Source organism: Cryptomeria japonica, chromosome 8 (assembly GCF_030272615.1).
Source record: "Cryptomeria japonica chromosome 8, Sugi_1.0, whole genome shotgun sequence".
Lineage (NCBI taxonomy): Eukaryota > Viridiplantae > Streptophyta > Pinopsida > Cupressales > Cupressaceae > Cryptomeria > Cryptomeria japonica.
The window spans coordinates 270,790,429-270,934,607 of NC_081412.1; the positions used below are offsets into that span (position 1 = coordinate 270,790,429).

The following is a 144,179-nucleotide window of genomic DNA, read 5'->3' on the forward strand; positions in this document are numbered from 1 at the left end:
TCACTTAAGAGCCTTGTAACTGGTGGTGGGGCCCATTTGTCCTTTCAGCCAGTTACACTATAGGAACAGCTATACCCAAGGCTACAGCTTTCGCTCTCACCTGATTTCTATAGCGACTCGAAGGATTTACCGCGCGAGGTTGTTCCCAAGAGTGATGTGTCTCTTAGCAGGCCTCTCTTAAAAAGATAAAATTTTGAGTGTTACTAACACTTTTCTCTTGCACCTAGGACCATGAAAGCCAAGGGAGAGGATAGTGTGTGTTAGAAGTGGGACCACTCGACCGACTTTTTGCACAAGTGTGCCAAACACAAAAAACACTTGTTCTTTTTAATCTGCCATTGCAATGTGATCTAACTATTTGGAGATGTTGCTCCAACAGTCATGGTGTTCTTTTTAACTTTAATGGCACAATGTGTTGTAATCTAGAAATTGGAAATCCTGGTCAACTAAATTTGAAGCACGTATAAAGAAAGATCACTTTGCCAAAAAAAAAAGTTTTTAAACAAGTTGATTGTGTATTTTATGTGCACCAAAAATAGAAGTGTGGATTGCAAATTCTTTTGATGCAAGAAAAATAGATTTGTTGATTTTAAGCCCCAAATGAAGTGTGTTTCCTAACTTGCAAGAAAACAAATGTTTGTCTTGTTCAATTTTAATGCACCAAAGACAAGTGACCCTAACTAGAAAGCAAGGAAATTTTATTTGTTCAAGTTTTAAAGCACCAAAAAGAAATTTTGTGATTTTTAATAGTGAGTTTTAAACCTGCACAAACAACAACTGGTTAGTAAAATCCTTTTTTTTTTGGGGGGGGGGGGGGCTTCCACAAGCCTAAAAACTTTCACTTTTTCGATTACAAGGTGCTTTTTACAATGTTCTGTTGCAATAGCGCTAGTCTGTGTTTGAACAGAGGCGCTATTTAACACAAACACGCTAAAAGAAAGGGAAAGACAGAGAAGGCAAAAGCGACGAAATAGGGTGAATAGCGCCAAAACAATGTCAAACGCGCCAAAACAGTGTCAAAAGCGCTGAAATTGATACAATAGCGCTATTGTAAGAACAATAGCGCTAAAACCATAAGTATCGATAGCGCTAGAACGAGTTCAATAGCGCCAAAGCGCAACCTGTGTGACATTTTCAACATTCAAACATGTTATTGGTTAAAAAAAATGATCTTTTTGGTGTTTGGATTCACGTCGGGTTCACCAAATGATGCTCTGCTAAATGGACAAGGTTAGCAAATGACAAACAACACAAGACACAAGAAAATCATTAGTGTTAGTCAATCAAAAACTAATCTAAACAGGCATATCAAAAGAGATACTAAAATCATGCTAATATATCTAACAAATGAAACAAAGATAATAAGGCATCTCCAAATGCCTCTTAGCATGCTCTTAGCTCCTTCTCCCTTGTTCCTCTCAAAATAGTGTAGCTCTCAGTAGCTTTTTGCACTATGGATGCTTATGGAGGATTGAAATTTTAGTATTGTGCTCCAAATGTAAAATGAAGAGCTAAAATACTAGATGCTATTGAAATGATTGATTTTAACCAAAATAACAAGATTTTAGTTTACTATGCTAAATGCTCTCTAAAATGCCTATAGGTTAAATGCATACAAGTTTTCAGGATCTGGATTATGAAGAAATGGGCTCTATTTATAGAGAAAATGGAGCAATGGATGGTTGAGATTGAGCAATCTCAACAAGGGTCAGGATTGAATGATTTCAAATCCATGTGAGGGCTTTCAACCCAATCTCAGGATGACAAGTGTCAATGTGAGATAGGTTGAGAGGAGAGGGAATAAGAATTAAATGCTTGACATGACTTTGAGAGTTAAAGTCAAGGTTAATTGAATAAATAAACTCTTTATTCAAAGAATAAAGCCTTTATCCAATGGATAAACTCTTGTGCAAAGACAAGAATGATAAATATGGTCAAAGCAATAAATGCTTGGGGGGACAAGTTTGAAATAACCATAAATGGTTATGTAAGAGCCATAAATGGTCATGTAAGAGCCATTAGTGGTTTTTTGAAGACTTTGGGGGTTAATTTGTTGAACACACAAAGCATTAAATGCTTTTCAAAGACTTTTAAAGTCTTTGAGAAGTGACTCCATTTTGCTTAGGAATGTGACAATAATTAGGGGATGGATTAGGCTAATTAGGAAGGGGTTTAGAAGAATCTAGAAGGGGATTAGATTTTGCAAGTGGATTTGGTGGGTGAGGGAAAATAGGATTTTTAAAATAAAAATTCATTTATTCCAATAAATATGTGCAAGTTGCATTTGTAGGAAAATGCAAGTGGGGGGGGATAATGATTTAAATAAATGTTTTTATTTAATTTATTTAAAAAAAGAATAGGGGGATTTAATTAAATAAATAGATTTTATTTATTTAATTGATTGAAATTTGGTTTAATGAATTAATTAAAATAAATTGAATAATTTATTTAATTAATAAGAGAATGTTTGGAGAATAAATTAATTAAATATTAATTTAATTAACTGATGGCTAATGGATTTTTAATCAAATAAATAGCAAATATTTATTTAATTAAGCCAGACAGATTTGTGTGACTACAGATTCATCTGGAAATTCTGAAGTTAGAGGAACATCATCTATCATGGGGGCATCTGCTAACTGATCTGTGATAGCTTGTCCTTTTATTGTTTTTCTATCCACATACTTGATGTCGAATTCACTCAGGATCATTACCCATTTGGCTAGTCGCTCAGTAAGCGTTGCTTTATTGAGAAGGTATTTCAATGGATCGATCCTTGCAACCAACTTAGTCTTATGAGTTAGCATGTAATGTCCTAATTTCTGCGAAGAAAAGACCACAGCGAGACATGCACGCTCAACTAGTATGTAGTTTAGCTCATATCCCACCAATGTGCGACTGATATAGTATACTACCTTTTTTTTGCCCTCAGCAACTTGTTGTGCCAAGAGTGCCCCCAGTGCTATTGGAGTAGTTGATATGTATAGTAATAAAGGCTGATCTGGAACTTGTGGCATCAGAACTGGCGGATTCAGAAGATAATCTTTGAGTATCTGGAAAGCCTGTTGACAGTTATCATCCCATTTGAATTGAATGTTTTTATGTAGCAAGTGCTGAAAGGGATTACATTTATCTGCAAGTTGTGCTATGAATCTTCGTATGGACTGGAATCTCCCTTGTAAAGATCAAAGCTGACTGATGTTTCGTGGTGGTTGCATCTCTAGGATGGCCTTGACTTTTGCTGGATCGGCTTCGATTCCTCTTTTTGATACAATGAATCCTAGGAGCTTCCCAGAGGTTACTCCAAAGACACATTTCTTGGAGTTTAATCTTACTTTGTATTTTTCCAACCGATCAAAGATGACTGAAAGTATGTCCAAATGTGTATCTCTATCTACTGATTTGCCCAAGAGGTCGTCAACATAATCTTCCATAGTAACGTGCATGAGATCATAAAAGATAGTAGTCATGGCTCTTTGGTATGTAGCGCTTGCATTTTTTAACCCGAAAGGCATGACATTCCAGCAGAAGGTTCCCCAAGGACAAGTGAATGTTGTTTTGTGTTGATCCTCGAATAGATCTTTATTTGATTATAACCAAAGAATCCATCCATCAACGATAACATTTCATGACCTACTGTGAGATCTACAATCAAATCCATGTTTGGTAATGGGAAGTCATCCTTAGGACAAGCTTTGTTGATGTCTCTGAAATCTGTACATATTCTGATACTACAATCTGGTTTACTGACAGGCACCAAGTTGGAAATCCATTTGGGATAATCAATTGGGCATATGAATCCGACATCCAATAATTTCTCAAGCTCTGCTTTGACTAATAATGTGACTTATGGATGCATCTTTCTTAATTTATGTTTCACTGGTTTTGCCCCCGGTTTAACTATCAAATGGTGCATTACCAAATCCGGATCCAATCCAGGAATATCAGCGTATGACCATGCAAAGTTGATTTGTCGTTCCGTGAAGAAACTTATGAATTTTGACCTTTCTGACTCTGTCAAAGATTGAGCCAGGAATATGTTGTGTGGAACTTCTTCTGTACCAATGTTTGTTTTGATAGTCTCCTCTACCAACATGGATGACTTTTCCTCATATGATGCTGGGAGAATGTCGAGCCTTCCATCTTCGAGTGCCTCAGAGAGGTTTTCGCCCTCAAATACGTCCTTTCTTTTTACTTTTTTGGGGTCAGATAGCGCCACAGTGTGGTTTTCGCCATAAGACCCTTGGTTTGTTTTTATTTTTATATTTTTGCGACTAGAAGGCCCGACACCCTCACCGAAATATGCCACGCTATTGAGTTCTATAGTGTATCCTGCTTTATGGTCCCCAGGGGGGAAGATCATCTCGTATGCCCAGATAGTCAATAAAAGCTTCATCATTCTGGAATGTGTCAAACTGTGCAGGTCCTTCATGATCCCAGTCAATAAGTTGGTGGTGGACAAGGGGAAGGCCTTTTATGTCTTTTAAGTTAGCGGGGCTAAGAGTGAAGATGCAGTTATTTTCAGGTATGTCGAGGTAGTTATCAAGGTCATCATTGGCACTCTCCTCATCAGTCTCGATCGTGAACGAATCCAAATTATCATCACTAGTAGCGCATTCTAGGACAGGTGTTCTCATTCTATGTGATTTCAACCTAGGACCTAGAGACAAGGACTATGTGGAATCCTCAGGGGTTGTTTCTTGACCAACTTTGAATTTTTCATAAAATTCCTCTTCTTCTGTGGGTTAGTCACTGAAGGATTTGTCTGAACCCCATTCCCATTCGTTGGATTCTGTGGAATACCGATTCTCTTGTTGAATTTTGGCAGCTTTGATTTGTAATGCTTCTTCTATCCTTTGAGTGTGGACCTTGGAAGTCATGAAGCCAAGTCCTTTCGAGCGTTCCTTTTTGAATGTTAATTCAGGTTGTAAAGGTTCAACGATGCCTTCCTTTCTTAACCCAAGAGGGCTTTTGCCATCATACCCAAATTTTTGTAGGATCTTGAAACCTTTGTCATATTTCTCACATGGTATACTGATGTGATCTTGTGTATCATTTTCAAGGTCTTTGTAAAGCATTTTGTATAAGTCTTCCTCTTCCAGTTCACCCCATCTTTGAAAGATAGTAGGGTCCCATTTGAGTACAATGATAGATACATGTTTATTAGGATGTGGTCTTCCATATTCTTTTGGTGAACTCATGACTTGTTGTAAGCACATGGTCTGATTTAAAGTGTATTCACCCATGCCCTTGTCCTAAAATTTGCCTTTAAGCTTGCCTTGTTTTGATGTCGAAGGTTTTAATGACTCAGGATCAATGTATGCCAAAGAAGGAACAGTTTCACGATTACTGGGAATGATGGTCTCAATTTTTGATCTCAAGTTATTATAGTATATGAACGGATTAGGATCACCATTAACTGTTATTTCAACTCCATTGTGAGGAAACTTGATGCATTAGTGATATGTAGATGGAACTGCCCTCATTTCATGAATCCAAGGACGTCCTAGCAATATGTTGTATGTGAGATCTAGGTCTAGGACTTGAAAAACCACATCCTTCGTAACTGGCCCAACTCTGAGAGGCAAGGTGACTATGCCTTTGGATGAATGCTCTTCATCATCATATGCCTTGATGGTAATTTTGTTTGTAGAATTCACAACTTTATCAGAATATCCCAATTGTTTAATAGTGCTCAACGTACAAATGTTTAGACCTGTTCCTCCATTTATCAGGACTCATTTAATTCTATGTTTGTGTATGAAGGTTTCAATGTGTAGTGGTGCATTATGTGGCTGACTTACGGAGGCGTCATCAGCTTCTGTGAATGTAAGAGAGTGTGGAATGGAAAGGTATCCCACCATGGCTTGAAACTGGTCCACGTTCAGATCAGTAGGAAAAGCAGTGTCTCTCAAAATTTTGTCAAGAATAGCTTTATGTGCAGGGGATATGCGTAAGAGCTCAAGGATGGAGATAAGCGCAGGTGTTTTCCCTAACTTCTCTGCAAGGTCGTATTCAGGATTGGTCGATGAGAAGGTGGTGTTTTTAGCTGGAGCACCTTGCAAAGTGAATTTACCTCGACAGGTTGTAACATGACATTTAGAGGTAGGTTCAGAAGAAGATTCAATTCCTTTTAGGACAATCTTGGGTCTCTGGGTAGAATTCTCAGGGTTTTTGTCCTTGATGATAATAGTAGAGACATAATTATTCATCGAAATGTGATTGATAGTTGAATCATAGTTATAGGATGCTCTGGTATAGTTGGTTTGGTCATCTATGGCTGCAGCTTTTCCCTTGTCATGCTTTGGGAATGGTTCCTTAAACATCTCATGTTCTTGATTGGATGAGTGTCCTTCAATCTCAATGTCACCTCTATCAATGAGATCTTGTATGATGTTCTTCAGTCGATGACAATTTCCTGTTTTATGACCCTTGCTCTTATGGAATTCGTAATACTCATCATCATTCCACCAATTTGGTTTGACCTTTGGCTCATATGGAGGAAAATTTGGAATTGTGATTACTTTGTTTTCCACTAGCTTCTTGAAGACTGACTCAAGTGGCTCTCCCAATGGGGTGTACTTCCTTCGTGACCTAAAAGGTGTTTGAGTATTCACTTGATTATGTGTAGAACTTAATCCCGAAAAAATGATTTTGGGTCGCACTGTATTGGCATCAACAACACCATCATTGACTATGTTCTTGTTTTTATTCCAAAATCTTGGCTTGTCTTTTCCTTTAAAGTCATCTTTGTTTTCCTTGAATATCTTAATGACTCCTTGTTCAATTAGGACCTTTTCTGTCGCTAAGCCTTTTTCAATGACGTCCTTGAAGGTGGACAAACAAGCTTTCCTTAGATCATAGCCAATGTCTTTGTTAACATTCTAGGTGAACATTTCTACCATTTGTTTTTGTGGAATTTCACAAGAGCATCTGCTAGCTAGATTTCTCCATCTTTGTAAAAATGATGAAAAAGATTCTCCATCCTTTTGCTTGGTGTTGCACAAAGTAGTGACTGATATGTCTGTCTCTATGTTGTGGGAGAAACGTTAAATAAATGTCTCTGCTAAGTCACCCCATGACTTAATACCAGGTGGAAGTTGGGAGAACCATTCCATAGCTTGATCACCTAGGCTTTGTGGGAATAATCTCATCAAATATGTCTCTTCTGAAGCTACCTCAATGCAAGCTATGAAAAACTGTCTTATGTGTGCCTTAGGATCCCCTTTTCCTCTATACTTATCAAACTTAGGTGTCACAAAGTGTGTAGGAAAAGGAGGCATTGGAATGCTCTTGCCAAATGGATAAGGACATATGTCTCTCATTGTGTATGTTGGCTTTGGTGTATTTATGTCCTCCATTTTCTTTTGTAAGTCCCTGATTTGTTGCTCCAAATTGTTCTTAGGTGGAGATCGACTTCTTGGACCATACCCCATGCTTGAGGCACCAATTGGAGGAGGAGCATGTTGCATATATGGATGATATTGATCATACACATGTTCATATGGAGGAGGTCTATAATGATGTTGCGTATATGGACCACTTGGCATAGATTCATGTTGAGGAACGAAATATCTGCTTTGTCCATGTATACCATACTCTACATGCATGTCATGTTCTAATGTGTTGCCCCCAAATTTGAGACGGGGTTTCCTTGTGTCCAAATTTTGAGCATGCCTTTGAATATCCAATTGCTTTGGTGGTTGATCCTTAGCATTGGTATGTGATTGAGCATATTTTTCTATATAAGACTTCCATAATGGTCTGCGAAGGTGAGTATCATATGCTTGACCATGTGTGTATGGGACCTCTGGTTTTTGAAACAAAGATGATAGTGATTTAGGCACCATATGTGGTCCTCTATTGCCTCCACTATTAGGCCTCCTTTGATCCATGTTGGAGTGAGATTGTTGCAAAGGTCTATGTTCCATTATTTGAGACATGTCAAAATCATGAGGGATCTTGGCTCCACTTTGTGCCATCACTTGTAAGAAGTATTGTCTATCTCTCCTTATTATTTCCTCAACCAATCGATTGAAATGGGGATTCATAATGGTGTCTTCCACTTCTGCTGAATGTACTGAAATGTTGTCCATATTGTCATTGTGTGTATCATTGTTGTTTGTAGTGTCCATGTGCTCAACATTTGGAATGTTTCTATAGGCATCCATGTCAGGTAATGTAGTATGATCAGAATTGAAAAAGATATCATTGTCATACTCATAGGAGCTCATGTTTGCGGACTCTTGAGCCTCTTTAGTTTCTCTCCTAGATTTTTGGGAACGGGTTTCAACCATGAACTAGGTCTTGACCAAGATGTGTGAGACTAGATGAAGATGGAAAAGAGTATGGAAGACCAAGAGTTGGATGGAATGTAAATGAATCTGAGGTTTACTTGCAATGTCTAAAGTGTAAGATCAAGTATGTATGTAGTAGAGTAGGTGTGGCTTCCAAAGAGATGATAGTTTCTCTTGATGAGGTAAGTTGACCTTGACTCTAAGTAAGACCAAATGGGACCCAAAGGTGATAGACCTTGATGAGGGACCACTTAGCAAAATGTTGTTGTATGTAGTGTGTTGACAAAGTATGATGAGGACAAGCAAGTGACCTTTTGACTCAAGTTTAGACAAATGTGAATGTAATGTAAGGTGTAAAGCAATGATGGACTTTGTGAGACCCAAAGACACATTGAATGCTAGAAAACCTGGAGAAATAACCTAGGAAGCTCAAGAATTCTGTAACTGACTGTGTTTGTTTGCTGGACTGTAAAAAAATTTCAATTCTGAACACAGACGCGCCTGTATACTGCATAGACGCGATTTTCGGACACAGACGTGGTTCTGTTTAACACAGACGCATTTCTGAGATTTTGTAAATGCAATGTTGATTCTGAGAACACGGACGCGTTTCTTCCCTTCACAGACGCGGTTATACGACACAGACGCTATTATGTCAGACACAGACGCATTTCTGCAAAATTTGTGCAATTTTTTCCAATCTGTGAAGTTGCTTTGTTGTGACCAAATCTAAATGTTTGACTGTTTTTCATGACAAGAGGACACAGTGTTGATGAGGACTCAATGTTTGCAAGTGTCTAGACTCAAAAATATGATTCAAAGAAAGTGTGTTGTTTGATGTAAAAATGTTTTGCATACACTTGAAGACACAAAAGACACAATGTTTTAATGTTTGGTCTTGAATGTTTGAATGTTCAAAATAAGTCAAGCACAATTCTTATGGCTGGCCAAGATAATAGTTGTTGATCCCACATGGGGTTTTACCCCCAAGGCTACGCTATTCAAAGCGGATACTTAGATGCTTGACCCCACTGGCTCCACCCTCGGCACTCACTTCTCAGGGCAGCCAAGCATCAGTCCCCACAAAAACTCCTTGTGGTGAACTTTGTATCTCTACTAAGAACCTTATGTGTGTGAGCCGCTACCAGAGGTCCGACCTCCTGCCCCAACAACTAGAAGGATTTGGGCTTCTAAAACAAAAAGGTGCTAGTAAGGGCATCCGCTCGTGTGGCCATACATGTGGCACTTTCAGCTCTATAAAAATAGAAGGCTCCCAACTGGTAGGGGTTACGCCCTACAAATGATCAAATAAATTTGATCAAACGAGTTTATGGGGAGACATAGTGTCGGTATGAACTAATCAACACACGTTATTCATAGTTTTCACCATGAATACAGTTATTTATAGTGGTTTGGAAGAAGATGGCTTTTCTTTTTCTACCACTTGGGTCGTTCTCTCCTCACTAGTAGTCCTAATGACCACACGGGGAGACAGGCCCTCTGAAGATTAAACAAAAAGAGCCTATTGCTCAAGACACAAAAGACAATGATTCAATTTTAAAGCACCAATTGAAGTGTTTGCTAGTCTATGAAAATAAGGCACACAATAAAAATCCAAAAACCCTTGCCAAGGTCCTGCAACAAAGATTTGTTAGTAGTTTGGATTGTTTGAAATAATCACCCCTTCCTGCAAGCACACAAGTTAGGTAAATTTTAGATCTAAAAGACTTTGTGAAAATAGGGGCCTTCAACAAAATGATTTTTCTCTCAAGACAAGTTGCACCAATTTCGTTAGCTAGATTTGAAGATGTTAGCTCAAAATAAACTAGATCTGAAAAACCGAATGATTAAAAACTAAATCAATAAAAAAAAAACCCCTAAAAATGAAATCAGTGCGTACAGACGCGGGTGCAATATGCAGATGCCACTTTGGGACACAGACGCGCTTCTGTGAGACACAGATGTGGCTCCATAACACAGACACAACTTCTGGACTCAGATGCACCTACAAACCCCACAGACGCGACTGGAGATCACAGATGTGATTTCCGGAATCTGCAAAAAAGAAGAAGATGAAACAGTATCGTCAACGCAGACGCGATTCCAGATGTCACAGATGCGACAGAAAATCACAAACGCGGTCCGGAAGTGCACAGACGCGAGACAAAACCAAAAACGCGATCCGAAAGTACGTAGACACGAAAATATCAAAATGTTGTCGAAAATGCCAGATCTGCAACTTCAAGACACAAAATCTGCAAACAAGGATGTTAAATGCAAAAGGGACAAGAGTCCTACCGGGCGTGCCAAAATGTATATGGTGAAAATGGATTCAATAATGATGAAAGACTAAATGAATTCAACCACAAAACCCTAGCCTAACAATAACAAAAATCCACCATAACATATGAAGATTACCTAAGACAATGCAAATCAAATGAAATCACAAATATTATACCATCACATGTCCAATAAGGTTTGGATCTCCATTCCTCCTATCTCCATTGATCTTGCTTGATATATTTGCTCTTAGATTTTATATGCACATGAGCTCAACAAAGAACGGAATATGGTTGTAAGTAGGATCGCATATGAAGGTGCAAAGCGTAGTGTAGTCAATTGATCAAGTAGTTGGTTAGGGTTTGATAATGAAGGAAGAGTCTCCTTATATAGAAGACTCTATATGAAATGGAGGGATAAGATTGAGAGGTGTAAAAGGAGGTCGGCTATGATTAGAGGGTAGGTAAAGAAAATAATAAAATAATGAAAGGGGAGGTAGAGTATGAATTAAGAGATGAATGACATGTGTCATAGGTAGAAAAGGCTAATGAATTAATTAATTAAATAAAGATTTATTTAATTAATAGAAGAAGTCGGATAATTAAATAAATAAAATATTTATTTAATTTAGGAAAAGGATAATTTAAAAAAATAAATATATTTATTTAAATGAGAAATAAGGCTAGAAGAGGATAAATGAATTAATTAAATAAATAAAGATTTATTTAATTAATAGAAGAATTAGGCTAAAATAATTAAATAAATAAAGATATTTATTTAATTAGACATGACAATTTTAGGTGTCTACAGGAAGCAATCCTTGAGAAGAAGCAAAGCGAGATTGTGCAGATGAAGAATCCATTGATAGGACGTGCATCATGTCAGTTAGATGATATGAAAGATTGCAGTTCAGATAAGTCAGAGGTAGATGACATAGATGTTGGTGATGGCAACAAGGGTTCAATTCTTGAAGGACTTGAGTATGAAAAAGTGATTTTGATTGGGACAATGGAATGTCCTTTGGATGGAGTAAAGGGTATAGTACAACAAAGTACCCCTATGATAGTGAATTGTGAGACTAATGATGTAGCCTTGAAGTTGGATGGAGAGTTGGTATGCCAAGAGAAATGGTATGAGATGAGGAATGAGTTGGTAAGGGAAGTTGAGTTAGTTGATAAGATGATGATGGGCTATGAGAAGGCTAGAGAAAGTGTGAGTTCTCCTAGCATGGAGATGAAATATGTTAATGATAAGACTATGAGTTGTCTTTGGGTGGTAAGTCTGATTGTTTTGCAGATGTATGCTATTGTGAAAGAGATTCAAAACATGGTGAAGATGATGGATGTTGGTAGAAGTCAGATGGTGGAAGGGGCATGCTATTGCTTCTTGATTTTGTTGATTTTGATAATGAATAAGAAACCAAGAGTGAAGATTAAGGTAAAGAGTCAGAGTATCAAATGTTTTGGCATATGTGAAGATGTAGGTCAGATAGAGAGCATATGGGAGCAACCTAATCAAAGCATGGAGGAGAAGATTCAAGAGGAAAAAGTAACAATGAGGGGTACAAGAGATAAAGCATGGATGGGAAGTCAAGAGAATGACAAATACAAACCCAAGGTGCAGATGAGAACACTAAAAGGGAAAGATGGTGCAGATTTTATGTTTGTTTGTTATTGCAGGTGCACCATTTCCAAGAGACTTGGAAATTTTTGAGGCGGGGAGTATGGTGCAAGAGCACCCAAGACAAGATTGGCCACCATGAGGCCATAATGAGGATTTATGTGATAATTAAGTCTATAAGGTTAAAATGACCATTTGATAATTTAAACATGGATAATAATGCCATTTGGAGTCATCAAACTCATGTAATGAGTCATTTTGTAATAAGTTGTCAAAATTGCCATGTTGGGCAAATAATGTCAAAATGAGTAATGTAATGGGGTTCAATGGGTAAAATAGGTTTTTAATGAGCATTTTAAGTTTCATAAGGTCTTGTGTGACCATATTAATGTAATAAAGTTGATTAGAAAGTGTCAAGATGCAAAAAGATTAAAAACTTGTCAATTGACAACTAAAAGTGTCAATTTGACAATAAATTAAAGTTGTAAACACCCAAAAGTGGTTGTATGGGTGGTTAAGAGTTGGTTTTCAGTTTCCATGAAGGGAATAGGTTTAAATATGTTTGTAATGATCCAAAATTAAGGGGTAGAGGCTCGGATTTGCTTGGCATTGTAAGAATTTGTGGTTTGGCAATAAAAATACAAGGTTTTCCTTGCAATTTTGGTCTAAAATCTACACTTTATTGGTCTGAAACTCTTCTTCTTTGCTTAATTTTTGATTGGAAATGGATTTGGAAATGTAGAGGGGTGTTTTTAATATCATTTGATACTATTATTGAATATTTTCATTCAAATCTGATACACTTCTATTTGTTGTCCTAAAATCTGTTGTAGGTGATTGTTTTTGGGAAGTTTTGAGAGTCACAATGCAAATGTGACCCGTTCCACTTTATGTGGTTGTTGTTTCTTGTGGAATGGTTCAAGAATATTTTATTCTATGTATCTATAACCTAACATGTGCGGGGAATAATGTGGAGATGAAGTGTTGATAGCCTAGGCTAAGAGATTGAGTGAGGAAAAACATGAAAATGGAGGCATGAGTATAGCAGAAAAAGATCTACCTTAAGGAGGTAGTGTTTTTATGTGAAAAAGTGTTAGGGGATGGTAAATTAATGGTGAATACCAAGTTGCAAGATCTGGAAGTGAGTTTTGGGGTTTGAACAAGGAGGCCCTAGTTTTTTAGGCCTAAAAAGGGGGGTTTAGTATCTAACCTATCAAATGATTGTGTATTGTCTTGAAACCTAGAAAATATATAGTTTTGGAACATTTTTCAAGACTTTTTTTTTGTTTTGTGTTGTTTTTGTACCGTTTGTTGGTACTTGTTTTGGAAAAGAGGGCTAATTGGGCCTAGTTGGTGTGTAGTAGGGTGCTGGTCTGAGTATTTCGTCCAAAAGAACTATAGTTTATTTTCATGTATGTAAGGTAACTTCCAAAAGGGTATCAAGATATGCAATTTATTTGTCAAGTGTTTTCAAATTATTTTGAGTAAATGTCAGAATACCCGCTGAACAGGGCTACTAGGGAAATGGCCTATTTAGGGACCCGGGTAAGGGTTTGAGAGAGAACCAGTTGATAGGGTGAGTGAATCCTATTTTTTTAAGTGGAATAGGGTATTTTGAGACCCTAGTAAGTGTTGGAACAAGCTGGTGAGGTTGAGAGTTGTATTTGGGCATCTTGGTGAAGCCTAGTGAAGGAAGGTGAAACAAGAAGAGTTGAGTTTTTGAAGAAGAAAGAATGATAAGTTGCAATGTAATTGTGGGAGGGTCCATGATTCTCTACATCACAAGCCCCTATACAACCCAACACCATTTTCTTCTTCTTTTGTGCATTTTTAGTCTGAGAAACAAGTTTTGGACATAGTTACAAGTACAATAATACAAAGGAGACTGAGATGGAGGCTACTAGACCAAATTCGATAGAAAGGGAATGCTCTAGGGAACCTAGCACCTTAGTCCACTTGGTTTAAGGCATCTAGTGCCATAGTCCAAATATTTTGACTTGAAATTTGACCAAAAAATAGTTTGGAGGCTCCTAAGACTAGTTTTTGTATACACACAAAAATGGCTATGAGAGATTAAATAAATATTTTATATTTATTTAATAATTATTCTTCTATTAAATAGTTAATTTGAAAAGATTAATTTATTTAATTCATTTCGTGTCTTTCTATTAATTAATTTAATTGAAATGTTTTATTAATTAATTCATCTATTCTATTCTTCTAATTAATTGAATATCTAATATTTAATTATCTCCTTCAATCAATTAAATATCTAATATTTAATGATTATTCTCCTATCATATAGTCTTGAATATTAAATGATTTCTTAAATTATTTAATCTCTTATCCAACTCACCTTCCATCTCCACTTCATCTTCCCTTTGCCAACTCATCCATCATGTGGCTAAAGATATTAATATTTCTTAAATATTAATTCATTTATCTCCAACCTCCAAATTTAATGAAATATTGTGTAGGTACACATTATTTCATAACCTTCTTCTATATTCCCTCTAACATCCCTACATCTTAGGAAGGACTTGAGTCCACTTGTCCTCCCATGCCTAAATTTTCTCCATCCCTAGATTCCATCAGTCGGCAACCCAGTCAAGGTGAGATGAGTGACACTTGTCTTCTCCTTCCCCCTTTCTCTCAACCTTCACCTTTGCTCACAACCATCCAAATCTGTAGATCCGATCATGACCGTTGATGTGGGTGACATCATCTTATCCTCTCAAAGTCTATAAAATTAGGAGTTTGAGTTGAGAAAGAGTTAGTCTTCAAAGCTAATCATTTGTGAAAACTTATGCATCCGTGAGTTTTAATCTTGAAGCAAGTAACATAATCATTTAGCATAGTCATTTAGCATTGCATATCATAGCATTAGTGAACTATCAATTATCATTCCATTCTTCATATGCCATCTTGGAGGCTATCAATGCTTATCTGAGAGCACACCATCTGCAACTAGGAACAATGGAGTTAGGACACAATGAGACATAAACCATGAAGGTAATAATAGTATTTTTATTTCATATGTATTTCATGTAGTTTCATTGGTTGAGTTTGGAATCCTCGTAGCATTTCCTTTGTATTTTGTGAAACTAACTTGTTGCGGGTAGCATTTTGATGATGAAATTCAAGTCGACACATTTTGGCGCCCACCGTGGGGCTTAGGCCTCGAACTTACCTTTTCTAATATCCTGTCTTATTCTTTTGAAATCAATTTAACGCTTTTGTAAGTCAGTTTCACGCATCTGTGAAATTTAATAGCTCGTATGTTGAGTAAGTTGGTGCTTTTGTTGCTTAGGTTAGCGTCTGTTTTCAATAGAATAGCACTTTTAATCATGAATTCACGTATTCAAATAGTAGGTTAGCGTCTTTGTAACATTGGTTAGCGCTTCTGTAACATTGTTTAGCACTTTTGTAACACAGGTTAGCGCTTTTGTGACACAGGTTAGCGCTTTTGTGACGCAGGTTAGCGCATTTGACCGATAGTTTAGCGCATTTGAAACAGAGTGCAAAATTTGTAATCAAATCTTGAAATTAGGCTTGTGGAAAGACAATATATATGGAATATAACATTTAAGTATAAGAAAGAGAATTCTTATACTTTAAGTTATATTCCATATATATATATATATATTTTTTTTTTTTTTTTTGGGATGTTTGATAGGGGTTTCAGACCTCTAGGAGTTATAATGCAAAATCTAGTTTTTGGAAGATCCTCCAAATTTCATACAGTCAAATTTCAGGGCATTTCAGGATCAGGAGTGAAAAATTTTGTAACCAAGATTTGATATTAGGCTTGTGGAAGCCCACCTAAGGTTTTGGATTTTCACTAACTTTTTTTTTTGCAGGTTTCTAATGGTTTCTTGCAGATTTGGAGGAGTTAAGTTAGGATTTAGTGATTTATTTTCTAGCTTTTTTCAAAGTTGGTTAAAAAGAACTCATATTTCCTTTTGGGTAAAAAGAAATTCATTTTTTCAATTTGGTGTTCTAAAAAGTACCTGACTTGTTTTTGGGCTCTAAAAATAATCATATTTGCAAGGTAAAAAGAACAACAAATCAAACATTTACTTTCTTGCAAGGTTGGGATTCACACCTCAAATTTTGGGCTCTAAAGAGAACAACAATCTTTCATTTTCTTGCAAAGGTAAAAAACATAATCAATCTTATTTTTTGCAAGTTAAAAAGAACAATCAACTTGTCCATTCTTACAAAACAAGCTATTTTTTTGCAACGATTTTCATTTTGTTGACCAGGATTTCCAATTCCTAGTTTAGAAAATCATTTGCTATGTGGGGCTAAAATAAACACCATGCTTGTTGGAGCAACATCTCCAAATAGAGGATAAATCACATTGCTATGGAAGGTTAAAAAGAACACTTATACTCCGTGTCTTGAAAGTGGTAGGCATATGCTCTCCCCTTAATTGGGTGACCAAAAATCCAAACCCACTCTTTTATGCTTTCTTTACTTTCAAGCAATTAAATCCTTTAGAGGGTCTGCCTTCTCGAAGCCTTGAGGGCGCTAGTGTGAAGGGTACGACCCAAGTGAGAAATGACTTTATCACCAAGTTTACCAACCCACTATAATTAAATGTGGAGGCTAATGAAAATCCCCTCCAATGTAAGTGTGTATTTGATAGCCTTCCCCTAGTATCCTTGTGATGTGAAAAGCCTTTGTTCTAAAGGTTGGGAAGCCTCTTAATTAAGTTTATCATTTGTCGCACCGAACATAATCCTTACTACGAACCAAAGAAGTAGAAGCTTTGAGCTGAGTCAGTTGCCATACATTGGCAATATCGTAGTGCAAGGGTGGGGAAGAATCCGCCCCCAAGATTATTCACCATATGTCTTCCAAGATAACTACTCAATTAAGGAGCGATTCTCTTTGGGTTAATTTCTGGAAAAAGGCAAAAAAACGGGCGCCCTCTAGGGGGTGACATGGTTGTTTGAGTTGACGAAGTATCGAGACTAGTGGGCTATGATATTGTTGATGACCTTTGAATAAAGTGTTTATCTGATGTGTCCTTTATTGTAAATCAAACCAGTGAAAATATTGGGGATTTGAAAATATCCTCACAAAAACATACAGTCAATGTTTAGCATAGGGATGATCATTGTTTTCATGTGTGCTATGTCTTCTTGTTATGAACATTGAAATATCTTGCAAATTGACCAATACAACAATAAATTCAAAACAAAGAGCAAAGAGAAACCTTAGAGAGAAAAGAATTTCCAAATCCAACAAAACACTTTTTTGATGTGGTTATCAATTTTTCAACTATCTTTAGGCAAGATTTTTATCCAACAAGATTAGGGGAGTATCAAACCAAGTGATCAAGAGTTTATCATCCAACTATCTCAACAACAACAAACCCAGCTAGGTATTCAAGTTAGTCAAGTCAAGTTTCCATATCGAGAGACTTTATCCATATCATTTGACGTGCTTTGTCATAGGGGTCTATCAAACAAACCCTCTATTCGACTTAGTGAGCTTGAGTATCCAAAATGAAGTATCCATCAAATCAACAACATCAACCTATCCAAACTGAAACTTTAATCACTCATGTGACCATCCCTTGGCTCTTGAAAAAGAAGAAGCTTATTCAAAGGAAATGAGTCCTAGCCTAAATCAAGACCAAGATATCATGGCTCTCCAATCTAATCCCATTTTTTATCAAGATCCTACCTATCAAGAATCTTATGATGATCCCCTAAGATTTCGGTATTCCATCCACGATGATCCCCTTTTATCTCAAGAGCAGAGCCGCATTCAACATCCACCTCCTAAGAAAGAGCATGATATCCCTTTCATCTCCTTCACTAATCTAATTCAAAATCAAGAGAAAAGCACAAACTCAAATGATTCTACTCCAAGTCAAGATCAAGATCAAGGAATCCTTTCATCCTCCAATCAAATGATTCTACTCCAAGTCAAGATCAAGATCAAGGAATCCTTTCATCCTCCAAATCCATTTTAGGTCCTTTTGTTCCAAAGTCAAACTCAATCTCTTCATCCTCCAAATCCATTTTAGGTCCTTTCATTCCAAAGTCAATCTCTTCATCCTCCAAATCCATTTTAGGTCCTTTTGTTCCAAAGTCAAACTCTTCATCCTCCAAATCCATTTTAGGTCCTTTCATTCCAAAGTCAAACTCTTCATCCCTTCCATCCATATTGGGTCCTTACTTCCCTCCATCCAGCATTCCATCACCTCAAATGATACATAAGAAAGATAAACAAAGGCACACATCTTTTTACTTCTTTCAAACATCTATCTAAACATCTTTTCAAAACTATTCTTCCATCATTTTCATTATCTATTTTGGGTTCTTATTTCCCAAAATTCAATTTTCCTCCATCTCTTCATCACTTCTCAAGTTGTGTACCAACACTCATCTTGAATACATTTCCATATATCCTCGTAGAAATCTACATTCTATCTATTAACCAACACCTCTTTTCTATCCTTCCATCCCTTTCATTCATTCCTTTGCATAAATTCATCATCTATGAAATAGGCATTTGTGTCATTTTGTCACATGCTTGCCCATGCTCGAATCTCATGTTCATTCCATTTCCTAGATACCCATTCATGATACACTTCAGAATCTGAGGTTGTTCCTCTTTAACATTATCTTTTGGTTGGGATACACACTCAATCCAGAAAAGAACCACTTATTGTATCTTGGTACTGACATCTTTTGATTACTATATCTCATACACTTAATCAATTGCTCTAAATCATTGTGATCTCTTAGTCGAAGACATGGCTAGTGAAAAATCTAAAATCTTGCTTCAGTGCCATTGTAATTATTAGACCCATGTAAGTTTCATTACTTACAAGCCAATGTAATCAGAATAAGAAAAGGAAAAGACAATATCAAAAGATCTAAAGCATGATCAGAAAAAGAAATATCCAGAAAAGAAAAGAAAGAAAAAGAGAGAGAAATATCAAAAGCTTGGCTATGGGAACATACAAATAACTCCATCAGGGCTATGGATTCCTGACTGGCAATGGAGCAATATTTGTGATATTACAACAATAACCTCGTTGGATCTATGGATTGTTTCTAGCAGTGAGGCTCTATCCAGGATGCTTTTGAAGTCAAGGTAACTCATGTAGCTAGCCACATTGGATTCTGAAGAATACAATGATCATATGAGCCAGAATGAACCCAATTGCACACACATGGGTAATCAAAGACTAAGTACCTTGATCCAGTTTGGGATTCTTCTTCCCTTTTGAGTCTACTTCCTAATTTCCAGATATGTTTGGTTGAATTTTTTTGGAGGTTCTAACTGTGGGTTAGGTCTCTATCTTTGAAAATTTCAGGAACAATTATTTAGGTGGTGCTAAATACTATGACAATCTTACATATCACCTCTTTACAAATGGAGACCTCTATACTTGGGGTCAAAGTTTCATCCACTCTATTCTTCATACTACATCTCCCATTATACTTCCTCCAGTATTAATTACCCTATATAAATTTATCCAGTGCTATCTACGATCTTGATTCATGCTAATCTATACCATCTATCCTAACTATTCATTTCTTTCATCATCTATCACAATCTATGATCTTGTTTCTCCTATCCATATCATATCTCCATCCATATCCCATTTTCCATCCTTGATCTTGATCAAAACTAAGGACAAAAACATGATTAAAAAAATCTCTTGACGTGTCTCCTCATAAGTTACCTCCATCTTTCACCCATTCATCTTCATATCAAAAATTCATCCATTCATTGTCTTGCTATACATTGGGGCAACCAAATACATCTTTCTTCTAATCCAAAAAGCTAAAAAAAAGAGAGTAAAAACAACTAAAAATCAAAAAAATCAAAAGAACAAAATTGAAAATCAAAGCACGAGCACATGGCCCATCCATCAAATCAACAAACAGGAAAACTCTCGAAGTCTTCTATCAAACTGATCACATGTCTTGTTAATCAATTCATCACTCAAAATCTATCAACACCAACATGTCTTATATAGGGATAGGTACACTCGAAACCAGGCAGATCTGTCTTATATGGGGTACTCACTCTTTGAAACCAGACATTCTTATCAATCATCGAATAAATCAAAATAATGGCATAGATCAGTATGACTACTGGATTTTGTTCTGGGTAGTCTTATCTTTATCAATTGATGGCATGACATGTTTCATCTTTCAAAAATCAGGAAAGACAAAAAAAATAAAAAATAAATCAAAAAATGCAATAAATTTAGATGGTGAAAACCTGGTAAACAGGCGCTCTCTAAAAAGTGAGTTCCTCCATCTATGAGATCGCTTTGTGCACCTATCCACTCCATCATATCCAATCTATCGCTTCCTATCTCATCCATTTCATCTTTTGCATCTATTGCTCTGAACCATTAGCAGGAAATATGTAGCTTACCAACAGTTATCAATCTTTGACATACTTATTGTAGTCACTGTCTTAGATTTTATCAGAATCAATCAATCTGCATTTTGTATCCCACCATGGTTTCGATCTTGATCAATTCATACATCCATAATAAAGTTTTGTTTATGTTGGGGGCAAAATCCTAATTCCTTTTGCTAAGGTGATCTTTTGAATCTTTGAAAATCCAAAACATTCGAAAAACTTAGAAAAACCAAAAACACCTAGGGTTTTGAAACAGATAACGAGAAACAAAGCAACGAAGATCAAGGCATTTTATAAATAAACTGAATCGTGAAACTCAAAAAATGAAGAATCAACCAGCAAGTAATAAAGGATTATCAAAGATCATTCATCAAGATGATTATATCAGTTAATGACCATGAGAACATGTGAATGACCTACAAGATTCAGTGTTTATATCTTGATTTTATTGCTAATCATGTACTCTATGTGACTCAAGGATTTCCATGACTAGAGAAGCTATGATGATGCATGATTATTTTCTTTGATTGTTGTTTGTGGTTTATCTCTTATTAGGGTATGTACTTGTTTAAGGATATGATCGGAAAAAGATCAAGGAGGACGTTCCAAGTCATGCATGAAAGGAGATAATCCTTATCTGTTCTGCAAGCAATACTCAGGTTACCTTGACTCATTATATCAAGTTACTTGTATTAACTTGCTATATCAAAATCCATGTAAGAAATACTCAGGTAATCTTGGATCATTATGTCAAGTTGCTTGTATTTTCTTACAACATTTTAAAGCTCAATGATGAAATCAAGCACTGTTACAAGATAACATATGAAGAATGGCAGTATCATTTTTAGTTAGATCATTTTAGATTAGCTCATTATTCATCTGCATTATAATCATTCATTGTTAGTTGCATTATAAGCATATCATTTCATTCAAAGATCAACGGTCAATGAATAAAGATTGAGTATACTTGGACAAACAAGAAATAATTTGCATTTGATCATTATAGGTTCATTCATTTTTAGAATCATTTTAATCATCATCCATTTCATTTAGTTGCATTTCAATCATTGCATTAGTTTGCATTCAATTAAGTACATTTCATTAATCATGTAGTGTACCATCATTATTATTTGCATTATCATTTCATTAAAGATCATTTAGTTGCATCTTTGCACTTAGATTCATAATCATTATAAGCATTACATATAAAAAATCAAAAACATTTGAATAACATATTGTATAACCATTCATTCCCATATAGATCATTGCATTTGCATCATTTAAGTTAGTAATCATTTTCAGTTGCATCCAAGGTCATAAAAAATCAAAAATCAAAAAATATTTATCATTGCATCATCATATAAAGCATCATCATAATGAAGGGAAAAGATCATAACATCATCCATATAATCAATGCATATAGATCATCATAAATAGAGTAACATGCATAATAAAGATCATCATCATATAGAGTCCATGTATGCATATAGATCATCGTAAAACAATAAAAGTCCAAGTATACAATGATATCACAAAAATAATCAATGATTTACAAAGTCCCATCAATACAAATCAAGTCAAGAATCATGACTGCCTCTCGAGCCTGTGGGTCTAACACCTGGATCACCTGCAGCACCTATACCAACATCATCATCTAATGGAATCATTCTTAACTTTAATATCTTCATCATTCATTCAACTATCATCTATCATGTCTTATACATGATGTATCTTTCCTGAAACCAGACATTTTGATCATCTATCATGTCTTATATACATGATGTATCTTTCCTAAAACCAGACGTTTTGATCCTTTTGTCTTATACGGGATGTGTCCTTCTTGAAACCAGACTTGATCTCAATCCAATTCATTTGATCAATATGCAATCTATTCACTCATCTATCTTTCATTTAACATTATTCTTCTATCGAGAGATCATCCATGCCTTTAATGCACAAACGATCTCTCGAGGGGGCATCATCATCAAATCAATATCCAAAAATTAGTATATGGGGCACACAATCAAGATTTTCAATCTTTGTCAGGCACACTATCAAGACTTGATTTAATCTTTGAAACAATGTTATCTTGACATCATTTCAAAGAGGGGCAAAATGTATACACATAAAATTGGCTATGAGCGATTAAATAAATATTTTATATTTATTTAATATTTATTCTTCTATTAAATAGTTAATTTGAAAAGACTAATTTATTTAATTCATTTTCATGTCTTTCTATTAATTAATTTAATTGAAATATTTTATTAATTAATTCATCTATCCTATTCCACTAATTAATTAAATATCTAATATTTAATTATTCTTCTGATCAATTAATTAAATATCTAATATTTAATTATCTCCTTCAATCAATTAAATATCTAATATTTAATGGTTATTCTCCTATCCTATAGTCTCAAATATTAAATGATTTCTTAAATTATTTAATCTCTTATCTAACTCACCTTCCATCTCCACTTCATCTTCCCTTTGCCAATTCATCCATCATGTGGCTAAGGAAATTAATATTTCTTAAATATTAATTCATCATTTATCTTCAACCTCCAAATTTAATAAAATATTGTGTACGTACACATATTTCATAATCTCCTTCTATATTCCCTCCAACATCCCTACATCTTAGGATGGACTTGAGTCTACTTGTCCTGTCATGCCTAAATTTTCTCCAACCATCCCTAGATTCCCTCAGTCAACAACCCAGTCAAGGTGAGATGAGTGACACTTGTCTTCTCCTTCCCCCCTTTTCTCAACCTTCACCTTTGCTCACAACCTTCTAAATCTGCAGATCTGATCATGACCATTGATCTGAGCCACATCATCTTATCCTCTCAAAGTCTATAAGATCAAGAGTTTGAGTTGAGAGAGAGTTAGTCTTCAAGTGAGTTTTCAAAGCTAATCATTTGTGAAAACTTATGCATCCCTGAGTTTTAATGTTGAAGCAAATAGCATAATCATTTAGCATAGTCATTTAACATTGCATATCATAGCATTAGTGAACTATCAGTTATCAGTCCATTCTTCATATGCCATCTTGGAGGCTATCAGTGCTTGTCTGAGAGCACACCATTTGCAACCAGGAACAGTGGAGTTAGGACACAATGAGACATAAACCATGAAGGTAATAATAGTATTTTTATTTCATATTTATTTCATGTAGTTTCATTGGTTGAGTTTGGATTTCCTGTAGCATTTCCTTTGTATTTTGTGAAACTAACTTGTTGCAGGTAGCATTTTGATGATGAAATTCAAGTCGACATAGTTTTCATCCTTGTTTGCACTTGGAAACTTGTCAGGACTGTATGCCGAACCATAGTGACCAACCCTTTTGAGCCCTCATTTCAGCCACAAGTTCCGTTGTGAAATCCATTTCTGGTTTTGTATATTTTAGTTGACTCTTTATTCACATTTGTCTATTTATGTTGATTACTACCAATTTTGCATCATTCAACCTAGTTCTTGCATTTTTTATCTCTAATCATATCCAATCAATCAAGTCAAAACATAACAATCAATCCAAATGTGCCTCTCTTCTAAAGGGTTAAAGTTGGGCCTAATTAGTTGTTCTCTAGTGAATGATGAGATTGGGAAATATTCTTAGTTTGCATGTTTAGCCTAGTGAACTCCATTTCCCTACAATACAATATGATTGCTATAAAAAAAGACCACAATAAGAGATCATTAAAAAGGACCTCATTCCCATATACACAAAGCTAAGAAAACGTCATCTTATGCAACCTGAAGAGGGGAAAAGGACAAAGAAGGAACAAAGGAGGTTAGAATGCAAAGAGATCAAACAAGACAAAACACAAATGCAAACAACCAAATTTATACCTTGTCTTTCACCTCTCCCTCAGATTGAGCTTGATGAAGTGAAGACGCCCCTTTTGATGCTCTACTTGATTTGCTCCTTGCTTGATGTGGATGTGGATTGCTCCCCTTTGCTCAACAAGATTTGGATCTGAGTTTGGGATTATGATGGATTTGGATAGATTTAGATTGAAAAATTGAAGGATTGTGAGGGCATTATGATGGTATGATAGGAAGAAGATAGAAGAGAAATGACATTATGATGGTATGATAGGAAGAAGATAGAAGAGAAATGGGTAGCATAAGGATAGAAGAATGGAAGCCCCCTTTGTGATAAAAAGAGGCTACAATTTATAGATTGGAGGAGGCCAATGGAGGGCCAAGATTGATTTGATCATGAAGGGCTAAGATTGATTCAAGATAGTGGACATGGATCAAGGATGCCTTGGGAAAATAAAAAGGAATATAAAATTCCTTAGGAAAAGGGGGGAAAGAGATTTGAATTTCAAAATGAGGATGCATAGGGGGATTCAAAGAAATTTGAATTTTTTTGAGAGGTTCAAGATTGATGTGACATGAGTGAGGGAATTTAAAATTGGAGAATAATGATAAGTGGGATTATGAGAGATTCTAGAAGAATTAATTAGGTTGAGTGGGGATTAGGAAAAGTGATTTGTAGAAATCACATGACTAGGTTAATTAATTAAAATTAATTAACTGAGTGGGTTTAGAGGAAATAATTATTGGAGGGACTTTAGAAGAATAGGGGAATAATTAATTTATTTGATAGATTAATTATTGGACAATAGTGACATGATTAATTAAATTAGATTTAATTAACACTAGGAGGAATAAGGATAACACAATTAAATTAATTAATTATGTTGACATGCTTAAATTGATTAAATATTAATTTTAGGTGTCTACACAACCAAACTACAATTACCATTACACCTATCAAGTTAGTATTTTTAAAGCTTTAAGACATTTCAAAAAGATAGAGTCCCATAATTTTGTACTAAAATTATAGATATATGACAAATAAATCTTTTAAAGTGTTGTAAATATTTATTTTTTATTTTTTTTGGCAAGGTGGCAATGCCACTTGATATATTTTATTAATAATATATAATTTTTACAATATATTTAAAAACCGGTTCAAACTGAGCTCCCAGAGAAAAGAAGCAGCAAGAAAAACTCTCGTCATTGCTCATCAACATGACTATAGAAGAGAAGTAGTGAACAATCCTCTAGCCGGAGCTAGTTACAAAATAGAGATCAGCAAAGGAGCATGCAGGCTCATTTACAAATAGGAGCATGCAAGCTCATTTTATAGAATAGGAGCATGCAAGCTTATTTACAAAATAAGGACATGAAAAAGAAATAACATAGGCTGCCCAATGAATAAAGAAGAGAGCTCCAAAAAGCAAGAGGACTAAACCAACATCGAAGGACAGATCCATCTTCATGGGATATCTTGAAGGCCCTGCAACAAAGAACTCCTGAAACCAAAACTGACATGCCCCTGCACCAAAAAACACCTGCAACCAAAATATATATATATACTACAGAACATAGGGAATTTACAAGAAACATAGGGGTCCAAAACATAACTAACACCAACAACATGAGATCTGCGGTCCGCCATTATAGAAAAATGCCAAAGGAGAAGAGGTGAATGTGGAAATTCTAGATAGAAATGAAGCCCAAAATTTTTATGCCGTAAATGAAAAGAAAGAGGAGATATATCATAAAAAATCTGACAAACCAAAAGAAGCGGTGTACAAAGATAATCATGAAAACAATGCCACACCAAACTTTAAATAGCATATGAAGGACGGATTCCCAATGTGAAAATAAATATCTCTAGATTTCGCACCAGGAGAGAGTACCAAACACACAAACAACATCAATAACAACCAACTCATCATTAATGAATGCCAAGTGATGATCAAGTAAAGCAAAGTACCTCAAATCAAAACCAAATGGAATCATGAAAAGGAATACCTTACCAAGAGGAGAGAATATCAACTCATATAAACAAGCAATCATATAATAAGAAAGATTAAATACTCAACTCTCTACAGGCTATACTTAATAGGTTTGGGAAGCTCATCAAATCACACCCCAATCGAGAGGAATCAATAACAATTTTGTCACAACCCATATTAGCGAGGCAATCAACCAATGCATTACCTTCACGATAAACATGTGAGATGATGAGGTGCTTAAACGTATCAAGAAGAGTCCATATTTGTTCAAGAATATACCGGAAATGCCAATTATCATCTTTTCTTGCCTTGCAAGCACTAATGACAATAGCCGAATCACCTTCAATATGAAGGTATTTGAAATTCAAATCCTTAGCCATAACAAGACCTTCTAAAAGAGAACAAGCCTCGGCCATATTATTTGTGCCAGAAGAAATTGGCATAGCTTTTAATGCTAATAAAGAAGCCAAATGATCACGAAAAACTATCCCTATTTTTGAATCACTAGGATTTCCATGGGAGGATCCATCAAAATTCAATTTACAAAAAGGGGCATTAGGAGGATGCCATTTTATAGAATTTCTGTCTACAGGTGTTTTCTGAATCCTTGGAAAGGCAGGTGATACATGAATAATGACACTCTTCCAAGAAGAAATCATAAAATTGTCCTAGGAAGAGAACTCTGAATTCATATTAAAATATTTATGAACATGAGCATTAACGTGCTCAATAATACTTCTTTCCAAAATCCCAAGAACAACCGATAAATCCGATGAGTCACATCTAAAAATGCACTTGTTCCTTTCCCACCAAATGACCCATATGACTAAAGAGGGAATTATAAACCACAAACAAGCAAATAGAGAAGATGAATACAAAATTGGCCAAGACTGAAACATGTCCCATAAAGATAAAGGCAAAGGGAATGAAAGATATAACTTTTGAAGGACAAAATTCCAACAACTACTTGCAAACTCACAATGAAGAAAAAGATGATTGACATCTTCAAGAGCTTTACCACATAAGACACAAGAAAAGGAGGCTGCAATATTAAACTTGACTAAACGATCACTAGTCAAAATTCTATTTTGCAGCGTGAGCCAGGAAAAAACACCAGCTTTAGGTAATACTGAATTATTCCAACAGAACAAAAAGGCACAATGAGGAGCATTTTGATTGGCCATTTGTTGAACAAAAAAATATCCTTCTTTAATAAAGTAGTTTCTCGATTTAGAAGGGCACCAAATAAGTTGAGTTTTGATGTTAGAAAGGAAAGCCACTCGGTCTTGCAAAACAGATTTAAAATTTTGAATTTCCTGCAAGGACAATGGAAGAGTAGAGGGATCCTTCCATTAGACCTTGTGAGAAAATAGATCAACACTATCTACATAATCAACCAATTTAACTCCCCATGATTGAGAAAGAACAACTGAAACAGAAGCAAGAGAATCATGTTGTGAAAGAGGGGGAAAACCATTCCAGGAGTCTTTCCAAAAAATAATATCCTCCCCCAAATGAACCTGCCAAGAGAGAAAATTAGAGACCACTTTCCTACATGAGATCATAAAGTTCCAAATAGCAGACCCCTGTGGAGGATAAGGAATTGTGAAGATCCTAGCAGGATTATGGGAATCCAAATACTTAGCGTGCATAATTTGGCACCACAAAGATTGAGGCTTAGTATACATAGACCAAACTAGTTTGCCCCTAAAAGCCCTATTTCTTTTAAATAAGTCCCGAATCCCAGCACCACCAACTTGCTTGGAAAGAGACATCTTGGTCAAAGAAATCAGTGGAATCTTTTTATCTTCTGTCATGTTATTTTTCCAAAGAAAAGATCAAATAATATTTTCAATTTGGGAGATGACTGATCTGGGAGCTTGAAAAACTGAGATATAGTAATTAGGAATGGCAGATAGGACCGTTTTAATGAGAAGTATCCTACCTGAAAGAGACAACCACCTAGCCTTCCAAGAAAAAATACGAGATTTAAGTCTCTCAATAACCAAATTCTAAAAAGAAGACTTAGCAGATCCCATAAAGACAAGAATCCCCAAATAGGTAGAATGAAGAGAGTCTACTGGGAAACCTAAGATATTCATAAGTCTATTAGCCACCAACTGAGGAGTATTAAAAATGAAGATCTTGGATTTATGGGGGCTAATCTGTTGGCCATATCCAATAGTATAAGTATCCAAAATAAATTCAATATGAGTAGCCTCTTGAATAGAAGAAGACCCAAATAAAAGTGTATCATCAGCAAAAAGTTTATGAGTGACTGAAATATCAGAATTAGGAATTAACACCCCTTACCAAAAGCCCATATCCCTTTGCTTAATAACCAATCGACTAAAAGCTTCTGCCATAATGATAAATAAGAAAGGAGATAAAGGATCTCCTTTTCTAACACCCTGGGTTAAAGAAAAGTATCCAGAGGGAGCTCCATTAATGATGACAGAAAATGAAGTAGTAGAAATACAACTCTTGATCCATTTACACCAGCTTTTAGAGAAACCAAATTTTCTCAAAACTTTGAGCAAAAAAGCCCAGCAAATTTTATCATAAGCCTTCATCATATCAAGTTTGACCACAAAAGCTAGAATATTGGACAAATTTATGGAATGTAAAGTTTCACGAGCAAAAGAAATGGGTCTAAATTCAACAAAAGTTTAGGGATTCTTAGATTCTGGGATAAGGGCAATATAAGTGATGTTAATTTTTTTAAGGATATACCCACCCCTCCTAGACTCTTCCAAAGCATTAATAAGTCAAAACCAATAAAATCCCAACATTTCTGAAAGAACAAGATAGTAAACCCATCAAGACTCGGAGCTTTGTCAGGGGCCATGGAAAAAATAACAGAATGAAGCTCATATAAAGAAAAAGGCTCATAGGAAAGTCATTATCCTCATGAGAAACAAGGGAGGGGATAGAATCTAAAAGAAAATCCACATGATGATCCATAGAGGAAGAAGAAAAAGAAGGAGATAACAATTCCTTAAAAAAAGACACCCCCTCCTCTCTAATCTGCTGATTTGAATTAAGGACAACCAAACTTAGAATCCATAATACTAAAAATTGTAGAAGCAACTTGTTTAAGCTTGGCTGCAGCTTGAAAGAAGGCAGTATTCCTGTCACCTTCTTTAAGCCAAACCTCACGAGACTTTTCTACCAATAGATTTCAACCCGAGAGCAAAGGATCTCCCAGTAAGCTTGCAATTTCTTTTGAGCATCATTAGTGGAGGAATTAGTGTCATGTCTAATAATCTCCTCATTAACAACCTCCAAATCATTGGCAACTACCTCTTTTTCATGAAAAATATTCTTAAAGACCAATTTATTCCAAGCCATAATTTGAGATTTCACAAATTTCAGTTTGGAATAAAAATTGAAACATCTTAGTACCTTTACAAAATGAAGCACTTATCCACCATTGCTTTAATAAAGAAAGAAAATGAGGATGAGTGAACCACATTTTCTCAAACTTAAAAGAAGGTCTAACAGAGGAAACATGATCCAATTTATCAAAATTGAGCAAAATTGAGCAAAATTGAGAAATGGCCAGAAACTGAGGAGGTAAGAATCTCAGAAGAAAAGGAAAAGTTGCTTAAACGTAGGTTTAGGGAAATAAGAAATCTATCAAGGTGAGAGGCAATTTGGCATTTAGATCTCCTATTAGTCTAAGTGAAAGAACCATTAGAAGGGAAAATATCGAATAACACACTGTCTTGTACAAAGGAAGAAAAGTCATCAATAACCTCCCGAGCTGTAGGATTACCCCCTCTTTTTTCATCCGGGGAAAGGAGAGCATTAAAATCACCCCCAAGCACAATAAAAAATTTATCATATTGTAAAAACGATTTAGATAAGGAATCCCATAAGTCGGTTTTATCTGAAGGAGAAGTCGGACCATAAATATTAAATAGAACAAAAGAGACTTCAAACCAACCAACCTTTAACAACTGCCAATAAGAAGCAAAAGATAACATCTCAACTTTGACTGATTTAGGATTCCATAAAGTTATAAGACCACCAAAAGCACCCAAAGAAGGAACATGAACAACTTTCCAAAGGGACCATTTGGAAATTATGTTATCAAAAGAATCTTGAGAAAGTTTAGACTCTTGCAATAAGATGATATCCACTTTTGAAGAATTGAGAAATTTCTTGATCCTTCCCCTTTTGTCAGGGGCATTTAAGCCCCTGACATTCCAAGATAAAATCCTCATTTATCACAAGGAGAGAAACATGCCCTCCTTGTTTTGACTTGGGAAGAAAATTTCTCTACAATAGTGGATTGAATACCAGCCGCAATCTCCTCCTTGATTTTAGCCAATTTTGGTTTTTGACCCCTCTTCTTAGGAGTTTTAACAATAGGAGGGAAACAAAAGAAGATTGCTCCAAGGCTAACTTCTGAGAGAAATCAAATCCATACAAACTAGAAACAGTTGAAAAAGGACTATCAATAAGATTCGCATCCACACCTTCAACTGAATTTGGCTGAGAAGAGGAAACATGACAACCATCATGGACAGGCCCCCAAGAGGCAGATGCAGAAGAAAAAGAAAATTCGGGAAATTCCTTTGCAACAATCTCATCAAATAGATCAGAAACTGAAAATAAAATATCTGAAGCAATATGCTGAATCTTCTCTTCAGAAACAGAAAGAGAAGAAGGAGACCTTGGAATGGGCAAAAAAGAATCACTATCAAAAATCAAACTATGAACAATTTTGGTATCATCTGCCAGACCCACAAAAGAAGAACAAGGAGAAGAATTAACAGAGCAATGATCTGTGCAACCATTAGAAGGTAACAACAATTTTGGAAATGGAACCGAAGGACAAGAAATTTGAAAAAAACTCGCAGAGGACAATAGAAAAGGTTCAAAACAAAATTTAGAAGACCAATAATCCTTGAAAGGACTAGGAAGAAACTTAACCGAGTTTGAAGAAATAGAACAAAACCGACGAATGACAGACAAAACAAAGAAGAACACGGCCAGAGAGCAGAGAAAAGTAAAATCCATCAGAGGCACATCACATATGATATATCTAGAAAAAGGAACGAGAGATGTAACAGAAAGAGGTAAAGGAGCAGAATCCTTAACATTATGATCCTTCAAAGACTGACGATCCTTACTTTTAAAAAAGGAACATTGACGAAAATCAGATGAAAAATCTGAACAAACTTGTAAAGGTGCATCAGAATCACCACAACATTGAGAGGTGAAATGGCCAAGTAACGAAGCACAAGAATGAATAGTGATCGAATCTTGAATTACCAAAGGTTGAATCCATGCACCATATTTGGAGCAAATGGTAATCTCAGAGGGAATGAGCTTAGATAGATTTAATAACAAACAAACCCTAATCAGAAGATGAGTCCATTCGAAAGGAACTAAATCATGCTTAATAAAGATGCCCAATTTGTTTGCCAGGATTTCAACCATATACACATCACGATACTCCAAAGGAAGACCCGGGAAAGTTATTCAGAAGGGCATAAACTATGGCTTTGTCGATTGAATATCAAAATAAGGAGACCAAGCATAGGTAAAAATTCCTATCCCAAAACAAAACCACCCTTTAAATCTATGCACACAATCCCTATATTTTTCGAAATCGAAAATCACAGTGAAATATAGAGAATCTTTATCAAACAGAAATAAATCCTTCATACCATCCCAATTAGATTTTGCCCATGTTAACAATTTACCAAAAGAAACCAGAGAAATAAGCTTACCAATGAGGGTAGTAGAACGCAATAACTTCACAGAGTCCTGAATCATGTAATCGGGGAATATAACCTTATACTACACAGAAGAATGCAGATTAACCCTTATTGAATTGGAAATTGCAGAGGGAGAGTTATGGGGAAGTGGATTTGGATGGACCCACCTTAAAATCACTTTTTCAAATAAAAGATTGTAAATTTTTTCATCCCTACCTTAAAATCAAATTTTCAAATAAAAGATTTAATATTCTAATTTATATATAAACAATTATTTTTCAATCTTATAAAACCTCCTTTCCATATTAAAAAAATCCAAACCTGGCATCCTAAAAGCATTTCCTCTACTTGATCTCCTAACAAGGCTTGGGAATGCTATTTTATTCCCAATTTCCACTAGTCTATTTTATGCTCAATGCAAATACATTGAGAGAATAATTGACATTTACTTAGAGGCAAGGCACAATTTAGAAGAGGGCACATATAATTTTATGATAGCAACTGCGAACGACATTCCACCAGTTTCCAATGGCCATTTGCATCCAAATAACCAAGATATTTCTCAACTCATTGAAGGTTTATTTGAGGCATGTTTTTTTGGTCTCTTCTTAAATATGTACTACTGTTTATTACATTTTCAGGGGCATTTGGGTACATTACAACATGAAACAAATTAAATGGAGGCTACATTACAACATGAAATAGATTGAATGGAGGTTATGAGAGCTTACAATGATAGAATAAAAGGGCTCTGTACATCGTTTCATGATATCTTATTCACTAGAAATCGTTCTTTTCTTTGTGCACGAATATGTTGTATTTGGATTTTTTTTGTTTGTTTTAGATTTTCTTGTGTTTGTATGTAAGTGGGGATTGTGTGAAAGAATCCTCTCTCCTTTGGAAGGTGTGTACCCTTGATCTCCTTCCCCTTTAGTTAAAGACATTATCTTTATTAAAATATCTCTCCTTTTTAGAGGTAGATATCTTTAGGCAAAGATATCATCCTCCCTTGTTGATAGTCATTCATCCTTCACAAGGATCCCTTTGCACATCTTTTAAGATATCTTTTTTATAACTATCTATTCCTTTCTTAAAGAGTCGTATCCTCTTCTTAGCTTGGAATACATGCATTTTTGTTAAGGATATCTCCCTGGTGTTGAAGGTGTTTATACTTGATGTGGATATCTATCTTCCTTGAGATATCAACATGGAAGTATGTTGACATCTTAATGTGGGGGCATATATAGCCTCCTTGTTGTTTGTGCTTAGTGTCATTGCAACACCCATCTTGCAGTCCCATATTAATTTTTTGCTTGGTGCACATTGCAACACCCATTTTGCAGTATCATATCTTGGTGTACATTGTAACACCCACTTTGTAGCTGTGTTTTTAGATTAATTTAGAAATAGAGGTTTTATTTTGTAATCTTTGTGCTTGGTGCATGTTGTAGCAACCATTTTATAGTTTTATTTTGAGATTATTTAGCAAATAGGAATTTTGCTTTATAATCTTCCTTAAGATGGATCACACAACATAACATACCTTGTTGTCTAGTAGAATCTACGCCTCCCTCCTTTCTCTAACACGAATCACCCAACATAACACACCTTGTTGGCCAATGAAATCAATACATTCTCCTCTCATTAATTGGTGTATATCCTTATTCTTTCTATAAGACCACTTGTGCTCTTGCAATAACATGCTGAGAAGGATATTAGCGGTTGAGACATTTTGACACTGAGGTCTCTTCAACTAGTTCACCTAGAACTTTTTATTTGCTTTAGTACTAACGTTGTTTGCTTTATATATATTTTAAGGTTTTTGCATGGATTGACAAGATACTATGCTTTGGGGCTTGCACATCCCTCAAACTTAGTGCCATCTTATCCCTAGCTTGTCTTGCTCTCAAATGCTTTATCTCTCCATTTTTAGTTTACTGTGAGTATGAGTGTAAGTTCACACTCTCGTTGAAGTAGGGGATAAATGTAGTGTCATAAATTTTAACCCCTTACAATTTCACACTCCTCTTTGGGCCCTTGCTTTAGTGTGCCCTCTCCTATGTCATTCCAAGCTTATTTTGGGTTCTATCCCATTTTAAATTTCAAGGCAGTTTATTCCACAATTAAATGTCATCAATCCCTAGATCCAATATTAGGGAACGAGTATCTCACTTCCCTAAAAATTGGGGCCTATTTTATTGGGTCACAAGCCACAATGATTAATGGTTTTTTGCCAAAATTTTGGGTGAGTAACGTGTTGGCCTTAACATTGTCTAATTTGGTCTCAAAATTTGGATATGACCATTGTAAGTCGGCCAAAATAAAAAAAATACCTTGAGAAATTTATATAATACATCGCCTTTGATTCATTCAGATCATCTTTCATACCTAGAAATTCTATCATTCCAATTCAAAAGCAAATATTCTGTTGGCAGTGGGCCAACGTCCCTCATGGGGATTCGCGACATGGTTTAACAACCTCCTGTGGATTCTATAAGTCTAGTGGTTGTATCGAGCATTGCCAAGTTGATCTTTTGGTGCAACGACAACCCTAGCTTGTAACAAGTGGTATCAAAGCTTGGTCACAGGTTCGAATTGCACAGGCCACGACAAGTGACATTGAGAGGGGGATTGTTGGTAGTGGGCCAGCGTCCCTCGCGGGGATTCCCAATATGGTTTAACAACCTCCTGTGGATTCTATAAGTCTAGTGGTTGTATTGGGCATTGACATGTCGATCTTTTGGTGCAACGACAACCCTAGCTTGTAACATATTCTTCATTCAAGAATAGATCTGAGTACAAGGAGCATCAAGCTACACCAAGTTGTCTTGAAGTATGTTGTATGATGATTTTGTTACGATTTATCAATTTATTGCATCAAAACTCAAAGGACTTATCTAAAGAACATTGCATCATCAATTAAAGGTATAATTGTCCCATTTTAGCACTTCATTTTAGCATTTCTTTCAACCATTTTTAGCCCTCATTTCAAACATGGGTTCCTTTCTAAAATCCATTTATGGTTTTGTATATTTTATTTTCAATTCCTTGTTTGCATTTGTCTATTTATGTTGATTATTACCAATTTTGCATCATTTAATCTAGTTCTTACATTTTCAATCTCTAATCAAATCCAATCAATCAAATCAAAAGAGAACAATCAATCCACATTTGTTCAGCTCTCCTAAAAGGCTAAAGTTGTGCCTAATTAGTTGTTTTCCAGTGAATAATGGGATTGGGAATGATTCCTAGTTTGCGTGTTTAGATTAGTGAACTCCATTTCCCTACATTACAATATGATTGCTATAAAGAAATACCACAAAAAAAGATCATAACAAAAGACCTCATTACCATATATAAATTTTCTAGAAAACATCATCTTATACAACCAAACTACAATAACTTGCTATTACACTGATCAAGTTAGTGCCTTTCAAAGACCTAAAATTTATTTAAAATTATGATCTTATAGAGAGAGCTTCCTAAAATACTTTAAAAATTATAGATATATGACAAATAAATCTTTTAAACTAGTGTAAAGTTTTCATCCCCACCTTGAAATCGCTTTTTCAAAGAAAAGATTCTAATTTATATTTTTTAATCTTATAAAACTTCCTTTCCATATTTAAAAAAGAAAAAAACCAAACCCGACATCCTAAAAGCATTTACTTCACCTGATCTCCCTACACGGCTTGAGAATTCTATTTTATTCTCAATTTCCACAAGTCTATTTTGTGCTGGATGCAAATACACCGAGAGAATAATTGACATTTACTTACAGGCAAGACACAATTTAGAAGAGGGCACAGAGTTTCATGATGGCAGCTGCGAACGGCATTCCACCAGTTTCCAATGACCATTTGCATGCAGATAACCAAGACAATTCTCAACTCATTGAAGGTTTACTTGAGGCATGTTTTTCGGTCTCTTCTTAAACATGTACTACTGTTTGTTACATTTTCAGGGGCACTTGGGTACATTACAACATGAAACAGATTGAATGGAGGTTACATTACAACATGAAACAGATTGAATGGAGCTTATGAGAGCTTACAAGGATAGACTAAAAGGGCTCTGCACATCGTTTCTTGATGTCTTATTCACTAAAATTTGTTCTTTTCTTTGTGCATGAATATGTTGTATTTGGACTTTATTTTTTCGTTTTGGATTGCCTTCTGTTTGTATGCAAGTGGGGATTGCGTGCAAGGTTCTCGCTTTTTTTCTTTTCCAAAGTAATAGCTCTCTTTTTTTCAATATAAGCGCATATAAACCTGGGTCTCTCATTGTTTTTCAATAGGTGGTGCTTTAGTAATTTTGCTCTCATTGGTGACGACATTCTTTCTGTCCTGCAAGCTGTTGCTTTGCCCTGTACATGGTTTAAGTGCCATTGATGGCCTGCCTTCATTGGCCATTATAGTTACCGTTATTATTTAGGTACTATTGACAATTGACAGCCTTCCTTCTCCATGGACGTGGATGCACCTATCGGCAAAAATGAGTAGCCTGTAAAGTTGAACAAATTCAAAGCTTTGAAATGGCGTTGTAGGAGAAAAGCAAAACGATCTTTTGCGTTTGGCAACATTCAATATGCCAAGGTTAAAGTGTTTGTGGCCAAACCCTAAGATAGATTTGTACTATCAAGCCCGTGTAAAGTTTCACTATAACTATTATTTGTGTTATCCATCCTTAGGTGGGAATTAAAGATTTAGTTTAGTTTTGGAATGTGTGCAAATTTGCATCATTTTAAAAATCCTCACATTGAACTCTGCCCTAATTTGTTTATAGAACTTTTTAAACTGCTTTCTCTTACATCATGAGGAGTAAGCAAAAGGAACATTGGAGGCCACCCTCTTTTTTCTTGAAGAGAAGCATACTCGCTTGAAAGCATGATATCATTCCTAGAAATTGTATGAACAAAAAGATTATAGAACTGTACTATCACATGTTAGACTGACGCACATGCATTTCCAACTATGTTTAGCAACTTGAGTCACCTAGCCACTTGTATCCTAGTGATTTGTAACATGGGGTCTAGGATGGTGGCATGGAGAACAATACAATATTCTAGCTAGCAAATAAATGTGTTAAAATGTATCATGGAATAAAACATAGTGTAAAAACCATTGGATATTTATGAAGACAACAATATAGCAGAATAATACTCATATGTTTGATATGAACATGGTTTGTACATATGCGTACAAAACTAGAAGACAAGGAATGTGGATTTCTATGATAGAAAACTAGGAGAAAATATGTCCTAGCTGATTTTCCTAATTAGAAAGATGTGAATGCATTATGGCATTATGCTATGGTGTAGGCCTTGATGATGCTTTTCAAAGAGCTGTTACAATTTACAAATACAGTGTAATGTCCCCTTCTCATTGATGCTCTTTCAGTGGTCCATTAGCCTATTCCTGAGACCCGTAGGCTAGGTGGAATGAAGAATGAGGGTCTAGCATTGATGAAACAAGGACTTACTATTTTTAGTAAGTCAGGGAATGACCATTCTGGTGTTACTGGATCATGCTTTTCTGAGCATTAGTTCTTGACTTACTATTTTTAGTAAGTGATTGTGTGGCACAATTCTATTTTTGGCAGTAGACAGGGTTCTGATTCTACAACAGTTCTATGGTCGTCCGGGCTCAGTTTCATCCTGGCTGTGATAATAATCAGTACGAGAGTCATTTGCGACATAATTAAATATTATTTCCTTATCCTAAGGTTAATATTTAATTAATCTGTTTATTGGCTACTGGTTTATTAAATTTGGGATTAATGCCTATTTTATCCTAAGTTTTGGCGAAATTCAGGTGTACTATGGGATGTAGAAATATTTTAGAAGATTATTATTTCACATTGCATCTCCATTATTTGCCTAAGTGTTTAAAGTGGGTCCTCCCCCTTTTTGGGCGTGAGTTTTGACTTAGGAGAAAGTGGCGCTACACTTGGGTCCACATTTAGTGGAATGAAATTCAAATGCAAGGCGTGGAATTTGGAGGAATGGCATTTGAATTTGAAGAGTGAAGTTATAAATATGAGGCTTGGGCTCCCATTTGCACCATCTTTGAAAATTGCATCGTTATGTTGCCGGTTTGGCTACTGAAAATCTGAGCTTCGAAGTTGGCTTCCTAGCTGAGTCTCAGTTTCGTACTTGCAATATAGTACCTAGCTGTGCCCTTGTGTTCCCATTGTAGATTGGTTAATGAGTTGCAGATTATGGAGTGATTGATGTTGGATTTGATTGTTTCTGGTTGCTGGTTGCGGGACTGCTGAAAGTGAAATTTGCTCATATCTCTTAACCAGGCGACTCCATCCATCTGGGTACCGGCTCATCCTTCCTTCCATGCCATGGCGATACAATGTGTGATTTTTGAGCATTTTAAACTAAGCAATGAATTTAATAGATAAAATCAAAATTCCTAGGCTAGGCGTGGGTTTTCTGTTTTGCATTGGGATGCGTGCAAAATAAAAATGGGTTTGTTTGGGATGTGGCTTTGATTGGTTGTCATTGCATTTGATGTATGGTGGGATTGGGATTGATTTGAATCAATTCGGGTAAAAATTGAGTGAGTTATGAGTATTTTGATGTTTCCATGGGCTGCTGAAATTGTTTTTTCGGCCTGCAGATCAGTGTAACAGAAAATTACAGTCTTGCTGTAGAAATCTGCCATTATTCTCCTCATCTCATCTCAATATTGTAAGGTTGTTTTAGTAGTACTGATCATCCCTTCTTTCTGTTTTCATCTGTAATTCCCACTGCATAAGTGGAAGAGGCTGGCTTGTCGCCTTCTAAGTTTTGTAATTCAGTTTTTGTATTCTGTCCTCCCGCCGAATAAGTGGTCGAGTGATAAGTTCAATACAATGGTCCTCCTGCTGAAATATGTGGTAGAGTGATAGTTTAATGTAATGTCCTCCCATTGAAATACGCGGTTGAGTGATTGAACTTCAGTTTATTGTTATTTTCCCTTGGTCGGTTTACCGCCAAGAGCTTTGGTTTCTATCCTGCTGGATAAGCAGAAGGGGCTGGCTCGCCACCCATGCATTGTAATTTTCATTTTGATTATTATTGCTAACAATCCCCGGAACACCGTATGCTCTCACCCTCCTAGTCTGGGCTCTCGGTGAACAAAAGGTGGAAGGGTTCCCTTTCAGTTGTTTGGTTTATTCCTCTAACCTTAACGGGTTATTTGTTGTGGATGAATTGTTATTGGTCTAAAAATTAAAAAAAATTAGTGGGATATTACATACAGTTATAAGAGACAGTTACAATTAGAAACAATTGGGTTTCAGTGGCTACTCATGGTTCACATAGATATGCTATTCATAAACAATTTTCAAATTTTCAAAGCAAAAATGCAATAAAAAAGAGGTGATCAAAGTTGTCAATCTCTTGGACCACTTTATTTACGTTTGTTTGTATTTTGTTGTTGAAGTCTCTAGAATGGTCAATGAAATTCAACGTTTCTTTTGGGAGGACACTAAATCTTGCCCAATATTCTTGAAGAATTATTGCAGTTATGTATATTCAGTCTGCTGTAGTAATTTGGACAGATTCAATTAGATGTTGTTTCGCTCATTAAATGCACAGGTCTTCTGTTTATATCAATCTGATCTGCTACCTATACTCAGATAAATATGTGTGTATGAGAATCCTTTCTATTCCATCAGGTCTGATTCTCTGGTTATTGATTTAATGTTTCCTCTTCTTTTCCTTCGATGCCTGCTTTATTATTGTTTGCAGATTTGTATTTGTGTTCTGATCTCTTTGATAAATGTTCATATCATTCTTCCAGATTTTCTTATAATTATGATTTAGGTCTGCTCCTAAATCTGCTTTTAACGCTTCAGATATTTTGTTCTATTCCATGGATCCTGCCTTCTCAAATGAAAACTTCTCCACTTTATATTCTCCAATGTGAGGGAGAGTCACACCTCTTCTTAATGGTCACAACCTTTCACAATTACCACCCTTCGAAAGGGTCACAACCTTTCATTATTGCTGCCCCTTTGAAAGAGTCACTTCCTTATCTTCTTCCCATTAATGCTTCCTTAATTCCTTTGCTCCCTTCTTTCTTCCTTTTTCCCCTTTTTTTTCAAATGAAGTTATCTTCTCTCCCTATTATATCTCATGTTTGAGGGAGTCACAACTTTTCATTTCATGCCTTTTGATCATTCATTAAACTTAACTAAATTTTAATTATATTAATTTTTTATATTTATTCTTTTATATTTTAATTTATTATTATTATTGATTAATAAATCCTATTTCAACAAGGGTAAAAAAGAGGTGAACAAAGTTGTCAATCTCTTGGACCACTTTATTTCCGTTTGTTTGTATTTTGTTGTCGAGGTCTCTAGAATGGTCAATGAAAATCAATGTTTCTTTTGGTCTGGATGTGGATTGTCTGATCTTGTGCTAGTAGGACTGGTGGACGTCTTTTATGAGGTTGTTGGAAACTACCTTATTTTTTGCGGCTTTCAATATATCTTTTTTTTCCTTCAATTTATCTTCCAAGCTGGAACCCATCTTTGTTGCTTTGCCAAGCTTGGAGCCCACTTATGTTATACAACTTGTATGGGTGCTAGCATCTTGATCCATTTTTGTCTTATGGTCTTCTTGGACCATTTTGATTTGTAGGTGTCAAACCTCTTTCCTCAAGTCGTTGACCTTTGTCCTTTTATCTTCTTTGCTCATCCTTTAAGGTCTATGTGGCTTCTCTAGTTTTTCTTTGCTCTCTTTTGGAGTTTTCTCTTAGTTTTGTTCAAGTTAGAGGATAGTAATTTGCTACTTTGTTTATGACGTTGGACTTTCATTCTTTTAGAGGTCCTCTTGAAATTCCTTGGAAGATGTGGAAGCATGATAGTTTGCTTGGGTCATTTGGTCTAGTGGCTCTTGAACTTTGGGGATCATAGTTATGTAGCACATAACTTATGGCATTAGGTTCAATTGTATCATTATTGGAGGCTCTACAACTTTAGTTGTGGTCTTGGCACTTTGAGTGGTGAGGTACCACTAAGACTCAACCACATTATGTTGAGAGGTTGATGATGTTGATTGGAAAAGGAGTAGAAATGAGGGAGGGATGGGAAGAAAGAGGAGGGGAAGGAGGTTTTATGTTAGAGAGGGAAGTGGTGTATTGCGGAGTGGAAAGGTATAGAGGGAAAACTTATTGTAGAGATATTGTTCAAGGGGTGGAGGGGAAATTGTGCTCCATAACATTAGTTCTTGAAATGGGAAGGGTAGGATATTGTACAAGGGCGGTCATTGTAGAAAAGGTGATAATGGTTGATTGATTTTATAGGAAAGGAAGATGAAATATCAACAATAATAGGGGAGGTTAGAATCAACAACAAAAGTAGTTTTGTGGTATCTATAATGGGAATGAACGAAGAAATAAGATTAAAAGAATTTTCTACAATGGAAATAAGAATATGTATAGTGTGAGGGGGACTATTTACCATGGAAGTGGGTGATGAAGGGGAACTTTTAGAAAAGGTGAAAATGGGTTGATTGATCTTGAAAGAAGAAATAAGATTAAAAGAATTTTCCACAATGGAAATAAGAATATGTATAGTGTGGGGGGGGGACTATTTACAATGGAAGTGGGTGATGTTAAGTTTGGAATCAGATTTATATGATTAGGTAATTTTAAAATTTTATTTGTACCTTGGTCACAATCTGATATCAATTAAATCCTTCGAATATGATTTGTATGTAAGTCACGGATCAGTTTGTAGTCACCAATCTGCTTCTTGTATATGTCACCAATCTGCTGTATGTATGTGCCACGATATGTAATATATTATCCAAATGCCTTTCAAGTTGTTTTGTATGAACTTCCTTATAATTCGATGATAATTACAGACTGCTTGTTTATATGGAACCACCTGTAGGTAAGTATCGATCTGCACTCCTATAGTTCCTTACCGTGCTAAGGAAATCATATTGTCCATAAATATGATTTCCATGGGCTTTCCTAAGGGCCATGTCCCTTAACATGAAATGGTGGCACTAAAACAATTTGTAACGATTCATTAGTGAATCGAAACGCTAACTAACAATGCAATTCACCTTAGTCATAACCATTACTAATAATCACCGAATAGAGGAAAACGATAAGTGATTAGATCGATAACAGATAGTAATAGATGATCATGACTAATTCGAAGATCAAAGCTATATGCATTCAACAGATATAACGATTAGTATATTCCGACCGAAGCTATATGCATTCTAACACTCCCTCTTAGCAAGGGAGGATATTCTTCTATCCTACAACACTTTATTGTGATCACAATAGATTCATCTATAAAAGAAAGATGTCACCTCACTGTGATATCAGAAGATATGGCATATCCACGGATATCATGTCTCATGATATCCACCATGATCTCGTAATGTAATACCCACCATTATGGCTTGTCCATGGATATCACGGCTCATGATATCCACCTTAATGGCAAATTTAAGGATATTGATTCATGGCATGTCCACGGATATTACGTCACATAATATCCACCATGAACATCTCTGTTAGTAACATCATCTAGCATGGCATATCCACGGATATCATTTCTCATGACATCCACCATGAACATATATTACTTAGAGATGACAACTATCATGACATGTCCATGGATATCACGTCTCATGATATCCATCATGATGGTAAGATCGATATTGTTAGATCGTCATCTTACTTTAAAGATCAGAAATACAAGTGTCCATTATTGAGAGATCGTCACCTCCAAATAATGTTCACAGGGGCTCAACAAGCATTGAACCAATGTAGTCACGGAGTCACACACGTGACACTTAATCATGAACCATATTAGATTAATAAAATTTTATTAATAAGAGTTTACACTTTAAACCAGAGTTCCCAAACTCGCCGCGAGTCAGGCGAGTTCGTCGAGTTGGCGAGTCGAGCCAAGCTCGGCGAGTTTTGACCATAACTCGCCTGACTCGCGAGTCAGGTGAGATATGGCAAAATTGGCCGAGTCCAAGCTCCAAGACTCGGCCACGACAGGTCAATGTTTTGACTTGTTTGACAAGTTAGTCTCTCCGTCAAGATTCATATATGGAATATAACATTTAAGTATAAGTGACATTTCCTTATGTCTTTTCTCTTTCTTATACTTTAAGTTATATTCCATATATATTGTCAAGATGTTTGAGAGTGGTTTCGGACCTCCATGAGTTATAATGCAAAATCTAGTTTTTGGAGGATCCTTCAAATTTCTAGACAGTCAAATTTCAGGCCATTTCAAGATCAGGATGACATTCCAGACTTTTAAGGCGAGTTCACTCTGACCTTGATGTAAGGGACGGGACCTAGGAGGACACTATGCATTCAACCAAGGTTTGATTTAGCAACTTGAAGTGTGACCATATAGTACACAAAAACCCTAGGAATGATCTAAATAACCCCTAATCACTCAACTGACCTAACCTCCTTCACTCCACCTTGAGGAGATCCACTTGATTTGATGACCTTTGAGAAACTCAATCCCTTCAATGCAAAGGCTAAGACACTAAAACGACCAACAACAAAACTAAAAGAGCTAACCCTAGAAAGCAAAAAGTGGGGGTCTTCATTTGCAATGGGGCAATGTGTGAGTACCTCACAACAGGGATGTTTCTTAAAATTTTGAAAAAAGGGGGTGAGTTGGGGACATTTCCTACCTGTCCCCACATCCCAAAAAATCCCCCCATGGGGCACAAGGTTATTTTTGGCAAGGGACATGTCTCTAAGGAGCATATTTTCAAACCCTTTTGGCCTCACAATTCCCCCTTCCATCCAACATATATATAGCCTAAAAACTAAGAGGTCCAAGAAAGACCAAGATCAACTATAGTCCCAAGGTAAAACCTAAGTTCAAAAAGCACACTATTTAATGCTACCATACACAAGCATTCCTTACAATTTCCAAGTGAAGATGTTCATGATGTCTCATGTTGGTGCTCCCAAAATTTCAATTTGGCCAAAGAAAATACTAAACAGAAGCCCCAAACAAGTAGATACTCTACCAGCATGCCTTTCATGGCATAACAAGCTAGCACACATTATAATTGGGCTTTATTCAATAATGGGTGCATGAAACAAGTTTTAAATTGTTAAAAATCTCTTAATTTCAAGGGTTTTTTAATTTTGCCGAGTCATTGCCGAGTCGTTGCCGAGTCATAGCCAAGTCACGAGTCGAGTCGGCCTTGCCGAGTCCGAGTCTGGGAACTTTGCTTTAAACATCTTAAAGGAATACATTAGTATTATGAAACCAAATCAATGTAGCTTAGACTCTGTTTCAGCTAAAGCTACATTTTCTACCATACCAACAAATATGTTCCTCAACATTTTACAATGGGGATAGCAGGGGCCAACCGGATACATTATAGAGATGATAGTGCAAGAGGTTTTTAGTGTGCGTTTGTGCATGTGCAAGAAGATTTTGGTGTGCATGCGTGTCTGTCATACAAATTGATTGTATTTATTGTGAGTTGCAAATAAAGGGGTGGAATAGATATAGGGAGGCTTAGGGTTTGATAAAGGGTGCGGTGGACCTTGTGAGTGCCCACCTATTTTTTTTCCTTTAAAACATTATGAAATCTGTTTCATTTTTTTAAATGCAGAAAAGGACAGTCAATGAATGCCATACATGTCGTTGACTGCCCTTGGGATGGCTAGACATCTGCATGATGTAGGGTCTGATTAGGAAGCGTTATAGAGATGCATCCCTGAAATCCATAGGGATAAGGGATGGCTAGGTAGTGTCCCTTGCCATCCCTGCATCTTAGGGATGCCATAGGGAATTGGAATGCGAGGTTTGGGGCAAGGGAGATATGTCCTTATGTAACACTGAAATATATTCGAGTCATAAATAGTATGTCACAATGTGTTCAAGTGTAAAGGTAAAATTGTACAACCCAGACTTAATAAAATTACATAATCCTAACAAGATAAGGGCCAAAATGATGATGGCATTATCTAGAGATGCTTGAGGTAGCTCTACAAAATGGGCGACACCTTGTGGGGCACTGTGTAAATGCTTAATGGTTTATGCTATGGTATAGTACACTGTGTAATAATTTTCTTCCTTAAATGAAAGATGCAGTTTTGTGTTTGATCTTCTGTGTATGTTTTTGTGTTTAGTGCACAATATTTAAAAGGATGTACCAAATTCATTTATTCTCTTTTCGAAATTGTATTGTTATTGGATATCAAATAATTTAATTTGACATGAAATTTTGATGGAACAACAAATATATGATGCTTAAAACTGTCTCTATCTGAAAAATGGGTGGGATTCTCTAAATCCATTTTCTAAAGTCTTCTCTCTTTCTTGACCACAACAACATGACTCTATTTCATCAGATATAAGAATTTCTAGCTCTAATTCCTTGATGCAGAGTAGGCTGCAAGGTATGGAGATCTTGATGATATAAAAGACCTGGCATCACAAGGAATTCTTCTTAACTCGCATGATTCTCAAGGTCGCACAGGTATTGTTTTTTCCTTTCATCTTTTGTCAAAATGGAGAATTCAAACATTCAGACAGGTTGTAATCCTTCTTTGCCGTGTAAAGTGACTGACAACAATCTTATTGTTTATACAATCCACAAAAACTTTGTAATATGTAGGTGTTTTGACACCATGCTAGAGTGAGATATACAACAGAAATGGAATCAGTTTGTCAGATGAAGCCAGATAATTTTGCATACTTATGATGAACATGCAAGTATTAAGTCTAACTTTAGTATATCCTACGGCCACCTTATAATTGTCAAAAAAGCCCCATATGACAAAGGTGTACATAACAACAAGTTATATGTGTGAATTGAACATATTTATTTAACAATCTTGAGAATTACTTGATGAATCTTTACAAAAGAGTTTCCATGCTATCTGGAACTATTAAAGACCCATGCTTGTAATTTGAGAGATTGCTTGGGGCATCTTTAATAATAAAACCACAACTAAATTTGTATAAATTTCATGGGAGGGAACCCATGCCTAGGCCATAAGATAAATGCATTTATTTTCTTGGTTGAAACTTCTTGAAAAACTGGTATTATATGCTGTTTTTCTCATTTCTTTTCTCGCTTGTGCCCAGTTGGTCATCTCAATTCTTATCATGTTCTTTTGGTTTTATACAAGAAAGTTCGTATTTTTCCATACCATAGAGAATTTAATTTTATCTCAACAGATTCTGGGTATGCATGTTTGCAGGATTTCTTCATAAAGGTTAATTAGTTCTTATAACTTATGTTACAAAAATATCTTAGAATTCTCCCCCAAATATCCTTTTGAGAAATAGAGCTTTATCTTATTGTTGGTCAGCATTGAAAATGGGGGAGTGCCTCATGTATTTATGTCTGCTATTGCAATTTATTTGCCTTTTCTTTTTTTTTTTTTTCGTATGGAGGAGAAGTTTTCATATCCTCAATGTTTAATGTTGCCTTGTCATGACGTTGCCACACTAGGCATAACAGCCTTAATAAAAACAAAGTTAACCTGGGCACATATATATATATTAGCAATTTAAGAGGGTCGACCTTGTAATTGAGCCTAGGAAAAATAAATAAATAATAATAACTGATCAAATGTTAGGGCCGACTAGATAATTGATTCTTAATTCATTTTTTATGGGTTGCAAAAGGAGGGACGACCCCCTTCAAGATAGGTGCCCACTTTGGAAGAGCAACATAAAAATAAATAAATAAAATATAAATAGAATGCTGACTGGGGCGACCAGCATAAGAGGGTTGTGTCTCTCGGTAAAGATGTGATTTTGGAGGAGGTATTTAAAGGAGTTGTTTGGCATTCTATTTAACAACCCTTCATTGCATATCTTTCCTATTTTAAAGAGCAGATATGGAGCAGAAAATGTAGCAGACTTATGAGTAAAAATTAGACATTTGGAAGAGCAAATCGACAGCAGAAAATAAGACATATCAGTCTGTCCTAAAAGGAGAAACAGCAGATTGAACCATCATCGAATGTGAAGACAATCAGTCTCAGACATCCACATCCCGATTCATAATGCATAATGTTTGTATATTGTGGATAAAGATAGTAATGCATAACCTTTATATGTTTGATTGATGCTTTCCAATCATGGTTGAGGGATAAGGGATACAGGGAAGGGGGAATGGCGATGAGGTCCTCTCCTAGGTACACCACCTCATGGTGGCGACCAAATTGTCCCATGGGGCCAAGGGGACATGGGGCTTAGGAGAGAGGTATCCTCGGGACACCCTATTGTAGCCACCCAAATTCCCCTATCATGATTGATCGTGGGATTAAGAACATTCAACTCATAGGGTGGAAGATAAAAGGGGGCTACGGGAATCTTCACTAGGTACGCCACCCCATGGTATGATCGAATGGTCCCACGAGGCCAAGGGGGAGTGAATATCCGCTCTTGCCTAGGGTAGATTCAGGCACCTTGACATACCTCTTTATTCCAGCCTCCCTATGGGTGGACTCCAATAGTGAGTTGTATCTATCTTATAATCAAAGTTAATGTTCCTAAACCCTAGTAATGAAATCTAAGTTTTGCTTACTATTTCTAACAAGATTTGTTTAAATTGTGTTTTTCAATGATTAACTAGCATGTTGCAGGACCTCAACCAGGGCAATCTAAGTTGGTACGTGCATAGATGAAAAACTTTGCGGGTTTTTCAAAAACTTGGGAGTACTCGTGGGTCAAAACCCTAGCCGAGTCACTCGCCATTAAACTCGGCTTTGAGTTTCTATAAAAACACACAGCGTTTTTTGAGGAAATACTCGCGAAATCTCGCGAGTTAAACCCTATTTCTTGAGAAAAACTCGTCAGGAATTACAAATTTGATTTGTAACTTCCATTTTTTGGCCATGAGACAGGATGCGCCAAGGTTTTCATTTGGTTTTTGAGTGCGAATAAAAATGTAATATGATTATATGAATGAATAACTAGTTAAAATGTAATATGATTATATGATTGTATTTTCAAATGTTCGATAAAGTTACCGAGTTATTGCCGAGTTTTTTCCCTAGTTTTTGCGAGTCCTGAGTTTTTTAAAATTTTTGGGCTTGCCGAGTCATTGCCGAGTCCAAGTTTTTCAACTATGGGTATGTGATATCACTAACCCTATTCCATTCCCTACTTCCTTGGAAATCTAATTTTAGGGTAAAACTAGGGCATTTAAGAAAAAGGGTCATTACAAGTGGCATCAGAGCATGATCCTGCCAGCCTATAGGGTAAGGATAAATCAATTATGCATTCTAATCAATGAGAAGGGAAATATTAACTCAGTTCTAAAATATGGCAACGACTAAATGACAATGGCAAGACAATATGAGAGATTGTTAAACATACGTGTATTTGCATGTATACTCCCTGTTTGCATATAATCATGTGTATGCTTCATGTTTTCATACTTCATGAGTTTTCAGTATATCTACTCCATGAGTATCTCTGATTACTATAAATATATTCCTATTTTCATGAGATTTCTAATTTTGATTAATCTAGAATATGAGAGCGAACCAAAGGGATATGAACTTGTTTAGAAGAGAAGATTGTATTTAAGGTCATAGGTATGTCATGCCTCTAATTCCCTTCTCAATGTATGGGGAGTTCGCTTTTGTTTGTCTCGAGGAAACAACCAAACACAGTTCTTTTGATTACAATTGATGAGAAAACTTGTCTTAAGATTACAAATCTTCACGGGTTAGTTAGGAATCCCCGCATTGAGAATAGTTAAAACGATCGTTGCTTGAGGACAAGCAATTTTGGGAAGGGCAGACTGTCATGCTCTTGCCACACTAGGCGTAACAGTCTTAATAAAAACAAAGTTATCCTGGGCAAATACATATATTAGCAACTTAAGAGGGCTGACCTTGTAATTGAGCCTAGGAAAAATAAATAAATAATAATAACTGATCAAATGTTAGGATCGACTAGATAATTGATTTTTAATTCATTTTTTATGGGTTGCAAAAGGAGGGATGACCCCCTTCAAGATAGGTGCCCACTTTGGAAGAGCAACATAAAATAAATAAATAAAATATAAATAGAATGCCGACCGGGCCAACCAGCATAAGAGGGCTGTGTCTCTTGGTAAAGATGTGATTGTGGAAGAGGTATTTAAAGGAGTTGTTTGGCATTCCATTTAACAACCATCCATTGTATTTCTTTCCTATTTTCAAGAGCAGATGTAGAGCAGAAAACGTAGCAGACTTATGAGTGAAAACCAGACATTTGGAGGAGCAAATCTACAGCAGAAAATAAGATATATCAGTCTGTCCTAAAAGGAGAAACAGCAGATCAAACCATCACCAAGTGTGAAGACAATCAGTCCCAGACATTCACAGCCCGATTCAGCATAGAAGGATATCAATACCTGCGATTTGATAAGGATAGTAATGCATAATGTTTGTATATTGCGGATAAGGATAGTAATGCATAATGTTTGTATATTGTGAATAAAGATAGTAATGCATAACCTTTATATCTTTGATCGATGCTTTCCAATCATGGTTGAGGGATAAGGGATACAAGGAGAGGGAACGACGATGAGGTCCTCTCCTAGGTACGCCTCTTGGAATGACCCTTATATTATGTTCATTTATATTATGGTAATCTCATTCGAATCACAGCATGCTAGTTTGCTCCACAAGTTTCTAAAACTTACAAGAACAGAGGCCTTGACCACAAAGATCCTTTTACAACTTTAAAAAAGGATCTTGCAGCGTTTTCTCAGCTTGGTGAAGTCCTTTTGGTGGGGGAATTTAATGCTAGGACAGCAAGTGATCAAGCCAACATTCTTTGTTGTAAGGAAGATTGCAATCCCATATGGTTTACAAAAAAAAGTATTCATTAGTGGGCAAGGGTCTCAGAAGACAACAAAGGTTGGAATGTTTTTGGGGAGCAACTGCTTGTGGGTCATTCAATTTAGTTATCTGCAATGGTTTGGTTAGATGGGTGAGGTCTGACAATTTTATTTGTAATATTTATAATGGTGCAAGTGTAGTGGATTATGCCATATGTTCACATAGCTTGTGTGTGAAAATGGAGGAAGTTTTAATTGGTGAACAACTCTGAGATTTAAAATTTGATCATAAACCGATTTATTTAAGCTTCTCTTGGACTGAAAAGGAACAGCTTGGGAGGAAATCTACTTGTATTCCACATTCTCCTTCAAAGGGCAGAATTTTGCTAGCCCAAAAAAATTGTAATACCTTCCAAATGGCACTTGAAAGGCTTTTTAAGAAGGAGAAAATTCCTATCCATGGGCTTCATAGTCTTGAGCTTATGAATATAATTCATAGGGCACTTGCTGAATGTAAAAGAGCTAAAAATAGAAAAGCTGAAACAAATTGCTTTCCGGTCAATGCTTGGTTTGATGAAGAATGGCAAGGAGAACTTTGAAAAACACAAATAATAAGCAAATTAATCTCAAAGTTTACAAGCAGATTTTAAGAAAGAAAAAAGCTGATTTCATGGTCATAAGGAGGGAAGAGTTAATCTTCCTTGGGAAAAAGAACCCCAAGTTATTTTGGAAGGAACTTTAGTTGAGCAAGAGGCAAATTGAAAACACTATTACAGCATCTCAATGGTTGGATTATGCAAAGCAGATTTATGACTAGGATTCTCAGGTTGCCTCCCCCCCTTTGGTCAACACCACCACTAATCTTTTCACTGTACAAGAGATCAAGATGGGTATTGAGAAGTTGGGTACTGGTAAAGCAAAAGACTTAGTTGAACTTCAAGTAGAGTATCTAAAGCGGGGTACGAAAATTCTTGAACCTCATATCACAAAATTTTTCAATAACATCATTCAACAAGGGTTCCCTACTGATTGGACAACTAGCTTAGCAATACCTCTTTTCAAGGGTGGTGATGTCAATAATCCTTCCAATTATAGAACCATTATGATAAATCCTTTGTTTGCAAAGTTATTTGGCAGTATGATAGAAAAAAAAATCAGCAAGTGGGCGAAAGAAAGTGATAAAACGTGCTAAAGGGTAGGCAGGTTTCAGACCTAAGCATTCCACGGTTGATCATGGTATTACTCTAAGGCACATCATTGAAAAAGTCTGGGAGCAAAAAGAGGAAGTTTTTTTGTTTCTTTGTGGATTTCAGAAAGGCTTTTGACAGGGTCCCTAGAGTTAAGCTTTTGCAAAGAATGGAGGAAATAGGGGTTCCTATACATCTTAGAGCAACTGTTCATAGGCTCTATGAGGAGGTTAAAGTCAAAATCCGAACTTTAGTTGGCATCTCCGAAAGTTTTAGGAGTGATATTGGGGTCAAGCAAGGGTGCCCTTTGTCCCCTACCCTCTTTGGTTTATACATTGACAAATTTGAAGAATGGTTAAACCTACAGGAAGGTGATGGTATTCATTTGGGTGAGTTTGTTATAAGGCTCCTTTTGTATGCGGATGACCTTATTTTGATTGCTAGGTTTGCGCTCTTGGCTTACAAGAACACTTACACTCTCTTGAGCAGTTTTGTAGAACTGTGGGGATGCAAGTCAACATTAGCAAGACAGAAATGATGGTTTTCTCTAGCAAAAGAAAGCATAACCAACATAAGTTCTTCGAAGGCAGTGTTTTTGAAGAAGTGGCAGATTACAAGTACCTGAGAATTGACTTCAACAAAAAATTAAGTTGGGAAGGTTGTAGAAAGAAGAGAATGTTGGGAGGTTGGAAAGCATTTTATGCTTTTCAAAGTAGATGCAGAGAGGCAGAGTTATGGGATTGAAAGACTACTCAAACTCCCTTTGGGCTTTTAGTGCTTCTGGTTGCACTTTATGGTTGCGAAGTGTGGGCCAGCAACACCTCTGTCTCACAGTGGAAATAAATTGAGCAAATTCAAAAACGCTTGATTACAAACAAGTTCAAACTCAAAAGTTCAGTCCCTTATGATATCATGCTGAGCGAAGTGGGGGCTACGCCTATGGAAGCAATTGCTTTGGCGAGACTCATAAGCTATTTGAAAAGAATTGAGCAAATGGAAGAGTGTTGATGACCTAAGATCGTCTTCAATGGCACATTATGCAAAAGAAAGAAGACTTGGATGCGACAAAATAGCAAATGGTTTAGAAAATGGGATATATGCTTGAACATGTGCCCCTCAAATAATAAGGAGATAAAGGCTTATGTTATAGATAAGTTCTACAAGAGTACTTAGGATAAAGAGTTAGGGAGAAAGAAAAAATACTATATTGAAGAGTTTAACCCTCTCGTAACCATCATCAAAAAGCATACATAGGGGCCAACATGCCGTGAAAAGCCAAAATCCTCATTGCTCAATTAAGAACTAATTCTCATCAACTCTGCTGCGAAACTAGGCGTTGGAAAAGACCAAAAGAAGCTTGGGAGGAAAGAGTGTGCATGTTTTGTACTTTAGGTAAAGTTGAAATAGAAAAACACTTCATTCTAGAATGTGACGCTTTCAAGGCCAACAAACACAATTATGAAAATACCCTGGCAGCTAGTTCTTGGGATAATTTATTTAGTGAGGGTTGTGAGGAGAAGTTAGGCCCTCTCATCATCATGCTGCACAAGAAAAGAGTTGAAATGCAGAAGTCGGTTTCTGAAGGGGTTTGTCCCATAGGCTATATGTAGTCTCGTGGATGTTAAAATAATCTCCCTCTCTCTCTTTCTCTCTCTCTCTCTCTATATATATATATATATTCATTACTTTAATTATTCCCATACACTATTATTGTTAAAGATTATTATATTACTTACAATAAAATTCTCCACAATTTATTATTAATATCCTTGTTTATTAATGTTTATTATTAATATCCTTGAATATCAATGTTTATTATTATTGAACTTGTTTATTAATATTTATATTTAATATTCTTGTTTAATATAAATATGCACAAGCACCGATTTATATTGAGGAGTAATACATTTGAAATGGGGGGGGGGGACATGACCCAAGGAACAACTGTCCAAGGGATCGTGTCCCTTTGGAGGAGTCACATCAATCGATGGTTTTAAATGCCATCCCTCCCCCTTCCTCTAGCATAATACACACACACGGATAGGAAGTAGTGAGGGAAACTAGGGGAAAAGGGAACATACAGATAAGAGAAAAGAGACGTCAGCATGCATGGTAATGGATGATAATATGGTTTGTTGCTAATACAATTTTAACATTGTTAATTCAATCAATATTTTGGATTTAACTTAATATCATTAATACATTTCAATGTAATTAATACTAATAATTTAAATTCATATGGTTATTACAATTAATACAACTAATACAAAGTATTCATGACAGTTTAATAAATTAATACAAAGCTTTCATACAAAGTTAATTCTATCAATAATATTAATGCTGGTAATAATAATACAATTGATACAACTTAAGAATGTAGAATAATATTAATACAATATTTAATAAGACATGTTTTAAATAAGCATAAGTGGTTAACATAATCTAATATAACATTGCTAAACAATACATTAGTATTATAGCATGAATGATAAAAAGGTTGGTATTAAATATGATTATAAGGAGGTTAATGGAATATATCATAGTGATATTAATAAATTTTTGTTTAAACTTCTAAGGGAGAAGTGGGAGAGTTGTAAGAGGGGAACGGTGTATGAGCATCTTCCTAGATATGCCACCTCGAAGTGGGACAAGATGAGCCCATAGAGGCCAAAGGAGTACAAAGGGTACGATCTTTAGGTCTAGGGGAGATGGTTTCTAGGACACCTTTGCAATCTCTTCCTCCTTCCCATCATGGCACATTAATATAAGAAGATCAATCATAAGAGGTGAGAGGTTGATATGATGGAGGGGAACGATGTGAAGCCCTAGGTATGCCACCTCATGATGATGGTTAAGGACCATCGGTTAAGGACCACATGAGGCCATAGAGGATAAGGTCTTGCTGTTGGACCTAGGGTAGAGGATACTTGGGGCACCTCATCACGTCTTCCAACTCAACCCTCGCTATGGTTGAGCTTCCATGTAATTATTGATATGGGTTTATACATATCCTAACCTTAGAATTGGATGTATTTCATGAGGTATATCTACATTGTTGTCTAATCTCATTGCGGGTTTGTAAAAAACAGGGTTATCTCACCTTATTCTTGAGTGAAGATTATATCTCTAGTTATGTTTTGCCCTTATTTCATTTTGGATATGTGAATATTGGGCAAAGTATAAGGTGATTCCAAAAAGGGACATTACACCACCTTATGGTAATGACCAAATGGTCCCATGGGGCCAAGGGGGGACACAAGGGGTGTTGCCCTTGGGCTTACGAGAGAGGTATCCTCGGGACACCCTATTGTAGCTATCCAAATTCCCCTATTACAACTGATTGTAGGATTAAGGAAATTCAACTCATAGGGTAGAAGATAAAAGTAGGTTAAGGGGAACAACTACGAGAATCTTCACTAGGTATGTGTTGTGACGTATTCGCACATCGCCCCATTGTAAATGGGGACCCCTACTTTTTGCTTTCTGGGGTTTGTTTTCTAGGTCTTTTAGGTTCTTGTCTATTAGCCTTTGCATTTTGAGTGTTGTCAGATGGATCATAGGCTTTGCTTGAGCTAGGATGAGTTAGTGGATCCTGCAGGTCAGGGTCTTTTTCAAAGCCGTCCCCAGGTCAGGTTTTACTCTTGTTGCTAGTTGTGTCTTGTTTGAGTTTGAGGTGGTCAGTGAAGTTTTGTGAGTGAGTATCATCTTTTGAGGGTTTGAGATTGGTCCAATAGGTGAAAGGTGAGGTCCTAGGCATGATTTTTACATGAAGATGACCTATTTATCCTCTGGGAATGCCTTGGACAAGGCCAGACTTGGTGAGATTGATGAAAAGGTAAGGAAGTTGAGCATAAATATAAATTTCGCTCGTGACCCTTCCAAAGGGTCCAGAGCGAAATTTCACAAAGGACCTAAGATTTCACCTAAGTTAAAGAGTGGTTGAGCAAATTTGCAAGATATGGAAGGAAATGCATCAAAGGTTAAGTCTAAGGTGAAGTCAAGTCAATTTCAAGAAGAATTAAGCCTAGAATAGGAATTTCGCTCCTGACCCTTCCAAAGGGTCCAGAGCGAATTCCTCCATAAGACATTTTACCTTGCCCCAAACTAAGAACTAACTCATTCCTAGGCATCATTGAAGGCAAAACACTTGTTTGGAAAAGGAAACATGTGAGATGAAGTCAAGATTCAACCCAAAATGTGAATTCGCTCCTGACCCTTCCAAAGGGTTCAGAGCGAAATTCTTGTAGGACCCTATTTCTTCACAAAATCTTGAACTAAATGCCAATTTGAGGAGCAAATTCACTTGATGATGATTGAAGGAGGCTTGAGAAGTTATGTCCAAAGCATGGAAGGGAGAAAGGAAGTGAGAAATGAGCTCAAGGATGAATTTCGCTCCTAACCCTTCCAAAGGGTCCAAAGCGAAATTCCCATAACCTCTATGTTGCTACTTGTTATGGCCAAGTTTTTGACTTCTAAGGCATGGTTGGAAAGACTTTGATGTGTTCTTGCCTTTGAAAAAGTGGATTGAGGCGATGGAATAGTGAAAATCAACCCAAAATAGGAATTTCGCTCCTGACCCTTCCAAAGGGTCCAGAGTGAAATCCTCAATTTGACCCTCTATTTTGCCTAAGACATTGAAAAGTGAGGATTTTGAGCTAAGTGGATGGCAAATAGACTTGATTGTGGTGAGGAGAGGTGAGTTTGATTAAGTTTGAAGGTGGATTGAATGGAAGAAGTGTGAAATCAACCTAGAACAAGAATTTCGCCCGTGACCCTTCCAAAGGGTCCAGAGCGAAATTCTCCATAAATGCTATTTTCTTCCTTGTTTAGGCCAACATCCTTGTTCCTTGGACATAGTGGGGGTAGATTGATATGTTCTTGCCTTAAGAAGTGATTAAAAGTGAAGGAGATGAAGGATTTTGTCCAAAACATGAATTTCGCTCTTGACCCTTCCAAAGGGTCCAGAGCGAAATTCCTCAAAAGGCACCTTTTTCCTTTGTGTGAGGTCAAAACTTTGGCTCTTATGGCGTGGTTGAGGGTGGAATGATATATTCTTGCCTTTTGAGGTAGATTGGAGTTGAAGAAATGAAGAACCAAGCCTAAATCTTGAATTTCGCTCCCAACCCTTCCAAAGGGTCCAGAGCGAAATTCTCAAAATCTCCCTTTTCTTCCAATTTTGTGTTAAGACAAACGTTGACCAAGATGAACTGGGCTTGAAGATGTCCCTAAGCAGGCATTTGAATAACTTTTGACCACCAAAAGTGAAGATTTTGAGCTAGAGTATGAATTTCGCTCCTGACCCTTCCAAAGGGTCCAGAGCGAAATTCTAAATAGGTCCTGTTCTTGGCCATGGTCTAGAGCGAATTTCTCCTTTCAGGCCTTCCTGAGAATCAAGCGAGTGTTGTCTTCATGAGAGAAGAATCCAAAGGTGAGAATCATGGCAAAGCAAGGTAAGAAGAAGGTGGATTCAACCTAAAGGAAGAAAATCGCTCCTGACCCTTCCAAAGGGTCCAGAGCGAATTTCTTCACTAGACACTATTCCTTGCTCCAATCTATAAGCTAGTGCATTCCCAATCAATTTTGAAGCCCAAAGACTTGTTCTTAATGACTTAAGGGATGAAGAATGAAGCTAAGTGAGGGAAAACAAGCAAATCATGAATTGAGTACGATGACCATTAGGGAGGGTATTAAAATAATATTACATCTATTTTATAATGGTCATCTTAGTTGTTGACTTAGTTGGCTTTTTTAGTTCGTTTAGTGTAACTACTGTTTCTTTTATTAAGAAGGCGTAGTTAGCTTTTTAGCTTTTTAGCTTCGTGTTAAAGCTTTAGTTGATGGTTTGTTCTTTTTAGAACACCGTCTTGTAATTCTTGTTATCACAAAAGCTTGCACCCTTGCTGAGCTATCAACTCAACAACCTTGTGAAACATTGAAACAACGCCGAAATGTGGGACCTTGCTCAAGGGGGTTGAATCTCCGGAGAAGGCCGGCTTCCTTCTCAATCCAGGTGCAGGTGTTGAACCAACTCAACACTTCAAAACTAACTACTAAGCCTATCCTAACAACTTGCAGAGGTAAAGGGAAGAGAGAAATGCTTAAAATAAAGGGAGGTGATGCACCAAGAAGAGACTATTCCTCTCCCTACCGAAATGACACAAAGAATTAACTGAAACACCCAGGTAATGCACAAACTTCAGTTGTATGAATGATCCCAATACATTTGTGGAGGTTAGAATTTGCCAAGTGTCAAGAGGGGAGAAGGATTCCCACAAGTCACACTCAGAAAACAAGCTAACACAGCATATATGTGAAAGAAAATCACAAACATACACTTATAATGGAGGTAAGAACACATACACAACATGCATAAGTTGAAGGTAGGCAAGAATGGTGATTTCAATTAATTATAAGGCCAATGGCCAAACTTACAGTTGCAGAAATGCAAAAAATAATTACAAGTCTTCAAGAGAAGAGAAAAGGCATAAGAAAGCTAAAGGCAACAGGGGGAGAACCCTTTAAAATGAGGCTTAACATCCTTTATATAGAAAAAATGGTTACAAGGGTGATCATGACCCCTATATGTCAGTTTGGAAGTGCAGGGAAGTGCATGCACTTGACTTGTACATGCAAGCAACCTAGACATACCTCCAAAGGCAATTCTGAGAAGGTGGATTGACTAACCTTCCAAAGTCAGACATGATATAAGTCACCAAGCATGACCCCGTACGTCCCTTGATGGAAATCCTGCCAAAAACACTTAATGCACCCTTGTGGCTCCACAAGTCACCAAAACTGTCGGAGCATTTAAAGCCTTGAGTGTTGATCACGCCATCCGGAAGTGTCACCAGTTGGAAGGAAGCCCAGAGACTTCGGAAGCTCGGACTCCCGGAGTGAGGAAGACAGGGGAAGGAGCAAGGAACTTTGGAATTCCGGGATAGAGAGAGGAAGAGAAGGAAAGGAACTAGGGAGAGAAGGCAAAAGGGGAAGGAACTTCGGAACCTCGGGGTTCCGGAGTTCCGAGATAGAGAGGGAAAGGGCTAAAGAGAGAAGGGGAACTTCAGAACCTTGAGGTTCCGGAGTTCCGGGCAAGGATAGAAGAAAGGCTACGAAGAGGAAAGGAACTTCGGAACCTCGGGGTTCCGGAGTTTCGGAGAAAGGAAGGAAAACAAGGGAAAGAACTTCAGAACCTTGGGGTTTTGGAGAGAAGGAAAGGAAGGCAAGGTTCCGGAGAAAGGAAGGAAAACAAGGGAAAGAACTTCGGAACCTCGGGGTTCCGGAGAGAAGGAAAGGAAGGCAAGGAACTTCGGAACCTTGGGGTTCCGGAGTTCAGAAGAGGGAAGGAGAAAAAGGACGAGGAACCTCGGAACCTCGGGGTTCCGGAGTTCTGGGGAAAGAGGGAGAAAGGCTAAGGAGAGGAGGGCTAAGCTAGGGAAGGAAGGGAACCTTGGAACCTCAGGGGTTCTGGAGTTCCAGAGCAGGAAAGAAAACAGCTAAGGCAAAGAACTTCGGAACCTCGGGGTTCCAGAGTTCCGGGGAAAGAGAAAGAGAGGGCCTAGGAACTTCCGACAAGGCAACACTCCAAACCTCATGATTCCATCGTCCTCTCTTGATCAATCTTGAAGCAACACTGGTCCATACAATGTATCTCTGATCGGTTCTTGCCGATGGACCAAGGTGTCATAAAATGACAACAATTCTCTTTATATACATTGTATATTTGTAAATATATTCTTTCAATTATTTTTCATCAACCAGGGCAATCTAAGTTGGTACGTGATATCACTAACCCTATTCCATTCCCTATTTGGAAATCTAATTTTAGGGAAAAACTAGGGCATTTAATAAAAAGGGACATTACATGTCTCCAAGTAGAGAATTAGACATTGATTCATTGATATGAACATTGTAAATAACTACAAAGACCATTTTACTTGGGAAGCGGATTTCATTGGTATAGTGATGGAGCTTCAAGCTAGAATGCAAACCATGCCACATCATCTGCCACAGGTGAAGCAAACAGAAAGTAGAGTGTGCACTCACAATAACAAGCACAATCGAGAAAATATAAATAATAATGGAAGTTGACACCTATTTTCTTACAAGAATATGCCTGATTTTTGGGATAGCCAAAACACTGCTCATCATAGAGAAGAAAAGCAGATTCTCATTAGTCATTACTACATGGAGCAACATGGTTACTTCCCATTTCCTCCACATGTGAACCTAATCTTCACTTCAAATAACCCCAACTTTGACATTATTCTAAGAGATACAAAACATATTCAAGAATTACATTAACGTTTTATCAAGCTACAAACCAGAAATGTATCTTGAAGTTATCAAGTTAATCCTCAAGTTTTCAAGTGCACTTTTGCAATGTTTTGGACAGAGAGCTAAAATACCACCACTGATGGTGCATTTTGTTTGGCATATTTTACAAGAGAAGCAGCATGCCACAGATTGCAGAGGAACATGTTCATCAGATATCTAGTCTTCACCTAATATAATCCAAAGCAAAATGATAGTGTCTTTAGTAACAAGGGAGGCAATGCCATCTATTCTCTCTTTTGATTCTACTTATATAAGTTTTTTTTTCTCCATAAAGTAATCAAAATGTTGCTCATATTGCATCTACTTTCTAAGTGCCACTATATTAAACCCTAGCAAAAACAAGCACTTTGATTACAGGAGGAGGAGATCATGCATCTCAAGAACACCATGAACCACACAATCGCTTAGAGGTGAATTTAAAAAAAATCACCATATAACACCCATACTAAGAGGTATCTAGAGGTGCTTGTATGCTTTGCAGATCCCTTTTTCTTAAGATAATTATCAATCTACATGAGTCAAAGAAATCATTTAAGTGATAACTACTCATGCAATATAGTCAACATGGTGATGATGCATATGAAAATACTTTCTGTAGTGAAAAATCTTGCAAAAATAAATTATGCTACACCATGGAAGTTTAATTACTTACTATTAACAAAATATTGGGTTGTGATAATCCCATATTATTTCTAATTGTGAGATAAGGAAGGCATATAAGGCATACACTCGCCAAAAGCTTTGGCAATCAGGAAAGATGATAGAAGATGAAAAGGTCAAAGCAATGAATTTTCAAAAAATCATCCCTATACTATCAAATGCTAAGAGGTGCTTGTATTATTAGTGGGGCTCCTTATGTTTATTCATCAATGCAAATAAATGAAAAGGTCCTTTAAGTAATGACAACCAAGGGATGATAATCATCATGGTTATATAGCTTGAGTATGAAAATATTACATTTAGTGGAAAATACCACGAAAAAAATAGTTCTACATGATAGAAGTCTCATTACAATAAAAAATTCCATAAAATAAATAATACTACACTATAGAAGCCCCAATTACTTTCAACCAACAAAATGTTCAACTGGGATGATTCCATACAAATAATAATTTTGAGACAATTGAGGCTCATAAGATATGCGTTTCCTAAAAGTTTTTTTAGTTGAGAGAAAGGCTAGAAGGTAAAAAATTCAAAGTGGCTTCTTCAAAAATATTCATTCATGCTCCATACTAACAAAATCTTAGAGGTTCTTGTATGCTTTGTGGGTCCCCTCGTGTGATTTTTTATTAATGTAGATGAGTTAGGAGGTCACTTAAGTAATGCCCATAGTTTTCATACTTGGACTTGGTAGACCAAAAATTTCAGACTTGGTAAAACTTTTTTTTTTTTGATCAGTTAGAGATAGTTTTATATTAATAATATAATCAGAATATACAGTAATATCCATTTCTGAGTTAAAATGCCAGATAAACCAGTACATTGAGCCTACCTAACCAAAATTACATCCTATTATCTCTTTCTCATAGCCTACCCACTACTACAACCATTACTATCTATAAACTTGTACAAAAACTATTCTGAACCTTTAGCCACTGCTGGAAATTTCTAAGACTTACAAAAAACACAAAAACCTACATTATGAAATCATTTCTTCTTCTTCCGAGCCTGCTCGTCCCTACGATCTTCAACGATAAACTTTATGCGCTTCCTAATTGGTGCTCGACCCGTGCCAACTAGCTTGACCCATGCCAACTAGCTCCACACGCTCCCTCTCCCAATCTTCAACATATTGTTTCACAAACTACCACCCTATTTTTGCTTTGGCTCGCTTGTCATCACTTGCACTCCTTGCCTTCCGCAGAATGAAAGGCCGAAGAGGAGGATTGAAATCCACGACATGCACCCACTCTTCTTTTGGTGCCACAAAACCTTTACCTGGAACTGCAAGCCCTAAATGTTCTTCCTTGCCCAGACACCATTTGCACTGCACCGTCACCATCATTAACCATTTGGTTTCCTCAATACTGCCAAACTCCAAACACCAAGCCATGTACATTGAAACAACATCCATGTTTATCCTATTATCTCTTACTCATAGCCTACCCACTACTACAACCATTACTATCTATAAACTTGTACAAAAACTATTCTGAACCTTTAGCCACTGCTGGAAATTTCTAAGACTTACAAAAAACACAAAAACCTACATTATGAAATCATTTCTTCTTCTTCCGAGCCTGCTCGTCCCTACGATCTTCAATGATAAACTTTATGCGCTTCCTAATTGGTGCTCGACCCGTGCCAACTAGCTTGACCCATGCCAACTAGCTCCACACGCTCCCTCTCCCAATATTCAACATATTGTTTCACAAACTACCAACCTATTTTTGCTTTGGCTCGCTTGTCATCACTTGCACTCCTTTCCTTCCACAGAATGAAAGGCCGAAGAGGAGGATTGAAATCCATGACATGCACCCACTCTTCTTTTGGTGCCACAAAACCTTTACTTGGAACCACAAGCCCTAAATATTCTTCCTTGCCCAGACACCATTTGCACTGCACCGTCACCATCATTAACCATTTGGTTTCCTCAATACTGCCGAACTCCAAACACCAAGCCATGTACATTGAAACAACATCCATGTTTATCCTATTATCTCTTACTCATAGCCTACCCACTACTACAACCATTACTATCTATAAACTTGTACAAAAACTATTCTGAACCTTTAGCCACTACTGGAAATTTCTAAGACTTACAAAAAACACAAAAACCTACATTATGAAATCATTTCTTCTTCTTCCGAGCCTGTTCGTCCCTACGATCTTCAATGATAAACTTTATGCGCTTCCTAATTGGTGCTTGACCCGTGCCAACTAGCTTGACCCATGCCAACTAGCTCCACACGCTCCCTCTCCCAATCTTCAACATATTGTTTCACAAACTACCACCTTATTTTTGCTTCGGCTCGCTTGTCATCACTTGCACTCCTTGCCTTCCACATAATGAAAGGCCGAAGAGGAGGATTGAAATCCACGACATGCACCCACTCTTCTTTTGGTGCCACAAAACCTTTACCTGGAACCGCAAGCCCTAAATGTTCTTCCTTGCCCAGACACCATTTGCATTGCACCGCCACCATCATTAACCATTTGGTTTCCTCAATACTGCCAAACTCCAAACACCAAGCCATTTACATTGAAACAACATCCATGTTTGTGCGATAACAAAAACCATATGCCACATAATACTCACCCAACATCATCCCTACAATTTGAAAAAACATTGGATCATCAAACCTAAAAATATTCCTCATACACATCATATTTTTTACCTATAAAGGCCAGCTGTTGTGCAAGGAAAAGTTCGCCTCCATCCTCGGCACCTTCCACCACACTCCCACCAATTTCAGTAGATGTTATGCCATTCATGAAACTCTACTGTTTAAACCCTTTCTCACATGTTGTAGATGCCTCTAGATGCAAGATGTAATCAATGCCCAATAATCTGCATTGCTTCTAGCTTGCACTCCATCCTTTTCCACTTCAAACCACATACCTCGAAAATCATACCACCACAATCCATCATTACCATTGATAAATGCATCCCCCCAATTAGATAAGGTGTCTGCAATCCTTTTACCATCACTCCTTATACGAGAGATTTTAAAGTCTTCAAAATAATTTAACTTACTCTTGATTAATTTAATAAATTTATTGATCTTCTAATTTTGAGCTTCCCCTTTTGTGATGGCTTCAACAATCATTTGCGAATCTCCTTCTAGATGTAGTTTGGAAATTGAGAGTTTGGAGGCCAGTATGATTGGGAGAAGCACTGCCTTAACTTTAGCTTCATTATTTGTTCCCTTTGCCAATTTTTGAGCTCCAATCACCCACCCAAGATTTGGCTTTGTACACTCCACACTTTCTTTTGTCACTGGGGATGGATTAGCCCATGAAGGCACATTTAGACTTGGGAAAACTTATTAACTTAAAAAACACTTGAATCTTTTAAAATGTAATGTTCCCAATTTTTAAGGTGACAATTAATTAAATTGATTTTTATTAAGTTGTCAAAAAAATTAAAAATATTCAAATGGTTACTTAATATTAATTAATTTAATTAAATAATAAAATAAGTCACTTATTAAATAAAGTTTTCAATTGGCCTAATCTTCTAGATGTTTCCTAGAGGTCTTTATAAGGAGGTTCCTGTTGTCACAAAAGTTTGCACCCTTATTGAGCTATCAACATAGCAACCTTGTGAAACATGGAAACAACCCTAAACTGTGGGACCTTGCGCAAAGGGGTTGAATCTTCGGAGAAGGCTGACTTCCTTCTTGATCTAGGTGCAAGTGTTGAACCAACCCAACACTTTGAATTCTACTTCTAGACCTATTCTACCAGCTTGCGGAGGAAAATGAAAGAAGAAAATGCTAAAAAGAAAAGAGGTGATGCACCAAGATAAGAGATGTTCCTCTCCCCACTCGAAATGACACAAAGAATCAATCGAAATACCTTGGGGATGCACAAACTTCAGTTGCATGAATGACCCCAAACACACGTTTGGAGGTTAGGATTTGGTGAATGTCAAAAGGGGAGAAAGATTTCCCTTAAGTCACACTTAGAAACAAGTTAACACACATATACATGAGAAAAAGCCACTAAACATACACTCATAATGAAGGTAAGAAAACATACACGACATGCATAAGTTGAAGAGAGGCAAGAATGATGATTTCAATTCATTCTCAGGCCAATGGCCAAACTTACAGTTGTATAAATGCAAGAAAACATTCAAATCTTCAAGAGAAGTGAAAGAGCAAACAATAACTCAAGCTAGTAGAGAGAGAACCCTTTACAATGAGGCTTTATAGCCTATTAATAGCAAACTGGTCACAACGAAGAGATTAATGGTCAAAGAGGGGAAACCTTTACCCTGGTTTGCATAGGAGAATGTTAATCCGGGAAGGTAGCGAAGTGCATGGATCTGACATGGCTGTCTATGCAAGACACCCATCCATACCCTGACAAGGCAATCCCAAGAAGGAAAGTACTTCTAAAAGGTAGATTGACTAACATTCCAAAGTCAAAGTGTACAAACCTGACATGAAGGCCATCAAGTAAACCATAAATAAGCATGGCTTTGGACTCCACTTAATGGCAATCCTGCAAAAATCATTAAATGCACCCCTGTAGCTCCATAAGTGAAAGTAGACAAGTCACAAGAGTTGGTGGAGCATTAAGAGCCTTGAGTGTTGATCACATTTAGAAGTGTTGATGTCATCAGAGGTCGGACGTCAAGCCTTCAGGAAAATGCTGCAAGGGAAAAGGAGGCAGGAATCCTGGAGTCCGGAGGAATGAGAGGGAGGAGGAGGACTCAAGGTTTCAGGGTCCGCGGAAGACGAGATACCTCTCCCCAAAAGGGAAGGGGTAGATTGTTTCCCCAAACTCCAAAATATGGAAGGAAGGAAAGTCTGGGATTTCGGGGTACGGGTAGACGGTATACCTCTCCCCAAAAGGTAAGGGGTAGATTGGTTCCCTAGACTCCGAATGGAAGGGAAGTTTGGGATTTCGGGGTTTGAGAAGATGAGATACCTCTTCCCATAAGGGAAGGGGTAGATCGGTTCCCCGGACTTCGAAATCCAAAAGGAAAGGAAGTCCGGGATTTCGAGGTCCAAGGATATACCTCTCCCCAAAAGGGAAGGGGTAGACCGGTTCCTCGGAATCCAAAATGAAGGGAAGTCCGGGATTCCGGGGTCCGAGGAGACGGGATACCTTTCCCAAAAGTGAAGGTGTAGACCGGTTCGCTAGACTCCGGAATCCGAAAGGAAGGGAAGCTTGGGATTTGGGGTCCAAGGAGACGGGATACCTCTCCCTAAAAGGGAAGGGGTAGACCGATTCTTTGGACTCCGGAACCCGAGCGGAAGGGAAGTCTAGGATTCCAGGGTCTAGGGAGACGAGATATCTCTCCCCGAAAGGGAAGGGGTAGACCGGTTCCCTGAACTCTAGAATCCGGAAGGAAGGGAAGTCCGAAATTTCAGGGTCCAGGGAGATGAGATACCTCTCCCCCAAAGGGAAGGTATAGACCGGTTCCCCAAACTTCGGAATTCGGAATTCGGAATTCCTAAGGAAAAAAAGGGAAGGAGAAGGGACCAACAGACTCCAAGGCACGAAGGCAAGAGGCAAGGGGAAAGGGGAAGGCCCGAAGCGCGCCTCATAATGAAAGAACGCTTGAGCATTTTCATGATCCCCTGTCTTGGCGCTTGAGCAATTGAGGCAGTATTGGTCCATGGAACGTATATCTGATCAGTTCTCATTGATGGACCAAGGGTGTCATAAAATGACAACAATTCCTAGGGTTGTAGGAGGTTGGATCTGATAAACGTATATGATTTCTTAAGACAAAAACCTTTAGGAGTTGATAGAAGGGTTGGATGAAAGCTTGGCTCTTCCAAAGGGGTGGATTCGTGACAGAGTCTACTTCTGTGCAAATTTGTAAATTTTCCTTTGGAGACAAATTTGGTGATTGTTTCAAAGTAAATATAGAAGTTTTGTGAGAGATATTATGGGAGTCAGACGGTTTAATTTCTGATAATAACGGTGAGTTATAATACCTGCAACTCTTTCAATATTTGAGATTTATTTAATAAAGTCGTGGTGATTAGTATTTTTGTATAGAGAGCTGATTAAGATAAAGATTATCTTATCTGTGTTATATCGGCGTAATACTCTTTGGTATTTGGCGTGAGCAATATATTATTTTAAAGGTAATCTTATTGAAGGAAATTTATCTATGATCTTTAATGTGCCAGAGGCTTGATTATTTTATGGGAGCATATTAAAGTGTGCGAATTTAATTATATGGTGCATCTCCTATCACACTGAATAGTCGATACCAATAAGGGATTTGAGGTATAATATTATTGAGGCCCGAGAACATTATTTGAGTCGATTTAATAAAGTTGCTGTTTAATATTTGGGGAGAAATAGATTGTGCCATGAGAATTATTCCATCATGGATAAGGGAAGTCAACACATCATTCTCAAGAAGATAGAAGAGTTTGTAGAAGTTGTATTGATTGGGTGCCACATTAAGGCACCACAATCACATTACTATTAGACTGGACTACAGACTGGAGGAGGATCACTAAGGAATGAGAGTTATTTCGATGCAGACAGAGGTGGACTGATCAGAATGGAGGCATATGCTAACCTAATATGCAGTGACTCACATTTATATCCCTTTGTGTGACTGCGAGCCAGTATAGGACCTCTGGCCGAATCTTTAATGGTGCAATTTGGAGGCTAATTCAGATGTTGCCGGCAGAAGGATTATAAAAAATGAAGATCGCTAGAGATGTAGTAAGTCTGTTCCGAGTCTGATAAATTGTATTTCTGAACCATTTGATATTAGGTTCGGGAACATTGATATATTATACTTTGTTTCTATAAATCTTCCAATATATAGATGTTGTGTGTAAAACTTTGACTGGTCGATGTGATATATCAATTATTTTAAGTTCAGTTTTTTGATTTGAGAAATTGTTCAAATTTGAGTGCATGATTAGTAAAGTTTTACAAACAAAATTCTATTACGAATTGGCTAGGGATATTTCAGTGGTATTAGAGCCAGATTTCTGCAAACTGGTGGGGTGCTTAGGTTTGTTAATGTATGATAGCTTCGGTAAGATAAATGATTGAATGAAAGATAAATGAAGTCTCTCATTCAATCATTTATCATATCGATAACTATGATAAAACCTTCAAGCAATTAATTCCTCTTTGATAGCCATTCTACATTTGCATATAAATAACCTATTCATTGATAATCATACTATATATTTTGTTTATGTTCATCGATTACTAAATCTTGTATTTCAATTTATATCGTTTAACATGATTAATGATAAATAAATGATTAATCAAAACACCGATTAATATTGGGTTGCATATGATATATCGGGTGGCATAATAATAAAGGTTACCGATAGTTATCAGGTGTTAAGCCTACACCGATAGGTATCGGTTGTTAAGGCTAACATGCTGATAACTATCGGCTGTTAGCATTGTGCGAACACCGATGGACATCGGTTGTTATAATACTTCCACACCGATTGGTATTAACGATGAACATGCATTTGTTTAGTATAAACAAAGAGGCACGATCAAGTAATGTCTTGATCGGTCATGGCCGATCAAGGCATTGCTTGATCGTACCCCATTTGTTATATATATTGAGTGGCATTCGTGAGATAGGACATAGAAAATATTAAATGCTCCTCTCACCTGCCACAAACAAGAAGATAGTCAGATTCATACATTAAGGCAATAATATATACAACAAGATTATTTTAATAGAATATAACTTGCATATTGAATGTAAATTGAACATCATTTACAAGGTTGATCATGGAAATGGAAGAAAAGGACAATGAAATTGCGGCCTCTAAAATTTCTAGATGGTATTAAAAATATCAAAAGTATAAGAATCTACTAACATTGCAAGAATATCTAAGTCTGACAGGAAATATTATACCCTTGAATGAGGAGATTATCAGAGTTTTTGATGAATACTCGTGAATCTAAGGATGTCAAACCCATTGAATCTTTTGACAAGTACTGCATAAGAAAAAGGGAAGGAGAAATGAAGTCTGAATCAGAATCTCAATCAGAATCAAAAGAAGGTTAAATTGTGTCTAGTCAAGAGGGGGTTGATGCTTGTGGAGATGGAAAAGTTAAAAGGTTTGAGGATTTTGCTAAAGACATAGGTTCTAAATATGATGAATCAGAAGACAAGTTACATGTAGAAACTGAAATGAATGAGAAGAGTAGAGAGTTGAAGCCAAAAGGAACATTCTTGACAGAAGAAAACTCAGAAGTTACCATTGAAGAAAGGATAGAAAAGAAAGAGGAATCTTGCTTTTGACTTGTGTTGACGTGTATTTTGTACACTATCAAACACAGAATAAAATACCCAAGGGTACCTTATCCTCTCTTGAATATAGCCTCTGATTGCTGAAGATATCGCGAAAAAGGATCAATCAGGATGACTCCAAGGTTCTTCGTTGTAGGATCTCTACGTGTGGATAAGCTCTTTGTGGTATGATGTGATTTGCTGGAATCACAAGGGGACTTACACTTGATGATTGAACTTTTGATCTGCTTTGAATATTGCTGGAATACAGGCTCTTACTAGCTTTGATTTGAAAAAAGGAAAAAAGATGAGGGCGAGGAAAGGATCTAATCCTAATACTAAGAATGTAGGAGCAATGAATGATCTTTGATGAAATTCTAACTAAGTCTTGTTTTGACATCACAGGAACATCTCCACAAGGTTAGTGCGATCTTCGAAGGAAAGCTTTATGATGTTCAAATCATCACTGCAGGCATAGACACCATCAGGTTGATGCATATCAATGAAGAAGCGACAATTGAAGTTAAGCTTAGGCTGAATGATTCCAGTTGACTACGCAAGGCAAGTCTGCAATCAACAAACTGCTAGTAGTTTGGATATACGAATTTCACCATCAATCAAGCACATTTCTTCCACTCATCTAATAACATGAAATCAAATATGAGAAGTATAAAGACCATGCAAATTGTCGAATCGACCTATAAATTTCACCATTTCTTCAATGAAGTTACAAGTCTTTTACAACAACATCTTGGCAACAATCTTTGCCTTCTCTCTCTACTCTACTCTAATTGCTATTCTAATCACCTTCTAACTACTCTCTATTCACTAACTCTATTCTATTACTTCCAACTGCTTACTGCCTTTACAAAATGAAATGCCAGGGCTTATATAGTGCCCTCAATACAATTCGATGGCTTAGATCAATTCGAGATCAATGGCCAAGATTCAACAATGAAAACCCTAATTAGGGTTTGTTACAACCATTACATAGCATTTAATGCTTGACCAATGATAAAATTGTATTGCTTGGACACATGTCCTCTCTAGAAAATTCCACCAATGGATAGCTGGGGTAGGTACATCGGAGTTTGTGCCACCTTCCATGAGTTAGGTACATTGAATCTGGAAATGCTGAGGTGGACCACACTGACTGGAGAAGTGATGACTAGGATGCCACCTCGTCTGACACTTGTAACTTGGTAAATATTCAACTTGATGTTGTTGAGAAGCTAGCTTTAATTAATTCATCTGGAACTATCTGCTTCTTCAACGAACCCTTGTTCTAACTTCTTGTGTCCTTGATGTGCAGGATGATTGATGTACCTCGCCTTGGAATACAAGATTGGAGAAGTCGCCCTTGATGACGTTAGTCCAAAGAAGGCCGTCCTTGTCGATGCTAGGCTGGATCGAAGAAGGTCGTCCTTGTCCTTGCTTGATCGTCCTTGATCTGGCTTGATTTTCCTTGAGGAGAGTCTTCCGACTTGTAGATCCTTCGAGCTTGGGAGTCGCCATCTTGATACCTACACAACATTTCACAATTAATAATATATCTTGATGTGTAGAAAGGAAAATTCAAGATTTTAATTAGGAAACTTCATGATGAATCTTGAGTTATCATTTCCTAATTAACCATGTAATACTTAGATTTTTCCAAAAAATGTCTAAAAAATCAAACCTTGAATAAGGGTGTCAAGATGATTTTGCCATACCTCCTCTTGAGAATTAACTCTAAGAAATGATGTAAAAATAGATGAATTTTGCTAGGCAAAGTGTAGATCAAGCTCTCCCTTGGATAAAATGCACCTCCTTTAGCTTGGAAAAGAACTCTACCTTCCTCTTCAAAAATCTGGAAATTCGCCTTCAAATGTCTTCAAAAAATCTGGAAATTATCCTCCAAACTAGCAAGAAATACGCCTCTCCAATAGCCTTCAAGATGAATTTCGCCCTCCACTAGCTTCTCCACACTTAGTAGAAATTCGCTCCACTCCTCTGGATTTTGCTCCTCAAATTGCTCTCCAATTTCGCACTTGAAAGGATGATTGAATGATTTGAATTGTGAAACAACACCTCCAATATATAGAGCGCTCACCTTCTACATCTCTCCATAGGCCGACTTGGTGGAAAAAATAAACAAAGATTAATAAAAGGAGAAGGCCGACTTAATTAAGCAATAAAAAATGATACCTCAAGCGCTCTTCTTTTTAAATTTTAATTTAATAATAATTAATTTCGAAATGCCTCAATTAATAAAAAAAACGATTTTCCAAGGCTCAAAATTAATTATTAAATGCTATGCGCTTTTCATTAAATGCCAATTTAAATTTTTTTTTTTTTAAATATTTCAAAGTTTTGGGCGAACTTGGCATCTAGTGCGATTTGCTAAAATAAGGCAAAAAAAAATAATGAATTTTGATAACTTCGCTTTGGTCCCTTGGAGAGGGACAGGAGCGTTTTGCCTTGGTCCCTTGGAGAGGGACAGGAGCGATTTTGCAAATCCAAGCTTATCTGTCCTTTGTTAGCCTTCCAAATTATATTCAATGGATAAATCATGTTTTCCTTGGTCTCTTCAAATCATAAAATTGTCTTGATCCTGCAAGAACAGTGCAAATTTGAAATTCAAGCTCCGGTCCTTCAGTGAGGGACAGGAGCGAATTTTGTCCTCTAGGCCAAATCTTTTCACTTTTTATCTCGAAATTCCTTTGCTAGGGAAGATTTCACCTTACTTCATGCTATGAATAAAAGTTAATGTCCGAGAAAGGTCTTAAAAGGTGTGTATAAAGAAAATCGCTCTGGTCCTTCAGGGAGGGACAAGGGCGAATTTATCAAAAGCTTCATCATTTCATTGTCTTTGATCAAGTTTGGATGCTCTATAATGTTCATTTCGTCCTTCACCATGCCTTTGATGTTTCAATCTGACCAAACAAGGCCAGGAATGACTCAAACAAGCCTTTTCGCCCTGGACCCTTGGTGAGGGACAGGAGCGCTTTGCCTTGGTCCCTTGGAGAGGGACAGGAGCGAAATTCGCTCTGGATCCTCATTGAAGGACAGGAGCGAAAATTGACTTTTTGAACTCTCTATCAGGATAATTTTTATGGAATATATCATTTAAGTATAAGAAACTTTAAGTTATATTCCATATATACTTTCAGGATGTTTGAGAGTGGTTTCAGACCTCCAGGAGTTATATTGCAAAATCTAGTTTTTTGAGGTTTTTCAGTTTCTAGACTTAGCCAAATTTCAGGATCAGGACTTTCAGACTTAGCCAAATTTCAGGATCAGGACTTTCAGACTTAGCCAAATTTCAGGATTAGGACTTTCAGACTTAGCCAAATTTTCAGGATCAGGACTTCACTCCAGCAGGACCTGCTATCCTATTGATCTCCCTGACAGCACTCAAAAATGCAAAAGCCAACTAACAAAACCCTAAAAGACCCAAAAACAAACCCTAAAAAGCAAAAAAAGCAAGGGTCCCCATTTGCAATGGGGTGATGTGTGAAAACGTCACAACAACTTGTAGTCTACAAATGATCATGGGATGATAGAGGAATTAGAATTTCAAGATGTTAAAAAAGAAGACTCTTCAATAATAGAAGATGGCGATGTCCAAGACACATCAACCCAATTTTCAGATTCCAGCTACAAGCAAGGTATGCCAGTCCATAGTGAGATTGATTTCTCTTGTTTCATACACACGATTACATTGGAGGAATACTTGTTAAGATCATATGAGGCATATTGTCTTAGAGAGCTGATTGTAGAGACTAAGAGATTGCCTAACAAGAAGATCCTACAATTTGATAATGTTTGGTTTGGCATGGATACTTCACCATGGAGTTGGTTGGAGGCAAAAAACATAACAGCTAAGGAGGTGTAGGTATGGACTAGTTATATGATTGCTTAGGTAGCTAGGAGAATATGTGACTTTCAGCTGGACACACTTCATAGACCAGCACTTATGAAAAGCAACCTACCTTGGAAGCAGATGCAATAGAGGACAACAAAGACACTTTGAAGAGGCATGAATGCGATTTTGAAATAGTTGGCACCAAATACTTCTCCAAAGCAATGTGGAAGGGAAATGAGATGTGTGAAGCATCACACCATGTCAACAACCTTCCTGTTACTCCCAAATCATCACCTTCAACTCTGCATGCTACCACACGGACCAAAAACACTCAAGTTAGCTCCAAAGGATGGAACCGATAATGCAACCCAGTCAAACATACTCAAAATACCGTGTGGACTTGCGGATGCACAACATAGCATCACTTGACAATAACAATACTATATCAGAGAACCGCAACACCAGAAACATTAGAAGGCGAAGAAATGCAAAGCTTTCCTGCAAACAGGTACATTGTCATTGTATAAGAAACATTTAGATCGACACCAGATCAGTTGTGGATCAAATGAGAACTTGAAACCTTGGATATAACATTCTTTTGCATCCACCAACATCATACTACAACCACAAACAAAGATGAATCAGTGCGGCAGAATGTGGACCAAAATACTAAACCCTATTTGACAGATTGTTCACTGGAACAATCACACTTAGTCAAAATCTGCTGCGAACATTTTAATACATATTTAATGCTCCAGAATAGCCATGAGTTGATCGGATATATCATCTATAGTCATCACCATCAATCTCCATACATCAATGTGAACTCATGAGCAAACTCTTGATACAACACCACTAATCACATACTTCTGGATCTTGGTTGACATCAATAACGACACAAAATAATATTTGCAACAACTTACCTATGAGCTTTGTTTGGAGTTGAGCTTGACACATTCTTCATCATCCGAATCAGAATTTCAGTCATTTACAATAGCCACATCCAAAGAGCAACAACTCAATATGAAGATTGTGAAGAGTAGACACATGGATGAAGAATTTGTGGGACCCCAATTTGAAGGTTTAGAAGAGAAGATGGAGATATAACTTGCAACCATGGGACGGCTCAACATAGTAAAAATCCCATGAGTAGCTAAATTATGGGAATGCTTGCTCATTACCTGTGGAAAATAGTCATTGTAAAGATGGTTGGAATATGAAAATACCCCTAGTGGAAAATCCTACAAAAGATATACAAAAGCCCTAGTTACTAGCAATAACAAAATTGTGGGTTAGATACTTACAATTAACATAATTTCTGGGTTGTGGTAATTTGATATTTACAATAATTTTGAGACAAGGTGGGTGCATAATCCATAAACTAACCATAAGATTTGCCAAATGTGAAAGAGTCTAGAGGGTAAGAAGCTCATAGTGGTGGATTTTCTAAAAATTGCGATTCCTACCTACTCTAAGAATTGCTTAGAGGTGTTTGTTTTCTAGTTCCCCTTGCCATTTGATAAGGCACCGAGTAAAAAGGTCACTAAAGTAAAGACTATTCATGGAACATTTTAAATACTCCATGTAGTGTAATTCCAACTAAAATAGAGAATATCATAGCTTAAAAATTGGGCAAGTACTCACCAAAAATTACCATCGACAAGTAATCACAAGAAGTTAAAATCGTGTGATTCACACACAAAAACTCATCTAGCTTTTGGTATAAAAGGTTTAAGGAGGCAAACATTTTGCAGCTGCTACAAACAGATTTAGGGGAAAATTCAAATATTTTTCAGTTGTTGGAAATGGATTTAGGGCATGATTTAAGAATTTTTCTATTTTTCGAATTTTCCAGCTGCACAAACTTTGCCTCCTGCTTAGAGCTTCAAAGTTTCTACACTTACTTTTACTTGTAATTTCTCGTGGACTGCTATTGCTAGTTAGCTTATATAGATCGATGCATGTTCAAAATAAGAATACATACATAAACAAAAAAAAGATTAATTAAAGAAATAAATACACATTAATATGTACATTCTTAGCTAGTTTCAACTTTCTTTTATTCTCACCTTAATATTGTAGATCATAGATTCATATTCACAATTAGAAGAAAATAGGTGATTTTCATTTATTTTTCCTATTATTTGTCATTTGCTCTGCTTTATTTCTAGTTTCCAATTTTCAAAAAAGAAAAAATGACATCTACAAGTAGGAGACCTAGCAAATCTGAAGACTCATTTTTTGCTCACCAATATATATTGAATTCTAATTTTGACTTATACATGAAGGAAATCTATACTATGTTCTACAAATTTACTTCTAGTAATATTATGTACTTTTAAATGTTAGATAAATTTCTTGAGTTATTGCTGAGATTTTGTTAAGTTTTGAATTTTAATTTTTTTGGCTCAGCTGAGTTATTGCCCAACTGAAATAGAGAATACCATAGCTTAAAAATTGGGCAAATACTCACCAAAAACTACCATTGACAAGTAATCACAAGGAAAAGTCATTGATGAGTTTTAGGTTAAAATCGTTTGACTTGCACACAAAAACTCATCTAGCTTTTGTTATAAAAGGAGACAAACATTTTGCAGCTGCTACAAACAGATTTAGGGCACAATTCAAATATTTTTTCAGTTTTGGAAAAGGATTGAGGGCATGATTTGAATTCTAGTTGCTTCCAACGGATCTAGGGCATGATTTGAATTCTAGTTGCTTCCAATGGATTTAATCATGATTTTAAGAATTGTTCTATTTTCAAATTTTCCAACTGTACAGACTTTGCCTCTTGCTTCGAGCTTCAAAGTTCTCACTTTCACCGTTACGTGTAATTTTTCATGGAGTGCTTATTGCTAGTTAGGTTCACCAAATTTTGCCTTAATATAGATTGATGCATGTTCACAATAAGAATACATACATAAAAAGAACAAAGATGTATTAAAGAAATAAATAGTAAATACACATTCAATATGTACATTCTTAGCTAGTTTCAACTTTCACTATTTCTCACCTTAATATAGATAGATCATAGATTCATTCACAATTAGAAGAAAATAGGTGACTTTTTCTTCCTATTATTTGTCATTTGCTAGGCTTTATTTCCATTTTCCAATTTACGGAAAAAAATATGGCATCTACAAGTAGGAGACCTAGCAAATCTAAAGACTCATTTTTTGGTCACCGATATATATTGGATTCTCATTTCAATTTATATACGAAAGAAATCTATACTATGTTCTACAAATGTACTTTTAGTAACATTATGTATTTTTAAATGTTCGATAAATTTCTCGAGTTATTGCTGAGTTTTTTGTCAAGATTTGAGTTTTTAAATTTTTTGGGTCAGCTGAGTTATTACCAAGTCTTAGTTCTTAAACTATGGATAATACTACTGTGGGAGCCCCAATCACTTAAGAGTTAACAAAATGTTGGGATGTGATAACCCAACATCTATAATATTTGTGGGACATGGATTGTAAGCCATATGCTCATCAAATGCATTGCCATTTGGGTAATAGGCTATAGAGTGAAAAGCTGAAAGTGGTGGTTTTTCTATTAGTCACCGTTTCTCCTCCATACTAACAAATTCTTAGAGGTGTTTGTATGTTTTATGGGTACCCTTGCCTTCTGATTATTCACTAGTCTACATGAGTAGAAAAGTCAAAGTAAAGAAACGGGACTCGGACTCGGCAAGGCCGACTCGGACTTGGACTCGGGACTCGGAGTTAGACTCGGCTGGACTCGAGAAAGTGAAAAACTCAAGAAATTTAGAGATTTTTAAAGATTTTGGACCCCAGTCTATGTTTGGCCGAGTCTGGCCAAGTCTAGCGGAGTCTGCCGAGTTTGGCTGAGTCCAGGCGAGTTTGGACCCCAGACTCGATCGAGTCCGAGTCCAAGTTTGCTGGACTCGTGGGGGGTGACTTGGACTCGGACTCGTCGAGTTTGGGTGATTTCAGGCGATTTTCATTTCTGTGGGTCAAAGTATTGACTACTCATGGAAAATGGTCATTATGGTGACGACTTGATTGTGAAAATACCCCACATGTCTAAAAGTCCCACAAAAATAAATCAATACTACATTGTAGTCATAGAATCCCCATTTACTTCAATTAACACGAATCTTCACAAATTATATTTACTCATATGGAAAAGCTCATCCTTGGGATGATTTCAAATACATTTTAATTGTTTTGTATTAATAAACATTGACTGCTATGAAATGGGGAGATAATCTTTTACTCAATAAATCCCCACCTAACCCCTAGATTATGGATCAACTACTCTTTGGTAATGGGTTGAAGAAATTATTGATTTCTAGTAGGGTGATTGATCAATTTTACTTGTCTGCTGCAGGATACTTCCACTTTTATTCTCTTGTATATATTATTGTGATACCCTTAATGATCTTTTCTTTTGCTAGAGTCCAAATTTTATTGACTGAGCCACTTGTGAAGTCATTATAATGGATTGCATTTGTATAATTTTGGGATAGCTATAAGCCAATAACAATAGGATAAAAAATCTTTCGTGAGTCATACCAAGACATTTATACATTGCATGAAGATGAGAAATAATACGTTATTTACACTATTTGCAGCTTGCTTTGCAAACAGGAACACCAAATTGACAGCATGGGATTGTTTTTATTGCAACACAAATATTTGCCATTTTCCCCCACTATTGTTTTGGTTTTGCAATCCTATCATTTTACACCCAGATGCCTCTTTATCACATGCAACCACCTATCATACATTCATAGCTACTAAAAATACCCATTTGTTAACTTAGTCCCCAAATCGATTCATCTCAAGCCTTATACCATTTAAGAGTCACACAACAGATTCAAGCAGCTAGGATCACCTACAAAACTAAAAATGGCTATCCACAAGAGAGTAGGAAGGAATGTGTTTTTGATTATTGATTATAGGATGCAGTAATGATACAATGATACATAATGCACACGAGAGGCGTGAAGAGATAGGACAACATAGGTTTATGACGTGTAATAATCATATGATAGGAGACAATAATAAATAACCTAAAAGTGCCCAAGTAAATTTATCAAGTGTGAATAGAACCTAGATGGGAATTGTTGTGACCTAATCACACATCACCCCATTCCAAATGGGGACCCCCTACTTTTTAGGTCCTCTTGGTCTTTTGGTTTTGGTTCTTTGGGTCTTTTTGCAGCAGTTCCCTTTTAGTCTCCCCAGTTTGCAAGTGTTTCTGATGAATTTTGATCAAATTTGGCTAAGTTTGGAACTTGTTTTGCCTATTTTAGGGTTTTGCCCTTTGAACTTAGGTTTGAGGTCTTTTCCTTAGGGTTTTGGAAAATTTGAATGTTGCAATGAAATAAGAGCGCTTCAATGAAGCTACCAGTGAAATTTGAGAGAATTTTGAGCACTTACTATTTTTAGTAAGTTTGACTACTTCTCAAATTGTCTTTATTTGGCCAAAAATCAAACTTACTATTTTTAACAGTTCCCATTTTTAGTAAGTTTCTATTTTTAGTAAGTGTCATCCTGTCCTGGTTTGCCCTAATTTTGATGTTATGAAGTACTTACTATATTTATTAAGTCTATTTTTGGTAGGTTCACCTCAGGCAATGGTCACGACACTGAAGGCAAAACATTCCTAAAAATCTGTCTAAATCCAGAAAGTTGAAAAAGCAGACAAGCGGTCAGAAAAACGTCAAGTATGAAATTCCTTTCTGAAGTGGAAAAAGCATGAAAAATCTTCAAAGGCACGAAATCCACTTCATCTTCAAATGGCAACCAAATCTTGAAATTTTAAGAAATGGACAAGTTAGGAAAGATTTCTAAGTCCCAAGCAAAAATACTTCACTTCCTAGAAATGGCGCCCAAATCAGTGCAAGGGTGCCAAACCCAAGGCATGGAGGAAAGTTCAAGAATTGTTAAAATTCCTCCACAAGGTGAGAAATGCGCTCATGGAGGAGATTGGGTGCCAAACAAGGGGTGTGGAGGAATTTTTCCCAACTACAAAATTCCTTCACTTAGTGAAAAATCCGCTTAGGTAGAGGTAGAGGGTGCCAAACAAGGGTAGTGGAGGAAAAGCGAAGCAAGTATTAAATTCCTCCACAAGGTCCAATTAACACCCAAGGTTGGTAAGGAGCGTTGGAAATGGGTCAAGGATGAATCTTCCTCCAAGACATAAATTCCTTCATCAGCAAGAAATTCAGCTCAAATTGAAGGTTGAGTGTCAAAATGGCATGGTTTAAGAAAAGATTGAAAGGTTCAAAATCCTCCACATGGTCCAAATAGCTCTCCAACTAGGAGGAGAGCGCCAAAATGAAGGGAAGGAGGAATTTTTCCTCCAAGGTGAAAATCCTTCACAAGGTCAAAACAACACCCACGGTTGAAGCATAGTGCCAAAATGGAGGTAGGGCGGAATTTTCTTCCGAAGGAAGAATTCTTGCATGAGGTGAAATTGGCGCCAAAACTGGAAAAGGAGCACTAGAGAGAGGTAATGCAGGAATCCTCAAAGATTTTCAAAACATTCCTCCACAAGGACGAAATTTCTTCCAAGGATAAAATTGAACGGAATTCAAAGCAAGGGGAAATAATTCAAGAAATTCAAGATTCAAAAAATTCCCTTCTCAGAAAGAAAATTCACCAAAGATGAAGAAATTCCAAGGCACAGGAAAAATTGGCCAAGAGGGATTTTCTCTCCTGAATTTCAAGGCTCAAAAATGAAAAAAAATTCCTAAAAAATAGGAAAGGTGATGTATTGATCAGAAATCTCCTTCAGGACAAGATGAACATAAAAACATGAAAAAATTCTTCCCGGATAAAAATTCTCTCCACAAGAATTTTCTCTCTCCAAAAATCCAAACGAACGGGATTCCTGTTGAAGTGGATAAATTTGTCAAAATTCTTTCAAGGAAGAAAAATCTTTCAAAATATCCTTTTGAATCCAAAATGGAAAGATTTTCACAATCATTGAGTTGGCGACATGCAAAGGGAATATTCCACATTTTTGGCACATAATTTAAGAATTTAGGGAAATTTCAATTTTTGAACTCAACGTTGATGATGGGGCTTGTTTGCATGGTGAGTTGTCAAGGGAAACATGACACATTTTAATGCAACTGCCAATTTTAAACTTTCACCAACTTAGCAACTTGGTAAGGAAATTCTATTTAAAATGATAGATTGGAATTCATTTCCCACACAGGTTATTGGAGAAATTCAAAGTTAGAGAGAGGTGGAGAAAAGTCAGAAGCGAAGAATTTATTATTTTTTAGAAGTTCTTGTTTGTGGAGGTTCTATTTTATTCCAAATTGGGAATTTCCATGCTAAAATTCCTACTTAATCAATTTATTAAATTCCTTATGATGATTTTAATGTTAATTTATTTTGTTTTGTAGGAATGGCAGAATTCAACAAGGCTACAAGCACTTCCCGATAGGCGCAAATCAAGAATGAGATGAAAGGATTCCTCCCAGAGTCCAAGATTATTTCAAAGTGGAAGGAAATCAACGACTCCAACTTAGGAACTTTTCAGTTGGGAGCGTTCTGGAAATTTTTTTTTGGAACAGGTGGATGTGCTTCGTTAGCCACTGCCATCAAGTTTGTCAAGAGCAGAATTGTCTCAGTTGACGACTTCCCTCTAGCCATTCAATGCCTAGAGCTGATTTTGGAGTGCGCAAAGCATTATAATCCTAAAAGAAGAGTAGTTTTGGCATCAAACGACAAGCTTTTGGCTGACCTGACAGTTGAAGCAATTGGAGAGACATTCGGGATTCCAGCATTCCAATCCATGACTTCTAGAACCAAGGATAGCGCTGTGATGATATATGATGCCGACGTGGAAAGATGTCCTGAAATAATCAACAAAGTTTGGATGCAGAAGTCAAGGCCACATATTTCAAAGATGCCCAAACAAATCAACAATTTTGACTTCAAGTGGGAGTATGCTGACCTCATCATGATGTTAAGTAGGATTATGGGATGTCCACATGCCTTTATGTTCGAAACATGGATGTTTTTCTTCATCAGTGAAGTAATGGAAGTCAATGGGATAGTGGATTGGGCAAGATTGATCAACCACTACTTGTATGAGCAGCTTAAGAATTTAAAGCAGAAGCATAGCCAATCTTTTTACATGAGTTCATACGTCATCTATTCACTGGCAAGAATGGGCAAATTCAATTGCTTTCCAGGAAAGGGACCCATGGGATGTGGACCGGGTCAATTGAAGGTTCACAAATGCTATCCACAGTTACATCTGTATAGCACTACATTTTTCAAGTTAGTCAACGACACCTTCACCATGCATTTAACTAGATTATTACAAGATGAACCTCATACAAGGTTGTCGCAGGCAGCGATAACACTGCTACAGGAGTACGGAGCCAGGTATATTCAATTTCCAAAGTTTACCTATATCCAGGTCCAAGGATTCTCTTTTCAGCCTCATAAGCTATTGAGGTATCCGATAGACAAAATGGTGCTGCTGAAGCTCACCAGATAGTTGACCGCCTACGACAAAATTCAAAAGAAGAAGCTGTCAATTGAATTTCCTATCCACAACAGAAAAGACGGAGGATGGAGGAAGCACAGTCGTCGGATAGTTCTTCCAATGTACGAGAAGTTGAAATGTTCACATAGGAAGTCCCAAGGAATCAGCCACAAGACAATGTTCTTGATAATGTGCAAGCACAAGATTATGCTCAGCGTTAGTGCTTCTCACAGACCTGTTCAACTGGAAATTCAAAGGCAGGAACCTCCTCCCAACCCAGAACAGCCGGGTTAGGATGGTTTCATAGAGACAATTCTGGGTGATAGGCTCTTTTGAGGAAGTGTCGCAGGAACAGGTACACATGGAAGTTCAGGATCAGCCAACAACCGCTCCAGATTGGTTGACGGAAAGGATGAGATGAGAACGGGAAGAAGAATTGGATCTTGCATAGGAATTGGAAAAACTTTTGAGCAGAATTGACAAACCAACAAAGAAGAAGATAGCTAGGAAGTTTTCAAAGATTACAAGGGACGAGTTAGGATCCAAAACATTGCATTTGGCCGAGCCTAGAGTAGATAAAGATAGAAGTGAAATCACGCCCGATGAGTATGTAATCAGACAAGTCAATTTAGGGCGTGCTTCCACGACATAGGTGGTGGAAGATTTTGATGAATCTTTCTTGGGAATGAAGGAACAAATGAAAAGGATGAAGGAAGAGATTAAGAGGTTGAAGGGTGAGAATAAGGCATTGTGTGAATATGTGAGGAACCTGAAGAATCCACTTCGAGAGGAAGATCCATCCTTTGTTCCTCCCTCTTCTCTTCCCAGGGAATCTGTTGATGGTATTGAAGAAATGAGGAGAAGAGCTCAATATGCCGTAGAGTGGGTGGAAAGTGGCTTCACCTCAGCTAGAAAATTCATTGAGGACTTGGCTCACTGTCACTAGAGGATTCTAGCTATCCTGAATAAGCTGGAAATGGAGGATAGTTCATGGGAAGATGTGCATATTTACCAAGACTTGACTATTCCGCTACTTAGAGCATCAATGAAAATTCCTAGACAATCGTTGATTGATGGAAAGGTTGTCTAGGAGAATGAAATTTATGACTTCCCGTAGTCGTTTTATGCCGTCTACACCAGAAAGGAATCTTTTGAAATATTCAGCAAGGAGTCTACATCTTTGAAGGACTTGGTCAGGAAGATATAAGGAGAAGTCCTCAATGAAATTGAGGCATTATTTGCCAGAAGGTTGACTGAGGATGAGTTGACAATTGACTTCTTAAAAGGCAAGTTACATGAATATTTCTTTGTGGAATCATTTTCCAAGGCACATCTAGAAAATGTTTCCTTGTTCTCCAGCACGATGCAAAAGACTTAGGTAGCAGTAGCAAGTTGAGAGAAAATTTTCTCCAAGTGCGAAGAGGATATTTCTCTGCTGGAATTCAAGATGGAGAATCTCTCAAGTGTCTCCGTAGGAGAATCAGAGGTTGTCATTACAAGATTCATTGCATTTGCCATAAATGAGCGAGATAATGGTTGTCCATTCTTGGACAAAAATCTTTTGACTGCATGAAGGAATGGTGGCGCATTCATTGCCGGAATATTTGACTAAGTGGCTGTAGATTGAATGCATGGCAGCCGTCATACTTAATGAGATAGTGGAGCATCTCTTGCACGTGGCTGATTTTGGAGGTGATGGTGCATTTATTGCACAATGGGCAATTTTTAGCATGATGGAGCATTTATTACATATTGAGGGAATTTGAAAGAAGTGGTGCATTTAATGCACAACGGACGCCATTCCTGGCAGAAAAGGAATTTATTGATAGTGAACATGATGGGTCATTAATGTTTATTCCCACCTTGTTGCATCATGTGTGTGAAATCTTTTGGTCAAACCTCAATTAAGGTTTGCATGTAATCAAGGATGGAAGCCTATATAAGGGGGCGACCTCTTCATTTGTAAAGGGGGAGATTGTATGAAATTGTTGCGATAAGCTATTGAAGTAATAAACTATGATACATTATTCTCTGATGGTGTACACTTGTGTTATTTCTTAGCTTGCATGGTTTCACTTTCCTCACTTAGAGTAGATTTATTTTAAGTACTTAGGCAAATGAAGTTGATTGCAATGTTATAAGGTGAAGATCGTATGCTCATACCTTTTGTTGGTAGATGATTTCTATCAATAGTGTAAGGTTGGATTGAGTTATTTTTATGTGTGCTTAACCTGAATTGTTGGATGAACATTGTTCTCTGATGGTGTTTATTAATGGTTCAAAATCTTTCTAACACAACCTTTGAAGATTGCACCCGCTTCATGTAGTTGTCTCCTAGTGGCAAAGTGAAGTGTGGTTGATCCTATCCTAAACATTGCTATCTATTGAGTTCTTAGTTTTAGAGTAGCTTTTTCTCAACCCTCTCATTTACTTTCAACATTATTCAATCGAAAAGTCCCAAAAAAGAGCCATTCACAGCCAAATCATTTGTGAAAATTTCCTTGAAAGTTATAACTTTGTCTAAGTCTTCTTCAAAGTGTGTGTAAGTCCCCTTGGATTACCAACAACATCACCACACGAGCCTATATCCACATAAAGTCACTAGTACACAATCGGAACCTTGGAGTCATCGTATGATCTTCTTGCAATCTTAGCATACATTTGACTTTGTTGAAGAGAGGATAAGGTAGTTGTTGGGAAGTTTTATTTTGTGTTGGGCGTGGTCACAAAATGCATGCCAATAGGAACCTATAAGGTAATATACATGTTCACACCAACACGCCCCCCTTAAGTACAACTTAGGGAGGAACACTAGCGAATGTAAAGATGGGTCCCAACAACAAAGACTTGTTAGGTACCTGTTGATGTATTTTTTATGAAATCATGCAACACAAAATAAAATACTAAGTATTCTATCCTCTCTTGAACAAAAACCTCTCAAAAGCTAAACAATGTGATCAAACGAGATGAATCCAAGGTTCCAATAGTTAGGTCTTGACTTTATATGTGGATAGACTTAGTGATTGTGATGTGATTTGCTGGAATCACAAGGGGACTTACGTTGTACATGAACATTGCTGTAACTTGAAGACTCACTTAACTTGGAAAACAAAAGGCAAAAGAGATATGGTTTAGGGAGTCTACTCTAATCCTAAGAATGTAAGAGACTATGAATAATTTAGTGAAATTCAACCATGGTTTGTTTCGCCATGCAAGGATCAACTAGGCAAAGCTGGTGCAATCTTCTAAGGAGAGCAAAGTGATGTTCAAATTACTACCAATGACAATGAGTGAGTAGCAATTGAAGTTAAGCTCATGTAGAGAGTTCAGTTGACCACGCAAGGTACTTTACAATCAGCAAAATACTAGTAGTATGAACATACAAATTTCACCACTAACCATTCACAATAATTCCATCCAGCTAATCAACATGAAAATAAATGAGAAGTAGAGATCATGCAAAATGTTGAATCAACACATGAAATTCACCATATCTTCAATACTAGTAGTATGACCACGCAAGGTACTTTACAATTCAAAATACTAGTAGTATGAACATACGAATTTCACTACTAACCATTCACAATAACTTCCTTCCATCTAATCAACATGAAAATAAATGAGAAGTAGAGATCATGCAAAATGTTGAATCAACACATGAAATTCACCATATCTTCAATGAAAACGATATACTTCTTGTAACAAAGTCTTGGCAACAATCTCCTTTTCTCCTGCTCTACTCTAGCTATCTACTTGTTATTGTCTATTTACCTGCTGTTGAACTATTCGCTTTTAACCTTTACAATTGAGAGAGTGGAGCCTTATATAGATAGCTCTTTAGTCTTTACAATGAGTGGCTCAAATTGATTCACATCAATGGCCAAGAATGAAAGATACAAACCCTAATTAGGGTTTCTTACACCCATTGCATAGCATTTAATGCTTGACCAATGATAAAATTACATTTTTAAGACACAAGTCCTTTGAATGATTGACCAATGAATGATGAGGTTAGGTACATCAAAATTTGTGCCCATATGTGGCAGTTATCCGCCTCATTGGATGAGTTAGGTGCATTGAATCTGGACGCGTTGACTTAGAATGATGTGATTGGGTGATGACTAGGCACCACCTCAATTTGCTCTTCTTGTAACTCATCACAAGTGTTTGTGATGAGGCATATCTCTTGATACTTAACATTTTCCAAGTGCTTGCAATGATGATGGAGGGAATGCGATGATGGTGAGAGGTATTCCCAAATTGCATCATCTTGCCTAACTTGATCACCTTCACTTGAAGCCTCCGTCTTAGATTACTCTCTTGCTATACTGGCAATGATTCTTGGATTTCCGGAGGAAATTCAAGATTGCCTTAACATATTCCTTATCATCAATGTGATGTCTTTGAATATCTTAGTTCTTGACCTTGCATGCCCTTTGCTGTCTTCTTCATCTTTCATTCAACGGCATCCTTGAAGGTGCTGATCATTGCATATGCACAACATGAGGTCATGATGCCTCTCTCTTGCTTTGATGATGCTGATATCCTTCTCCTTCACCCATCAATGTGAATGTCTTTGATCCCATCAAATTGTGATGTCTTCTCTCCATTCTTCCACGTGTTTACTTCTTGCATCAGACCTTGATGTTGTATATTTCTTGAATGCTGATCCTCCTTTGCCCTATGAAGACCTTTGTTTTGATCTTTACCCCTTATGTGAACTAGCTCCTTCTGATGTTGACTTGTATCCAACCTTGAATCTGAAAAGAAAACATAAGTTAATTAAGGTTTCAATCTTTGAGAAGAATACTCTTTGAGCTCTGATTTCTGATCTCATCCTTCCCTGGTCTGATCTAATTTCTTGCTCTCAGTCTGAGATTTCATCTCTTCTTGAGCTCCTTGTATCAAACCTGAAAGACTGGTCACAATATTTTGTATCAAACATCAAGAGAAACACCTAAATAATCAAGTGCTTAATCTAGAAATGGTATTGACATGAGGACTGATTTCTGATTCAGGTTCTCTTAAGTCCTGATTTTTTTTTTTTTTAAGGTTTGATCTTAACTTTATAGGCCTGATTCTTACCTGTTTGCCCTTGGCCGTGGATTCAAGGGGTAATTGGAAGTGATACCCAAGGTGGTCCGGTTTTTGGCCCCCTATTGGAAGTGCTATATGCTTGGTCAGGCCTCTTGATAGGTACCAGCAGTAAAACATGTTTGGCTGGAATTTTGGGGCCACACTGGAAATGTTATACGCTGGTCGTGGATTTGGACCCCAAGTGGAAGTGGTCATTGGCTGGTCGTAGATTTGACCAGCAAGTGGAAGTGGTCATCAGCTGGTTGTGGATTTGACCAGCAAGTGGAAGTAGTAATTTCCTCATTAAGGTGATAAGCCTGCAACATATTCTTCATTGTCTCTCCTCAGGCCAGACTTTTAGAGTCCAAGTGGAAATGTCTTAAAGCTGGCCGGGGTTTTAGGCCTGAAGTGGAAATGAGCAAAGAAGTCCAGACTTTTCATAGGCAAGTGAAAATCATGTGAAGCTGGCTTGACTTTTAGTCCCCAAGTGGAAGTACTAATTTTTACTGATCTTAATCACTCCATTTCTTCATCAAATCAGTCCTTTGCCTGATCGAACTTTCAAATCATTCTTACCCTTTTCATCAAGGCAACCTTATCTCCCTCGAGGCATGGAGACAGCAGTTATTTCGTTCATCATTGATCCCCCTCCTTAGGCCGGGCTTTTGGTTACCAACTAGAAGTGAAGGATGGCCGGACTTTTGAGGGTCAAGTGGAAGTCAGGCTGGCTGGGGTTTCGGGAGCTCACTGGAAGTGGGTTCAAGTAGGTTGTGGATTTCACCAGCAATTGGAAGTCCAGGGATCCCATCATGAAGTGGAAGTAAGGATGACTTCTCCAAGTTATTGATCTTATGAATTCTTACACCCTTCATCAGATTTTCCTTTGCTTGATCATCATAAAGATGTGAATGAGCAATGTTTCCTTTCCACCCCCTTTACCAATCTTGTTGCCTTCAAGCACCTAGCTGATCATTTGACTTCACCTTCAACATGATGCTAATCATCCATCAATTTGCTCCAACCAAGCCTAGCATGCTAAGGAGAATTTCCCCCTAGGTTGTGGATTTGAGGGTATGAAGGAAGTTTCCTTGATTCTAACCTAAGGAATCCCACATGCTTGCTTAACTGACCACACTTAAGATTCATTCTGTCCTGACCTAGAGGTTGTATTGTGAACCTTCACTCAAAGACCACCCTGACTCTATCATTTGGCTCGCACCTATCACTTAAGAAGACCTTAATCTAGTTTGGAGGAAGACTAGACTACTGCCAGACTACCTGACTTGATCACATCCTGACAATCAGAAGCACTGCATCTCTTCACAAGCAAAAGGTTAAAGATTGAAGAAACTACTGCCAAGCTAGACGACTAAACTAAGACAACTATCCTACAAGCAAAAAGTGGGGGTCCCCATTTGCAATGGGGCGATGTGTGAAAATGTCACAACAATACCCATTTACAAAAGATATTCCCTTTCCAAAAGAGAGAAAACATGAAATCAAACATGCACAATTGATGGAAGGACTTAATATGAACCCGCAAGGACTACATCCATCACAAATATACAATCAATAACTGCCACCCCCCTCCATAGGAGAGAATTAGTGAAGACAATAGATCCCTCCTACAAAGAAGTAACTCCTATGCCAATGGTGAATGCTGAAGAATGTCCAAGTTCGGAAAACAACATTTCTCCCCTTGGGAAGAAACAAATCCAATGATGAATGTAGAAGAAATTCCAACTCCAAGAAGCGAGGTGGCAGAAGAAGCCTCATTATAAGTGTCCTTGAAAATTGCTCAACTGTCCATATGTCAGAATCAAAGGATGTCACAATGCAATGAGGTGAAACCAATCCAAAAACTTGTGAAGACTCATGAAGAGAAATCTCCAAAGGCAAAGGTGGTGAGATAACAATTGTGTGCTGTAACTTTCATCAAAGAGGAAATGATTATCCTCAAGTGTGTCCTCCAAATCTGCAACATGGGATTCACAAAACAAATCTACAATACTTGCTAAACCCACAAAACTGAATCTGAAGACTAATGTCATACTATTGAATTGAATTGCTCAAAGATGACGACACTGAACTTTGAAGAAGCAGGAATGAGTGGAATCTCAATCAATCATTTTGCACTAGAAATCAATGAAGGTGAAGAAACAACAATCTCTGTAAGAGGAGAATTTGAAGAAAACCCATCATCATCATAATTATCTAAACACACAAAACTTTTCAAAGAAGCAAACTCCTGATTACTACCATGTTCATATGGTATATTATTTGAATCATCAAGAGGTGCAAGACAGTTTGAAACAAGATCATCTAGAAATGGTTTAGTATCAAGATCTCCATATATCTCCCAAACCTTGGTTGAAAGAACACGAGGGTACTAAACGTGTGCAATGGCATTCCAAGTGTAATCATCGACATGTAGACCAATCAATCCCATGACATGTTTATTTTTAGCATTTTGAATAAATTTTCTATGAAAAGTACTTGGTGGAGGAAAAGAACCATACAAATTAGCAGAAGATGAAGCTAACATAGATGCTTCAAAGTACCATCTCTCCATGTTTATAGTTTCCCCCTTTGCAATTATAGAACCATGAAATGAAAAGCTCACAATGAATTAGGATAGGTTCCCAAATTACATAAACGACAAACTCTCAACAAAAATTATAAGCTCCCCAATATGATGAACATTGAAAATGAAACTCCCCAAGCAAACTCAATCACTAAATTCAAAAATTTCTACCAAAAATGAGTCGAAGTACCAAATTCACACCAAACTGAAAATTTGATGTCTAAGGCAGAATCTAGAAAATTGACACAAATAGATTTGTAGTGGTCAAAAATGCCTTTTCAAGGCCTATAAGAAGTTGAAAATCCAACATGGTGGGTGAAAGATATGGCTTGTTGAAAACTACAAGTAAATTCAGGCTTCAAACTCAAATATCAAGAAATTGCAATGTAATTTGGGAAAAACATTTTTACCATTGCAAAGTACTCAAAATTAGCTTTTTGATGCCTATAAGAAGTTGAAAATTCAATACCCAATGGAGTATAAGCCTTGGTGGGATGATAAGAACAAGGGGCTGTAACCAACCATTGCAAAGTTCACAAAACAATTTTCTTTAATTAAAAATTTCAAATGCATGTGTCAACAAAGGTTGACAAAGATATGATGCACGATGAGGTCGAATCGTACCAGTGGATGTTTTTGACTCAAAGCCACAAAAAATATTTTGTAGAGTTTGACAACATATGGATCGCGGTACTGTTCCATACCATAAAAATTCAATATTGTATAACTTTTTTTGCCAAATTTTTTTCTCACCCTCCATAAATGGTTGAATTTTTTTTGACTCCAAAAACTATAGCCTTATATTTGAAAATATAGGTTTTGGGGCCTTGTAGACTCAATGGTGAGGGTTGTTTTGCCCAAAAGCTAAGTTGCAGGGTTTGCTGGTCTGAGGGCCTGGTATTGGTCCGGTTCAGTTCTGGTACTGGTCCTGGACCGGTTCGCCTGTGGGTTCAGCTTGGGTTTGTGCCCAGGCGAGCTGGTTCATCCGAAGTGAACCCAAGGCAAATCTAGACGCTTGAGTGCCCAAAACATTTTTTTTTGCAATCAGCCACTTGAAATTTGATGGTATCTGAAAAATCTTACAAATATGTCTCTGACTTGATTGATAGCATTAAATTTGTGGTGAGGATTGGATTTTGAAGGATGCATGCATAACCATGCTCAAGTACAAAGGACCCATTTTCAAGTTACAAAACACACCCAGTTTGATCAAGGTGTTGAATACCACCAACATGCACCCTTATATAAAAACAACCGTATTGCTCCTTACCATGGGGTTTACAGTTAATCTTGTATACTCTCAATCCTCCAAAAGTTTGTTTTTGCCTCACTATATACCAAAAAGTGACAGAGGAGACTCCAAAATGTTTAAAGAGTGCCACCAAGGGCTTCAAAATATCCTCAAGATCCCAAACTAGAGCATTATTAATCAATGTGAATGGGCATCAGATCTACTGGTTTAATGATCAGAGAACAACATTGGGGTGAAGAACATTCGAATCAGAATGCTAGTGCCAAATGTCCATAGAAAAGTCTTAACACAAGGCATATGAGGTGTCAATACAAGTTAATCAACCAGAGTACAGTGGGCAGGTAGCAGTGGTTTCCTCTAAGAGCCCCAGTTTGCTAGGTCTTCCTCTAATATAAACATTATTAATTGCAGCTTAGAGCAGATATTTAATATTTGAAACAATGATACTTGAACTCGATGTTATTATTTTGATATTGAACTTGATGTATATGATGCTATGATGGTATGATCATGATGCTATGATTACAAGTTTATGGTGGTTTTGTTGTTTATATGATGCTATGTGGCATTCTAATCTTAATTAATGTATATACATGTATATATTGTTTTTGTACTAACGAACCCAAACCCCTTTTGAAAATATTGCCATACCGGTGTATTGGCTCTTCGAATCCGAACCAATGCCTAAACCCGAATCGACAACTTAGCCCAAGAGTGAACCTAGCAAAAACTGCTATCAAAATCACTCCCAAATTTGAGAAGAGGCTTTCAGATTTGAAGCTTTGATACCATGTAAGAGTCACACAATAGACTCATGTAGCTAGGATCACTTGTAAAACCAAAATTGACCTTCCACAAATGAGTAGCAAGGAATGAATGCTTGGTTATAGGATGCAATAATGGTACAATGGATTAGGGAAATATAATTTGCACTAAGATTAACACACCATGGTTTTATGTCAAAGCTAATTTGTATGGCAATGAACTGGGTTCCTAATGTGACTCAAATGAACATCAGTTTATTAGTTTTTGTGAGATGAGGAATTCATGTTAACAGTTGCTTTGGAGCATGGTATGAGCATTGTTAAAAATGAAACCTTTCATTTTGATGAAGGCTTTGAGATGTGAAGCTTTGATACCATGTAAAAGTCACACAATAGACTCAAGTAGCCAAGATAACCTACAAAACACAAAATGACCTTCCATAAATGAGTAGCAAGGAATCAATGCTCGATTAGATGATGCAATAATGATATAATGATACATAATGTACATCAAAGAGCTTGCTTATGTAGGCAAGGTGAAGAGATAGGACAACATAGGATTATGCCATGTGTATTAGAATAATATTTGCATATTAATTAATGGTCAATAATGTATTTTTAGTTTGATTTATGTTTGTTTAGATAGTTTCTATATTTTACTTTTGTAATCACTTATTTCTTTTAGAAACAATGCTTTGTAATTGCCTATATGAACTTCGTTCATTTATTCAATAAATTAAGCAATTACCATAATATGGTATCATAGTTGCAAGAAGGGTCTTGTGGCAATTTTTTTTTTAGTAATTCACATTTTCAAATTCGTGTGGGCATTTTTGAGCCCTAAGTCTAGTGTTTGCTTGACCCCGTGTCTGCTCATGCCAACTCACAATGGGCTTGGTTTTTGTATTTTGTTTGCATGAGTAAGCTTTTCAAAGAGGTGTTCAAGGGCATTTTCTTGTGCAAAGACTTTTGGAGGGTTTTCCAAATGCTTTCACATTTTTTGTGGTCACGCACGCAACGAGAATCACGGGTTTTGGCTGCGATTTGTGTCTGCCCATGCACTTTTTTTCTTTGCTTGCATGGATTTTTTCGGGTGTTCTTCCTTTGGAAATCCCGTGCTGCGACGTTTTTTCGTGCTTCTTTTCTTCACGACGCCTACGATTTTGCGTAGGGTTTCTTGCTTTTTGTGCAACATTTTCATTGGAAACTTCATTCCACGACTTGCTTTTGTGTTAGGGTTTTTCTACAAACTGCGACCTCTTTATGCACTGGTTCTATGCGCGATTTTCTAAGAAAATTGTGTACATTTTTTTCTGCGACTTGTGTGACGACTATGTTTTTTTTGTCTCTGCAAATTCGTGTGCTGCTCAGCTAGGGTTTCTGCATCTACAAGTGTTTTTTTGCATTTTTTTGTTACCCTGCGACCTAGGGTTTCAAAAAATTTCTGCTTCCCTTTCTGGAATCTGGGTACTTGATTTTCTGCAATCCTCTTTGCATTGGTATTTGTGTCAAAAATTTGACCCAATTGTTTTCTATGCCTTGAAATCCGTGTCAAGGTTTTGAGCCCTTTTTCAGCCTCCCAATATTTGTGTTGGCAGTTTTTGCTTTGATTTTTCATCAAATACTTCTGCCTCGTTGTTTGTGCCTTCACAAGGTTGACCTAGTTTGATCTCAATTTTTGTGATGGCGTCTTTGACCAACACTATGTTGGAAAGTAGTCAAAAGTTCAATGGCTGCAACTACAACACCTAGAAACAGTGGAAGCTCATCATCTTCGAGTATCAATGCTTGGACGAAGTCATGCTGGGTACTACACCTCGTCCTACTACTTCTGGTAAAGATCAAGACAAGTATGACGAGCACAACCGTGACGCTATCATGCTCCTCAACTTATTCATCATTGATGATCAGTTGCCATAAGTCCCTTCCAATAAGACAACTACAGAGATCTAGACCCACTTGAAGGATCTCCATGAAACGTCAGATAAGAGTTGAGCATTCTTTCTCAAGAACATGCTCTTTTTGATCATGATGGACAAGAAGATGTCTCTCTAGGAGTATTTGACAAAAATCAAAGATATTTGTGACTAGATGGAGGTTATCGGTCGAAAAATGGAGGAAGAAGATAATGGTGGTCATCACTTTGAAAAATCTACCTCGGGCCTATGAGCATTTCATTGAAACTCTCAATATCACATCCACTAGTGTTGATTTCAAGTTTCCTAACCTCTGCAACAAGCTTCTGTAGCAAGATAGATGGAAGCGGTAGTTCTAGACCAACACCAGTATTTCCTTTTTTGAGTAGTCTTTCACAACAAAAGCCTTTGATAAGGACAAGGGAAAAGCGGTAGTTCTAGACCAACACCAGTATTTCCATACTTATGACAATAGTTGCACTGAATAATCTTCTTAGGATTCTCCACCCTGAATAATCTTCTTAGGATTATTCAGTGCAACTATTGTCATAAGTATGGCCATATGGAGACAGATTGCAAGAAAAGACTGCCATCTAAGCAATCTAGACAGGGAGGGTCTCAACAGAAGGCCCACACTACTACGCATTTTGAATAGGAGTTTGCCTTTTGTGTGTTTATGGCCAAACAACCTTGTGATCATGTGAAATCATTTGCCTGGTACATCGTCTTTGGTGCCTCTTGGCATTTCTCACATCGCGGAGATTGGTTTACAAAGTACACGCCTTTCATTGATTTAGTGATCTTTGGAGGAGGCGAAGAGTATACTGTTGTCAAAAAAGGCAATATGCAGATTCAATCTGGAGGAAGAAACTTAATATTTCTCAATGTATGCTTTGTACCTAGCATGGAGCTGAATCGGTTGTCATTAAGTTAGATTATTCGACATTCTCCTACATTGGATATTGTATTCAGTTTGCACAAATGTAGTATTGTTGATAGGGTGACTGCCATTATAGGTGCTATGGGTCTTGAGGATCATGGTCTTTATAGACTTGTTGACATTGGTGATTCTCTGGAGCACACCATGGCAGCCAAAAGTACTTCCATCAACAATCTTTGGCATCAACGATATGGGCACGTGAATGTGCACTATCTCTCTCAGCTTGTTTGGGAGGGTCTTGTAGTTGGCTTACCTGAGATTCAAACTATAAGAATCATGGAGTTTGCGGAGCTTGTTAGGTTGGAAAGCATCATCAGACTCCGTTTTCAGATGGTGATTCTTGGAGAGCCTCCAAGGTATTGCAGTTGGTTCATGTAGATGTCTGTGGACCAATGAACACTCCTTCAATCATTGGATCCAGGTATTTTCTGTTATTCGTTGATGATTTCAGTAGAAGAATGTGGGTGTATTTTCTTAAAAACAAACCAGAGGCATTTAGCATGTTTTAGAAGTTTAAGGCCTTTGTAGAAAAATAGTGCGGTTGTCAAATAGTCACTCTTCGGTTAGACAATGGGGGGGAATTTTGTTCTTTTGATTTCTTCAACTTCTGTGCACCACACCTTACACCCTTGAGCAAAATGGCATTGTTGAGCGGAGAAACCGCACAATCACTATGATGGCTCGGTCTATGTTGGAGCATAGACATGTTCCAAAGAAATTTTGGGCTGAAGCAATTTACATTGTAGGCTACCTTTTGAACCGGTCTCCTACACATGCCATTAAGAAGATGATTCCAGAAGAAGCATGGTTTGGACGGAAGCGTAAAATCAGCCTCCTGAAAGTCTTTGGCTCCTTTGCTTATGTTTGGATTCTAGATGCCAAGTGCACAAAATTGGATTCCAAGGGCCAGAAACTCATGTTCATAGGCTACAGTGGTAACCACAAAGCTTATCAGTTGATTGATGTAGACATTGATTGTCTCATTTTCGGTTGTGATGTTGTATTTGATGAAGAACGAGGGCCCTTTAAGCTCTCCTCTCCTATTTTGAGCCTTGAGGATCAACCTTTGAAGGCTAAGGATTTGGGTGTTTGTCTTCTCTTAGGTCCACTTGATGGGAGGGATTTTGATGACTCTGACTTTGAAGTTGTGGAGTCACCCAGGCATGACATTGCACCACCCGACTCTCCTCAGGAGAATTTGGATCACCATCCAGATGAATTTGTTCTAGGTACCCCAGGTCATGTTGACATTCCTGAAATGTATGTTGGTACTTCTACTCTCCGAGCTAAGTGGTAGGCCATGACCATTGGTGATCTTCTTGATGATGAACTCATTGAGGGCAGATCAACTAGAAGCAAGAGCAAATAGAAGGACATAGTGAACTTTGCTCTGATGGCCAACATTCATAGCATTTATGAGCCTCAGACATATTCAGAGGTTAAAGGAATACCTGAGTGGGAACATGCTATGGAGGTTGAACACCATAGTCCTTTGAAGAACAACACTTGGGTCCTCTCCGATCTTCCACCCGAGAAGAAACCCATTGGCTACAAATGGGTGTAAAAAATCAAGTATAAGGTTGATGGAACCCTTGATAAGTACAAGGCTCGCTTAGTAGCTAAAGGGTTCTCGAAGAAAGAGGGTATCAACTATGAGGAGACATTCGCTCCTACAGCCAAAATGAGCACAATTCAGCTTGTCCGTGCTATTTCAGCTGCCCAGTTTGGATGGAAATTCCATCAAATGGACGTCAAGAGTGTATTCCTCAATGGTGAGTAGTAGGAAGAAGTCTATATGACACAACCTCTAGGTTTTAAGGTTGCCGGTAAAGAACGCTAGGTATGTTTGTTGGTGAAAGCACTTTGGTCTCAAACAGGCCCCTTGGGCATGGTATATGAAAATTGATAAGTACCTAGTTGATCATGGTTTTCAAAGGAGTCTTGATTCCAATTTGTATGTCAAACAGTTTGGTGATATTCTTTTTCTTGTTGTCTATGTTGATGACTAGATCATTACTAGGAGCTCGACACATTTGATTGAAGAAATCAAACAAAATTTGTGTCACTCCTTTGACATGATAGATTTGGGACTTCTGCATTATTGTCTCAGTGTAGAGGTTTGGCAAATAGATGGTAGTATCTTTTTATCTCAGTCGAAGTATGCCAGAAGTTTGCTGGATAAGTTTCGGATGAATACCTGCGAACCTGCATCTACACCTATGGAGGAAGGGCTGAAACTATCAGCCAAATCGTATTCATCTGTGGTGAAGGAATCATCGTTCAGGCAACTAGTGGGCAACCTCATCTATCTCAGTGCCACTAGACCTGACCTTAGTTATGCTGTGACCTATACCCCTCGCTTCATGACAGCCCGTAAAGCTGAACATTGGGTTGCAGCGAAGCGTGTGTTGAGATATGTGAAGGGCACCCCTGACTTTGGCATTTTGTATGTCAGAAGCAAAGATCCTAGGCTCATTGGTTTTACAAATTTAGATTGGGTAGGTTCTGTTGATGACAAAAAGTCTACTTTTGGGTATGTCTTCAGTTTGGGCACAGGTGCAATCACATGGACCACTAAGAAGCAACAGGTAGTGCTCGATCGAAGCATAATATCAAGGAACTATTAAGGAAGCTTGTGAGGCAGTTTGGCTTCGAATGATGCTTTTTGACATGCAAATGTCTCAAGCAGGCCCTTCACCCTTGTATTGTGACAATCAAGGGGTGCTGAAACTTGCCAAGAATCCAATCTTCCATGAACGAACCAAGCCAGCTGAGCTTCATTGTCATTTCATCTGCAAGCTTGTAGAAGATGGATCAGTTCAGTTGCAGTATGTACCAGCTAAGGATCTGTAATGTCCCCACTTTAGCAATTGAACAAGTGTGTGTGCGTTAGCCTTGTTCTACATGGTCCCGAGGGCTAACGAAGGGTTTAAGGGGTCCTGGAGTGTTTTGGCCTAGTCATTTCCAGTTTGGGCCAAAACGAAGTTGATTTACTCAGTTTCAGGCATACTTACTATTTTTAGTAAGTCAGCAGGACATAGTGGAGGCCAGTTTTGGTGTTTGGATTTGATACTCCTTGGTGAGAGCTTTCCGACGAGCTATCACTCGCATTATTCGGAGTCCGATTGCTAATACATTTTAATGCCTGAAGTTTTATTAAAGTAACATTTAATTTAATTGTAAAATATTAAAGTGTTACTCTAATATTTATTTTATGGGATCTATACCCAAGGGAGACATAAGTGAATATTTTAATATATGTTTTATATTGCTCATCTTTTATCCCACATTGTTGATGAGAGTTGAGTCGACCCTGGGAAAGAGAATAAAAGAAAGCGTTTGTGGCTTCATTAGATATGTTGGATATGAGAAGAAATTGATGCAATGAATTGCAGACCCGTTCTTGGCATCAGAGGACGTCTATCCTCTCTTGTGACATTCTAGATGTCATTCCCCTGGGTTTTGGCCTTTGGAATCCATTGCTACCAGCTTCATTATCAGGCAGTTTGGGCACGTTTCTAGCTACAGGCAGATTGGATGTTTTGCTCATAACTTCTTCTCCATTTGTCCGATGCTTATGCCACTTTGAGGGGATGATATATGAAGACTTTGGACTGACTGAAGATAAAATATTACTGTAGCAGCAGCGTACAGTAGCAGCTTTGCACTGTAGCAGCTGCGTCACTGTAGCAACCGCGTACTGTAGCAATGTCACTGTAGCAGCTGCGTAGTGTAGCATCTTGTTAGCAGCAGCCTAATGCTATGGCCCAGGCCATCACTCTTTGAAAACAATATTCATGCTATTCTATTGCTGGAGTATTTAGTGAGTTGTTTCATTGCCAATATTGCACTTAATCTGAAAATCATTATAAATACAGTGTGTTGGTTATTTCAGTTGTGTGTTTATGCTTTCATTTTCATATTCATGTTACATGCATAGATCCTTGTTAAAAGGGCACAAAAAAACAATACAATAAACCATTCCGGAGTCATAAGGGTTGTAACACAAAACAGAGAAATTAGGGACTGCAAGCAAAGTGTCTGACGGAATTACTTTATAGCTGTGATTTCATTTAGAAGTGGATTTTGGGGTAACCATTACAGGATCAGACTGTAGACATCCTCATCAAGTCTCTAAGCCCAGATAAGTTTGTAAAATTTAGGGGGCAACACTATGTAGCTGATAGATTGACTATTAAGGGAGGGTATTAGAATAATATTTGCATATTAATTAATGGTCAATAATGTATTTTAAGTTTTCTTTATGTTTGTTTAGAATCTTAGATAGTTTCTATATTTTACTTCTGTAATTGCTTGTTTCTTTTAGAAACAATGCTTTGTAATTGTGTATATGAACTTTGTTCATTTATTCAATAAATTAAGCAATTACCATAATAATGTGTCATAATCATATGACATGAGACACAAAAAGTAACTTAAAAGTGCTTCAAGTAAACTTAATTAATTGTGAATAGGACCTAGATGGGAACCAGTTAGGTAATATACCCTATTCACACCAACACACCAAACTCGATGATAAGAAATGACAGCTTATGAAATCAGAGTCATCCACCACCTACGTTGGCAATATAGTACACCACTGCTTGGGCAAATTTAAGAGCATGGCACCTAGCTAGTGGTGGGCTCATCTATGTTGGCTAATATGATTGTAAATGGTATTTTATATCCAACTGCATAATTTTTATATTTGATCTTCGGTGTTGTTGTTGTAAGTGTACCCCGTTATTTTTTTATTATGATTTTGCAATGAGTTTAACAATAAACTTGCAAGAACAGAATGCTGTTAATATATCGCCAAATTCCATTCATTTATTTATCTGCTGTAAGCCAACTTGATGAACATTCAATTACAAAGAACCAGTACAATAAATGGAGAAAGCACATTACATGAAGTACATCAGCTGATAGCTTAACAATGTGAGGTTCTGGGACTGAAGAGGACAGGTCTGATTTCAATTCTGAACACTGCTTCAGGTAGATGTAACACCTCTGGATTACACCACATGATTAGGCTACCAAATTGCACGTCCATTGAGCTTGATACAACCTCCAATGTCACATGGCAAACCCCTTCAGTTCATTTAAGCTTAATCTCGCTCTGCTAATGATGAAATTGGTTGTTATATTTCTGATTTCAGTTTTCAAACATGACCAGTCCCCCAATGACAGCACTAGAGGCAGGGCTGAACGTAAAAATTAATTTATTTGTTGCCCATAAACATGATTTCTCACTCTGCAATCTTTTCCAAAGTAACATGATTTCTCACTGTTGCAAACCTCGGGGAAAGAGTCAGCCTTCAAAATCCAAGCTACCTCTACCTAGGAACTCACGCCAGGCAGCAAGGGATGCCCGTACAAATTGATGACAGCTGCATCAGCATTGGAAATCACTCATAAACAATTCACCCAGCACCTTGCAATCCATGATTAAACCCCTCTATTGTTTCCATGCTCATTCATATTAATGCCTATACAACTGGGTTGGTATGGCCTGCATAAGTGGCTCGGCTCAACAGAAAAATTAAACAGCAGGAATTTCCCTTGTAAATTGGTTCAGACTTGGTTGCCCAGTCTAGAAGACTCCTTTGATTTGATTCCCAGAACAATGGGACAAAAATCCTCCTTAGTTGACTCCACATGAGAGTTATGGCTTGTCTTGGCAAGTTGTATGGTCAGGTAAGGGCTCTTGCAAGCTCTGCCAAAACACACCAAAATCGTCTACAAATTTATCACCAAACTTTGCCAAAATTTGCACTTCAAAATACCTTGAATATTTTTATTTCTAAAAACCCTGGATTGCCAAAACTCCCTCAAATTCCGTTTGTTTCCTGTGTGAAAACACCAAACCAGCTAGGATAGATCTTCTACCATTGAAACTAGTGAATATTGACAAGGGTTTTTGTCCTCAACCAACTCTTGGAAGAACTCAATGTTCACTTTTGTTGGAAATATTGTCATTGATGTCAAAGGTTTAGAGATCGAATGTCAAGATTATCATTAATGTCAAAAGAATATTGTCATTGATGTCAGCAAGAACAATGTCATAAGTAGTGCCATTGATGTCAAAAGATAAATGCACTACAAGAAATAAAGCCAATGTGGTTGGAGTATCTAAAAACAATCTTGAGTGATGGTAAACCTCGTTACATGTGAAAGACACAAATGCATATATAAAAGGCTAATATTATAATAAAGGTTTTGTGTAAATGATATCAACAGAAATAACAATGCTTGGACTTAATGAGAGCAGTAAATATGTAGTTATAATAAAGTTTTTTTTTTGAGGACTTCTTATAAGTCTCCATTAACTATTGCTATCCTTGATGACATTGAACGACTACTGGAGTTTGTTGTGAATATACATGGAATGTCCTACAACTCAGCAGTTTTCAAGCAAATTCAGATCCCTATGCTACAGGATGACAAAGAATAAAGATAAAGACATATATGACAAAAGTTATATAAGACAAAAGAAGACATTGACATTGAATCATATATAAAGACAATCTGTTTATAAGAAAGTAGGTGTGAAATCTGTTTTGAGTTTGGTATATATGAGAGCAGACATAAGTTAACACAGTAGTTAAAGAGATTAAAAGATGATTACTAAAACAGTAAATAATATACAACAGAGGTGGTGATTTGTCTTTACAAATAATATTCACCAAAAGGCAGCGATATATGAATAAAAAGAGTATTATACAGAAGATAACATTTGCAAAGAATTTAATAAATTTGTGCTAAGACAATTCAGAAGTTGGAATCATCAGTTCATATTACTTTATGAAAAGGTGGCATTAGAAAACAAAAGGAAGAAAAAGACAAAATAAGGAAAAGACAAAAAGTATAAGACAAGCACAGAAAAGGCAGCGACTCTTTTAAAGGAAATATAAAACCAAAAAGTTGCGATCTGTTTATTAGCCTAAAAGGTGCGATTTAGTATTTCTACTATACATTCTTAAAAAGGCTACGATTTGTTTATGATTAGTAATGTTTTCTCATAGAGTGTGATTTAATAAAAGCAAGGTGGCGGTAATTACAAGAGGAAAATCAAGTTGAACAAAGTCGTTGGTTTAAGAATAGTAATTAGTAAAACTATAAAATAAACAAGAAGGGGTGCAATTATGAAGAGATTGTTTTGTTTATTACTGAAGAGAAGTGTCCTAAGGGAATTGACTCATTTGGAAAAGATATATAAGTGATGTTATTTTATGAAGTATGATGTGGTGTGAAGTATGAAAAAGATCTTTAAGAGAACTGTGTAAAAGAAGATCCTCAAGGAGTGAGAAGCATGTGAAATAAAATCCTGTATGCTCCAGCATCTTGTATGAGGAAAGTATACATATGATCTTGACCGAGTTGTGAAGAATATATATTCAAGGCAGATTTGTGTGAATTATTTGTGGTAGAATCATTATCAGTTGATGAAAGGAAGATTTGAGAAGGGAAGAACATAGTAAAGATGGCAAATTTTGATAGCAAGGATAATCATCCGTTTGTTGTGATGTTTTCACACATTGCCCCATTGCAAATGGGGACCTCCACTTTTTTCTGCTTTCTAGGATAGTTGTAGAGTCTTTTAGCTATTAGCCTTTCTTTTTGGAAGAAGTGAAGTATCCCAAGTGGCTAAGATGTAATCAGGACAAGTCTCTCTTTTCAGGATGAAGTCCAGGACAACACCTCCTTTGTCCAACCAAGCTTCCGACCTGCCTCTCCCAACACTGACAGTGGATGCCCAAGCCCGATCACTCCCATTGCCATCTTCCTTTCATATTTACTACCCCCTCACCTACCATTTCCTATCATTCATCCCTTCCACTTCACCTTCTCTCATTCTCCTATCCATCTCTACTTTTCCTCACTTCCTCTATTTCATCCCTTATCCTTACTTCATACCTTTACCCTTCACCTATCATCCCCATCCCTCACCTACCTTCATCGTATACCTCTCACTTTCTAACTTCCCATCCCTACATTCCATATCTCACATCACTCCCCTTAACCTCATAACTACCACTCCCTACATCCTCTAACCTCATCTTATATCTCATACCCTTTACCCCCTTTTCTACCTATCCTATCCTATCCTAACTCCCTACATTACCCCTTATACCTCCCACATCATCATCCCTTCCACTTCACCTTCTCTCATTCTCCTATCCATCTCTACTTTCCCTCACTTCCCTCTATTTCATCCCTTATCCTTACTTCATACCTTTACCCTTCACCTATCATCCCCATCCCTCACCTACCTTCATCGTATACCTCCCACTTTCTAACTTCCCATCCCTACATTCCATATCTCACATCCCTCCCCTTAACCTCATAACTACCACTCCCTACATCTCTAACCTCATCTTATATCTCATACCCTTTACCCCCTTTTCTACCTATCCTATCCTAGCTCCCTACATTACCCTTTATACCTCCCACATCATCCTATCTTTAATTCCCCAACTTCCATTTCCTATATCCTAACTCACACCTTACATCCTAAACCTCCCTTAACACCCTCCATAACCCTCCTTGCTACCCCTTTCATAACCCCCTTAGCTTATCCCTTATACCCACTACACCTTACACCCAACCTTTGTTATCTCCTTATAACTCCCGTAACCCCGTAGCTCCTAACCTACCCCTCTTATCCTAACCTTACCCCGCAGCATCCCTTTTATAACCCCCGTATCCCTTTCTTCTTACCCTGTGGTTTCTCCTCATCACACCCCCTCTTACCAGCTTCATACCCCCATGGCATTGTGTGGGCCCACAAGCTTTTAACGTGGGGACTAAGAAAGATTTTTTTTTAAAGGTATTAACATTGCTGGCCCACTGCAAATTGTAAATGCAGAGAATTGCAAAGTTTTTTAGGCAATGCATTGAACTTTGGCTCCCGTTTCCACCATGCCACACACTGCTTGGGTCCCACAGATTAAACAAGGGTCAGCGATGATAATTCTAAGGCATTAACAATGCCATCATAGCAGTGCGATTTCTTTGACCAATCAAAACACAGACTGGGTTATTTTCTTTGATGCTTTTAAGCTACGAATTTGAGCTTGAACGAATCATCTTAAATATAAAATTTGGCTAAGGCATGAAAATGAGTCAAGTCGTCCTAGACTAGAACACCCCATACTAGACTAGAGCACCCTCTTCTAGGCTAGAACACAAGGCGTTCTAAGCTAGGAAGCTACTCGTTCTAGGCTAGAACACCTTGTCTTTGACTGTGATGATCTACAAGCAAGAGTGTCTTTTATGATCAAGCCTAGTTCAATTTGGAAAGAAGAGAAGCAATGCCTTGAACTCCAAACGATGCGAGTCATTTGGTAAATGCGATGAACGAAGAACAAGGGCATTTTATGAATGCAAGAGCAAAATATTAGCATTTGACGATGCCACTTCAACACTTGAGCTTCCACGATGTGATCTCTATGCTACATTCAATGCAAATTTCTAAGTTCGAGGATAGATTCAAATGATCAATTGAGGGCATTTACTAAGAGCTGTCATGCAATTGAAACATTTAAAACCGATGCCCATGGCATTGTAAGATCGATAAGGCTCATTAGGTGCAACGCGGACAGCTTGATCATAATCGAAGAAACTAAAGGTTTTAAAAGTTCTAAGCTGGGCTATTAATAGTAATTGTTAATTGGGATACAAAACTCGAGGTTGTTTTGCCAAGATTGATTGAGCACATTTAATGAATGGGGGTGCGCTTTATGAACAATAACAACGCATTTAGATCTACGATGCTGAAGTTGATTATTGCGAGGCATTGCATTTTTGATTCAAAGGCAATTACACCAAGTTACCAAACTCGAAGTTTTCATGGCAATCATTCAATGTGTAGGGGCTTATAGTCTTCCAATGCATTTAATTTGGTTATGCGATCCACAAGGAAATCTTGATATTGTAAGGAGGTGTTTCCATTCAGCTGTGCGACATGGAATGACTATGATCAGATTGCACTATTGTTCTAATTGCGAGAGCTTTAAATAAAGGTTGCCAATGATTTGTGATGAGGTATTCACCTCTCTGAGCAACTATAAGCTTAAAATTGATCATTTCTTTTGATCAATTTGAAATTGACATTGTCTTTACATTTGCAATTCAACTCTCTGTCTGATTATCAGCGACTCAACTTTATCAGCGATTTGGTTATTGGTGTGAACTCATTATAAACATCGATTTGTGTTTAAGGCGATATTGAATTTGTGCGATCTTCATTGAAACAGTGATCAGTTCGTGAGCAAAGCGATTTTGATTTTAGCACCAGCGAACCCATTATTGACAACAATTTGCATTGGACCAAAGTTGCATCCAAACTCGCAGTTACATCACAGCAAATTCATTTCAAGGTTCAGCGATCCTCATTTCACAAATTTCAAAGTGAGTGCATTGTCTTAGCAGCTATTTTCAGCTTTTGATCAGCGATTCCATCATCTACACCAGTAATTCGACAAAGTCCAGCAAATGGTATCAAAGGCACACTTTTACAAAGGCAAAATCATTCAAGGCAATCGAATTAATAAATTCTGATCTGCACTTCAAAAGCAAGGCGAATTAATCAAGTGGCAACTAAATTGGGATTTCTGATTATTGTGAGGCAGGTTGCAGATCTGAAACAAGACGAATTTCACCATTTTTGTGTGAAATCGGGCTTCATTTTGTGACTGATTCAATATCTTACTTATTTCCTTCACAAGATTTTGTCTTAGATGTTTTGTATTATGATCATCTTAGAACTTTTACAAGGAACTATTATCAGCTTAGGGTGATCATGTTCAATTGAAGAGCAAGATACGTATCCTAGGGTTTCAAGCTTATTGTTCTAGATTAGGATTCCTAGCCTAAGTGACCGATTCTTATTTGCAAGCAAATGCCATTTCATGAAACTAACTTAAGCATCTCTCATAGGTGAAAGATGGCTGGAGCAAGGCGAGCTCTCATCAAGGAGGATATTGCACTTTAAGTCTCTACAAGGCAGCTGATTGGATTGTCAAGTCTCAAGATAGGAGTCATATACATCAAGGGGAATACAAGAAGACTCCAGATGAATGTACTCCAAGGCGTCCTACCCAAGAACAAGGCGTCCTAGGCAATGACACCATACATCCTAAGCAAAGACAAGGACCAAAAACGTGATCAGCATGATGATTCATTGCAACACTTCAAGTCTTAGAAGAATACAAAGAAGTTTCTCAAAGGAAAGGATTTCACAAAGCACACTCTAATTAAGGAGCAACTCTCAACATCAATCACTCAAGGAAATTTTCACAATCTTGAAATTCCTTCGAAAATTCAAGTATCATTGTCAGTATAGCCTGATGAAATCTCAAGAATGCATGTGATCAAGATAAAAGATAGTTTCAGAAGAGTTAATCAAAGTTAGAAGATCTACATGAGCAAAATCATTCATTGATTGAGCTTGGATAATGTTGAGTATCAAGAAATATGCCTCATTCATTTACAATTGTGATGAGTTACAAAGAACAAGCTGAGGTGGCGCCTAGTCATCATTCATCCAATCACATTATTTCATGAGAAGGCGTCCAGATTCAATGAACTCGACTCATCCTATAAAGAAGATAACTACCACATGGGCACGAAGTTCGATGTACCTACCGCCATCATCTATTGGTCAAATTTTCAAGGACATGTGTCCCATTGAATGTAATTTTATCATTGGTTAAGCATTAAATGCTTTGCAATGGGTGTAACAAAACCTAATTAGGGTTTCTATCTTTCAATCTTGGCCATTGATTGTGAATCGATTTGAACCACTAAATTGTAATGTGAACACTATATAAGGCCCCACTTCTTCATTTGTAAAGGTTAATAGACAAGAGTTCAATAGTGAATAAATAGAGAATAGTAGTAGAACTAGAAAGCAGATAGCAAATAGTTAGAGTAGGAAGAGAAGGCAAAGATTGTTGCCAAGATATTGTTGTAAAAGGCACGCAAACTTCATTGAAGATATGGTGAATTCTCTGTGTTGATTCAACAATTTGCATGGTCTCTACTTCTCAATTTGTTTTCAAGTTATTCAGATGAATGGAAGAACTTTGTGTATGATCAATGGTGAAATTCGTATATCCATACTACTAACACTTTGCCGATGGTAAAGTGCCTTGCGTAGTTGACTGGATCTATTTAGCCAAGCTTAACTTAAATTATCGCTTCTTCATTGATATGCATCAACTTGATGGTGTCTATGCTTGTAGCGGTGATTTGAAAATCATAAAGCTATCCTTAGGAGATTGCACTAGCCTTGTGGAGATGTTCATAGCATGTCGAAGGAAGACGTAGTTGAATTCCGCCAAAGATTGCCCATTGCTCTCACATTCCTAGAGTTAGATTAGCCTTTTAAACCCTATCCTTTTTTCCTTTTTTTAAATCAAGCGAAGTCACACATTCTAGCATCATTCGAGCATTCAAGCATTCAACATAAGTCCACCTTGTGATTCCAGCAATATCACATCATACACAACTGAGTCTATCCAAGCATGCAACTTAGCATTTGGGAGTCTTTGTTCAAGAGAGGATAGAATACTTAGTATTTTATTCTTTGTTGCATAGTGCGTAAAAACACCATCAACATCGTCATCTATTAAAAGGTGGAAATTTGAATGAGGGGTTGGTGCCTCTAAAGTGAATGAGAGGTTGGTGCCTCTAAAGTGAATGAGAGGTTGGTGCTCATGAATTAGAATGAGGGGTTGGTGCCTCTAGTGGGAAGGAGTCTCACAAACAGAATGAGGGGTTGGTGCTTCTAGTGGTTTAATACCTACGAACTTGTAAAAGAGTTTTTTTGTTAAATGGAAGCTATTTTGACGTAGTTTTTTCCCGTAAGGGTTTCCACGTATATATCTAGTGTTCATAATAATTAGATCACATGTGAATGTTAATATGCAATGAATATGTTTTGGGATAAAGATATATGTTTATAATATGAAGTTGAAAAATAAAAGTTTGTTACTGATTCACCACCCCCCCCCCTCTCTCAGTATAACCATGCTCTCAGCAACTTTGACAACATCTCGGTATGTGTGCAACTCCAAATAACTGAAATGAGAGCCAAAATCCTCCTTTTATAGAATTGGAGGAATTTTTTTTTTTAAATTTATAATAAATCATTTTTCCCTCGGGATTTTTTGCAATTTAAAAATTAACATGTCTAAGTCCCCCTTTTTCCGCAGGCATCCAACTTGGGGGAACAACTTTATAACTTCAGTTTAATAATTTAAATAATGCAAACCACTTTGTAGAAAGCATTGGCAAGGCACCAAAATCTGAAACTGTTCACGTTAACAAGAAACTGATGCTGAAGATGTCGAGTGCCAAAACAAGCACCTACTAAAAATAGCCATGTTCTCCTAGAAAAGTGGAGAACAACCCTGATGGCCATAAATGCTACAAAATGTGTCATTGCAAACCTCAATGCCAACTGAACTCCAAACCATCATCGGATGCCAAGAAAACCCGAAATTGAGTTCTCCAAGAACATTAGAACTCTCTCAGCTCACCTGAAAACTTATGGAAAACTAAAAACAACGCTCACAGAATAGAATGGCATAAAAATGGGGACATTACAATTGCTACCCTAGGATTGTTCCTCTTGTCACATATTGATAATATCCACCATTTTTGAATATCAAGTATAGTAGGTCAATTTATTAATGTCACCATGTAGTCTATGCACAAACTCCTTGCTCTTACATACATTATGTTACAGCCGATTGAAGCAGGACTTTTAGCTTGTCTTTGTTTCTACTTTGTGTATGTCATTCTGTGAGTATGATTATGAAACTCAGATCAATATCAGCAATGCCTTTCCCATGCATCCTGATGAATCTGTTTGTTCTTCCTGCTATTCTTCCACATGTCACAAATTGAGTTCAATAATTTCTGGAATTAATGACTCCAGAAAAATGATAATATGGAGAAGACATAATTGTCTGAAGCAGAAAAAATTAAGGTAAAGAAATCCTTGTTATGAAGAGAAATACAAGTTGCTCAGATTTGATTTGATAGTCAAAGGCAGATCAAAGCTGGACGGTTGGAATTTTTTTGGAGAATAAATAAAAAGTCTATTTCAAATGCCCCTCCTATGCAATCTGGAATATGTGAAAGCATTAACACAATTTGATGAAGTCATTTATTCTGAATGCTACATGAAAAAAGAACATAAGCCAGATGATGGAATTAAAAATCCTAGGATGTACAGAATAAGGATATAAGGGATAAGTTTCCATATGACCTAAATGTGAGACTTTAAAGGGGTGTGACCTCCTTTAGAAAAGCTAAAATGGCAACAAAATTTATTACTTGGATATAAACTTAGTTGGGAAGCTTTATTCTTTCATCACTCTTTTTGTTTAGCCATTTCTGTCTCTTGTTTCAAACTGATGAGCACATGGTTATACTGAGAAGGGGGGGTGAATAAGTATAACAATATTCTTCTTACCTTCTAAAACTTATTTAATTACTTCAAGATTTAATCTAAATTAGCACATATTAGAAATCAAACAATGAGCAACACAAGAACAAAAAAGTTTACATGTAAACCCTTGCAGGATAAAACCATGGCAAAAAATTGCTTGTATTAATCTTCTTGTTACAAATTTTGTAGGCAAACCTACTATAGTCACCAAATGCTCATTCACTTTGTAAGCACCAACCCACTAGAGGCACCAAATTTTGCTATAACTCTCTTCTTCAATCTGCTATAATTTTCTTCCTAAATCTGCTATAGGCTGATCTTAGATCTGCCACAAAATGATCACAATCTCCACATGAAAATTTATTATAAATCTGCTGTAAACTTCTTACAATCTTCTCATAAATCTGCAATTGATCTTCTCACAACTTGCTCTTCATAAGTCAGCAAATAGTCTTCTTCATAAACTGGTGTATATGATGTATTTTTCTTTCTTTGACTCCACGCAACTTCACTCTAATCCCCAATTCCCATTTATACCTTCAAATTTCTCTCAAGGAATGTGACTTTCTTTGAGAGACACAATGTTTCTCAGTTGTGCCTTCCTCAAGGGAGGCGACCTTTACAAACAAATGTATTTGTATGTACTATTAAAATCTGCCTTTAATAAACATAATGTGGAGAGAGTCGATGCACAAGAACATAAAAATATTTGTTTGTTAATAAACACAAAGTAATGAAATCGTACCCTTTTACTAAATCAGGTCGCATCCTTTGGGTTTCCTCATGCTAATCGCTGCTTTGTCTTAAGAAAGTTGCCCATGTTTTCATTATATTAATTGCTGTTTTGTTCTTAACAACAATGCGCTGCTTTATTCTTTAATAGAGTTGCTGCCATTTTAGTTAAGGAAGTCACCATTTGTTTAGGTGTATTTATTCTAGACAAATTGCTGCTCTTGTTCTCTATAATCGCCACCTTTTATTTATTGCTAATCAAAATCACTGCACATTACTTTGAAGTTTGAAATGAATCTCTGGTGTTCTTGTAAATCATTATCCTTGCACTTTCTTGAGAGCTGACTTTGGGTTTCAACCATGAAGCAATTTATTAGATCTTGAATCGGCTAGCATAAATATAATGAAGTCCTAAACAATCTGTCATGTAAAAAGGAACTCCATCATTAATAGATATGAGTGTTATTTCAATCAAACTTTGACAATAATTTCAATCGGCATTATGATTCTTAGACATCAATGACAACATTTCAACACAAATTATGAAAGCTCGCTTCAGTATGTATCAACATCAACGCACTTCTAGGATACGATCGGCTTCACAAGGTCATTGTGGATGTCTTTTATATATCTTGCATTGAGACTGCCCATGTCATGTTTTTCATTTTTATTCAACCTCTCATTGATAAGTGACGCACATATGCTTTGGACATTTTGATTCCCTTTGGCTTTTTCCATTTGTTTGAGACATCAAATATGTCTTCTCTTTTGTTTTCTTGTAATTGCTTTGCTCTGTGAGATTGTCTGATTATTTTCAGCATGGAAGTCAGGTTTTTACCAAATATTATTTTTATTTAAGGAGAATGTCTGGAAGAAAGTGAGCCTTTTCAGCTAAGAATGTGCAGGACATCATGGTAATCAAGGAATGTTACCTTGTGCATTTGCAACGGTTGGTTTCCTGTGAAACCAGAAATTAGTTTTCGAATTGTAATAGTTCAGATTTGTTCTTGTCCCTTAAGGGAAGTTATGCCTTATTACTGCAGATTGTGTTCCAACATTCATATTCCCATCTGATGGATCAAAATTGTATGCATCTCATGTGACTCTATTCAATTGCAAAAATCTACACATTTTACAGCTTTGGGTTTTTCCATTATCCTTGTCATTTGTTAATGCAGCACTACACATGGCATCTGGAAATGGGCATCTTGATGTTGTGCGATATTTGATCAACCATGGAGTGGTAAGCAAGATTGATGATTTCCTAGACATTACATTTGTATGATTCTTTTAATGGCTTTCCGAGTTTTAAAAGTTAATTTGTCTTATTCTTAAATTTCTATACTCATAATAAATAAACCCGAAACTCTACTGCTATGGGAGACCAAATACTTGGTTTTGGTATTTTTCGATATGGTGTTTGCATCGTTAATAATGCCAAACAGTTTTCTGCATTGAGTTTTACATATTTTTCAGTTCCTGTTGAAATATGTCTCTGGCCGTTGTATCACTTTCCCATTTATGTGGAATGTAATAGAGTGTGAACTACAGTTGTAACTTCATTGATTATGTATCCCCAGAGTGAATTGTTTCAATCATGCAGCCAGGATTGTCCCACAGTTTTACATCAATGAGCCGTCAATCATATTTTTCTCATTTATGTTTAGACTTTAGCGAGAAAAAGAAGTATGAAGCAATCAGAATTAGTCCTGCTTATCATTTTGAGTTCATCTTAGATAGCTTTGTGCAGTGATAATGCATTTGCTTATTAAATTGTTTCCATCTATTTTGTTTTATTGATGCTGTTAAAACAAACATACATGATCCCTACTGCAGGACCTTAATGCACGCAACATTGAGGACAACACACCTCTTCATTGGGCTGCTTTGAATGGACATGCTCAGGTGAACTGTTTCTTGTTGCACATTCATCAACATGGTGATGCATATCGTTACTATTTTTTTTTAAGAAACTGATCTGTTCATGACTTAATTAGGATCCTAAGGTTCACATTTGTCCCTTTATCTTGATTTCAGGTAGTTCATGAGATGATTCTGGCAGGTGCTAATGCAGCTGCTCTAAACCGGTAAATCCTTTTCACTGCTCTTACATTCTCTTTCATAACAAGTTCAAAATTACATTGGATTTATATATAATGGCGTGATGTATGGTCAGTTTGTTTTGATATAATACTTGATTTAAGCTCTTCTCCTTGCCCCGGTATTTAAACTTTTTGATTGATTTAATGAAAAGGCATGAACGGACACCCTTGGATGAAGCACTGAGTGGTGGTAAAATGGATGTTGTAAATTCAATTAATGCTGCAATGTCGGCACTAGAACTCCAAGTGACACATCTTGGTTGATGATAGCATATATTCAGTACTGTGCACGACCTGACAAGTTTCTTCACTGTTGGGGGTGACAATTTAGTCATAAGCGAGAAAGGATTTTACATCTTGTTCAGTTATCTACTGTTTCTTGTTGAGGAGGTTGTATAAGAGGTGGTGTTAATATTAAATCTCAGTAGATTAACATGAATTAAATATCTTTGGACCTGTATCAGAATGGATGTGAGATACTAATAATTGTTACCCGAACATTCTTAGTGAGATAAAATTACTTAACCATTTAGACATTTTCTTTGTTCGATCATTACCCTTGAAGTTAAATAAACAGGAGCCATCTTCCATTGTGTTTAACCTTTTACCTTTGTAAATATTAGATTGAAAAAGAATTTTGTTTTGTATGAAAAAGTGGAACTAATAATAACAAGTTGAATCGCTAAATATATGAATTAATGGTCTATTTCACTATTTAGGATTTGCAACATATTTTTAACATTACCTTTTTTTGATAGGTAAAAGAAGTTTTATGAGAAATCCTTATGGTTGTATTATAGATAAAGGCATACAACCATATCCCTATGGGCCTCATTCAGGGCATGTGGCCATTGGTTTAAAATCACAAAAATGTATAACCACAGATGACACTATACACTAATACCCATCAAATCTAAAATTGACCAACATAATAAGGTTGGGAACTTTCCAACCAGCCTAACTACTATTGGAACATGAGACTAGAGGGACCAACATCCCAATAATAGCACCCATCTCACAACCAATGGCATCTAGACCACCACTTGAGCTTCCAATAACATCTCCACATGCACCATGAGTGTGCCCATTATTGGTGTGATCACTTCCTCACTAATGCTCTTGGCCATATCCGTGATAGCGTTGAATCTCCATTAATACAAGGGAGAGGCTTTGCTCATCAAAGTTTGACATGGATGCTATTCCCAATGCACAAGCTTTCTAGTAATGACCTCCTCAAGGAAAAACAATTTCAACACTTGGACTAAGAAGGGCCTTCCATGAGCTCCTTAGTAGCAATTCCTTACCCCTAGGGTGACTCCTAGAAATTTACATTGTAGCTCAAGCTCACATAGCCCTAGATAGATATGCAAAGTATAGGAGGTTTGACAAGAAGTTGCCCAAATGCACATCTAGTAACTTATATCACAACATGAATTGAGCTGTCCACATCAACTTCAATCCATCTTTCTTTATCAAATTGCAAAAAACCTACATAATGGGATTTCAAGGACTTGCTCTAGACTTCACCAATGCTCTTGCAAGAAAGATAAGGTATCTAGATAGATATGCAAAGTATAGGAGGTTTGACAAGAAGTTGCCCAAATGCACATCTAGTAACTTATATCACAACATGAATTGAGCTATCCACATCAACTTCAATCCATCTTTCTTTATCAAATTGCAAAAAACCTACATATTGGGATTTCAAGGACTTGCTCTAGACTTCACCAATGCTCTTGCAAGAAAGATAAGGTATTGTGTGCCCTCAAATAAGACACATGGCTTCTCAAGTAGTGATGAGTGAATCCACCAAATAGATGTTAATGGAGGTCTATGATGGTGGTGGGGTTGGCTAAGTAGGATGGTGCAAACCAAAATTGTTGTGGGGCAAGGTATTTGACTAATCGAGGGTTGTTGACTAGTTGATGGTGGTTTTAGATCTAATGGAAGAAGGCTATGTGGGTTGTATGACAACTATAATAATAGAATGCTTGAACATATGCCTACATTGAACAAGTACTTAAGGTACTTCTGAGGCTCATGTTATTCCTTCGGGTTCATTTATAATGTTGACGAGGCTAGGTGAGATTTTATCACTAAAAAATTAGGTTACTTGAGTAGGACCAATGGGGTCGCGTGGAGAGTTCACTTTAGGAGGTGACTACGAGACTCTTATCGATGCAAAATTGATGTTTCACAATATGTGTTACTTTGTAAAATGGATTTGAGGGTAGTAGGGATGGTCTAGAACATCTTAGTGACCTCTCATGTAAGCTGTAGATGTTAGCAATAAGTCTAAAGGGTAGTTTCATTGCCAATAAAATTGGGTGTAAATTTGTGATCACTGCAACATATTCTGGATTATTATAATTATTTAGTGTCTTATCATGGTGAACGCTAAATGTGACAAATTCTTATGAGGAAAAGTTATGAATTCATTGTTTGAAATGTAGTATTTGATGCCAAAGGTACAAAGATGAAGTTGTCATTGATGTCAAAGTCATGTCAAGAAGGGTTTTGTTGTCTAAGCATATTATCATTGATACATGGATGAGATTGTTAGAAGGTTGACATTGATGTCAAAGGTGTATTGAAGATTGTTATTAAGCTTATTGCGATTAGTTAAGAAAGGATGTTTCCGTTGAAGAATTGCCTTTCTACATGAATGGAATGGCTCTCTTCATAAGACCATGCAGTAGTATAAATAGAAGGTGAATGGGAAATAAAATAAGTTTTATTGCATGAAGATTATTCAAATTTAAGAAGATTAAAATTAGATTGATTAGAAGATAAATAAAAACATTTTTAAAGGCAATCAACATAAAGAATTGTTAACAAAAGGTGGTGTCTTTTCAAAAGGTCACCACTATTCAAAGGGATGTCTCTTTTCACGAAGAGGCAAAAGGATATGTAGATATAAAAGGTGATAGTGAAATGTGGAAAAGAAGATGAGTGAGTAGTGAGAAAAGAATATCATTCAGGTTTGAAAATCATGCCCTTGAAGTGGAATGCGAGCAAAATAATGTTGGAAATATGAAGAATATTGCAGATCTAGAAAGACATGCAGATTTGTGAAGGATTTATGGCAGATTTATAAAGAAGTAGGCAGATTTGTGAAGCATTTTTAGCAGAATTTTAAGAAGTCATGACTATTCAAGTGGTCATCTCCTTTAAGAAGGATCACATCTCTTCATAGGGATATGAAGATATATATTGGCATAAGAAACAATGTGAAGTGCGTGTTGCAATATATAATGTTCAAAGGCAGTGATTAGTATTTGGAAGTTTGTTATCAAAAAACATGCCCATTCAAAGGGTTGCTTATTGTCTAAGAGTTGCATCTTTTCACGAAGACATGGAGATTTAAGATTTGGGTAGGAATTGTGAAGATAAATTGAGATTATTGAAATGAAATAAAATATGTGAGTGGAGAATAAAGATATATCATTCAAACATAATTATATTTACTAATGAAGAGATGTAATTAGCACGTGGAATGAAGAGTTATGTTTTAAAGGTGAAAGGAGATGTGTCTAAATGAAATTGCTTCTCTTGGGAAGATATTCAGAGATCATTGTGTAAGAGATAGAAAGTGTGGATTGAACAAGGAGTGATATCATCTACACACCAATAGATCCAAACATATGAAGAGCAGACTTTTAAGAAGTGTATATGCAACATTTATGAAAGATTTATAAGTAGACTTATAAGAGTCTGTAAGCATATTTATTGAAGATCATATGAGCAAAATATATGAGAGCATGTGAGTAGATTTATGGAAGATTATGAGCAGATCTATGAGAGTATGTGAGCAGATTCATGGAAGATTATAAGAGCATATTTAAGGCCACAATTTGAGGATATGCTACAGGAGACCTATGAGCAGTCTATGAAGGATTATTTGTGTGTATGAAGGGTAGGGTTATATATATATATGGCATATTTATGAGATTCTTTTGATCTTTGAAGATGACGTTTGCATACATCTATCGTATTGTACTTTGAAGGTTGGAGCCTTCTATTCTAAGAGATCAAGAGATTGGTGCCTCTCATTGAAAGAGATTGGGGTCTTACCGAGTTGGTGCTCATATGTGGGGATTAGTGTCTCTAATAAGTTGGTGCCTACAAACTCTTGGTTGGGAATTGGTGTCTCCAATAGGTTGGTGCCTACGAAGAGTTAAGGGGATTGGTGTCTCCTATGGGTTGGAGCCTACAAACTTATTGTAAGAGATTATTATATATAAATAAGTAGTTTGCCATGGTTTTCTTTTGTAAGATTTTCCATGTAAATTGTGTTCTACTTGTGTTGCATAATTGTCGCATCCTATGTTGTTATTATGTAATTGATATGCGCATGGTATTAAGTTGAAAAAGTAAAGATAGTTGTTATACTGATTCCCCCCCTCCCCCCCCTCCCCTAAGAATAACTGTTTGCCCATCATTCATTTTAAGATTGACTAATGAAATTCGAAGAATTGTTGGCAATGAATAAGTTAATTTCATATGCTTGTTTTTGGTGTCATAGAGGAGGAATATAATAGTTCTATAATTGTTATAAACATGAATTCCCAATGGTGGCTTAGGTGGAAAATCTTCGTTTGATATTCAATTTGCATATACAAATGTAAAGAGTTAGGGTTTCGTAGTTGTGAGGTTGAAGAGTATGTGTGGACGAGTTAGTAGATGCTATTGAAGCTTGGTGCAGGAGCACCAACTTGACATTTTGTTCTTGGTCTTTTAGGGGTCTTGTTTATTTTTGGTTTGAATTAAAGGTCCTTAGTGACCGTTTTGTATTTCTCAAATATGTTTATACAATAAAGTCTTGTAAGGTCTAATTTTTGTGTCGATAACAATAAAATGGGAAAAGAAGCTTAATCGGTTGTAACTATAACACCAACAGTCATGGTATGACTGTTGGTGTCTAGAAGCTATAGGTTTTATATGCCTCGAAAACTATGAGGCAGGGGTTGTTGAATGTTACATTGTTGTTGAAAGATTGAAGGGAGAACAAATAGAAGCTATTCTTTTTTTGCTGCTTAAAATGTTTTTTTGTATTCTTTTCTTTGGCTTGCACGACCTGTACGGTCTGTTAGAAATTTGAATTTTAGACTGGCTAATCGTGTGATGGATTAATGTTCATTTGAATCTGCATGAGTTTCAGGGGTAAGGAAGTAAGTAATTACTATCATTTCTGTGACTGGAAGTGTTCAAACCAAAGTAGTTTAAGAGGTTGAGAGTCCAAAATGTGATCGACCACCATTCCACCACACTGTAAGATAATACCAGGTGGAATGGGTCGAGTTAGGGTTATTTTAATGGTTGAATTAAGTCCTCCAGTAGGGGATGTAGAGGAGGTTGTCTTCCTTCAGAGATAAACCTAGGATTCTCATGTGCTAGGTTAGGATATCTATTGCTATCTGTTAAGTCAGAAGACCCTATGAGAAGGATAGGCGAATGGTGAGAGGGAGATAATTCCACCCTCTGTTGCATCAAGTGGTATCAGAGCACGACTATAGATCAAAAGGGAGAGGTGAATGAAACTAGGTGCTAGTACGTTGAAGACGAAGCATTTCCAAAGACCTTCAAGGCTGCATAATCAATATTCAAGCATTGTGGAGCAAAATTACATCAATCTTGTGCAAGCTTGTTTGTGTGATTAGGATTTTTCATTTTCATGTGTTTATCATGCCATTACATTCAACATTTGTGATTACATTCAAAGAACATTGCATCATCATCAACAATTTTAGATCTGAGGTATATCTATAAAGCATTTATTATAGTATTTGCATTATTTCATTTTAGGTTAATTCCTAAACTAGGGTTTGACTTAGGCAAATCCCTATCCCCAACAGCTTTCCCTTTCTTTCTGTGTAGGAAACAAGTGTGGATCTATACTCGGGAGGATCAACAGAGTTCACAGAGATGAATAGGTTTAGCTTTCGACAAGGAAAAATTCGAAAGACTATGGCAAATTGATACTACCTCGTTCTGAAGAACTAGGTCGAACTTCTAAGAACATATTCTAGACATCTTATTCTACCTAGATCTAGGTTGATGGCTCTGTGGGACATCTGTAGCTTCTTGTCTCCATCAAATCACTTCAGTAATCACCTACTTTGCCCTAAATTCAATCAATCGAATTCAATCCCTGGAAAGGGGAAGTCAAACCCCAACGAAGGTGAATCTAATTAGAATCCTCAGCCCTTCCTTAGTAGGATTAAGGCTAGATCAATTAGGTTCACCCCTCTTTCCCTTGTAATGCTCAATTTGGGATTTCTTTTGGTTCTATCGTAGAAACCCTAATATTCAAATTTCCACCATTACATTTTGGTGAACCCAACTTCTTACACCACAATTTCTGATTTGTGTTCTCAAATCTGAGTTGTAGGTATTTTGATTTTCAAGTTTGTACTCCTAGATTATATTTTTAATCAAAATTTCATAAATTTAGAGGTGAAATTCATAAAAATTCTAATTTTATTAGGTTAATTTGATTTGTGGGTTGCATAATTTGTAACGTTTTTTTCAGATATGATTTTAGGCATTCATAATGGCACTTAATAGATCTGATTTGTTTGGTATTTCACATATGATTACATTGTTTTTTACTTATATTTATCAAAATCATGTGTTGGATAATGGTTTCTTTCACTTTACTTTGCGTCTTTTCATTCATAGCACTTTGGCATATTGCATTTTTAGAATTTCAAAAATATTTCCTATTAATCATTTAACTAACACATGTACTTCTCCTAGGGTATCTCATGTTAATGAAGAAAGAGTGAATAATCCTATCAGTGATCTCTCTAATGGAGAGCAAGCATTGAAGAGTAACATGCCCCCTTCTTCTTCTCATACACATACCCTAACACAAGGGGGGCAAGGTCAAAATATTGGCGTTTCAATCCCTTTAGATCCTCCTTATTCTCCTAGAGCTTATATTAGTCATCGAAACATTTGTTGATAAGATGATATTATGAATTTGATTCATGATCTATCTCCCCACATAACATTAAGTAAAGATGAGGCCTTAGATGATAAAGATCTTCCTTCCCAACCTATCAAAGAAGATATTTATGACGATAGAAAGGAGAGTCTCCTTACAAAGGATATTCCTTCTTCATCTAATTCTCCCATTGGTCCTTCCATGTGCCCTTACACTACAAATTTTAAAGAGATTGATGATAATGGTTCTTCTTTTGCACAATTAAAAAGCTATTATAGGAGTGGTTATAACATAATATCAAAACAAGGTTATAAATGACAAGGACTTGGAAAATATGAACAAGAATCAAAGTCTCTATTGTAGACGTATAAAAATGACCACTTTCCTAAGTGAATATTTGATATTCATTTTAACCTCGTTCCTCTATTTAATTAAATTATTCACATTCATGTCTCTGATTAAATGAATTACTCAATTTATTTAATTAAATTCACCTAAGCCTTTCATAGCCTTTAATTAAATAAATCACTTTATTTAATTAATTCCCCTTTCTCCCCTTTTAATTAAGTTTACATTTAATGAAATTAATCCTTGCAAGTAAATAAATCTAATTTATTTAATTTAATCCCCCACTTGTATTTATCCAAGTTGCATCTATTTTTGTTGAAATAAAGTAATTTATTTAAATTAAAATTCCCCTCCATCCACTTGCAAAATCCTACATCTCCCACTTGCCTCTCTAAACCCCCTTCTAGATCGTTCTAATCACTTCTAAATTAGCCTAATCCATCTCCTAATTATTGTCACATTTCTAAGCAAAGGGAAGTCACTTCTCAAACCCTTAAAGTCTTTGAAAACCATTAAAGGCTTTATGTTTTCAACAAGTTAACTCTCAAAGTCTTCCTAACCATTAATGGTAAACTCAACCTTCTTACATGATTAAAGACTTTCTCTCTAACTCAACCCTCATCTAACCCAAGGGTCTCATCCAACATTCATTGCTTTGACCATGGTTATTCCTTTAACCCTTGCACAAGAGTTTATCCTATGGGTTAAAGCTTTATCCAATGGATAACCCTAACCTAACCTTAACCCTTACCTCATAAAGTAACCATCATGTCTTCTCAAGCATTTAATGCTTCTTACATCTCCTCTCAAACAGTCTTTTGTTGACAATTGTCACCATTTCATTGGTGAGAATTGTAAACATGGATTGATAACTTTCAATCTTAGCCCTTGTTAATATTATCCAATCTTGACCATCCATTGCCCTATTTTTCCTATAAATAGAGCTCCTATTCTTCATTTTCATATCCAAGTCTTTAGTATCAAACTTATAGACATTTTACTAAGTATATCCAAGTTTCATGCATCTAATCTATAATCATTTTAAATCAAGCATCTAGCCTCTCTTTGAATAGAAATCATCTTAATAAGCATTTTAAGAAACGTTTCCATTATCATAGCACATTCATATTAGACTAGCATATCATGTTAGGATAGGTTTTACTAATATTTTATCTTATCGTCATATCCATGCTAGTTTAAATCATATTAGATTTAATATCATGCATAACTAGGAATGCATTCATATTAAGTTAATCAAATATCACTCGTTCTGGGAGTTGTCATTCCTGAAGTCACGAATGCATTCATATTAAGTTGATGAAATATCACTCGTTCTTGGAGTTGTCATTCCCGAAGTCACTTTGCTCAGTAATCTGAGAGCAAAGACATTGACTTGAGGGATCTTGTGAGATAGAGAGCAATGGAACATCCCTTGGGGAGTTGAGCTATTCAATATAGCTCCATAACTTGCACCAAGAGTCCCATTGGTGTGTGGATCTTTTTGAAACAAAATTTTCCGTTTCTTTGCACCACTTTTCCCACACACACCTATAAACCCTCCTTCTCAAACTAGTACCAAAGGTTTAGGACATCCTCATCATTCACCTATGGATGATCTCCTTAGGGTACAAAAGCATAAGGAGTACTTTGCAAGACATAAGCTCTATTGTCCGTCTAAAGGTGCTTCTTCCTCAAATACTCCTTTTTGCTCACATCATCACACTAATGATCACGATGCCAAGGATTGTCCAGATTTTCAACATGGAATGCAAGGACTCATTGATAATGGCATAGTTAAAATAATATAAAACAATTCGTCTCCTTCTAACAACCCTTGTCCTACATCTCAAAAGGTAAAACCTACTCCTATTGACAATCAAGAAAAGTTATCTACAAGAGCCTTTTGGAGTTTGAATTATTATAAGAATGTTGTTTTTCCCTTCATCAAACTTAACTACAATTATAAGAATAAGGAAGGTGATGAGCATTGTCTTTTTCATCGTAGTTATTCTCATTCTGTTGGAAATTGTAGATAATTTAAAACATTTGTTTAAGACCGATATGATTGAGCTCACATACCTCTTACAATTGATCTTGCACTCTTTCTTGGTGAAGAGGTACCGCCTTAGCACTCCATTCACCCTCCCATGTTGCTCCTCACCCTATGGCACTAGTAGTTAATTTCATTAGGGGTTCTTTGCCATGAGTGGTGATGCTTTATTCAATAACAAACATCTTGGGGCAGCAACATATTTCTTCCTTGTTTCCTCTCTTGGTGGGCAAGGACAATACATATCTAATTCTCTCTTTCTTCTTGAAGATTACCTCTTCTTTAGAGTTGCATTTTGCATATATTGATGTTTTTTCTTACATTGAATATTGCTTCATGCAAGTACATGTGTGTTCCTTGTTTCGGACCTTTCTTTGCTTGGAATAGTGCATTTTCTTATGTATAGTCTCTCCTTAGAGGTTGTGTAATCCTTCTCATTGCCCCTATGCTTAGGGGGCATTGATCTTTCTCTTAACCTTTCGAAGGATCCACTTTTTTTTTGTTGAGTGGTGTTTGATTGTGATATGATGTCAATCCTTGTGTGAAGGTGTTTGTTTACTCAAGGATTCTCTCTTATACAAGATGCGTGTATCCTTGACTACAACCTCTTTTACACTTGGCAATGTATGTCTATTTTAAACAAACCCCTCACTTTGGGTCAAAAGTGTGTCATGCTTCATCAAGAATCCCTTTCACTTAGCAATAGGAGGAAGGTATTTATTCTTGTTCTTCTTCCTTTCTTTTTGTTCAAAGAACTCCTCTTGGAGGTAGATGTCTTTTTGAGAAAAGATCTCTTCTCCTCCAAGGATCTTTTTTACACTTGTTGCAAGATATCTCTTTTTCAACTATCTTATCCATGCTTGTAAGAGTATTGCCTCTTTAGCTCAGATTTATGAACATTGTTGCCTAAAAGGATATCTCCTTGGTGTTGAAGGTGTGTATCCTTGTTTCTAACTTAAGACCAACATAGGGCCATATTGACATCTTAAGTGGGGGTGTTGCATACCGCCCTCTTTGTACTCTATGTCTTATATGAGGTTACACATTCTTGAAACCGGACAAAACAAAGTTTTACACGAGATGTTCTTGAAACCAGACATATATTTGCCTTACATAGGGTGTTCATTCTCAAAACCAGACAAAATAAAGTCTTACACAAGATGCTTCACCCTAAAAACCAAACACATATTTGTATTTTTATTTCATGTCTTACACAAGATGCTTCACCCTAAAAACCAAACACATAGGTTGTTGCATGCTCGAAACTAGACAAAATAAAGTCTTATACGAAGTGCTTAACTCCTGGAACCAGACAGCTGCATATGCTGGATGAGTGGAACTAGCAAAACACAGTTAGACTATTTCGATTCTCCTCCCCAACATGGATCACCTAGCAAAACACAACTAGCCTATGGTATCCATGTCCTCTCTTGTTCTTTCTCTCAAGGATCACCTAACAAAACACAACTATCCTTTGATCTTCATGTCTCCCCTTTCTTCTTTTCATGAGCTCATATCTTTGCTATTTGTGGCTCATGGTTTGATGCATGCTCTTGCTCTTTTTATGTGATCTCTTGTGTTCTTGTGATGACATTTTAGGAATGATATTAGTGGCCAAGACATTTTGATTATCAAGGTTTCTTTAGCTAGTTGACTTCAGATCTTGTTTTAGTTTTTGTGTTGTGTTTCTTTTTCCTTCTATTGTTGTTTGCCTTTTTATCTTTGTGCCCTTGCATGCGATTGTGTGAGCTTAGATCCTAAGATTGAGAGCTTGGTTTTCAGAATTAGTGATGTCTTATGTCCTTGTGAGCTTGCCCCTAATTGCTCCTCTCTCTCATCTTTCATCTACTTTACCACGAGTATTTGCATAGGCTCATACTCACATTAAAGTGGGGGCTAAATGTAGTGTCGTAAATTATCACCGGTCCAATTTACTTCTCATGTTTGAGCTCCCACTTTAGCGAGACCTACCCTCATCCCCTCTCTAGGTTTGATTTGACCCCATTCTCTATCTTTGAAGCCATGAACACCTATTGGTGGGTCCCATGGTGAGGTACCCCTCTCCCTAGTACTTTACCTCAGTCTTGTTTGCAGAGTGGAATGCCCTCATTCGGACCGTGGCACCCTAAAACGCCATGGTCAGTCTCAATGGGGCCCAAATTTGAATTGCGATAGGTGTACTATTTCCCCGCCCAAAATTGATCCTCATGGCCACACATTGTCATTAGAGTTCGGTCTAATCGGTAAATTACCTAGGGAACCCTATATAAACACATTTTATCAACCTATTTTTATCTAACAAGATAAGCAATCTAAGACTATTGCATCTGTGAAGCATTCATTATCAAGAATTTCCAGAGATCTTCAAGGATGCATATTCATCATTCGAGCATTGTGGAGCAAAATAACATCAATCGTGTGCAAGCGTGTGTGATTAGTGTTTTTCATGTTCATGTGTTTGTCATGCCATTACATTCAATATTTGTGATTACATTCAAAGAGCTCGATTTCTGTTATCTCCAGCATTTATAAATACCCTTTGCCAGGTCATTTTTCCTCATTTGTGCATTTGATTGTTTGCGAGCTCTAGGCATTTGACGATTCTGGTGAATTTGAGGTCATTCTTCTTCATGCTTTCACTGTGTTCCTTGTCGTCTGAGTCAAGGTAGGCCTACATCTTTGCCCTCCTTCCTTCATTGTTTTTGGTTTAGTTTTGTTTCCTCTGTTTGCTTTCTTTTTTAAACTACATTTTTTTGTTGTTTTATTGCCTACTTGTGTTTCGCCTTTGCGTAAGTTAATTCTTTTTGGCATCTTGGTTCTTTAAATTTAGTTTTCAATCCCCTTTGATGACTTCCATCCTTTAGGGTTTCCTAAACTAAAAGGATTTAATCATTCGAACCCTAGGGTTTTGGTTTGTTGTTGCGTCTTCAGGATTTCAGAGTCCCAAAACCTTGTCCTTATTTAGAATGATTATTCCTCACCTTCGAGACTCCGAAGACTCAAGATCCCGACTCTCAAATCTTTTGAAAGTTCATCTTATCACGATCCCAGTTTTCCGGTATCCCAAAGTTAGTTAAGTCGATGACCTTTAGAGCCAATCAACTTCGGGATCCCAAGATCCCGTAGTTCCAGAATGACTTCTTTGAAACAATTCAGAGTCTTTAGTTCTCGAGATCCAGAAGTCTCTTATCCAGTTTAAAGGAGATTGACTCTGATACACCGGAACCTTGAAATGCTAGAGTTCTGGACTCTTTTCGTTCTTTGTATAATCAAGTTCGGGATCTTAAGATCTCGAAACTTGGAGTAGTTTAAAGGTTATCAACCTGAAACCTCGAAATCTGGGGATTCCGAATCAAAGACTTAACTGTTTGCAAAAATCCCTTTTTGAACTCAGAACCTTGAAATCTCAGGATCCCGAGGTTCACTGTTTGATAAAGGATTAATTGCATGTTAATTTGGATGATCAATAAATTTTCTTGCAGGCTAAGGAGTTCATATGGAAGCAATAGATGCTCCTAGAAGTTCGAGGAAGAAGACAAGGAATGAAATAAGACTAGAAAATGTCCCTGTCATAATGGCGTACTAGTATCAAAGGTTAGAGTCAGGCTTTGAAGTTTGAAGATAAGTTGCAATGGATCAAAGATACAAAAATGGACACATAGAATTGGAGGCAATTAAACGATAGGTAGGTTCACAAAATCCTAGTAGTTCTTGGAGGAGAATTGGTAGATCTACACAAATTATTTCAAACAATATCCATGAGCAGATTTGGAATGTGATAGAAACAAAAAGGTTTTTGATGGCTTCATATTTTATATGGATAGTTGTTAGGAGTGGAGTATATCCAGGATTGAACACTCTAGGCAGATTGGGGGAAGATGTTAATGAAAAGAGAGTATAGAAATAGTACACCCAATTGCCCTTTTGCTTGGCAAAATATCACTTCAAAAGGATAAATGATGCTTTTATATTTGTAGTCATATGCAGGTTAACTGGTGATGTTGGATGCCAACTATCCCAGAAGTCCATGAAACTAGTAGAAACTTGGGGAACTTGATTTATTCATAATCAAAGGTGTACATATATCAGGTTAGTGGATTTTCTGGCAATCCTTTCCTCCTTCCTCGCTATTGTAGCAACAAGATCATCTTCCTTGGATGTTGTAGGCAAATTGTATATGTGCAAGCTTTGCTAACACAAAAGCATAAAACTGGGGTAAATTTTTCGTATGCTCTCGAGCATTAAATGTATCATAACTTGCAAAATTCCAAAACAACAGTCCATGAGCTTCAATATTTAAATATGAAGGAGTTTTTTATGCTCGAGAGTATTATGACCCATTTAACAAATTGAAGGGCATGATGCCAGTTTTTTATAAATGACATAAGATTTCTCTAGAAAACTTTTGGGCAGGGTTCCTGTTGGCATTAGATTGTCATTGATGTCAACAAGAGAACAATTGCAGACATGTGAAGCGCATAACATGCAGGATATCACTGTGCAAGAAGTAGGCAGTCATGCATAAAACATTGTGTTATGCTACACAAATGTTGTAGGCGGCAAAAAACGTGAGACGAAATGGAGTGCAGAGGTGTACATAAGGAGGTTTCATGTTCTACAAGTATCCCATAGTGTGTTAAGTGTTTATCGCACCTTGCATCCTTTTTGTTATTGGGTCATCGATCCTCATTAGAAGTGTTACCACTAAGTTTTTTTTTTCTGACAGGCTTCACTCTGCTCGATCCATCGATCTTTGAGAGTGGTCCCCACACTTGCTTCTTTGACTTGAAGTCTCTCGACACCTTTGTATTATCGCTTGACCACGTTTGACTGGAAATGTTGCAGATAGACTTTGTGTTCCATCAAGCGTGAGTTCCAATCACTCTCCGATCCCCAATAGCGGGCCCACCTTGTACGGGTTTCAGATTATTGGCCTATCACATCCAAATGGATAAGCAAAAGCTGTTTTATTTTCATGCCGAGTTTCGACCACCCTTCGAGCCTCGATCGTAGGACCACCTTGTCTGAGTTTCATATGATATCCGCTTGGCAGTTGCTGATTGGTCTACCCAGGTCGTGTTGTGTTTGTGTGGAGCCCGTGGTTGTGTGGCAGCAAATGCCTTTTCGACATAAATTGCCCTTTCGACAAGACCCTTTTCCCTTTTGGCTGTCCCTTTGGATTACACCAAAATACCTTCCTTCGGTATGACGAGCTCATGGTTTGAGTAATATGATTCTGCCTGTCGGTATGACTGCAAGGGTTTCTTGTTGACGCCTTTCTCTTTTCGGCATGACCTCTCAGTTCGGCAAGACTCTTTTTGTCCTTTGTAGGCCCGTGGGAGATATAGCGATATGTTCTTTTCGGCATGACATGAAAAGCATCTAGCCTATGAAGCTTTTCTTGTCAGTGTGACTTGGAGTTTTGACATGACACCAAAATGCTTCCTGCAAACCTTTAAGCTCTAGTGATGAGCTCCATTTCATTGTCATAGCTCTTCTGTCTTGGCGACACGATTTGCATTTCGATATAACTTTGTCTATTTGTATGAGTATAATTGCCTCTTGTCGATCGGTCCTAGCTATAGCAATAAGAAGGCTTTTCGCTGTAATGGGAGATGGGTTTGGGCAAAATTTTACAAACAACAAATCGACATGTCTTCCTCATTACCAATTGGTGTCAATTGTCAAATGGTCCATGTGGGCTGCTGACCAAGGTTGACCTGATAACATAGAAGGATGCTGAGGACGTGGAACACACATGACAAATCAATTCGAATGTAGAGAGGAAGGATATCAGATCTCCTAGGTCAGTTGGAGACTGTTAAAATTAGAACTATGTATGCAAAGAATAAATCAGGTGATAGAGGGAAAAATCTAGTGCATACCAATAACGTCGAGATTTGCTGAGCAATTGCTGAGCAAAGATGGAAAGAGCTATTCAGTGTGGATGGCTGTAGATCTGTAACAATGAGACAAGATTTGTAATTGCTGGAGCTAACTGTTTTTGAATTTTCTCTTTTGGAGGGAAAACTCGTGGATTCAAAGAATGAAAAAAAAGAAGAAATGTTAGATGTGAAGACAATAGCATGTGAGAAAAATAATGGTTGTTGGCGAACAATAGAAGGATTTCTGAAAAACAGAGAGAAGAGAACATACAGTAGTGTTACAAAACACATTTGTAACAAGGTTTTACAATGCATTGTAAAAAAATGATATCATTGTATTTCTTTGAGTAGGTGCTTAGAGCAGGGGTTGGTGCTCTTTGAGATTGTGCTCAAAATCATCAGGGGTTGGTGCTCCTTGGGTTGATGCCCTAAACATATTGTAATTAGATATTTTATTGTGAGGCTGGATTGGAGCAGTAGATTGCAACAACTATTCTCACTGAGGTTTTTTCCACATTGGGTTTTCCTCGTATATCTTGTGTCTTGTTGTTTGACTTGTGCGTGTGTTTCTATATTATCAGTATCTTTAGCATTTGCACACTTTTGATTTAAAAAGTTTTTGAATATCACTGATTCACCCCCCCTCTGTTGGCATTATGTGAACCGGTATGAGGACATGATGACATTGTATGTTGTCATTGATGTCAATATGCTGAAGAAGAGAGAACCGGTATGTTACCAAGAACGGGTATATGTGAGAACCGATATAACATTGTGAACCGGTATATGTGCCAAAGTGAAGCAGTGTGTTGGTTCAAGGTGAACCGGCATGTGGTTATGGGAACCGGTACATGGAAGCTTTGTATGACTATCGGTTGGTAGTCTCAACTTCAGGGTTTCCGGTTGAAGTGCCTCAAGCCTGTGTGACTCAATCAGTGACTTTGTGTGATGAGTTAGCATTGTAACGAAGAACAGATCATGTTGCCACGTCAGCCTCATGCGCGTGAAGGATCTTGCATGAAGGAGATTGTCCCTATCTACCTCGAGAATGTGCAAAGTCTGTAAACGGTGATAACGCGTGATGGGTTATCAGCCGCCACAAAATCGGTGGAAAACGAATGATGGAGAACGTCTTGAGATTGGCTTAAGACTGTTGCATTTAATGCAATGTGCTCAATGGTCAGGATCGAACCATTTGAATTGCTTAACCTAACAGGTTTAGGGTTTAGGGTTTATGCTACCGACCTATCTGTTTCCTATAAGGTCGATGTTGTGTTTCTTTCTGAGGTTGTTGGCAAAATTTGTGTGTATCCAAGAGAAGAGATACATGATTCTTGCCAGACCAGAAGAGAGAAGTGATACCTGCAGAGTGTAAGTGCAGAAGGTGAAGAGGAGCTAAAGCAGATCTGCATTGGCATTGAGTGCTGTTATCAGATCATTGTAATACCTGTTGATCTTTAACCACTTCAACAGTTGGGAAATCCCTTAACAAGGTAGCTTTAATCGGCTTACTGAAAATCCTTTAACAGGGTGACTCAAAACCATTGAGTTCTTGAAATCCTCTAACAAGGTAACCTCTAACAGGGTTTAACCCTTAACTGGGTATTCTAGCCATCCCTTAACCGGGTGATCTCTAACATGATCGGTTCCTAACAGAACCTATTGTATCAGTCTTTAATCGGACAAGATTCCTAATAGAGTGGATTTCTAAAGAGTTCAAAAACAGCTTGTGGGTATTCATCCCCACCGTGGTTTTTCCCAATTGGGTTTCCACGTGAAAAATCTGTATCATGTGTGGTGTTATTCATGTGATGGTTAAGTGATTTGTGTCTGAAGGTAAATCATGTTGATCTAGCTGTTTATATATATCTTTGATGATAGATTACCTGTTCATGCACTAGAGCGAAATGGAAATGAAGTATTAGATTATATGAAAAGATAAGTGTCAACCGGTTTATGCTTGTCTCAGTTATTCTGGGTTTTGCTGGTTGTACTCTGTTTAAGATCGGTGTTACTGTTTGTCTGCCAAAGCACAGTGTCTGCTGACAAACCAGTTTAGGATTGTGTTTTTGTCTGTACTGATTCACCCCCCCCCTCTCAGTATCGGTTTGGTACTATTTGTTCATCATTGAGTTATCAATTGGTGTCGGAGCGTCCTCCAGGTCCTCTGTGTTATAAACTTAACCGCTCGAGGAAAAGATCTCAGTCTAATGATGAAGAGGGAAGGTCCAAAGTTCAACAGAGATACTTTCAGTATATGGAAAGACAGAATGAAGATATTCATCAGAAGCATGGGTGCTCAACACTGGAGTTATGTTGAGAATGCTTATGTTGCCCCTATCGATACTCTCACCGATGACCAAAAGAGAGAAATGCAGGAGAATGGGCAAGTCATGAAAGGCCTAATTAGCAGCTTACCTGGCATTGAGTTTATTGACATCCAAGATAAAGTAAATCCCAAAGAAGTATGGGATACTCTTGAAAATATCTATGGCGGTGATGAGCATGTAAAACAAGCTAAGGAAGAAAGCCTTAGAGGGAAGTTTGAAGACATGTGGATGGTTGAAGGAGAGACCATTCAACAGTATGGAATAAGAATCAAAACTATTGTTAGAGATATCAAGAGTGCAGGTGGTAAAATGGAAGATTCCACCGTGGTAAGCAAAGTTTTGAGATCCTTATTACCGGTCTATGCAATAAGGGTTGCTGCTATTCAGGAGTTGAGATCAATAAACAAGACTAAGGTATCCCTAGACTCCATCATTGCAAAGTTGACAGCCTATGAGCTAAATAGTTTTGATGGCAGTGTTCAAAAGACTGAATCAACTTTTAAAGCTTCTGCTGTACCATCCAGAAAAGGAAAAGAAGCTAGCACTAGTGGTGAATTAAGTTAGAGCAGAGAAATGGATGATGAGGAGATTCTAATGGCATTTGAAGCTTTTCTTGTCAAGAAACTTCCTAAAGGAACCGGTAAATACAGAGGTAAGCTCCATTTGAAATGCTTTTCTTGTAACCGGATAGGACATATTGCTGTAAACTGTCTTAATGGTGACAACAAGGACAAACCGGAAAGGTTCAAGAAATTCAAAGGAGGAAATTGGAGAAACGGTTTTGTAGTAGTTGATGAAGGTGTTACAGATGAGGAATCAGAAGATGAAGAAAATGAAGATATTGTGTTTGTTGCTGTCAAGGAAGATGTGTCAGACAAGAAGGCTCTTGTCTCTCGCTTTGATAATTCCAATGAGTGGATTATTGACAGTGGCTGTTCTCACCATATGACTGGTGACCAGAGCAAGTTTCTATCCTTGGAAGAGAATGATGGTGGTGTGGTTCGCTTTGGTAATGATGCACCATGTATGGTCAAAGGCAGAGGGTCCATCTCTCTGAATGGAAAGAGTAGTGCTGACAATGTGTATTGGGTTGATGGTCTAAGACACAACCTTCTGAGTGTTGCCTAGCTGAATGATAGTGGTCTCACTCTGGAATTCAAGAATGGAGTGTGCAGAATCAAAGGAAAGAATGGTGAATTGGTGGCCACCAACATGTAGACCAAAGGTAACTTATTTCAGCTGAATGCAAATATAAGTACATGTCTTATGGCTAAATTTGATGATAGCTGGATATGACATAGGAGACTCTACCATGTAAACTTTGATAACATTGTGAAGGCCAGTAAGATCAAGGCAGTTAGAGGGTTGCCGATGCTGAGCAAACCGGAAAATACCTTGGGCAGAGAGTGTCAACTGGGGAAAATGTCTTCCTCAACCTTTAAAGGTAAACTTTTCACTGTTGACAACTTGCTTGATCTTGCGCATACTGATTTGTGTGGTCTATGAAAACTAGGAGTGTGCAGGGTGATAGGTACTTCATGATTCTAATTGATAACTGCTCAAGAATGATGTGGGTCACATTCTTGAAAGATAAGTCTGAAGCTTTTGTAAAGTTCAAAGCTTTCAGAGCATTAGTGGAGAAGGAAAGCGGTAAAAGGATAAAGTGCTTGATAATTGATCAAGGAGGGGAATTCACTTCCGGTGAATTCAACAAGTACCGTGAAGAACATGGCATCAAGAGGCAACTGTCTGCCCCCCAGACTCCACAGCAGAATGGCCTAGCAGAGAGGAATAATCAGACTGTGGTTGAAGCAACTAGAACTATGTTGATTCAAGGAAAGGTAGCTCACACCTTTTGGAGAGAAGCGGTGAGCACTGCAGTTTACACAATGAACCGAGTACTCATCAAGAAAGGTAAGGATAAAACTCCTTATGAGTATTGAACTGGTAAGACACCTGTGGTTAGCTACTTTAGAGTGTTTGGTAGCAAATGTTACATCAAGAGGAGGGAACACCAGAGCAAATTTGATGCAAAATGTGATGAGGGAATATTCCTAGGGTATTCCACCAAGAGCAAAGCTCTCAAGTGTTTCAATAATAGGACTCAGAGAATTATGGAAAGCATCAATGTAAGAGTTGATGAAACCTCTGAGAAAACTAAAGAAACCGACAGTGAGCAAGCGGTAAATGAATTGGTTGTAACCTTTTGGGAACTGGTTGCCAGTCAACCAAGTACCAGTAACATTGTTCCTACACCGGTAGATGTAGATGCTGATACTGATGGAGATGAGGATGAAGAAGAAAAGCAAGAGGAATCTATCAAGACCATTCCTCGGTATGTTAAAGCTGAATCATGATCCTAAGCAGATCATAGGAGATAAGGATGCAGGAATCCTTACAAGAAGAAAGGTCAGAGAAAACTCATGTATGATCTCTGAATTTGAACCTAAATAATTCAAAGAGGCACATAAAGATGAAGACTGGTTCAAGGCAATGGAAGAGGAACTTGACCAGATAGAGAGAAATTGTACATGGTCTTTGATACCCAGACCGGAGCATAAAAATATCATTGGTACCAAATGGGTTTTCAGAAATAAGCTGAATGAGGATGGCACAGTGATTAGAAACAAAGCCAGACTGGTGTGTAAAGGATATGTTCAAGAAGAAGGAGAAGACTATGGAGAAACCTTTTCTTCTGTAGCCAGATTGGAAGGAGTTCATATGCTTCTTGCATATGCAGCTTTTAAAGGATTCAAAGTATATCAAATGGATGCAAAATCTACATTCCTAAATGGTGTACTTGAAGAGGAGGTGTATATAGAGCAACTAGATGGGTTTGCCCTATTTGAAGACAGTGACTGTATATAGAGCAACCAGATGGGTTTGCCCTATCTGAAGACAGTGACATGGTATGTAGGCTACATAAAGCCTTATATGGTCTAAAGCAGGCACCTAGAGCATGGTATGAACGCCTACACTCCCATCTTGTGAAGATTGGATTTGAGAGAACAAGCGAAGATAACAATATCTAGTTGAAGTCTGAAGGAGATCAGATCCTGATCTGTGAGGTATTTGTTGATGACATTATCTTTGGTGGAGATGACAAGATGAGTCATGAGTTTGCAGATGAGATGAAGAAAGAGTTTGAGATGTCACTCATAGGGGAGATTAAGTTCTTCATTGGACTACAGATTCAGCAGATGAAAGATGGAATCTTTATCAGTCAGTCCAAGTATGTCAAAGAGGTGTTGAAGACCTTTGGCATGGAAGATAGCAAACCAGTTGGTACACCGATGGTGACCGATTGTAAACTATCCAAGGAGGATGACTCAGCATTGGTTGATGAGAAGGAATACCGATCAATTATTGGTAAGTTGCATTATGTAGTGCATAGTAGACTAGATATTGCACATGCAGTTGACATTACTGCAAGGTTCCAGAAAAGTCTAAGAGAATCCCACTTGGTTGCAGTCAAGCAGATTCTTAGGTATCTGAAGGGAACTATTGATTATGGATTGTGGTATCCATATAGCAAGGATTTCAACTTGAAAGTATTCACAGATGCTGATTGGGCAGGTAATGTGGATGATCGGAAGAGCGCAACCGGTGGTGCATTCTTTCTCGGTGGTAGACTGGTCTCATGGATGAGTAAGAAGCAAAGTTGTATCTCTCAGTCTACAGCGGAAGTAGAGTATGTTGCAGCTTTCATGAACTGAACTCAGACAATTTGGATGAAGCATGTATTAAATGACTTCAAAGTTTTTGTATCTGAACCAGTAAGTATATTTTGTGACAATACTAGTGCAATTAACATCTCTAAGAATCCGGTTTTACATTCTAGAACCAAGCACTTTGAGCTTAAGTATCATTTCTTGAGAGAAAAGGTTCAGAACAAAGAGATTGCACTGGAACATGTTTCCAGTAAGGAGCAGTTAGCAGACATATTCACCAAGCCTCTCCCAAAGGCTACATTTATGTACTTAAGAGGTGAATTAGGGGTGCTGCCCCTTCAGGAGGTAAACTAAAGGTATATGCTCCACATCAGTCAAGTATTGCATAGTCAAATTTTTCTTTAGGATTGATGTGTTGAAGGATGCTACTCCTGAGGGAGAGCAACATAATGGAACAGGGAAGCTTGTGCCTCCACTTTGGTATTGTTGTCAAAGGGGGAGAAGAAGTGAAGTGGAGAAGATATGTGCTAGAAGTGAAGCGGAGAAGATATCTGCAGAAATTGGGGGAGAAAATGTGAAGCGGAGAGATATCTTTGTATATTGCCATCAATGCCAAAGGGAGAGATTGTTGGCATTATGTGAACCGGTATGAGGACATGATGATATTGTATGTTGTCATTGATGTCAATATGCTGAAGAAGAGAGAATCGGTATGTTACCAAGAACCGGTATATGTGAGAACCGATATAACATTGTGAACTGGTATATGTGCCAAAGTGAAGCGGTGTGTTGGTTCAAGGTGAACCGGCATGTGGTTATGGGAACCGGTACATGGAAGCTTTGTATGACTATCGGTTGGTAGTCTCAACTTCAGGGTTTCCGGTTGAAGTGCCTCAAGCCTGTGTGACTCAATCAGTGACTTTGTGTGATGAGTTAGCATTGTAACGAAGAACAGATCATGTTGCCACGTCAGCCTCGTGCGCGTGAAGGATCTTGCATGAAGGAGATTGTCCCTATCTACCTCGAGAATGTGCAAAGTCTGTAAATGGTGATAACGCGTGATGGGTTATTAGCCGCCACAAAATCGGTGGAAAACGAATGATGGAGAACGTCTTGAGATTGGCTTAAGACTGTTGCATTTAATGCAATGTGCTCAACGGTCAGGATCGAACCGTTTGAATTGCTTAACCTAACAAGTTTAGGGTTTAGGGTTTATGCTACCGACCTATCTGTTTCCTATAAGGTTGATATTGTGTTTCTTTCTGAGGTTGTTGGCAAAAGTTGTGTGTGTGTATCGAAGAGAAGAGATACGTGATTCTTGCCAGACCAGAAGAGAGAAATGATACCTACAGAGTGTAAGTGCAGAAGGTGAAGAGGAGCTAAAGCGGATCTGCATTGGCATTGAGTGCTGTTATCAGATCATTGTAATACCTGTTGATTTCTATCCACTTCAACAGTTGGGAAATCCCTTAACAGGGTAGCTTTAACCGGCTTACTGAAAATCCTTTAACAGGGTGACTCAAAACCATTGAGTTCTTGAAATCCTCTAACAAGGTAACCTCTAACAGGGTTTAACCCTTAACCGGGTATTCTAGCCATCCCTTAACCGGGTGATCTCTAACAGGATCAGTTCCTAACAAAACCTATTGTATCAATCTTTAACCAGACAAGGCTCCTAACAGAGTGGACCTCTAAATAGTTCAAAAACAACTTGTAGGTATTCATCCCCATCGTGGTTTTTCCCAGTTGGGTTTCCACGCGAATAATCTGTGTGTCATGTGTGCTGTTATTCATGTGATCTGGTTTAAGTGATTTGTGTCTGAAGGTAAATCATGTTGATCTAGCTGTTTATATATATATCTTTGATGATAGATTACCTGTTCATGCACTAGAGCGAAATGGAAATGAAGCATTAGATTGTATGAAAAGATAAGTGTCAACCGGTTTATGCTTGTCTCAGTTATTCTGGGTTTTGCCGGTTGTACTCTGTTTAAGACCGGTGTTACTGTTTGTCTGTCAAAGCACAGTGTCTGCTAACAAACTGGTTCAGGATTGTGTTTTTGTCTATACTGATTCACCCCCCCTCTCAGTACCGGTTTGGTACTATCCGTTCATCATTGAGTTATCACCCTCTCAGTGATCACTTATGTTCATCAATTGGTATCAAAGCCCTAGCTTCCCTTAGATTAAAATCTTTCTCTAGCTTGGGTAGATCCTATCTTGTGATCACAATGGTCAGAAATGATTCCTCCTCTGTCAAGGTCCTCATGTTTGATGGCACAAACTATGCCTTTTGGAATAGAAGAATGGAGACATACCTGTCTTCCCTTGGGTATGATATTTGGATGTCAATAAAGAATGAATATATAGTTCCATCCACTCCAACTAATCCTGATGCTAAGAAAGAATATGAGAATAATGCCAAAGGAAAAAATGCTATTCTTAGCGGATTATTTGACACTGAATTTGTGAAGTTTATGCACTGCCAGTCAACCAAAGAAACATGGGACAAGCTGCAAAGAATATATGAGGGAGATGCCAAAGTCAAGGAAGCAAAGTTGCAAAACTTAAGAGCACAATTGGAGAGCCTCAAGATGAAAGAAGAGAAGATTGCTGATTATCTACAAAGGGTAAATGAAACGATTAATGCTGTTACAAGAGGACTTGGAGAAGATCTTTTAGATGAAGTCATTGTTAAAAAGGTGCTTAGATCTCTCACTCCAAAGTATGACACCAAAGTTTCTTCCATTGAAGAAGCCAATGATTTATCAACATTCTCTATGGATAAGTTATTTGGCTCCCTATCAGCTTATGAGATGAGAACAATTAGTGGTGAATCGTCAAAGAGAGATACCACATTCGACATAACCAAGAAAGGAAAAGAAGAAGCTTCTCATGAAGAAGAAGATGACTCTGAAGCTGTTTTAGCAAATTTTGTAAGGAAACTCAAGAAAGGGTCAAGCAAATACAAAGGTAAGCTCCCTTTCAAATGTTTCAATTGTGTTAAGATTGGACACTTTGCATCTAAATGTCCTTAGGGAGAGAAGGATGAAGATGAGAAGCAAAATATGAAGGCTTTTGGTAAAGAGAAGATGAAGAAATCCTACAAACCAAAGAGAAGAAGGATGAACGATCTTTTCACATTTGGGGATGACACCATAGATGAAGTGTCTTTGATGAGTGCTATAGTGAGGATGAAAGTCAATCTCTTTATGGCTCAAGGAGAGTTTCATGATGAACACGGTGTTGATGATGAAGAAGAGGAAGTTGAAGCTGAGGTAGACCTTGAAGGTGAACTTGTTAGCGCACTTGAAGAGCTCTAGAAAGTGAGGAAAGAGTACAAAAAGGTTAAGTATGTTGTTGTTTAAGAACAAGACAGATTGAACAAATGTCATGAGGAATCTGAGCAAAACATTTCAGATCTGAGAACATAGTTGAATTAAGCTAAGAGAATGCATGAGGTAACTAAGTTAGATGTAGAGAATAAGGAGGAGTATCACAAGATGGAGGAAGAAATTGTGAATCTCAAAAAGGAACTTGAAAAGTGCAGAGATGAAGTCAAGGTGAGAATCAAATATGAGGGTAACATTAATGCATTGGATAAAATGTTGAACAAACAAAAGCACTCCAAAGACACAGAGTGTGTTGGATTTGATGTTGGACAATGCTCTAAAGGTGAGGACTCATCCAGGAAAGAAATACACTTCACCACATCAAGTGAAAATGGAAACAAACAAACTTTTACAATCAACAAACCCACTGAGAAGAAGAAATATGTTGCTGCCATAAAGAACAAACATGCTGATCAAAAAGGAAAAGCCCAGATAGATGATGGAGGTTTCATAAAGGTTGATGACACAAAGAGAAATTCAAGAAGATCGAGTTACGCTGCTTCAAGGAGACCAATAAGACCGAGTTATGTTGCTTATGCGTAGGTCTCCTAGTTATGAAATTAGGAATCCTTTTGTGAATCTCAAAAATGTTGATACCATTTGCTATCACTATAATGGTATTGGTCATAGAAGTCATGAGTGTAGGAGATATAGTTTTCAATCCTATGAGAACTGCCCAGGCTCATCATTCAATAGAAAGTTAAATGTTATCATTATCAAAATCTGGGTCACATAGCAAAGCATTGCAAGCATAGAGCATAAAAACAAGTTAAGAAAATGTCTACCTCAAAATCAAAGAATTAATCAGATCAAAATATGACCGTAGAAAAGAAGAAAGAGACAAAGAAAAACTGGATAGAAAAGGATAAGGGAAAAAAAGAGTCAAGTTTGATTGTGATGATATGATGAATCAATAAGAATCGAGACAACTACTGAGGGGGTGCCGGGGGGGGGCTGAATCAGTAGATAGAAAATTGACTTAACATCCACCAAACTGAAAAACAATCTCTGGACTAACTGGTTCAAACATCGAGTAATAAACTACAATAGCACTAATAGTTTATCGGTTGACCGACATATCAAAATAACAGTATAACAGCTCTGAAACTCCCAAACCATTTAACCAAAATATAAAAAATACTTTACTAACAATAGTAAAAACACATTTCAGATTACTACCGGTCATCTTAATATATCGAAGTGGATTTAACAGTTAAACAAATTAACCTTATCAAAACATAACCACAAAAACCATTCACCACTTGACACAATGATTTTTGATGTGGAAACCCAAATGGGAAAAACCACAGTGGGGATGAATACCCACAAGTATTCTGAACTCTTCTGAAGTTCGTCCTGTTAGGAGCCAAGCCTGTTAAAGCTTTACAAAATGTCATATTAGGAACATATCCTTTTAGGGACTGCTCGGTTAAGGGATTGACTATAATGCCTTGCTAGAAGCAATACTCTGTTAAGAGTAACTTCGATAGAGGATTTGAAATCCAAGCTAATGGATCACCTCGTTAGAGGATTTAGATAGCACTAGGCCTGTTAAAGCTTACTCGGTTAAGGGATTTAACCATTGTAATTGTTAGAGAACAACAAGGGTTTGTTGATCTGGTAAATAGCACTACTCTACTTGATCAGATCCTTTTCATGCTCCTATATGTCTTCACACAGTGCAAATATTCCTTCTGGTTCGGCAATCAATCACATCGACACTTAACCAAAATTGCCAACACTACAACAAAACAACTCATTGACGTTATAAGCAAAACAGTAGGTCGGTAACACACCACAAACCTAAGATCTCATAGAGATTACAAACAAATCGGTTAAAGTATGACCGTTGGATTACATAGCAATCATCATCACATTATTCAATTCAACCTCGATCACTCCTTGATCATCGCTCATCGATTCCTGTAACTCATCACGCAGTTTCCTCTTCATGCAATGTACTCGCTCATTCCCAAGATAAAACCATTATCTCTACGTGCCAAAAACCACTTGAAACTCATCACATACAACATGCATACGTGACATAATCATTACCAATCACCATTTGATAATAAATCAATACAACCGATTAAGGGTAAAAGTACAAAGTTGTGTCACACTTTTATAAAGGAAATGGTCAATGTTGATTCAAATTTTTAAAGTAAATCAATAGAAATTGAAATATATGTTTTGAATTTTGAAATGATGTAAACTAATAAAGTTTATATTCTTTTGTCTATTTTATGCTTGTAATTTTAACAAAATTTTAAAAAAAACTTTGAATGTAGTTTTTTTATAAAGTAAACACCATAATTTAGTTGCTGATAAAATGCTGAAATCGAAGTTACACAAGCCACCACACTTTAATTAGTAAATTTTACTTTCTTTTAATCAACCTTTTTGTGTATATTGATAACTTGAAACTTTATTGCATGGATATTTTTTTTACTATTTTTTATAAATATATATTTTCAATAAATTTGTAAAGTTACGTGTGCTGAAATATAACTCTTTCCAATTACCACCAGTTTTTTTCTTAATTATTTATCCAAATTAGAAAATAATTATATCATCTTGAGATAGATTCCTTTCTCTACTGCATCATATTTTTTTCAAAATTTTTAAATAAATTTTAGTATTTTTTCTTGACAAGATAATCAATCTTATATTTTAGTGCTGATGACCTACTTTCAATAAAAATGAAATATTAAATATAAAATATAAAAAATAATTAAAATATTAAAAGATATATATATTTGAAAATTCACTTATAGATATATAAAAGGGTATTTTTACATTTCAAAAAAAATATTATTTATAAGAGTAGGATGTCATGCCCAATTTTTTGGGCACAAAAACGGAACAACAATTTTTTTTTTGAGAACATGAACTCGCAACATATCCTACATTATAATAACTTTATTAGAGTTTTGTCTTATCTAGGATGTAAATAAAATTGTTTACTAAGGTTGGGTTAATTAACCAACTCGAACGAGCGAGTTTAATTGGTGGAGATTAATTAGTGTCACGGATTAGTTAGCTAGCTCAATTACTTTAATTAAGTTGTCGTTAATTAAAAACGAGGGTTAATTGGTTATCTTAATGTATTAAATCATTCCCGACCATAAAATGATAATGTTATAAATTAATTGATGGACACACAAATTTATTATTTAAATCCAACCGATAAGGGTTCGAATTCCTATAATGCCATTTGCCCACTAAAACCGATATTAAGCTAAAGCCAATTCTAATTTCCCTAAAATTAAATTGAGGGTAATCTATTGACCATTTAAATAAATTAATTTGATTTAGTGTATAGTGTATCCAACTATATTAACTCTTCATTTTTAAACCCCTTTGAAATAACTATATTAAAATTTTAATTCTTCAAGGATAACAAGCATAAAATAATTCAATTATTTAAATAACCCTAGTTATTAGTTAAAATATTAAAACTCAAATCCAAATTTCCCATATCTAATTCAAAATTCTTTTAAATAAGAAAACCCTTATTCATAAAATGCTAACCCTAATTATTAATTAAAATATTAAAACTTAAAATCAATTTTCAAAATCCTTTTTTTCTAAACAGGAAATTCCTTATTCATAAAATGCTAATCCTAACCCTAAATTGGGTTAGGGTTGCATTTGTATTTATTTCCCACTTTTGTTTTATTTTCTTAATGATTTATACCCTAACCCGAAATGGGTTAGGGTTTATTATACCACTTTTTGTTTAGAGTGTGTGTGTGTGTGTGTGTGTGTGTGTGTGTGTGTGTGTGTGTGTGTGTGATTGCAGGTACGGGGACGGATTACGGCATGGCGGCCATGGACATGGCGAAGGTTTTCAAAGAGGGAAAGAGCGGAGGAGGTAGCGCGGGGGTCTCCCAGATGCCACTGTGTTTATACACAGTGATGGCGGAGCCGTCCACTGTGTATACGCACAGTGGCGGCCGCGGGCCATCCACTGTGCTTACACACAGTGGCGGCACCTCCCGTGCCGTCCACTGTGGGTAAACACAGTGGCGCGGCCGCAGAGCCGTCCACTTTGCTTACACACAGTGGCAACATTTCCCATGCCGTCCACTGTGGGTAAACACAGTGGCGCGGCCCGAGAGCCGTCCACAGTGGCTCGACCGGTACCCCGATTTCCTCTCTTTTATTTTTTTCTTAGTTTTTTTTTTTTTTAATATAAAAGTATATAAGCATATATATATTCACTGCCATGACCAGAATACATACATATATCTTTTTTTTTTAAAGGTATCCATTGAGTATGTTTCTATATATATATATATATCAACCTAATAGGGTTAGGATTAGGAAGCTTATTTCGAATAATTTTAACACATAAGCATGCAACCCCTATATTTTTTTTGTAACAGAAATACACAGGTCCATGATATAATTTTTTTTTTTGTTTTACAACTTACAAGAGTGGGTTAAATACTAGCACATTCTCTGATTTTAAATCTCATTTCCTAGGTGTGATTTATCTAATTATACAGCATTCAGGAGTTATTAATATATATATATATATATATATATATATATATATATATATATATATATATATATTTTCAAAACAGTTATGCAACATGTTTTCTACAACAATGTTTAAATACTAGTTCTTATTTAGATATGCCTAAACAGAGTTAAAAGTAACAAAATAACAGTAAATAAACTTTGCAAGTAAATACTCAGACATAATGCATTCTTCTCTTTTTTTTTTTTTTTCTATTTCCTTCCTTAACTTAAATTTGCAGAAATAAGCATGGCTACAGAAATCCTTTTTTTTTTGAGACAGAATTTGATACAATTTATAACAACATAATAAATGTTCAGAACTTAAATAAAATTTACTTTGCTTACAGAGTATTTAATTACAATGGCACATATTAAAATGGGTGAAATAATCCAACCAGTCTCTCATTCTTAATGATGAGGACTTGATTAAAAGAACACATTTCTTTAAACATAAATAAAAGAAAACATCTTAAAACTCTTTCTAATATTTTTCCTGGAACAAACACATGGTATCATTTCTTTTTGCTTTTCTGCATCTGAATAAAAATGCGCATCTGAATAAAATCTGCAACCAAACAAATCTGTAACTCCTAGATTCTTTTCCCAACAACCTGAATATAAAATTTTAGGGCTGTGACCATGGGATGCTCACCTCCCAGCCTAGGCTTACCAGAAGCCACCCCCGAGCTTGGAGAATCAAGACCTAGACGGGGTTACAACCAAGCAACACAACAAGCAAAGGGGAAAAATTAACACAACAGACACATCCCTTCCCAAGCTGAAACTCCATCACAAAATGTGATGTCTTACTAGGGTGGAAGTGGACCAAGTACCCTAGGGGAGAAATCTGCTAGATAGAACTTACAGCCAACTCATGGCATTCATGAAAGCATAACCAAAAATCATCCTTAATCCCTACACCCTTATGACCCCCAAAAAGGCAACCATGCCATATTTGCACCTCCTTATGACCCCCAAGTGAAATAACACAAAATAAAAACAGCAAGGGTCTCGTGGACAGACTCTTGAGATTACTCTCAAAATGAGAGCCTCTCACCCTAAGGGCTGTCAAGCTCCTTCCACCCCCAAGACCAATCTTTCCTCCCAAGGAAAGGATGGTCTTGAACACTCCCTGAACACAACAATACATAAAATAGAAATAAGCAAGAAATCACATAGATTTTTACAAGTACAACACAAATAAAGAAATAAAGCAATTTCCATTCAAGCATTCTAGAACATTTTTACATTTACATAAGAGGGAAAAGTAACACCAACCTTGATTTGCCAAGGAAAATCTAGGGGAAAGCTTGATGAAGAGCTGCCCAATCCTCAATCTTTTTCTGCAATTCCTTAGCCCCAAATTTACTATTCCTAAAACTGATTTTTTTTTCCAAAATTTCTCCAAAAATCTCCAAGGATGGAGAGTGGGTGATTAGCTCACTAAGCTTCCATTCCTAGCCTAAGAAGGCCTCTCTCACTCCTTCCAACCTCTTGGATAGAGTGAGGGATCCCCCATTGGATTGGTCTTCCCTAGGTCTTACACACTCCCTAACCTAGGTACCTAGAGAAGGGAAATGGAATGGGGAAGAGGGATTACTCCCTTCAAGAAGGTTATCCTACCAAGGATGGCACTCCTATAGATGGAATTCGTCCATCTTGGGAAAACCATTTTTTTGGGTGGTTAAACAAGTCCTAAGGGAAGGACACATGGCCAATTTTGGCCTTCACCCATAGGTACCCCATGAGGCCTAATAGAAATGCTCTAAAATTGACTCTAGGAGTTGATTTGACCTTCAGAAAGTCCACCTAAAGTTAACCTACGGGTCAACTCTGAGTTGACCCTCCTTGTGGCTCACTAACCTAGATTTCTTGGTTCCTTCAAGGATAATTAGGAGATATAACAATTAACAAAAATAAAACTCTCCAAAAAGGTGACATGACAAATTGCCAACACAACATACTACATAGGTGTCAAGTGACACTACAAAATAATTCCACATCACAATACACATGTGGCAATTGTCCCTTAAACGATTTAAACAATTCAATAAATACAATTTACACTCATGCAACATTTTACATTTACGAATAAAATACAATACATACGGGGTGTTGCCTCTCCAAATAGACAACCCCTGGTTTTACGAATGCAGATAGGCCTAGGCTTGATTTTCCATAATATTTCCATGGTCACATGGATAATTTCCTGCACATCTCAATTTAAACATTAGTACTTCCCAATAGCCTCATATAATATAAAACACATAATTAGAATACAATACATTCATTCTGCAAAGACTTGTCATTATAAAATACAATTTGTCACAAATCAAAGCAATTCATCATAATCCTCAAAATTTGATCCATCTACAGAATATGCAAACATATTTGTAGCATTATAACAAATCCTGAAATTCAGATAATAACATACATCATCACAATGTTACCCTAATCTAGAATCATATAATATTCTATAACCGCAAGGCATAGAAATGAAGGATCAATATATATATCAATGTTACCAAAATCGTGGAACCATATAAAGTTCTATATCCATTGTGTCAAAACTAGCATCCATAATAGTTCCAATATGAAAATAACTGAAGAGATAGGATGGGTCGGGGTAGGACCTCACACCCTCTCCCTCTAGGCATGAACGTCCTCCTGGAGTTCATAAAAAAGATGAGGGTACTGTGATCTCATACGTGCTGCATCCTCCCATGAAGCTGTAACCTCATCATAGCAATCCCAATGGACCCTAACCTGGTCCAGCTCTCGAGCTCGAAGGGCCAACGTCCGGCGAGCCAAAATGCGAATGGGCTCCAAAGCTAGCTGCCCGTCCGACTCCACCTGCAAGGCATCCCAATCTAAAATATGAGACTCATCATAGATATACTTTCTCAAAACTGACACATGAAACACATCGTGGATGCGTGACAGGCTAGGTGGCAAAGCTAGGCGATAAGCAACTGGTCCTATCCTCTCAAGGATCTCAAAAGGTCCGACAAAGCGAGGTGCGAGCTTAGAACCCTTTCCATAGCGGATTGGACTCTTATGCGTTCGCACTCTCAGAAAAACTCTGTCCCCAACCATGTAACTCTGGTCTATCCTCTTTGCATCTGCATATTTCTTCTGCCTATCCTGTGCCTCTCTAAGGCACTGTCTAATCAAAATTACCTGCTGCTCCATATCACGGATCATCTCAGGGCCTATGGCCACTCTATCCTCAATACGGTCCCAACTCAAAGGTGTCCTGCACGGTCTACCGTACAAAGCCTGAAAAGGTGGCATCCCCAAAGAAGTGTGATGCCCATTATTATAGGCAAATTCTACTAAATGCAGGTATTGCAAACTTTGATGGTCTGAATGAAGCTCGAAGTGATGACCTAAAAGGAAGTGTCTCCACCTCACAAGTGCATGTACAACTGCTGCAAGCTCTAGGTCGTGCGTAGGGCAGTTAAGCTCATGAGTCTTAAGTTTCCTAGACTCGTATGCTATAACCCTACCCTCCTGCATAAGAACTGCTCCCAATCCATCTAAGGAAGCATCTATGCATACCATGAAGTCGGCCGTGGGGTCTGGCACAATAAGAATAGGTGCACTAGTAAGTGCCCTTTTCAGATCCTGAAAAGCCCTCTCACACTTCTCTGTCCACTCGAATTTCTTCCCTTTTCGCTGGAGGGATGTGATGGGGTGTGCAACTTTGGAAAATCCCTCAACAAAGCGTCTGTAGTATCCTGCTAAACCCATGAAGCTCCTGACCTCTGTCACACTGGTAGGCGCCGGCCAATCCATAATGGCTCTGATCTTTGATGGGTCAACTGAGATCCCATCGCCGGATATAACATGCCCTAGGTACTTGACCTCTGATCTAAAGAAAGCACACTTTGACAAACTGCCGAACAACTGGTTGTCCCTCAAACACTGCAAAACCTGCCTCAAATGCTCCTCATGCTCCTTCTCGTTCCGGGAATAGATCAATATGTCGTCGAGGAACACAATCACAAATCGGTCGAGGAAGGTGCGGAATACCCTGTTCATGAGGCTCATGAATACATCTGGAGCATTCGTACGACCGAATGGGACCACAGTGAACTCGTAGTGGCCATATCTGGTGCGAAACGCGGTCTTGTGGATATCACTTTCCACAATCTTCAACTGATGATATCCTGACTTTAGGTCTATTTTGGAAAACACTTTAGCACCTTGAAGCTGATCAAACAAGTCATCGATCCTCGGCAAGGGATAGCGGTTCTTGATGGTTACTTTATTCAGTTGCCTATAATCCATGCACAACCGAAGGGACCCGTCCTTCTTCTTCACGAAGATGACTGGTGTGCCCCAAGGGGAGACGCTAGGACGAATGTGACCCTTCTCTAAGAGTTCCTCTAGCTGCATCTTGAGCTCATTAAGCTCATGAGTGGTCATCCTATAAGGTGCTCTC

At 37.2% G+C, this 144,179-nt stretch overlaps 1 protein-coding gene across 1 annotated transcript; it reads left to right on the forward strand.

The window, feature by feature from the left end:
- The first annotated feature begins 35,807 nt into the window (after positions 1 to 35,807).
- Positions 35,808 to 111,182, forward strand: LOC131072430 (uncharacterized). Its single transcript, XM_058008575.2, has 6 exons — positions 35,808 to 36,071; positions 45,574 to 45,661; positions 109,654 to 109,718; positions 110,312 to 110,380; positions 110,513 to 110,562; positions 110,730 to 111,182. Exons 1-6 carry the CDS (start codon positions 35,976 to 35,978, stop codon positions 110,839 to 110,841), a joined length of 480 nt encoding a protein of 159 aa, XP_057864558.1. The 5' UTR covers positions 35,808 to 35,975; the 3' UTR covers positions 110,842 to 111,182.
- Positions 111,183 to 144,179: the final 32,997 nt, after the last annotated feature.

Coding starts and splice junctions, on each gene's coding strand:
- LOC131072430 (XM_058008575.2), top strand. CDS start 35,976: ATGATGGCAGCTGCGAACGGCATTCCACCAGTTTCCAATGACCATTTG. Junction 36,072..45,573: donor TCATTGAAGGTTTACTTGAG/GCATGTTTTTCG, acceptor GATGCAGAGTAG/GCTGCAAGGTATGGAGATCT. Junction 110,563..110,729: donor AATGCAGCTGCTCTAAACCG/GTAAATCCTTTT, acceptor TTTAATGAAAAG/GCATGAACGGACACCCTTGG.